Genomic DNA, 120000 nt, shown 5'->3' on the forward strand with positions numbered 1-120000 from the left:
ACGTCAAAGGTGTGTGCCTTTTTTTGACGTCACGCTGTGCACTACATTATTGTTAACATGAGATGAATTTCTACAACGTTGGATAGAGACAAAAGAAATTCTAAGTGTCCAATCATCAATAATCTGCCTGGGTGGATGGTGCAGACAGCTACCTGCTAATTAGTGTTCAGTAACATTCAAATAAAATCCTAGGATTTCACTCACCAAAATTGGAGCACTTCTTGAATGGCCTTTTAGTTCAGTTAGCCACACAGCAGCCATATTACTGGTCAGATAATTGCATTAAAAAGGATACAGCAGCACAATCACAATCAGAGGTCCAGCAGGAACAACGATTAGCTGCCTAGCACATAGTTAGCAGCAACAGATGCCTGTGTTACCATGATGTCAATCAAAGAGGCCACACCCCTAATAATGAAAGGGTTGGGCTTTAATACAAATGTAAAATATATTATATGAATAATTTTAAAACAAAATCTCCATCTGAGCTGCAGATACAGACCTCAGTCCTGGAATTAAACTTGAAGAACTGGATGCTTTTAATTTGAAGGACTAAATCAGAACGTTCATTCATGAATAGGGGAGAGTGGAGCACTTTATTCTCCATCTGGCTGTTTTTCTGGCAAAAATATTTTTTGTTTGTTTTTAACAGTTTAAGACCTAGCATAGAACCAAGTGTGCCAGAGCTTATCTTTATATTTTTAGATGCTGTAGTGCCATTTGTGGGAGTATTTCAAGTGGCTATATATCAATACAACCATCACATCCCAAATTTTAATAATATGTATGCATTAAGTCTATAGTAACTTCATCAATTCATAAAAAGTGCAATAAACTACAAAAAACATGAAAATAGTTTTTGTGTTTTTTACATAGTTAGAGAAATTTCAAACGTTAATCCCTCAAAACTGTAAATGCAAAAAGGTTGCACAAAGTAGTTTCCAACCACAGGAAGTTTATTTTGAGTGTCTTCATAATTTTATTTTTGAGATACACCAATTTGTATATACTCCAGGAAAAACGAAAATAAATATAATGCAGATTTGCAAAAAGACAGTATATGCATCAAAATAAACTATTTCCAGCAGTGTAACTTGAGTTCAACAGCCGATGAGATCAGCAAAGCGTGTTTCTGGAATATGTTGTGTTTTTGTTGCTGCAAGTGCTTTTTATGCAGTTTTTGCAAAGCCACATGTGGAAGGAAACCGTGACCTAGGGCAAGCTGAATGCATTACATGTAAGTACAATTCCTCATATGCAAAAAAAAAAGAAAAGAAAATGTGGTTGCAATTCTACCAGGCTTTAAAAATAGTAATGCAAAACCCTCGAGTGCCCTGGAGAGTAACAGCACCCTCTAGCAATCATTTCCCTGTACCTTATTAAAATTGGTCTATTATTGTGAGAAGTATTATTATTATAACCTTACTTCACCTCAACTACTGACCATAAACAACACTCTCTGATTCCTTCTCCTTTTCCCTTCTCTGACAGCCTTGCAGTGTTTCAGCAGACAGACACTCAACTTTCTGTCCAGTTATTTTGAAACATTTTCATAGAAATGAGAAAAGAGAGGGCAGCACGGTGGTTAGCACTGTTGCCGCACAGCAAGAAGGTCCTGAGTTCAATTCCACCATCAGGCCGGGGTCTTTCTGTGTGGAGTTTGCATGTTCTCCCCGTGTTTGCGTGGGTTCCCTCCGGGTACTCCGGCTTCCTCCCACCGTCCAAAGACATGCAGCTTGTGGGGATAGGTTAATTGGATAATCCAAATTGCCCATAGATGTGAATGTGAGTGCAAATGGTTGTCTGTCCCTGTGACAGCTGGGATAGGCTCCAGCGAAAAGGATAAGTGGAAGTGAATGGATGGATGGATGGATTGATGAGAAAAGAGTATTTTATTTAAAGCTACAATAAGATGTGAGGAAGATGAGACTAAGAGACAGACGACTGATAAAAAAAAAATCCCATTAACATTTGATCATGTGATCAACCGCTGTGGCTACACACACTCGGAAAAGGAGCAACGACTTAATAATGTCTGTGCACCAGATGTCATTACATGTCTGGATGTGACAGAAAACCACATGTGGTCTCTGCACTTAATATTGTACATAAAAATGTAAATAAAAAGTCATGTTTTTAACATGAGCTGAAATCATCGCTGATTTTGTGACCTTGTTGAAGTTCAGGGTCTGGCTGCTCGGCTGGTGTTGGTACACAATCATTTGTAACACAATTCAGTTTCCACGGCACACACAAATGTCTAGGAGTACAGCTAACAGTTCCTGAGTGGAGAAAAGACAATCCAAAGGTTTATTATTACACTTCAGCTCTCTGCTTTCATCCTGAACTAATGAGTGAGGTGCTATCAATGTTTCCCAGCAACAAATAAATGATGTAAATCTCTTTGTAAAAGACAAATTATGAAATGTCTAATATCATGAAAAATCATCATTACTTCTTAAAGCCCAAGTTAACATGTTCTAATTGTCCATTTTGTACATGACCAATAGTCAAACTTTCCAAATTCTCAGTTTTTCATCACAACTTGAGCAAAAAGTGAGCAAAAAATTCATATTTAAAAAGCTGCTGTAAGAAATTTCTGTTTCAATTAATTAATCGATAAAAGTGGAAACTTTCATGGAAAACGTCAAGCACAACAGAGGCTGTACCAAATCTTTTCTGTGCTGTTGTTATTTTGGAGTAGGGGTTTATTCTAAATAATAACCACAACCAAACCTGAACAAGTCAAATTTTCCATCTAAAACCTTTTTTAAACACACAAAACCACACGAGAAAAACAAATGAGATAAAAAGTTTATTAATCCTGCAGAGAAACCATATTTCTGCCACAGAAACAAGAGAGGGCTCCAACAAGCATGACTAAAATCTAAATAACAGAAGTTTCTGAGGACATAAAACATAATAACAACATAATAACAAAAGTTTTTAACCTAAAAAACCAGCTGTCTTCTGATCTGTGTTGCAGGGGGATTACAGACCAGCAGCTGGACGTCAGTGGTTGGACTGGTGGACTACTTCAGTGAAGCTTCGACAACGTCTGGCTCTGGTTTAACGTCTGAACACAAACACGCACAGTTCAAAAAACAGGAAACATGATTACAAGCTTGAAACAATTAGCTCATCACCTGCATTAAATGACATTAAGAAGTCAAACTCCACCTCGACAGAATATTTGTCTGACAAGCTAAAAAGTGAGATTTTGAAACGGGGACCATCACCATAGCTGCAGCATGTCTGCAACACTTGAGAGTGAGCAATAACATTTTGTCACCCTTGTGCTGTGTTCAAATAATCTGCCAATGCTCACAGGTCTGGTGGACCTGCCAGATTATAATTTTATTATATCAATACAACAATAAAGGCGCATGTAAAGATATTTCAGGCAATTCCAAGCAATACAGACCACATGCAACACTTAATACTTGGGATTTGTCTGAATTTAGAATTTACAGAATTACCAGATTCATATATATCAAACATACAAAACCAAGCCCATAATTATTCATACCTTTGACAATTTTTGACTTAAAGTTAGTTTTATTCAACCAGCAAGTTATTTTTTGACTGGAAATGACACAGGTGTCTCCCAAAAGATAATTGTTTGGTCACAATGTTTCCTTCATTTGGCATGAGAAAGGAGAAGCCTTCAACCCAAAGAACACCATCCCCACTGTCAAACATGGTGGTGGGAACATAATGCTTTGGGGGTGTCTTTAAGCCAATGGACCAGGAGACCTTATCACAGTAAATGGCCCCATGAAAAAAGAGCAATACATGAAGATTCTCAATGACAACATCAGGCAGTCTGCAGAGAAATGTGGCCTTGGCCACCAGTGGACATTTCAGCACAACAATGACCCAAAGTACAGAGCAAAAGTGGTGAAGAAATGGTTAGGAGACAAAAACATTGGCGTTTTGCAGTGGCCCAGCCAGAGTCCTGACTTGAATCCAATTGAGAATCTGTGGAGGGAGCTAAAGATCAGGGTGATGGCAAGAAGACCCTCCAACTTGAAAGATTTGGAGCTCATTGCTAAAGATGAATGGACAAAAATGCCTGTGGAGACATGCAATAAGCTGGTCTGAAATTATAGGAACCGTTTGATTGCTGTAATAGCCAATAAAGTCTTTTCTATTGATTATTGTGAAGGGTATGAATAATTCTGGACACTTTCCAGTCAAAGCAAAACTTGCTAGTTGAATAAAAGTAATTTGCCAAGGGTATGAATAATTATGGGCTTGCCTGTATATCTCAGCCTCATCTAACAAACATCTTATATGTAAAGTTTTAAATTAGATTTGATGTGAAATTTGTTAACTGCTGGTGGGCTTATTTTGGAGATCAGTCTCCTCCTTGCCTTCAAAATAACTGTCAGTGTCTGATTATAAGACTATGTCAATTAAAGTTGATCTGATTGAGGAAGTAAGCCATGTACTGCAGGATAGACTCCTCACTGCAGAGGCCTGCTGTAAACTATTCCCCAGCACTCTCTCTCCTCCCTCAGGTCTACTCCCTGTGTTGTCCAGTGAAGGCAAAAAGCCTCATGTTCTGAATACTCTTCATCTCCATTTTTTTTTCTGGCTGAACATTGGAAATAATGAAAACACAGAGTTCCCAAAGACTCAACCATCAGTTGTTGTCAGAATTTCTTATGCGCTCATGGGCTTGGATGTCATGATACTTTGGGGCTTTTATTGATTTCTTTCAACTGTTATTTTTTCCGCATGTATTGGCTTCACAGCATATATTATTAATGACTTTAAAAACAATAATTGGAAGTGCAAAAGTTGGAATGTATTTTTGAATTGTTAGTGACTTATTTTTTTGAATGGTTAAAGATGTATGCTACTTAGATAGAGAAAAAGAACCAACCAATGTTCAGCCAGTAGATGGCTGCATGTTACAGATATCATGTCCAGCAAGTTCACAACTATCTTTTTTATTTGGCTCTTTGATAGAAAACTGGTCGTCATCAAAATCTATTTCCATTGTACAGGATTTCTCTTCGTTAAATCAGACACCACAAAAAGATGTTATTTAACCAAATTTAAAGGAGCTTGTTTGCTTCTTTCAAAACATTAATTTGTATTGCTGGACTCCAGAGTATGATGCATGATTCACAGTTTATTCTGGCTCTTGGTGTAGACCCTCACTTGTTTTAACCCCCCCCCCCCCCCCCCCCTTCTTCTGATTAAGTAAATTCACCAAGAGAGGATTTGGGTGGAGCTTCTGTCCCTGAGGTGAACGTTTTAAGTCCCCTCTCTTTGATCTCATATAAATTTAAGACTAGAACAATAACTGGTTCACAGGGATTGCTTGTGCATACACTAATGTAATTTTTACAAATGCTGGTCATATTTGATATGAATATGTACCACGAACAGGATATAAATGACAGGAAATCAAATAAAAAGAAGTCCAGTTAAAAAAAAAGAAAATGAGCATTATCTGAATAAATAAGTTGGCTTCTGTTGGGTTCTGCTTTTATTGTGCAGAATGTTCATTTTTCCCCTCTGAAAATACAATGTCCAGATGAAGAGAATCAACCTTCTGGGACTTTCTTACCTGGGTAATTGAACATGCATTAAGACATACAGAGCAGCTGTACCTGGGCCTTCTTGTTCTGATGGTTTTTAGCCCATGACTGATGCCTTCAGTTCTCATTGCTGAGTATACAGCGACTGATTCTGTGTCTGCAGAATAAAAAGATTTCAGTTACTACAACAGAATGACTTACATTACTAAACTAAAACAAAACCTTTGTTACTGATTTCTTTTATGCAGCAGCATGAAAAGATTTAGTGATGTTTTTCACAAACCACAGCATCTGATGAGCTTTTTTTTTTTCCTAATCCTAACACCTCTGCTGTGAAACACGCAATGACCACGTAGAAGTGGGGGAGATTTCTGTGAAAAGGCAGGTGGACGGCCGCAAAACTGGCAACTTTTTTTTAATGCAGACTGACACTCTTCACCACAGAGCACAAAGAAAGCATGTTCTCACACCAGGAGGAAGGAAGCTGCAGTTGTGGTTTTAACTGCAGACAATTAAAAAGTTATTGTATTAAAGAACTGTGTGAGCTGATTTTGGCAATTATGTCGCATTAACACAGGTTATAAAATATTAACTAGCACAGATATGAATCAAAAATCACAACACACCTTTCATTTAGCACATACTAGGAGGGTGAATCAATGCAGCCTTTAAGGTTACATGTGTCCCTAAGAAAATGAGCTGCAAGTTGAACAAAAATATATTCTGTTCCTTCTAAAACAACGCTGGTCACCATTAAACCGCCCGCTCTGTTCCTATATCAATGTTGAAAATATAACTGTAGTCAAATGTAGATTATTAATCAAGATTCTTTGCTTGAAGCCTCACAGACAGTGTATTGCTGTTGACACACAAAACCTGCAATGTTCCCACCAATGCCCACAGGGCCAATTACTAAATATTAACAAGCTAATAGGATGGTAAAGATGGTGAATTATACCATCCTATTTCAAAGGTTTAAATATGTTAGATCAAAGATTGGACTCAGTTTTTGGCTGTAAAGAGGAGCTGTACCTCTCATCTTTGATTTGTTGTCCTTGTTGTTGATGTCTTTTGTTCTTGCTGTTGAGTAGACTGCATCTTTATCAATGCCTGCACAATAAAACACATACAGAGGGCATCACTGTAGGTTGTGCAGCTGATAATAGTGCTCTTTGTAGACTAGTGGCTACTGCAGAAATCATTATGTGAACAGGAATTAGATCGTTTCATTTAAATTATTTAGTTTAATAATAAATTTAGAATTTATATCTAGATGCTTCTAAAATGTTGGTATCATCTAAATATAAAGCACTTATGTTTAACACATATATATTGCTATTTTTATGATGACAGCTGGACGACTACAGACCGTTAACGTCTGTTAACCACAGACCACAGACAAACAGTTCAGCACACAAAGAACAACACACACACACACACACTTAAAAATAATAATAACAATTTTGATTTCAGGGTTAAACTTGAGCCCTAATTCTGAAATAAAGAATGTTTGTTCCTAATCATTCACCATTTTGTGTTTATCTAGCTATTTATAATGCATAATCTCTTTAGCCTCTTAAGCCCCAAGCCTACTTGATCTCCTGCTTTTTGCCCCCGTATCAGGGGACATTAGGGCTTAAGAGGTTAATCATCTATTATATTGTATAAACTATTATGAAAACACAGTAATATCTATCAACTTAAAACCAAGTCTAACTCATTGGAGGTTAGACAGTGTAGTCTTGTAAACCATGTTGCCAATTTCCAGCTTACAAACCAACAGAAGATTTAAAATCCCATCTTTCCTAACAGACCTCACTAAGCAGGCACACGGTTTTGTAACATTGTTGCTTCATTAACAGGTTAATTCACAGTCAATACAATCAGTAGGTACGTACACACACATATATTTATATTGAGTACAAACTCTAAAAAAGCTCAGATGTCCCAATATCAACTTTACCTTTCCTATGAATATATCTCACTACCAGGAGAGCAAACGCAATGACTGATCCAACAGATGACAACACAGAGAGAACAGGAAGGGAGAGTGATGAAGGGGTGGATATATCTGGAGGTGTGGTGGTGTGTTTGTCTAAAATAATGCAAACACAGTCATTAAGTTGTCGTCACATTGTGAATGTTGAAAGCTGCAGAAACACAGACAGGTGAGTGTGTCACCTGTGACAGTGATCCAGCTGGATGGAGACTCTCCATGACCGCTGATGTCACACTTGTAGAGGCCTTCATCAGACCTGGAAACATGCTGGATGGTCATGTGACCTGTAGGCTGCTTCCTGATGAGGGAGCCATCTTTATAGAAAGCAGCTGTGAGGTTGGAGGAAGTGGTCTTTGTTTTACAGAGCAGAGTGACGTCATCTCCCTCCATCACAGGGAGGACAGGACTCTGCAGGATCACTGATCCACCTCAACACAGAGACAAACTACAGCATTTCATCCATTTACACACAGCTTCATCAACACTAACTCCACACACTCAGCTTACCAGTGACTGTCAGGTTAACCATGTTACTGATGGGAGCCTCTCTGGACTCACACCAGTAAACTCCACTATCCTGCATTAAGATATAGCTGATGTTACAGGAAGAACCAGCTGGTTTTCCCCACCCATCTGTTCTACACTGGGTCTTGGTTTCTTTGCTTGTGTTTCTCCTCAGAGTCCATCCAGCAGAGCTGTCGTCCTCCTCACAGCTCAGAGACACAAAGTCATCTTTAAAGAACTGAGAGCTGCTGGGACTCACAGTCAGACGAGCTGTGGGGGTTAAAATGACATTACCATTGTTAAAATGATAGTTGCTGCATTGGAACTATCTTTTTTTTTTTAAATCCAATATGCAAACATGAACCCAATCAGGTCATATCAGTGAGCATTTATCAGGTTTAAACTGTGACAGAGGAAGGTTACTGACCTTGATTTGTTCTGTAGCTCAGCAGTGACATCAGAACTAAAGAAATGACACTTTGAGGTGAACATTTTTTTTTGAAAATCGATGCATAACAGAACCAAAGAAGGTGCTCACTGTAGGAGTGGATGCTTTATTTTATCATCTGTCACATTTCCAGTTTAGAAGCCTTAGATGATGCAATAACATGCCATCACTTTTTAGCAAACAGTATAGGATAAAAAGAAAATGTACTTTTTATATTGCTGCAGATTTTACTTTTTTGCCATATTTTTCATGGATAATTTGAAATGAAATGATTGCAGACTTAATGAAAATATGAAAAATGGAAAATTAAGGTCTATGTTAAAGCTGTGAACACTCTTTTCTTCAATAACAGTGAAAATTTTGTTGTGTCCATCTGATTTCATGCCTGTGTTTGCCTGTCTGCATGTTGAGTGGGGAGCCAATGCGTTGTGACTAATTCATAAGGTTGTAAAGATGACTTTGAGACAGTGGGAGTCTTTATCCCACATAGCAGACAGGTCTGGCCCGGATCTGGTGTCAAGGCAGCACTGCTGGCTGACTTCTGGCGTGGTCAGTGGTCTGTCATCCAGATGTGGGCCAGACCTGACGTAAATGGCACTGTTATGTGATGGTATGCCACATCTGGACCAATTATGATTTGGTTTATGTGGCCCAGGCTCATAGAAAACTGGTCTGGCCTGGATCCGGCATCAAGCTGGCACGTCTGACTGACTGGTGTCATGGCTCGGTGTATATCAACCAGATTGTTGCCAGCTCTGGCAATGATGACACTATTTATGTTCCTGTTTTCCTATTTTAGTTAGAAAACCCAAATGCCATGTTGCAATACTATACTGCTATGGTAGCCAACGTTTTCAAATGTACACATTATCCAAATCCTAGTGACGGTTTACTCATGTTTACCGCTGCGTGGCTGTAGCTCCCCATATGGAAAAGATATATATAAATCTTATAAAGATCTTATCTGTCTTGTGTGAAACTTGTATGAAAAGCATACAAGAGTGAAAACAGATATAAGATCCCTTGAAAAATTATATAATGAAACTTGTATGTTTTGGATACTTACTAAAACAATATATGAAAGTAATGAGAAAGTGGCCACTTTCATGAGTAAATCATGTAAGCCTTATATGATTTACTCATGAAAGTGGCCACTTTCATGAGTTAAATCATATAAGTTTTTACTATTTCTTTTCCATATGGGTCAGGGGGTACAGCAAGTCAGCTACTGATCAAAATAAGTGTGTCTGCAACTGGCCTGGCGCTGGCCCAGATCTGGGCCACCAAAGGGCCGTCATTCTTTGTGGTATGTGGGCCATGTGTAAGCACATTGAGTGGGCCAGTTTTGCTATGTGCGATTAAGCACCATCTCTGATTGTGTTTCATTATGTCTTTGCCAAGCTCTCTATTAATGATAAGAAACAAGGGGCCACGTTGCTCAGACAGGGATCCGCAGAGAGAAAATGTCTTGGATACAGTTACTGAAGAAAAGACCTGTCCAATCATTGACCCACTCATGTTTCACATACTGCTGTTTTCTCAACAGACAGAAGCTACACTGAACTTTGGTTGAAAATATGGACGATCTGACTTTGCCTTGATGTGCAGGAAAGCTTAACTTAAAAAGCCCAAAATGTTTCTTAGGCTATTGGGACTGAAGTCCAAACACTTGTGTCTAACTATCTGTTTTTAAAATATGAGGAATCTATTTTGTAATCTGTTTAGTCTTCATTTGGGACAACTTCAGATTTCTGAACTCGTGGGTCTCTTCCTAATTTCTTAGGTTTTTGTCACACTTACATGTTTCAGATCAGTAAACAGACTTAACTTGTTTTGGGTGGGGGTTTTTTTCACCACAATTTGTTGTCAGCAACATGTTTCAATACAGTTTTGATGAGAAAATAATAAATATGAAAATTATTAATTAAATAATTACTTTAAAAAACAGCTGATGAAACAAACACAGAGATTCTACTTACAGAGCAGACACAGCACAGATGTTTCCTTCATCGTCCTTCTCACTCATTTGAGCTTTTTTTCATTTCTGTCACTGACACCAAGTAAAGCCCGCCCTCTTCCTCTGAGGAGGAGCTTTTCTATTGGTTCAAACACAGCGATGTGTACAAGTACACACACATACACAAAACTCGCAGCTAAAAACAATTTCCATCTAGTTAAAGAGAAAGAATTGTTTAAATGACTTTCTGGTTCACACTGGAACAATGCAGGAGGAGGACTCGGTCTGTACATCCTGTTTTCATTTCCCGTGTCTTAGTCCCTCACACCAGACGGGTGAGCATGTCAGGTGAGGAAGATTTATGAAGAGATAGGAGGCAAGGCAACAAGGGTTTAACTAAATGAAGTGTTCTCGGCAAGGAGTCTAATTTTAAAGTGACGTCATATATAATGTCTAAAAGAAACTGCACCATAAATTGTTGGTGTAGCCCTGTATTAGTCTATGATTTTATAATGCTAGGTGTAAGATTTTATACATGTAGTCTTCCTCCCTCCATAGTTCCAGCTGTGTCCCACACACTTCTTTTTACACAGTGGAGGTAAAAACTGTTGTACAAGATATACCTGTACATCCTCCATTGTAGACCCCGCTGCATTATGGAGCACTGACATTTATTTCTGGGTCACAGGCAGTAGGATGTAGGAGGCCTCAGAGTTTAAACACTTATCTTGTCTTGAAAATCAAGCAAAACTGTAGAACCTTTTCTCCACAGGTATAATGACAAGTTCTTTTCATCTCAAATCATTTATTCATTTATTTATCTTTTTCCATTTTCTCTTTTTAAAGACATGTGCATTGTTGTAGAGGATCATGCCACACTCTAATAGCTGCCTACATTGAGTCATTCATTTTAAATGTCTTGGTTTGTGTTTGTGGCATAAAAGTTCTGCACACATTCAAGTTTGTATCAAACGACGATTAAAATATCTCTTGTCACAGTGTTGGTTTGAGAGAAAGTCAAGCAGGTTTTTTTCATTAAATCCTTTCTACCTGCAGGTTTCTGGCACTGCATTCCTGCTCAGTGGTTTGTTTGTTTTAAAGTAATTCCAATAATTCCAGTTAGAAAACGTCTGATCAAAACCCACAGCCATATGAAGGTAGTTCAGAATGGCCTACAGTATCTGAGTTGTACAAAGTCAAAACAGCATCAAAAGAAAAACAAGTGAGGGACAGGTACAGGATCATACTGATAACGCCTGTACTTTGACTAACAAAGTATGGGCGCAACACAAAGCTTCCAGCAAATGTCAGTATTCAAACATTCAAAATCTTTCACCAGGATGTTAGAAGGATGTTGTCAGACCTACATAGTAAACCTCAACAGCAGTCTGTATGTGGGACTCATGCTGACTGCTTCCACAACATCCTTTTTTGACTGGAAAACAGAAACAACACTTGGAAAATGGAATAAATGGAATAAATGGGATTTCTAGCTTTTAAGATTTAGGTTTTTAAGGGAACAGCAGTAAGTGTTTTCCACTGTTTTATATCTTTAAATAGAACAAACTGAGATATAAAACATGCAGAAGTCATTCGAAGCGTAACATAGTTCTTAAAAACTGGAGGCTGATGGATGAAATAAAATAGCTGTTGAGCTGGCTGCTGGGATGTTGTTAGCTGGTAGGATAATCAGAGTTGTAGAGTGATGTTGTTTGCAACGAAAGACAAAGAAAGTCCCGCTTTTTATTTCTGCCTAAGTCATTGACAGACACATATATACACACATGTACATACTGCAACAAGGGATATATATAGTAGAGCAGTGGTTTCAGGGTGTGGTGTCAGGGGAGGCTGACATGTACATGATCTCCATCAGCCTCCCCTTTAAGGATGGTGCCGGGACCAGAGGAGGGCGGTGTGTCAGTGTGTGCAGAGCAGCTGAAAACCAGCTCGAGTTACATAAAGGTAAAAAAAATAAAATAAAAGCCACCAGAACGTGCAAAGCTCGTCACAATATCCCTCACTGTTACCATTGTGACTCTTTTCCTACAACGCACTTATTCCAGTTCATCCAACAGTCCAGCCTACCAAACGTCACTCTGATGCGACTTGCATAAAAGTTCAAGATGTTACAACAGTATCAGAACTCAAAATCGAAAATGGCTGCCGTGAGAGCATCATCATGGTCCATTTTGTTCAGTGTTACCCTCTTTGTGTTCGTCTCTGCAGGTGAGATTTTAGCTGATAAAAACCAAATGATGTTTCCGTGATGTTTACAGAAGATGGCTTATATTTTAACTATATTTCCCTTAGGAGTTAATTATGAATTGGCTCGACATGTTCGTGTATGTGAAAGCGACACGAGGCTGGGTGGACTTAACACTGTGATCCAGAATGCACAGAAACAACAAGTCAACTTGTGTGTCAGTGTTACAGTGCAATGAAAAAGTATTTGCCCCCTTCCTGATTTTTTTTATTTATATATATATATTTGTGGAAAATGGCCCGTGGTTCAACAGAGTCCCAAACCCTTAGCCAACTTCACTTTGTCAGACAGGATCTTTAATGGATTTCTTGATTCAACAGGTCTGGCAGCGATCAGGCCTGGTGGTTAATCACAGTTCCAAAAGTTCATTCTGATCAAGTTTCTATCACTGAAAATGTTACTTCTAGTTAAACAAAATCAACTTTTGGGATTTCCTGGATGATTGAGCATGCATTAAGGATTAAATTGGGATTTAACAAGGAGGGAACTTATATAACTATAAAAAGGCAGAGAAGGGTTGGATAGGTTTGACAAACATGCCAAAAGTAAGAAATCAGGGAGGAGGCAAATACTTACACTGAACATGTAGTTTTAGGAGTCATATACATATACAGTCGTATGTATACAGCTACAAAGGTCTTTCTTAAGCGCTGTACTGTAACTACAGAAAAAGCAGCATGCAGAGACTTGAGATATAATGGCAGGGATGCTTTCTTTTCTGTACTGTGTTGGGTCGATATATAGACATTGCATATCAGAAATCTTCATATCCATTCTGACAAAATCGTATGACAAACTGAAGCTGGTAGTTTGTGGTTGCCCATATACAAAACTGTTGAATTCGAAGCTGTCGGCTAAGGCAAGCTAGCTTGGCTAGTTGTGTTGATGCATCACAAACATACTAGTTCATGTTCAGCTATTTGTGATGTGTTTATAGTTTTGAATATTTTCAAGTCTAAAGAAATGCAAAAGAAACCTATGGTCTTTCAAATTACTTTTAAATTATTTGCTTATTTTTCTGTGCTCTAATTAGAGTGAAAAAAGACAAACGTAAAAGTAGCTAACACAACTTGTCAATCACAAATAACCAATTAAGATTCAATGTGCCTCATATTCTCAGTCACACTTAGTTTCCAGACAGCAACATGCTCAGCAAAAGGTTTGATCCTTTGAAGAAAGGACAAACCGATTAATGCTGCAAGCATGGTTATGTGCATTGTTCATATACAGTCTTTATAAAAAAAACCCTTATAATAATTGTTTAACACACATTGATGCAAAGTCACCAAAATTTGTCAAATTTTGTGTAAAAGCAGCAATTAGAGAATTAATATTTGCATTTATTTACTTTATTTGACAGTGTACACCAGTACACTGGATTTAAATCAAACAATCAAGATGCTAAAGGGTAGACCTTCATCTTCAATTAACAGGAATTTTAGGGTTTTTTTATACACAGCCCCCTAGTTTGAAAGACTCAAAAAGTAACTACACAATTTACTGACAAAGAGATAAACTGAGTATGTGCTCATAGTTATTTACAAATGTCATTTGTATGTTTTTAGGCCTTTTTTTGGGGGGGTTTGTTTGTTTCTGTTTTCTTTGCTTTGTGCAGAGTTTTAAAGTTAGAGTTGTGTTCAAAATAATAGCAGTCCAACATGACTAACCTGATGAATCAGTGTTTTTGGTAAAAATCACATTATTACATGGCAAATAATTCACCAGTAGGTGTAGTACAGAGGTCCCCAACCACCAGGCCATGGACTGGAGTCGTTTGGTACCATGAGAGTTGAGGCTCGGGTGTGAAATTTATGGTTTTAAGGGGTTTTATTGGTTTTCATCATTTTTATCGTTAACTCAGTTTCCCTGGGTCTTTTCCTGTGTGTTATGAATACATCCTCTTTTTTTTGGTACTGCTACTGTTTTTATTTTGTTGTATTTATCTACGACACCTTAAAGGTCGATCCATGAAAATATTGTAAGACATAAAACGGTCCTTGGTGCAAAAATGGCTGGGGACTGCTGGTGTAGTAGATTCAGAGAAACCAACAGACCCAACATTCATGATATGAATAGTGTGTGTAATTGAAGAATTAAGTGAAAGGGGCATGTTCAAAATATAGGAGTGTAGAGTCTAATCAGTGAGGTCATTCATTATGTGAAGAAACAGGTGGCCATGTGGGGGTATTTAAGGTGGTATTTTAGGATGAAGCACATGTTGTACATGCAATTCTCTCTGAAAACCTGAGAAAGATGGGTTGTGCCAGACATTGTTCAGAAGAACAGCATGCTTTAATCAAAACGTTAATTGGAGAGGGGAAAACATGTAAAGAAGTGCAGAAAATGAAGGCTGCTCAGCTAAAATGATCGCCAATGCTTTAAAATGGAAAGCCAAACCAGAGAGACATGGAAGAAAGTGGAATACTAGCATTCGAATGGATCGAACAATAGCCAGAATGGTAAAGAGTAGAAAAAAAAACAGGGCAGGAAAAAAATGTTCAGACAAATTCTTTACCATTATTGAATTCTTTACCATTATAAGTAAGAATAATACTTAGCAGAAAGAAAACAGCATAGGCTGCTATGTTACACCATTACTAATGCAAAGCTGCATTGTGTATTTGATTCCTTTAACCTCGCTGTTCGTTTAGCTTCTCTTTCAGACCCAAAAATCATCACAGCCGAGTCTGGACAGAACGTCACTCTGCCATGTCGAGCTTCAAGCAACAACTTCATAATTCTTGAGTGGACCATAGCTGATCTGGGGACACAGCATGTTGTTGTTTACCGGGATGGGCAGTTTGCTCCAGACGACCAGCATCCATCTTTTAAGAACTGGGTGGATCTGCAGGACGGACAGATGAAGGATGGAGACGTGTCTTTGATCCTGAAGAATGTGACAAATGCTGATAATGGAACATACGAGTGTCGAGTCTTAATGGGAGAAATACACTCATGGGAGCTCAACATCATCACCCTGAGTGTTGTTGATCCTCCAGGTGAGTGAGTAGAGTTGAGTGTGTGTGTGATCAGAGGTGAAGCTGCTTCCTGGTTGTTGATGTTTGTTTGTAAAGATGTTGTTGATGAGACTTTGTAGAAAGCAGCTGGTCTGAGTGATGTGATCAGAGTGCAGTAGATAATGTCTGACAGCAGTTTGAAGAGGAAATGGATTCTGTTCTGTTCTTCACTCATCACCTACCTGACAAACCCAATATCACAGCAAAGCATTTAATAGATATGTCGCTCCACTGGATCCATTTCACACTTTGCATAAAACTGACACGGATGCACTAGCTGTAGTACTGGAAGGGGGAGATAATATATTTAAAGCCAATAAGTCACTAGTGACAGAGGAAGATATGAAGTACATTCCAGGCTCCTTCTTTGCCACAAATGATGAAGGTAGGCAACTAATTTATACATGCAGGTAAATGTTTTAATAATGTCTGTTTCTGTTTTCATTTTGGCTTGAAATAATATATCTCCCTCTGCTGGTTCTGCATCCATGTACATTTCACACTTTGGAGAGGCAAATCCATGAGATGGACATGGTGGATCAGTGTGTCTGTTACACGCCGTGGAAGGATGCTGGGTTGACCTGACAGCTGACACCTCACACCTGTTTCTCGCATGCAGGTCAGACAGGAGGAGACACAGAGGATGGAGGGAAGAAGGATGGAGGGAAGAAGGATGGAGGGAAGAAGGATGGAGGGAAGAAGGCTGGAGGGAAGAAGGCTGGAGGGAAGAAGGATGGAGGGAAGAAGGATGGGTCTGTTGGACTGACATCTGGTCTGTCTGTTTGTGCTGTGCTTCTTGTTGTTGTTGGTGGTGGTTTTTTGATCTACAGAAAATGTAAACAACAGAATGATGGTTCATACCAGCTTCCAGTTGAACTGCAGAATGTTTGAAATGTGAGTCTCCTGCTGTTTTCACTTCTCAGTTTTGTCATTCAGCACTGCAAGATTATCTGAATGGCATTATTATAAAATTCGGCCAGAATTATTTTTTTCTTTCTTGAAGAACAAAACAAATGTGGAAACATCACAGTGAAGATGACAGATACTTGTGTATACTGATGAAGTCATTAACAGATTCTGAGTATTGTGATTACGTATCCTGTACATTACAGTATCACAAACAGAGAATGTGTTTGTTTTATCTTCTGGTTCAGCAACTCTTTATAAGATCAAACTTGTTTAAACCACACAAACTGACCCTCACGTTGCAGTATAATTACATGTGCCAAACCAAGTGACGAGATAAACACAGTATATTACAGCCTGAGTCTGAGTGTACACAAAGTTGTGTCAATTATACTTGAGTTTAAGACCCTTTGATTTCTGGCAGAGATCAAAGATCTCCAAGGGAATCACCTCAGACACTGAAGAGTGTTATAACAGTTTCATTTATCAGCAAGTCAGTGGTCTTTAATGTGGTCTTTGTGGAATTTAATGTGTGTACTCTGAATTTGAAAGTTGTTGTATTTGATTTTTTCTGACCTTGAAACAACTGCTTCGAATGTAAAGAAATGTTAAACAGCTGAATTAGAGAAGTGAATGTTTGGATTGAAATACTTTATAATTGGAAAACAGAAGTAATCAAATAATGTAAATGTTCATGCTGAACTTGTCTGTGCAGTTTGCTGTTCAATAAGGATGTGGCAGTGTTACAAAGCATATTTCATTTGTTTAAAGGGACAGAAATCATATTTAAAGACTGCTGCCATCTACTGCTAATACTTGGTGCTTACAAGTGTTTCCACCAGATTAACAGTGCATTGTTTTGGCATTTTTACAATATGCTAAGCCTTTGTTTCAGAAATTAAAACCGTTAAAATGTTACAAATTGAAGGGATGTCATCATTTCATCTGGCCTGTGAGCCTCCCAGGACATCTCGGGGCCACTGCTGGGAGAAAAAGATGGATGGTATACCCCATTCAGCTCTGTAAATATCTGGTTGGACACCATATTTCTGGGATTTTTAGGGACAAATACTGCAACCTCAATTTTGTCTGAATTTGGAAATTTAAAAAATTTAAGCACATTCATGCATTTATAGGTTTAAGGCACGCCCACAGTTAAATTGGCCTTTCTTCATACATAAATATACAATTATCTCTGCATAGCCAAGAAAACTTAGTCTGTGTTTTATTATAATGTTACCTAATTCATGCACAAATAGCAAAAAAAAAAAGTTAAAAAAAAGTAAAACTAAACTATTAACCCAATTACTAATAACCATTACTCCAAAACCATGCATAAAAAGAAAAGAATAATGTTTTCATTTCTCCTTCCAAAGAATTGCCGTGCTTGGATGGATAAACAGTTGAAACAAAGTGAACTGAACACTGTGCTGTAAAACAAAATGGAACAAGTTAATCGCCTACCAGCAGATCTCTCTCACCTGCACGCCGCTTTGTGCTTGTTGCAGCCATCTTACACTGAAAGGTCAAGTTCACAGCTACTAATTTAAAAACATTTTAATTAATGTGAAAGTATTTTTATTGTCTTGTAATTAAAAAATAATAATAATAATAACGTGGTGTTGTATTTGGGACTTCTGGATAAATCTATGCATATAACAATGTAAACCAACCACCGTTCTTTTAAATCAAAATTCAACGCAGATGTGAGAAAGTTGATGAGGATTTATTCTTCTTTCACTCGGTCAGAGCTTCCTTTTTTTCTGTGATTTGTTGTTTTACTGTCATTATTAATCATTAAAATAGGAACAAGCTAGAAAACTTTACTAAGCAACAGTGTTGGACTATATCTGTGTGAAATAAGTGTGTCTCAAAGCAGGGGTGGAGCCAGACATTTTATACACCCGGGGTTTAGCCCTAAAGGGTAAACACAGTATCAAGACACGGTGACTACACTCCAATTCAACCAGACCCAGAACTGATCGGGAATTAAAACAGGACTACTTTAGCACTTAACCAAGACACTGAAAATCATCATAGACCTGCACTACACAATCTGATATCCTCGTGTTGGTGTTGTTCCCAGATCATCATACTAAAGGTTGTTCCAGGATCAACATTGCAAGTGACCAATCAGAATGTTGTGATGTCATACTTTTGCGACTTCGGGAAAAACCGGCGTAAAACAAAAAACTGTACTTAAGCTGCGAGAAACCGCCTTTGTCCGCCGATCAACGGACCCTAACCCTGACCCTAACCCTGACCCTAACCCTTTAATAAATGCTAAGCAGAATTGATATTGTCCTTGCAACATTGGAATTTCATAAATGCACGAATGGGTTGGTGCGCAAAAGAATAACGTCACAATAATGTGATTGGTCACTTGCAATGTTGAACCTGGAACAAGATTTTCATGATGATCTGGGAACAACACCAACACGACGATATCAGATCATCCGACCTGCACTACACTTATTTTTTAATTCTACCAAAGTGTACTATTAAGATTCAGAAAGGTTTATATCATTATTTAGCCTTGTTGTGCAAACAAGCCTGCATAACTTAATAAATATAGAATTTGAAAAATAACAAACCTAAAAAGATACATGTTCTGATGAGTTTTGGTAAACAACCATTTGACGAACATGTGTGTCTCACCTGCTCTTGTTCCATCTCTGTTCCTTGCTCTCCTTCTTTGTGCTGACAATCAAACCAAACACCAACATCATCAAATATACAGTTGAAACCAGATATTTACATACTCTTCAGATAAAAACACTTTTTTAATTGTGAAACATCAAATCAGACTAAATGTTTATTTTTTTGATTGATAAATATAAAAATCATATTTGTTAAATTTAAGAGTAAAGAGAGAAACTGTCTGTAGCTGGGATCCTTGTAGATGCAGTGCTGTCATCTTCTGTTTCAGTCCATTACTACACTCTTAAATCCTACTACTAATTCCTGCGTCTTTCAGGATCTTACAAAGCTTCAAACGACGCGTCGACTATTAAATTAGTCATCGACGATTTTAATGTCGACATAATCGTAACTAGTTGACGAATCGTGGCAGCCCTAGCCACCAATTTACTCAAATTGACTTTACTAACCAGAAGCTTTTTATGCTCAGGATGGAATCGTCTGCAGTTTTCTTATTAATTAAAGACATAATAAACTTAGTGTACATGTACTCCTCAATTTGATGAAAGTGATAAAAAATAGACTGCTCTCTCTCTCTTTGTTCTGACATTTAACTAATTCAAAAGTTATTTCAATATTAATCTAAAACAAAAAAGTTTAATCTAAGTTGATGTTCAACTTAACTCCTTTAAAGAAATAAAGTGTATGTAACTATGTGGTTTCAACTATGAATATAGTGAATTGAATTGAAAATTCTCTTATTTTGCACAGAAATATACTGAACAACATACAAAGCATAATATATAAAATAACATTTACCTGAGTTTTTCTCTTTGAAAGAACTCTCTAATGTCAATGTACATCAGTACATCACTGAAACTGATTTCGTGCTTTATTTAGCCGTGGAGGGAAACAACTGAAAATATAAAATAAATACACATGTAAGCTAAGACTCTCTAAAGAAACCAAACAGCATTGTTGTTGTTCAGCTTTTCATTTCGCCATTTGTTGATTCACTCGAAGAGCAAGTAACGTAATATGGGTCAAGTGATCAGTTTGATATCAATCTTTCGTGATACACCGTCATATTTACATTATTTGTACAGTACGAATGATTTGCTTTGGTATCTGGTTAAACTTAAGCTCTCCTCTGTCTGCGCTTCTCGCAGGCAGCAGCTTCTCCCCCCTCGCTCACATGCCCAGTGTCTGAGCTTGGATCATACCAAAAATAGGGGGAATTTACGCACAGTGGTAAATTCCCACTGTGTGCGCTATTTGCTTTGAATATTGTGTGTAGTTTTTGGTTTATACAGTTGTCAGCCAGGCATCTACCTATGAAACAAATTACACTCCAAAAGACCCCGGGCTTCTGGAAAAACAACCCGGGCTTAAGCCCAGTAAGACACGCCTCTTAGCATCCTTTATATGTTGACTTTCAGGTGTTTCCATCAGAGTTAAGGTTTAATTTCTTCATTTAAACACATGTTATTTTTGTGGTGATTAAATCTTCACACTGTGAAACACTCTCATGATTCCAAATAGAAGCTAAAACATTTGAATTCATTCATTTTAATACTGTCACATACAGAACATTAATTCATGGTTGAAACACAATTTTACTTCCTCTCAGCAAAAACCTGATGAAATAAAGACATATTACAGACAAAAGAGAGATGATAGAGAGAAACACTGAGAATAACACCTTGATTTTGATAAATTGATGACTTTTCAGATATGATTTTGTCTGATTAATAAATGTGTCCTTATTGATAATGTGGAAACAACACCTTATGTCTGATGAGAGTGAGCATGGTGTGATGATTGTATATCCATCGCTATGTATAACTGCTCAGACAAGAAGCACAGAAAGCTCACAGTGCAGTTATTGAATGATTTGTTTTAATTTTCAGATTAACAGCAAGATGTTAATCTGAAAATTATGATCACCTCTGATCTGATCCACCTCTGGTCACACACACACTCAATGCATTTAAAGCAAATTCAGTCCCACCTGCAGGGACGAACAGGATGCAGACAGAGCAAAGTCCAGCAGAGAGACGCAGATGTCACAGCACACATTTCTGCTTATGTAGCCCACACACAGATTATTAGAAATGTCCAACGGATGATGGTATTAAAACTTGACTAGATTCAGGTTTGTTCTTTAACCTCAAAGTGTCAGCGTGTGAGAACCAGTTTTTCCATTCACAGCAGCTCATTGCCTTTTTCTCTTGAATAAGGGAGAGTTGTGGGGCTACAACCATCCCATCAAAGGGTCCAACCCAACCCTCTGGGCAATTTCAGTAAATTCAAGAATTTCTCCGGTCTCTCAATAGAAGGGAATAAAAAGGTGCCGGGGAGGTTAAAAAAGGGACAATGTTAAGAATTAAATACTACACATATAATTTTTTGTTGAAATACCAGCTAGGATATAATATCTCCTATCAATAAATAACTTATACAGGAATAAAAATGCTGGAAAGGAAAGCACAACATCGCAAAGGTTACAAAGGTAAATTCTAGATGCCTTCAATGAAAATAATAAAGGTGTTGCATGAAAAAATAAAAAAATAAAAAAACATAAACTGATTCTGGGGGATCAGGTTGGTGGTTTTCAATGATTTTTCATGAAATGGCCCTTTAAATAACACAATACTTCTTTGGTTATTGTCCTAAGTGATTTTCTGCTTCTTTTCATTCTTCTTTCACCACGTTCATTTGATTTTTAGTTCTTTTCTGGATCCTATTAGGTCTCTTTTTCAATATATTTGAATGCACAGTAAAGTGAAGGTAAATTTGTACCTTTAATCTTAATCCTTTTGATCCTTTCTTTCATTGATTTGTGTTTGATTTATGAATAAAAAAGGGAGCAGGTCAGTCTCTGACCTCCAGCGACTGAGATAAACAGAAATCACTGACCAGCAAGGTTTTAACTGCTGCTTTAATAAACAACTTCATCCTCAGACAACCTTTCAAAGTTCACATTGGCTTCATGGATCATGAGGATAGATTGTGTGTTGCAGAAAAACATCACTAACATGTGCATAGAAGTGCACCCACAAAAGAAGTGCATGTGCAAGATGCACTCTGGTTAGTGCTGATCTTAATGATGTCTGTAATTAATATTAGTGTATACTTTATTAATTCAGAATCAGAATCAGAATCGTGTTTATTGGCCAAGTATATGTGGAGACACATACGAGGAATTTGGTTCCAGTAGAGGCTCTCAAGCACAGCCATGTAAATCACACGCACACATAAACACACACGCACACACACACGTGTTTATATATACGTTACACATGCATACACATACATACACAAAGCTGTGTAAACCAACTATAAATAACTAATCTAAACTTATAAACATAAAATACAGAAATGAAATGAGGTGGAATAAATACTACAGAATGTACATAAGGTGCAGTTGCAGTCTGGCAGTGGGAGCAGTGTGACAGGTCAACTGTTTAGGAGGGAGATGGCGAGGGGAAAGAAACTGTTCCTATGTCGGGTGGTCCTGGTCTGCAGGCTTCTGTACCGTCTGCCAGAGGGCAGCAGATCAAAAAGTCTGTGTCCAGAGTTGAGGGATGTCTCCTAAAGTCCACTGTCATCTCTACAGTTTTAAGAGTGTTCAGCTCCAGATTGTGCTGACTGCACCAGAGTACCAGCCGCTCAACTTCCTGCCGGTATGCAGACTCATCACCATCCTGAATGAGGCCAATGACGGTGGTGTCGTCTGCAAACTTTAGGAGTTTAACAGCCGAGTTCTTGGAGGTGCAGTCGTTAGTGTAGAGGGAGAACAGTAGTGGTGAGAGGACACATCCTTGAGGGGCACCAATACTGAGGGACCGAGTTTCAGAGGTGATCTCCCCCAGCCTCACTTGCTGCTTTCTGTCTGTCAGGAAGCTGGTGATCCACTGACAGGTAGCTGAGTTCTGCATGCTTGCCCACGTTTCTTGATAAAAGGAGATACGTTTCCTTAGAGATGGATGAGGACAACAACAAAAGAAAAGTCTGAAGTACATAAGCAAAAATAAATGGTATTGCAAAAAGCCAAAAATCCATCTTTTAAATGTTCTGTGAACATTTTATGTAAATGTGAGCATTAAACCTTCAGTTTATTAGAGAGTTTGTGCCATTACTGGATGAAAATGTAATACAGATGTGCCAAATTCTGTGTCTCACTGTGTGTGTGTGTGTGTTGAACATTCATTAATTCTGAAGGTGTTTTCATAGCTGTCAGCTTTTTTAATGTCTGTAGAGACCGACTATCCTGAGAAAGAGCGATGGATCTGTTTGTGCCCCGGTCACCCAGAGGTACATTCCTCATGACAGCACCTGGCTGTTCCACATGTATGTAGTGTAACAAGATGGCCCACCTTACTGTATATGCTTTTGTCATGCAAATACAACTCAAGGCCACACCGCTTGTATTCCAAAGCTTACTGAAGGTTTTCCCATCAACTAACAGGATTCCTAGACAATCTGGTTTTTGAAGCTGGAGAGCTGCAGAATTCAGCTATAAGATGGAGTGTACATGGTGGGGGTGGCCTTAAAGCATCATGTGGAATTTACCTCTGAAAACAGGGACACAGACAGAACAATAGATCCTTTAGATGACAGTTGCTTTAAAAACACTTCCATTACTAACAAAACACACACAAAAGAAAACCTGTCTTGCAGAAAAGGTACGAAAAACATTCTGTGCTTAGCAAAACACCAGAAACGAAGAGAATCTGCTTGCGACTTTATTTAATCCCACACTGGGTGTGCCCTCCACCTGGTGGGACATGCCCAGAACACCTCGGTTGGCTCCTTTAGGTGACGAGGAGTAGATAAAGCCTCAGACAAAGTAGTTTACATGTTGTAGAGCCATTTTTGGGAGCATTTCAAGTTGCTATACATCAATACAACCATTACAGCCTAAATTTTAATAATATGTCTGCATTAAGTGCATAGTAATTACATAAATTGCAAAAAAGTGCAATAAACTACAAAAAAATTGAAAATCGTTTTTGTTTTTTTAACATATATTTCTAGTTAGAGAAATTTAAGAGGCTTATCCCTCAAAACTGTAAATACAAAAAAGTTGCACAAAATAGTTTCCCACCACAGGAAATTTATTTTGAGTGCCTTCATAGTTTTATTTTTGAAATACACCAATTTTTATACACTGCAGGAAAAACGAAAATAAATATTATAGTGCATATTTGCAAAAAAGCAGCATATACATCAAAATAAACTATTTCCAGTATTTCCAGCAGTGCAATATGAGTCCTAAGCATCCCAGAAACGACACAGAAAGTCATAAAGTCAAACATAACTTTTAAAAACACCAGTATAGGCTCATGAGGCCCGGATGGTAGAAAACTGTGAAAATGACGTCACTTCCGGTTTCGGGCAGGTCATGGCGGACATGCGATAGTTCACGCTGATGGACGTAGGAAGTGTTATGAACAGCTGATCGGATCGGCAAAGCGTGTTTCTGGAATATTATGTTTTTGTTGCTGCAAGTGCTTTTTATGCAGTTTTTGCAAAGCTATATGTGGAAGGAAACTGTGACCTAGGACAAGCTGATGTCATAAGACGTAAGTACAACTCCTCAGGTTTCATATGCAAAAAAAATTATTGCGCTAGCTTACGTGGTTGCAGTGCTACCGGGATTTAAAAGTAGTTGCGCAAAACGGAGCGTGCCCGCTCTGACCGGTTTTAAAGGGTTAAACCAGATCTTGTGCTACCTTTCTAAAGTCTAAAATGTTGCTAGTGTCAGATGACAGTTTTTTTTGCCATTTTTTTTCAATATCTGTAACTCCCCTAACTCCTGAACCATTTGTTGAATTGAAAGAACTCCAACTGTTCCTGAATTTTTCAGTGACATCAGGGTCGTTACAGTAATCCCACACAGCAGCAGCCCAAAGAAGATGAATGATTGTTGAAAGAAAAGAGAGTGAGTGAGTGTGATGGTGCTCTACAGAAAGCAGACATTTTATTGGGCATTTGGGTTCTTTTTATTGCTTTTAATTGTTTTGTTTTCAGTATTTTCTGTGTTATTTGCCAAGAATTGGATGCAGTGCTCTGCTTGTAATTACCAAAATGACCCTGCTATCACTGGGGAAAAAAGCAAAGAGTTGATACTTTAAAGAACCATTGGAATTTTTAAAGTGTGACATTTTTACAAAATGTCATACTTGACATACTTGGTCCGAATGAAAAAAAAAACAAAAAACAAAAAAAACCTCTCCGTGAATCATGGTGGAGGGGTTTGTGTGTCCAGGGATTGCAGGGGCTTTTGCCTCCTGGTAGGGTCTCCCATGGCAAATTGGTCCTGGGTGAGGGACCAGACAAAAAGCGATTCAGAAGACCCTTATGAGTAAAACATCGAGGGAACAGTTTACCCTGCCCAGGATAGGGTTACTGGGGCCCCGCCCTGGAGCCAGGCCCGGGGAGGGTAATCAAGAGCGAGCTTCTGTTGCCGGGCACAGCTCGAAAAGGGGACATGGGCCCATCCTCCCACAAGCCCACCACCTGCAGGAGGTGCCGTGGGGTTTGGGTGCATTGTGTCCCAGGCGGCGGCCAGGAGCGAAGGCCCTGGCGGATTGATCCCCGGCTACCAAGACTGGCAATTGGGACATGGAATGTCACCTCTCTGGTGGGGAAGGAGCCTGAGTTAGTGCGTGAGGTTTAGAGGTACCGGCTAGATATAGTCGGGCATACCTCTATGCATGGCTTGGGCTCTGGAACCAGTCTTCTGGAGAGGGGATAAACTCTGTCTCAGTCTGGAGTTGCCCCTGGTGAGAGGCGGCGGGCTGGGGTGGGTATTCTAATATCCCCTCGTCTTGCTGCCTGTACGTTGGGGTTCTTTCCGGTGGATGAGAGGGTGTGTTCCTTCCGCCTTCGGGTCAAGGAACGGATCCTGACTGTCATCTGTGCTTATGCACCAAGTGGCAGTTCAGCCTTCTTAGAGTCCCTGGGTGGGGTGCTGGAAGATGCTCCACCATGAGACAGTTGTCCTACTGGAAGACTTCAATGCTCACGTGGGTAACGACATCGAGACCTGAAGGGGCGTGATTGGGAGGAACGGCCTCCTTGATCTGAACCCGAGCGGTGTTTTGTTATTGGACTTCTGTGCAAATCACAGTTTGGCAATAACAAACACCTTGTTCGAACATAAGAGTGTCCATAAGGGCACGTGGCACCAGGATGGTCTAGGCCACAGGTCGATGATCAATTTTGTAATCTTATCACCAGACCTGCGACCATATGTTCTGGACACTCGGGTAAAGAGAGGGGCTGAGCTGTCAACTGATTACCACCTGGTGGTGAGTTGGATAAGGTGGCAGGGAGAACACTGGACAGACCCGGTGCACCTAAACGAGTAGTGAGGGTGTGCTGGGAACGCCTAGCAGAGGCCCAGTCCGTGAGATCTTCAACGCACACCTCCGGCAGAGCTTCAACAGCATTCTGAGGGACACTAGGGACATTGAGTCCGAATGGACCATGTTCAGCATCTCCATTGCCAAAGCTGCTGCATTGACCTGCGGCCGCAAGATGGTTGGTGCCTGTCGTGGTGGTAACTCCCAAACCAAATGGTGGACACCAGAGGTGAAGGGAGCCACCAGGCTGAAGAAGGAGTCCTATCGGGCTTGGTTAGCCTGTGGGACTTCAGAGGCAGCTGACAGGTATGGACAGGCCAAGTGGAATGCGGCTCGGGCAGTGGCTGAAGCAAAAACTCCGGTGTGGGAGGTGTTCGGAGAGGCCATGGAAAAAGACTTTCAGACTGCCTCGAAGAGATTCTGGCAAACCGTCAGGCGTCTCAGGAGGGGAAAGCGGTGCTCTACCTGCACTGTGTATAGTGCTGGCGGAGCGCTGCTGACTTCGATTGAGAAAATTGTTGGGCGGTGGAAGGAATACTTTGAAGACCTCCTTAATCCCACTGACATGTCTTCCAAGGAGGAAGCAGAGTCTGGGGATGATGTGGATGACCTGCCAATTTCCGGGGGCGAGGTCAATGAGGCAGTTACATACATGCTTTTCTCTGTATCTATGAAGCGCCTTGAGGCGACATTTGTTGTGATTTGGCGCTATATAAATAAAATTGAATTGAATTGAAAAAATTGAAGTTAAACAACTCCTTGGTGGCAGAGCCCCTGGTGTGGATGTGGTCAAGCCCGAGTTCCTGAAGGCTCTGGGCGTTGTAGGGCTATCCTGGCTGACACGCCTTTGCGTGGAGATCAGGGGCAGTACCTCTGGACTGGCAGACCGGGGTGGGACCAGCTCTTTATCCTCTCAAGGATACTGGAGGTTGCATGTGTGGCATCTGTTGTGGCCACAGCTATCTTTTACGGTGTGGTATGCTGGGCTGGCAACATCTCTGCCGGGGACAGGAAGAGACTGAACAGGCTGATCTGCAGGGCCAGCTCTGGTCTAGGATGCCCTCTGGACCCAGTGGAGGTGGTGAGTGACAGGAGAATGGTGGCTAAGCTGTTTTCCCTGATGGACAACATCTCCCACCCCATGCAGGAGACTCTGACAGCACTGAGCAGCTCCTTCAGTGGCAGGCTGCGGCACCCACGGTGTGGGACGGAGAGATTTCACAGGTCTTTCCTCCCCACTGCTGTCAGACTCCACAACAAAGACTCCAACTGATCAAACACACACATCCACACATGTGAAATAACACTAAGTGCAATACTCTTTTTCTGACAAAGTTGTATTTTTACTCAGTTGTATAAAGCATTTGTATTCTATTTTTATCATATTGTATATTTTATTCTGTTTATTCTACTGTATATAGTATTTTATTTTATTCTATTCGGTACAGTTGTGTACAGTATTTTATTCTTATTGTATTCTAATATTTGCTATATAACTTTTGCACTGTCCACTTCCTGCTGTGACAAAACAAATTCCCCACGTGTGGGATTAATAAAGGTTATCTTATCTTATCTTATGGGAGTTTGCCCAACCAGTCTGCATGTCTTTTGTGGACTTGGAGAAGGCATTCGACCATGTCCCTCGGGGTGTCCTGTGGGAGGTGCTACGGGAGTATGGGGTGTCTGGCCCATTGCTACGGGCCATTCGATCCCTATACAACCGTTGCAAGAGCTTGGTTCGCATTGCCGGCAATAAGTCGGACTCATTCCCGGTGGGTGATGGGCTCCGCCAGGGCTGCCATTTGTCACAGATTCTGTGATTTTTATGGACAGGATTTCTAGGCGCAGCGAAGTGGCGGAGGGCTTTCACTTCGGTGGCCTCAGAATCTCATCTCTTCTTTTTCGCGGATGATGTGGTTTTGTTGGCTTCATCAGGTGATGGCCTCCAGCTCGCACTGGAACAGTTCGCAGCTGAGTGTGAAGCAGCAGGAATGAGGATCAGCACCTCCAAATCTGAAGCCATAGTTCTCAGCCAGAAAAGGGTGGAGTGCTCACCCTGGGTCGGGGATGAGTTCCTGCCCCAAGTGGAGGAGTTCAAGTATCTCGGGGTCTTGTTCACGAGTGATGGGAGAAGGGAGCTGGAGATCAACAGACGGATTGGTGCTGGTGAAGAGAGAGCTGAGTGTAAAAGCAAAGCTCTCAATTCACCGGTCGATCTACGTCCCTACCCTCACCTGTGGCCACGAGCTGTGGGTAGTGACTGAAAGAATGAGATTGCGGATACAAGCGGCGGAAATGAGCTTCCTCTCCCTTAGAGATAGGGTGAGAAGTTCGGTCATCCAGGAGGGGCTCAGAGTAGAGCCGCTGCTCCTCCACATCGAAAGGAGCCAGCTTTGGTGGTTTGGGCATCTGACAAGGATGTCTCCTGTGCGCCTCCTGGGTGAGGTGTTCCGGGCATGTCCCACCGGGAGGAGGCCCCGGCGCAGACCCAGGACACGCTGGAGAGATTATATCTCTCGGCTGGCCTGGGAACGCGTTGGTGTTCCCCCGGATAAGCTAGAGGAGGTGGCTGGGGAGACGGAGGTCTGGGCTTCTCTGCTTAGGCTGCTGCCACTGCGACCTGGCCCCAGATAAAGCGGAAGAAGATGGATGGATAAATGAATGAAAAAAAAATGCCATTTTCTAACAAAAGGCAGTACAGAAAGAGGGAGTCCAGCTAAAGTGGAGCATGGGGTGCAAATTTACAGACTGTGGTGTTTACATGTAAGCTTCCCAAGTGGTGCTGCTTCTCTTTCTGGCCATACAAAAGTCATAGTGCCCAATTCTGATGAGAGGGGTTTGCAGCAGCACCCTGCAGATTTGAATTGATTACTTTTTTTGAGATGTAAACATTGTCCAAAAAGAGCATCCCTACATAAGCCCACAGTTCCTCTGTGTCCACCTAACACTGAGTGTTTCCTATTAAGGTTTGTCATGTCCACAATTTGCTACTGGATTTCTTCCTTTAGCAGAAGTGCATAACTGGGGGCATGGTATTTAGAATCCAAGTTCTGACTGCTGGAATGTAGCAGAGGGTTGCAGGCTTTGTGGGAGACCAACAAAGTCTGTTATTCATTATTTACTGTTATGGAATAAGTTCATAACTTAGAGTGTGGCCTTCCAACCGAAAAGCTCACCCCCTGCATGAGACTGTACGAGCACTGAGCAGCTCGTTCAGCAGTAATCTTTGACACCCACAGTGTAGGAAGGAGCGCCACCGCAGGTCATTCTTACCAGCAGTTGTCAGACTCTATAACGCAGTTTACCATCCTTTGGTCATCTTACTCACCAGCTTGTTTTTTCGCTGTACATTTTATACATAGCCCTGCACATTTTATACATATTTCCATACAAATTTCTGTACATTGTTACTTGTATATACAAACTTTGTGTCTTCCTTTTATATTTTATATTCCCCTTGTTATAAGAGCTGTGGAACACCACAATTTCTCATCCATGGGATAATAAAGGTTTATTCTATTCTATTCTATTCCATTCTATTGATTTTTAGTGAGATATTTTTTGGCATTAGGATAGAATAACGAGATAGTTCTTAAGTAGCCTCGCCATTTGAAGCTTATTTAAGGAACTGAGACAACAATTCTGAAACAAAAATATCCTCTATCAAATATAAGCTATAATCATTCAACACAGCCAATGTAATATGAGAAAAAGCAACAAACACTGCTCTAAGGAATAATAGATAGAAAGTAGACCTCACTAAAACAGGATTCAACCATGCTTCCTGAATCCATGACTGTGGTAGTGTTACACCGCTGAAATGATGGGCCAACACATCTCCCGTGCAACATATTTATTTTTACAGAAAACTGTAAAGACAGAAAAATGTATGATTAATCACTTCTTTCGGCGCGCGGGTCGTACGCTGCCTCTTCACCACTGACACTACTTCTTCTAGTGTTGAAAACATTACTTTTTACAAGTAACTTATACAGTTTCATATTCATATGCACCACTTTTATAAACTGCTTAAATCACAAAAATACATTTTACTATACACATGAATAATATTGTGAACTCTGATTACAGTTTTATATTGTTTTTACTGCTGTTTTAATCTATTTATGAACCTGACTTCTTAACTGTATTTATTAAACTAGATTTCTTTCAAATAAACGTTCTTCTTAAAGACCTTTAGGAGTAATCCTGCCTCATCTGCATTTGAGGATAAATAGCAGCTGTTTCCTGTAGTCTGCCGTCTTCCATGCTTGTACTCACATACTAGACTCAGGCAGTTTTTATTTATTTATTTATTATTAACCAGAAATTCACATAAAAATAAAACTCAACGATCAATCAATAATATCAGGATGTTAGGTCTTACCTGAATCTGTGGTAATTCTCCTCATGCTTTTCCCACGTTTGATTGAGCTTTTTCACTTCATCAATGACTTCCCTGTAATGCACAAGCATTCCAGTACATTTAGTAACCTTCCTGCACTGGGTGTCTGTGAAAGTTCTCAGTCATCCAGGTCATCATCTAAGGAGCTTGAAAAGAAAAGCGTCTGGATTTTTAAAAATTTTCTTTAAGACGTTTCACCTCTCACCCGAGAAGCTTCTTCAGTTTAAAGAGCAAATGGTGGATGTGGTGGCAGTGTCCCCCAAGGGGGGTCATGTTGACCATGTTGATGTCTTCAAGAAAAATAAAGAAGTTCTGACACTTTTCTTTCCAAGCTCCTTAGACCTACTCCTTCCTGCAGGGGGCTTACATGACTTAATCTTGACATAAAAATTTTAATTTCTTAATGAACAAGTCATGGCAATGTTTGCTCTTACTTGCAGCCTTTACAAATAGAATAGAATAGAATAGTCCTTTAACTGTCCCCACAAGGGGACATTTAGTTAGTCTGCAGTATTGTATTGAAGTCTACAGTATTGCTGTTGTTGATGTTGAACAGTTGCAGAACAGCTTTTGTGTTTACAGTCATAGTTCAGTCACAGTCACATCAGTGGTGCCAGAGATCAGTTTCAATTTAAGATGATGATGGTGTTTAAAAATCAGTGAGTCAGTGTAAAAATCAGAGCTCAAATGTGACATGATATTTGGTTACAAGCTAGAGTGTGATATTAACCATCGCTAGATACCAATAGAATTCCCTAAATGCTCTCACTGCAAACAAAAGCAATTGAAGTTTTAAGTATAGTTTTAATGATTAAAGAATTAACCTTATTTGAACTTGAAGAAGCGGTCCAGAGTAAGTTGATATTTAGAATCCCCATTTAGCATTCCTATATGGCTATATATAATCAATATCAACAGTGACAGTAAGAAACATAATTTTAAATAGCTCTGTGTATATATATATATATATATATATATATATATATATATATATATATATATAAATATATAAATATATATAAATAAATATATATTTATATATTTATTTATATATATTTATATATATATATATATATATAAATATATAAATATATATAAATAAATATATATTTATATATAAATATATAAATCCTTTTTTTTTGCTCCTTTTTGCTCTATAAAAATAGTTGTTTTTCTTTTTCAATCACTCAGCAGTAGAATATGCATGAAAAGAGAAACAATTTAAGTTTGAGTGAAAATGTAAATGTTTTGCACTCTCTGGTCAACTGACTCAGTGACTCAAAGGACTCAAAAAACCTGATTCACTTTGGTGGGTGACTCATTTAAACTCAATGTAGTAAAAAGAATCGAATTTACCATCACTACTGGGCGTAGTGTTTTCAGTGGGGGAAATGTTTTGTTACTAATCCAAGTGACTTCTTCAGTCTCAGCTGCAGGTTTCCCCAACCTTATAAACAGTACATTTGCACAATGACTATATAGCACCACTGAAGGAAACAATGGGCTATGATGTCAGTTTCTTGATCTATTACACTTAGATGGGCCACGTCCATCAGAAAGTCTTCATCATTAAACTTGCTTTCAACTTCATGCATGCCTTCCTCCTGTCACAACATTCAAATTTCTTCTCTGAGCTCAACGCTGTGAAATAAAACAGCTATAAGTTATGATCCCAAAGTGTGGTAAACAGTCACACTTTAAGCGGTTTTAATAAAATTCACCACGGCAACAACATCGGGGTTAATCTGCCTCAATGTGGCCGCTTCTCTGTGTAGGAGGCAATGCATCCATTACACATTTGGTGAGACTCTCTTGGTAAGTGCCTGCAACCCCTTCTTTGTCTCTGCCAACGTTTGTGCACCATTTGTGCAATTGCTTACACAGTTCTCCCATTTAAGGTCATGTTCACACATTCACCTTGCAACTGTGTCACCGGAGAGAGGTAAAGCCTGAAATTTTGCAGCACTTGTCTAATCGAGAATAGTGGACAAGCTGCAGGGAGTATGAGCTCCTCAGCTATTGTGTGGTTTCTTGCTCAAAGCAATTCTGTATGCGTCTTTGTATGATGCCATTAATGCTTTACTGTTTACTCATGCAGATTTTACAAAATGTTTTTTTCTGCTGACAGTATTCTCCAATTTTTCTTTGAAAGAATTCAAATGGCTTCTGCATGTCACTGGGGTGTAATGTCTCTAAGTTTCTTCTCAATTTCTTTGGCCTCATACTGTCAGCCAGAGTTTTCAAAAATAAATTAGGCATGACTCTCTCCTCATCTCCTACCACATTCACAGTGAAACCAAGAGGATTTATGAGAGAATTTATATGTTTATTTGTTTGTGATTCCAATATTAAACATTAGTTCTGCATGACTTTTCTGACAGGTAACTTGAGCCCCATCTGTCAGAACGCCACACACTTTAAGAATTACTGATTTAGGCAGTAATGAAGGAGCCAAGTTGATTAGATGCTGATCATGGATTTTAAAAACTTACACACACAGATGCACACTTATTTTCACTCCTTAGTGAGCATATTGAATTAACCTAATCCTTTCCTAGCCCTTTACCCTAAAAATGTGAAATAAATACATAACCCTAACACTTACCCCAAACCTAACCACAACCTAATTGTAACCCTAGCTTAAAAACAACATTTTGACAGACAAAAATGCCTTTACATTCTTGAGGACTAACAATTGGTCCCTACAAGTAGTAGCATGCAATTGTCAGTCCTCACAAAGATGTTTGAATAGTACACACACACACACACACACACAGACACAAAATCATACACAATGGTAGCAAGCAGTATGAAAGATACTTTGTCAGGTCAAATTTGTTTCTCTTTTGCATTCATGATATATTTTTTTAGTAAAAATACAACATTTATGACTCTATAGGTTTTATACTCTCCTTTATAAATTATAACCCCCCTGAATTTGTAATACCCAAGAGAGGAGTTACTAAGAAGGACAACGTATAAAATGAATCATAGATCAACACAAACCACAAAACTCAGAACATAACAAAACTATAGACAGATTGAACACCACATGCTATAAACCTTACTATAACTTAATAAGACAAGAAACAGCTGATTATCCAGAACTAAAGCACTGATCCCTCCCTTTAAGTTTAAATTATCACATTCATGGCTCTGTTGGATTCTTCACATTCACAATTAATTTGAACATGAAATATTATTGAATTAATGCAGTGGTTTTACTATTTCATACAGTGCTTAATAACTTTATTAGCTTTTATTATCACCTGTCATAAAAACAAGAAAGACATCATCATAAAGTGCTTCAATACGCCCCCTTTTCTTTTCAGTGAGTTCTCAATCTTTTATTATTTTGAACTGGAGTGAGGTACTTAAGTTTACTAGTTAATATTATTTTTTGACAGAACAATGACAATGTTGGGATGTCCTCAGCTTCCTATCCAAATTTTTAAGTACATGGATGCATATGAGATTGTTCTAGCTTCTACTTATGACTAAATGGTTGTATAATATCTTGAACTTGGAAAAAAAAGAGTGCATGGAACTATTAGCAGCATGAAATGGAAGACAAATTAAAAGAAGTAATTCTGCATGTATAAATTTACCTTTGCAACCTTCATCACCACTAACATGTATATCAGATTTTTAATGAGAATCTGAAACATGGCCTTTTTAGTGAATTGCCCACTTCAGTTTCAACTCAGCTTCTACTGACTGAGTGTGGATGAAAAACAAACTGATGCCGTTTTCTTAATGTTTAATGTGAGACACACAATTTCTTAAAATATGAAAAGTTAGCATCCAGTTTGCATCCAGAGGTGCAAAAATGTAATCATAATGAGCCTATTTGTGGGTTACATTCATCTGCAACACACCACATCATTAATCATGCTCTTATTGTAGTGTGGCTCTTATTAACCATGCTCTATACAATCATGTTAAAATGGGCCTTACATCCAGGAATGACACATTTTTCATATAAAGACCAAATTTATGTAAATGAGTTTTTTCTAAATTTGAAATAAGGTATTAATGATTACCACAGGGCCCTAGTAGGGGTGGGCGATATAAACGATATACGATCGAAACGATAATAATTTGGCCAACGATAGAGATTTTGACTATACCGCTCTACCGCGATAGCGCATGTTGATGATGTCATCAAGCTGGGTCTGTTTTGGTCGAAAGCATTGCAGCGGCTACAACCATTGTCATCTGCAAATTATGGCGGGCGACAGTCATAGCGAAGAGACAAAGCACTTTTGAAATACGGGGAAAGCCAAAAACTGCGCTTCCTCCACTTCCGTAACATTGATTCATTAATGTTGAATTCTCTCGCAGCTGTTCTGTTCCCATGTTGTTGCAGTATATTAATAACTAACCTCGTATTGTGGATGAATAATCTCAGTTGTTCTCCTGACTGAAGTTTGGCCTGTGTATAGCATCCTGCTATGCGATTGCATTTGTCCCTGACCACCAGAATCCATCACGTTAACTTTTATCGAGTGGAAAAAAATGTTAGCGTTCATCCTCCAGCTTCACTCAGCTAATGTTATGCTAACATAGCTGTGTCGCTAGCAATCACGTAGCACAATATTACATACCAGGTAGTCCAACTTCAGTAACCCTGCAAACGCCACTGCTGTTTAGTTTTTTGTCTTCATTTATTTTGGAAGTGGTAGCAGAGCTGTTCGTTTTAATTAGTTTCAAAAATCTCTCAGTCAGAACATGGTATGTCATGTTTAGGTGGGAACTAGCGAGCTAACTTCCTGTTAACTTGTAACTCCGTTAAATTTAATAAATTCTGTTTTCATTGATGCCTGGATGTTAAACTTAATTGTTACACCTGGTAAAGCAGCAACGCTGATGATTTTATTAAAGATGAAATAATTTAGACCGTTTTTAACTCTCAGTGTTCGTTTGACTTTGGGACCTGAAAAGGACCGAGTTTTGGACCCAGATTACTCCGCGAAGCTCCTCACTACGGTAGCCGTAATGCTCTGACAATCCATCAAGCAGTGCGGCTTACCAAAATTGTACTAAAACATTTTTTAACAGATTTCTGCATGCCAAAATCAGTTCGAGGTCAGTGAGCACAACCAGAATTCATACATAAGGCACACTCTCGATTTCTGAGAAAATTAAAGGATTTTAAGTGTGCCTTATAGTGTGGAAAATACGTTTTACAGAAGAAAAGAATATATCGCGATATATATCGTTACCGCACGTGCTTCAAATTACACCGGAATATGAATTTTAGGCCATATCGCTGGGCCCTAGAATGGAGATCCTAAAAAAATAGTCACACAGATGCATCCTATCTTAATCCGTATAATACCATTCAGGAGCCAGTTAGAACATACCAGCATTAAAGAGAGTTAGAGATATATTGTAAGACTGTTAAAGTAATATTTAGCCTTCATCACAAAAACACATATTGGATTTCAGTGCAAATGTCTTGGCTTTTGTGGTGGTCACTTGAATAAACTCTTTTTTATTTTGTCTGTGAAGGTTCTCAGTCATCCAGGTCATCGTAGTCAAAGCAGCTTGCAAAGAAAAGCGTCTGGACTTCTTTAAGTTGCTTGAAGACGTTTCACCTCTCATCCGAGAAGCTTCTTCAGTTCTAAGGTCAAATGGTGGGGAGTCCCAGATTTAAACTATCACTCTTTTTTTATTTTATTCCATCATATAAACTAGACCTGACTTGATTTACAGTCTTCAAGATGAAGCTTGAGAATGCCCTTGTTGTGCAGTTGCACCCAGAAGTAAAACTCATCTGGCATTGCATGGACTCTACTATTATAGGGTACATTATCATAGTAGTGGTTAGTCAGGGGAAAGAGCTTATATGGATCATTACTAAATGGCCAGAATCCATAAAGATGAACTGTTTCACATAATTCCAAAGCCAGACTAATCATATATGCTCCAGTGCTAGGCCGACGTCCCTTTACCCCCTGAGATTTCCAGAATGTGTCCATATTTTGTAAGTACTGAGGGTTTGTGAAGATTGGTTGGATAGGAATTTTCATGTCCTCAATGGCATACACAGCCCGCTGACACACTGTACTAGTACCACCAGAAGAGAAGCAAGGAAAGAGGAGCAGGGAGTTGCCATACTGGTGGAGACTGTCTACAAACGCCCGTCGACGTGCCATCAGTGACCCATACCTGCAAATTAATATATTAGTTAAAGAAACTACACAAAACTAAGAGGTCAGTTCAATGTTAGAGTCACTCTTGGCTCACTTCTTTATTAAGATGCTTGGGTTTGCTGTCACAAGGTTAGTCTTCATGCCAACATCACTCTTAAATTCATTTTCCAGAGGAGGAAGGTTGCACCTGAAAAAAAAACAACAAAATATTACTTACAGAGAGAAGAGTCCTCATCGTAATTTTTGTTCTTGACATCTTTCTCACCTAATAACAAAATCAGTTGAATCAATCATTTTTCCACAGCCGCTGTTTGTCAGAATCCCACCGCTCCCAACAACTGAACAAGTGTCCCATCTCTTTTTTGAAAAAGGATTTTCCTGGAATTGACACCAACAGATTATAAATTAAAAAAGAGCAACATTTAAACAGTTTGAAATGTACTTTGTGTGAAAGACAAGTGCTCGCTGAATTTAATGGAAGATGGCAAACATGTAGGAAGAGGTCAGTGATAAGGTTATCACGTTAAAACCTTCAGGGAAATGTATAGACCTGTTTAATCCGATTGCCTTTAAAACATTAGAACTGGATTATCAGTTGCTTGGAATCGAAATCTTTCATGATATCATTATATATGTGATATTACATATACGGTGGTTAGTTCTAGTTACTGTGCAAACCCCTTTGTCATTGAAAACAATGAATTCATGAGGTCCCTGTTATCAAAATCTGTTTTGAAAATCAGTCTCTTTTTAAGTCCAAGTGAATCTTTGGCCCAGTATTTGTGAATCTCTCCTAGAATAGAAGGAGACAATAACTGTAGGGCATACTTGAAAGTTGAAGTTTAAAATGATAGATAAAACAAGAAGCACTCTGACACCACAAACCAAGGCAACCTACCTTCTGGGCAGTGTTTACTTTCAACAGAATAGTACTGGATATTGTATATATTAGTTTTGTTTTTGTTTGTTTTGTACTGCAGTAAAACTTAGATTAGGATTACATGACAAATGTTTATGTGGATTTTATTTTTACACAAACATTATTTAAGAGTAGGTAAATATCTGTATAATAAATTGAGCTTGTTGAATATTATTGTGCCACAGTAAATTTTTAAATATGTCAGCTAATTCTTTACATTCTTTCTGTTAAAGATTTTAGGTCAATGTGAAAGAGAAGCAGATGTGAAATGTAAAGGTTAGGTCAAATGATATTTGGAAACTATAATCCCCATATACCAATATCACTTCCTAAATGTTGCAAGTGCAAACACAAGCAGTTAGTTTTCAAGAAAAAAAGCCACTTTATACAAGTTTGACCTTATTTGAGCTTGAAGAAGGAGTCAAAATTCCAAACTAATGTGAAACTTAGTGAAACCCCCATATAATTCCTTACATGGAGTGATCAAGGCTCAAGAGTTGGCAGTTCGTCTTGTAATCGGAAGGTTGAGCCCCGGCTCAGACAGTGTCAGTCGTTGTGTCCTTGGGCAAGACACTTCACCTGTTGCCTACTGGTGGTGGTCAGAGGGCCCAGTGTCCGGCAGCCTCGCCTCTGTCAGTGTGCCCCTGGGCGGCTGTGGCTACAATGTAGCTTGCCATCACGAGTGTGTGAATGGGTGGATGACTGAACGTGTAAAGCGCTTTGGGGTCCTTAGGGACTGAGTAAAGTGCTATACAAATACAGGCCATACAATTGACCTTCAAGGAATGTGACTTTTTAAATCTTTATATGGTACTCTCTATATATTGACAATATAAACCACACATATAGGAATCATTGATTATAAGTTATATGTTTTTTGTTTTTGTTTTGTTTTGTTTTGTTTTGTTTTGGGGAGGGGGGGGGGGGGGGTTGTCAGTTTTCAACCAGTAAATTATTAACTTAGACTTGAAGACCTTGGTGGATTTTTTTAATATACTGACAAATTTGTAGGTGGCTGTGGCTCAGGTGGTAGAGCAGATCAGCTACTGATCGGAAGTTTGGTGGTTCGATCCTGAACTTCCTCAGTCTGCATGTCAAGTGTCCTTGGGCAAGATAATAATCCCAAATCTCCCTCCGATGCGTTCATCGGAGTGTGACTGTGTGTGAATACTGTGTGCACTTGCGTTTAGAAGTGCTTGCATGAGTGGGTGTGAATGAGGCATGTTGTATACAGTGGAGAGTAGAAAAGCACTATATAAGAATCAGTCCATTTACAAATATTAAAATGTATAACAATTAAATATGCTATAAAGTTATAGCAGTGTTACATTTCGCACAGCCTGATAACTAAATTTCAAAATTAAGCTGTTGCCTGCTCTATAAATTAGCTAGTGAGTGTAAGAGGCAAAACTCAGGATGAAACAAGGAGCATCCACAAAGTTATTAATACAGAGGAATTGCTGCAAAAGTACTCTAGGCAGCTAATTTCAGAAGACACTAAATAATTATATTTGATTTAATCCATTAAGGGTAAAGGTCCCTGTTTATCAAAGATTTAACATGTGACTAAACATGTGATTTCAACACATGGGGATATCATGTTGGAACATTTGATGAATAACGAAGACCTGAAATTAAGAAGAAAAAATGAAGAATTTAAGAAAAAAAAAAAAAGAAAAACATACTTTTATTAAGATCTTGAAAAGCTCTGGAGTCACAGGGATGACGCTTCTGTCCCTGTCACAAACAATCTTAGATCCTGCTGGAGTGTTTTCCTGAGTGACAATGGCATTGTTGGATCCATTGCAATTAATTGTCAGTTGTAATCTTGAAAAACACAAACAAACAAACAGGACCCGACAAAAAATAAATAAATAAAGTTAGCTTTAGTGTTAAGTGGAAAGATTTGCAATCTTTAGAGTAAAATACAATGTATCTGTTTTGTCATTGTCATTTCTGCTAATTCTATATAAAAGGCTTTTATTTTATTTAAAACACTATAATGTGAGACATTAAACAGATGGTGGGACTCCTTGTCCTTATCTTGGCACAACATGTAATTAAACCCACTTCAAAACGACACTCACCAGGTGTTTGCAGTTTCTTTAAAACTTCCACGACAGAAGTTTCAAAGTATGAAAGGATGATGACCGAAAGCACACTGCAAAAGGATCCAAGAGTTTCTCAAGGCAAAGAAATTGATCTCAGCCCACTTAAAAGTTATCAAATGAAAAATTGATGCAGAAATGGTTTCTCTGGCACAAACTGCCATACACGACACTAGCTTGTAAAACAACTGCTGATCACCACAGGCCTACTGTGGCACTATGTTAAAGATAGAGACATGAAAATAGTACCCCCACCCCCCCATTTTATTTTATACTGAAAGACACTTTCTTTTAGTATGGCCACTGCAATGTCAGTTTTACTGTTGTATAAGTTCCGCCAGCAGAGGGCGCTCGGTCCTGTACGAATCGGTAGCTGACGCTACACTAGAAGAAGTAGTGTCAGCGGTGGAGAGGCAGGGTACGGCCTGCGCGCCGAAAGAACTGATTAATCAGACATTTTTATGTCTTTACGGGTAAGCTAGGTGGTTGATAATATAAACAGGTGTTATAAAAGTGACACACAGCTGTGACGATTAATGATAAGTGTCTTGTTTGTGGCGAATGTTAAGCTAGAGAGCTAATTTCCAAGTTCATCCTGTTGTTAGTCTGTGCCGATCCAAGTGTTAGACTGTACCGAAACTCTGTGAGCTCGGTGCATGTATTTTTGGGTTAAAGCCACAAGATATATATTTTGCACAATAAGAGAAAATGTGAATTGCTTTATGTTTAGTTCATGAAGAGTGAATGCTATAGAAATGTGTTAAGAAGAACGTTTACTTGAAAGAAATCTAGTTTAACCCTTTAAGACCTACCATAGAACCAAGTCCGCCAGAGCTTATATTATATTTTTACATGCTGTAGTGCCATTTTTGGGAGCATTTCAAGTTGCTATAGATCAATACAACCATTACAGCCTAGATTTTAATAATATGTATGAATTAAGTGCATAGTGATTACATAAATTGCAAAAAAGTGCAATAAACTACAAAAAAATTGAAAATCGTTTTTGTTTTTTTAACATATATTACTAGTTAGAGAAATTTAAGAGGCTTATCCCTCAAAACTGTAAATACAAAAAAGTTGCACAAAATAGTTTCCCACCACAGGAAATTTATTTTGAGTGTCTTCATAGTTTTATTTTTGAAATACACCAATTTTTATACACTGCAGGAAAAACAAAAATAAATATTATAGTGCAAATTTGCAAAAAAGCAGCATATGCATCAAAATAAACTATTTCCAGCAGTTCAATATGAGTCCTAAGCATCCCAGAAACGACACAGAAAGTCATAAAGTTAAACATAACTTTTAAAAACACCAGTATAGGCTCATTGAGGCCCGGACAATAAAAAACTACATTTCCGCGAAAATGACGTCACTTCCGGTTTCGGGCAGGTCATGGTGGACATGCGATAGTTCGCGCTGACGTCTAATCCAATGTAGGAAGTGTTACAAACAGCTGATCGGATCGGCAAAGCCTGTTTCTGGAATATTATGTTTTTGTTGCTGCAAGCGCTTTTTATGCAGTTTTTGCAAAGCTATATGTGGAAGGAAACTGTGACCTAGCACAAGCTGATGGCATAAGATGTAAGTACAACTCCTCAGGTTTCATATGCAAAAAAAATTATTGCGCTAGCTCACATGGTTGCAGAGCTACCGGGATTTAAAAATAGTTACGCAAAACAGAGCGTGCCCGCTCCGACCGGTTTTAAAGGGTTAATAAATACAGTTAAGAAGTCAGGTTCATAAATAGATTAAAACAGTAGTAAAACAATATAAAACTGTAGTCAGAGTTCACAATATTATTCATGTGTATAGTAAAATGTATTTTTGTGATTTAAGCAGTTTATAAAAGTAGTGCATATGAATATGAAACTGTATAAGTTACTTGTAAAAAGTAATGTTTTCAACACTAGAAGAAGTAGTGGTGGTGAAGAGGCAGCGTACGGCCCGCGCACCGAAATAAGTGATTAATCATACATTTTTCTGTCTTTACAGTTTTCTGTAAAAAATAAATATGTTGCACGGGAGATGTGTTGGCCCATCATTTCAGCGGTGTAACACTACCACAGTCATGGATTCAGGAAGCATGGTTGCATCTTGTTTTAGTGAGGTTTACTTTCTATCTATTATTCCTTAGAGCAGTGTTTGTTACTTTTTCTCATATTACATTGGCTGTGTTGAATGATTATAGCTTATATTTGATCGAGGATATTTTTGTTTCGGAATTGTTGTCTCAGTTCCTTAAATAAACTTCAAATGGCGAGGCTACTTGAGAACTATCTCGTTATTCTATCCTAATACCAAAAAATTTCTCACTAAAAATCAATAGAATGGAATAGAATAGAATAGAATAAACCTTTATTATCCCATGGATGAGAAATTGTGGTGTTCCACAGCTCTTATAGCAAGGGGAATATAAAATATAAAAGGAAGACACAAAGTTTGTATATACAAGTAACAATGTACGGAAATTTGTACGGAAATATGTATAAAATGTGCAGGGCTATGTATAAAATGTACAGTGAAAAAACAAGCTGGTGAGTAAGATGACCAAAGGATGGTAAACTGCGTTATAGAGTCTGACAACTGCTGGTAAGAATGACCTGCGGTGGCGCTCCTTCCTACACTGTGGGTGTCAAAGATTAGCAGTCAGAACTTGGATTCTAAATACCATGCCCCCAGTTATGCACTTCTGCTAAAGGAAGAAATCCAGTAGCAAATTGTAGACATGACAAACCTTTATAGGAAACACTCAGTGTTAGGTGGACACAGAGGAACTGTGGGCTTATGTAGGGATGCTCTTTTTGGACAATGTTTACATCTCAAAAAAAGTAATCAGTTCAAATCTTCAGGGTGCTGCTGCAAACCCCTCTCATCAGAATTAGGCACTATGACTTTTGTATGGCCAGAAAGAGAAGCAGCACGACTTGGGAAGCTTACATGTAAACACCACAGTCTGTAAATTTGCAGCCCATGCTCCACTTTAGCTGGATTCCCTCTTTCTGTACTGCCTTTTGTTGGAAGGTGGCATTTTTTTCATTCATTTATCCATCCATCTTCTTCCGCTTTATCTGGGGCCAGGTCGCGGGGGCAGCAGCCTAAGCAGAGAAGCCCAGACCTCCCTCTCCCCAGCCACCTCCTCTAGCTTATCCGGGGGGACACCAACGTGTTCCCAGGCCAGCCGAGAGATATAATCTCTCCAGCGTGTCCTGGGTCTGCGCCGGGGCCTCCTCCCGGTGGGACATGCCCGGAACACCTCACCCAGGAGGCGCACAGGACACATCCTTGTCAGATGCCCAAACCACCACAGCTGGCTCCTTTCGATGTGGAGGAGCAGCGGCTCTACTCTGAGTCCCTCCTGGATGACCGAACTTCTCACCCTATCTCTAAGGGAGAGGAAGCTCATTTCCGCCGCTTGTATCCACAATCTCATTCTTTCAGGTACTACCCACAGCTCGTGGCCACAGGTCAGGGTAGGGACGTAGATCGACCGGTAAATTGAGAGCTTTGCTTTTACACTCAGCTCTCTCTTCACCAGCACCAATCCGTCTGTTGATCTCCAGCTCCCTTCTCCCATCACTCGCAAACAACACCCCGAGATACTTGAACTCCTCCACTTGGGGCAGGAACTCATCCCCGACCCAGAGTGAGCACTCCAACCTTTTCCGGCTGAGAACTATGGCTTCAGATTTGGAGTTGCTGATCCTCATTCCTGCTGCTTCTCACTCTGCTGCAAACCTTTCCAGTGCGAGCTGGAGGCCATCACCCGATGAAGCCAACGAAACCACATCATCCGCGAAAAGAAGAGATGAGATTCTGAGGCCACCGAAGTGAAAGCCCTCCGCCACTTCGCTGCGCCTAGAAATCCTGTCCATAAAAATCACAGAATCTGTGACAAATGGCAGCCCTGGCGGAGCCCATCACCCACCGGGAACGAGTCCGACTTATTGCCGGCAATCCGAACCAAGCTCTTGCATCGGTTGTATAGGGATCGAATTGCCCGTAGCAATGGGCCAGACACCCCATACTCCCGTAGCACCTCCCACAGGACACCCCGAGGAACACGGTCGAATGCCTTCTCCAAGTCCACAAAACACATGCAGACTGGTTGGGCAAACTCCCATAAGATAAGACAAGATAACCTTTATTAATCCCACACGTGGGGAATCTGTTTTGTCACAGCAGGAAGTGGACAGTGCAAAAGTTATATAGCAAAAATTAGAACACAATAAGAATAAAATACTGTACACAACTGTACCGAATAGAATAAAATAAAATACTATATACAGTAGAATAAACAGAATAAAATATACAATATGATAAAAATAGAATACAAATGCTTTATACAACTGAGTAAAAATACAACTTTGTCAGAAAAAGAGTATTGCACTTAGTGTTATTTCGCATGTGTGGATGTGTGTGTTTGATCGGTTGGAGTCTTTGTTGTTGAGTCTGACAGCAGTGGGGAGGAAAGACCTGTGAAATCTCTCCGTCCCACACCGTGGGTGCCGCAGCCTGCCACTGAAGGATCTGCTCAGTGCTGTCAGTCTCCTGCATGGGGTGGGAGATGTTGTCCATCAGGGATAACAGCTTAGCCACCATTCTCCTGTCACTCACCACCTCTACTGGGTCCAGAGGGCATCCTAGAACAGAGCTGGCCCTGCGGATCAGCCTGTTCAGTCTCTTCCTGTCCCCGGCAGAGATGTTGCCACCCAGGCAGACCACACCGTAAAAGATTTGGCCACCACAGATGCCACACCTGCAACCTCCAGTATCCTTGAGAGGATAAAGAGCTGGTCCAGTGTTCCGCGACCACGACGAAAACCGCATTGTTCATCCTGTATCTGAGGTACGACTAGCGGACGAACTCTCCTTTCCAGCACCCTGGCATAGACTTTCCCAGGGAGGCTAAGGAGTGTGATCCCCCTGTAGTTGAAACACACCCTCCGGCCCCCCTTCTTAAAGATGGGGACCACCACCCCGGTCTGCCAGTCCAGAGGTACTGCCCATGATCTCCACGCAACATTGTAGAGGCGTGTCAGCCAGGACAGCCCTACAACGCCCAGATCTTTCAGGAACTCGGGCTTGACCACATCCACACCAGGGGCTCTGCCACCAAGGATTTGTTTAAATGCCTCATTGACCTCGCCCCCGGAAATTGGCAGGTCATCCCCATCATCCCCAGACTCTGCTTCCTCCTCGGAAGACATGTCAGTGGGATTAAGGAGGTCTTCAAAGTATTCCTTCCACCGCCCAACAATTTTCTCAATCAAAGTCAGCAGCGCTCTACCAGCACTATACACAGTGCAGGTAGAGCACCGCTTTCCCCTCCTGAGACGCCTGACGATTTGCCAGAATCTCTTCGAGGCAGTCTTAAAGTCTTTTTCGATGGCCTCTCCAAACTCCTCCCACACCGGAGTTTTTGCTTCAGCCACTGCCCGAGCCGCATTCCGCTTGGCCTGTCCGTACCTCTCAGTTGCCTCTGAAGTCCCACAGGCTAACCAAGCCCGATAGGACTACTTCTTCAGTCTGGTGGCTCCCTTCACCTCTGGTGTCCACCATTTGGTTTGCGAGTTACCACCACGACAGGCACCACCCACCTTGCCGCCGCAGGTCAATGCAGCAGCTTTGGCAATGGAGATGCTGAACATGGTCCATTCGAACTCAATGTCCCCAGTGTCCCTCAGAATGCTGTTGAAGCTCTGCCGGAGGTGTGCGTTGAAGATCTCACGGACTGGGGCCTCTGCTAGGCGTTCCCAGCACACCCTCACTACTCGTTTAGGTGCACCGGGTCTGTCCAGTGTCCTCCCCTGCCACCTGATCCAACTCACCACCAGGTGGTAATCAGTTGACAGCTCAGCCCCTCTCTTTACCCGAGTGTCCAGAACATATGGTCGCAGGTCTGGTGATAAGATTACAAAATCGATCATCGACCTGTGGCCTAGACCGTCCTGGTGCCACGTGCCCTTATGGACACTCTTATGTTCGAACAAGGTGTTCGTTATCGCCAAACTGTGATTTGCACATAAGTCCAATAACAAAACACCGCTCGGGTTCAGATCAAGGAGGCCGTTTCTCCGAATCACGCCCCTTCAGGTCTCGATGTCGTTACCCACGTGAGCATTGAAGTCTTCCAGTAGGACAACTGTCTCATGGTGGAGCATCTTCCAGCACCCCACCCAGGGACTCTAAGAAGGCTGAACTGCCACTTGGTGCATAAGCACAGATGACAGTCAGGACCCGTTCCTTGACCCGAAGGCGGAAGGAACACACCCTCTCATCCACCGGAAAGAACCCCAACATACAGGCAGCAAGACGAGGGGATATTAGAATACCCACCACAGCCTGCCGCCTCTCACCAGGGGCAACTCCAGACTGAGACAGAATTCATCCCCTCTCCAGGAGACTGGTTCAAGAGCCCCAGCCATGCATAGAGGAATGCCTGACTATATCTAGCCGGTACCTCTCAACCTCACGCACTAACTCAGGCTCCTTCCCCACCATAGAGGTGATATTCCATGTCCCAATTGCCAGTCTTGGTAGCCGGGGATCAGTCCGCCAGGGCCTTCGCCGCCCGGGACACAATGCACCCAAACCCCACGGCACCTCCTGCGGGTGGTGGGCTTGTGGGAGGATGGGCCCATGTCCCCTTTTCGAGCTGTGCCCGACTGGGCCCCATGGACTAACGCCCGGCACCAGAAGCTCGCTCTTGGGTACCCTCCCTGGGCCTGGCTCCAGGGCGGGGCCCCGGTAACCCTATCCCGGGCAGGGTAAACTGTTCCCTTGATGTTTTACTCATAAGGGTCTTCTGAATATCTCTTTGTCTGGTCCCTCACCCAGGACCAATTTGCCATGGGAGACCCTACCAGGGGGCAAAAGCCCCTGGAATTCCTGAACACATACCCCTCCACCACGATTCACGGAGAGGTTTGTTTTTTTTTCTTCATTTGGACCAAGTATGTCAAGTATGACATTTTGTAAAAATGTCACACTTGAAAAATTCCAATGGTTCTTTAAAGTATCAACTCTTTGCTTTTTTCCCAGTGATAGCAGGGTCATTTTGGTAATTACAAGCAGAGCACTGCATCCAATTCTTGGCAAATAACACAGAAAATACTGAAAACAAAACGATTAAAAACAATAAAAAGAACCGAAATGCCCAATAAAATGTCTGTTTTCTGTAGAGCACCATCACACTCACTCACTCTCTTTTCTTTCAACAATCATTCATCTTCTTTGGGCTGCTGCTGTGTGGGATTACTGTAACGACCCTAATGTCACTGAAAAATTCAGGAACAGTTGGAGTTCTTTCAATTCAACAAATGGTTCAGGAGTTAGGGGAGTTACAGATATTGAAAAAAATGGCAAAGAACAAACCTGTCATCTGACACTAGCAACATTTTAGACTTTAGAAAGTTAGCACAAGATCTGGTTTAAAGACCTTTAGGAATAATGCTACTTTGTCTGAGGCTTTATCTTGAGTGGTTTCTATAGTCTGCCATTAATGTGGTGTTTGCTCAAACTCACATACTAGCTATAGGCAGTCCGTGCCAAAGTGAGTTAAAATGTCCATATAAGGAAATCCCAGAGAGCTAATTCTGTTCAGCTTGATGTTTTGAACTAAAAAGGTTTAAGTGAGTATGATTCATGCAGAATATAGTTTTATCAAACAATAATAATAATAATAATAAATATAAACACAAAACGTGACAATGATAGGTTTTTTGTGGAAAAATGTGTCCAGGTGTTTCCGTCACAAACATTTTTAATTTTCTTTTTTTTCCAGAGAATTTAAAAGGAAATAAAAATAATTATACCAGAATATTAGAAGGCTTTAAGGGTCTGATCTTACCTGAATCTGCGGGAATTCTCCTCATGCTTTTTCCATGTTTGATTGTAGAGCTTTTTTACTTTATCGATGACTTCCCTGTAATGCACAAGCATTCAGGTACATATTTAGAAGTATCACCCATTCAGGGCTGACATGAAGGAAAAAGTTACGTCAGCTTTTGCTCTTACTTGCAACCTTTACAAAGTTCAGAAGGCTTTGGGGCATCTCTTTGAGGAGACGGTGGGTGAAATTCCACATAACTGTGACAAATAAAAGAGATGAAAAAGTTACCCTTTCTTGAACCCATTTTTTTTTTCAGTTTCCTTGCTCTTGTTCTTTTGTTTACATATGTTGGGAGGTAATTTGTGATATTAACTCATTTATTATGCCTGATACTTGTTGTTATCTGCCTGTAGGACAAAAATTCCAGTCTTACATATTTAAAATAATATTAAATGGATATATGAGTGTTTGGAAATGTAAAACTTACACTTAATGTCTTAATTCATTTGATAGAATTTTTTTAATCAGATAAGTCATATTTCTCAAAATTTTGAAAAACTAACTCAAGTATACCAACTTTGTGTTATTCAAAGATTGCCAATGTAAACCAAGATCCAAAATGCAGACACGAAGGAATGCGAACAAAACTTAATATTAACAAAAAGTGAGCCATTTAATAAGGCTGATGAAAAGGGTACAAAAACTAAAGGCAGATGCACACTGAGGAGAAACTAAGAAGAACCAAACTGCGACTAAATGCTAAACACAAAAGACAGAACAAAACCTTGAACGGGATTTAAAAAAAACTGAACATGGAAAATCCTAGCACCGTCGAGGCATGGAAACATGACCAAGAACAAAAGACAACCGTCAGGGAGACACTGAACAGGGGAGGACAGAGGACAGAAGAAAGTTATGACACAGAAAGGACACAGAAAGATAATGGCTGTATCCTAATTCAGGGTCTGCAGCCTTAAAGGCCACATTTTAAGGCCAATTACGTCACAGCAACGTGACAAAGGCTGTCCCAATTCGAAGGCTGCTCGAAATGCGGCCCTGAAATGCGTCCTTCATTTCCCTGAATTTTAAGGATGTGTCGGTGTAGACTTCATGGCCCAACATATCCCAGACTAAACCTTTAAAAGTAAGTTTAAAAGTAAGTACTGAATATTATGTCACTTATTTACTTATGTCACTTATTTATGTGCAAATGTTTAATAACAAAGAACATTAAAACATTACTGTTGGCCACATGTTGGCAAATTTATGTGACATTAGCGATGTTTGTACTAACTTGGTTTTAAAGCCTTTAAAATATACGCCGTTCAATAGTTGACCTTAATCTCACAGAGAATGTGATGATTTTATGGATAATTAAAGTCAGTCATATATCCACAAACACAACAAGCTGAAAGTCAGTGATGCTGCTCAGTTTGCAGTCCTGAATATCACAGCACAAGCAGGATTCACTGCACAGTTAATGTTAGCTATGTTATATTGCTGCCTGTGTTCGGTGGTGTCGAGCCAAACGGACTTTAACGTGTAAAAGTATGAACATGTATTTATAAGTTACACTTGTGTTTGAATCCTGCAGCTTATCACACATTTGATTTCCATGTGTGACAACTGCAAGTGTCCAGAGTGAGGACAGACTGAGGGACCCACTGCTGCACATCATCTGTGAGGCTTTGCACCCCTGATGATCCACCAGGACAAACTCAGCAGTGTGTGAGGAAGAGGAGGAGGAAGAGCCAGCAGCACCTGACAGATGGAGAGAATAGACAGACTGTTCCCTGTTTGTGAAGGACTGCTAGAAAAGTTTAACATAACTAATTGTCTGTCCTGAATCAGTCTTATTAGGTAATGTTCAAATAATTTGATCATCCCAGTGTTTTCAGTGTGGGAGAAAGTACTCAGGGCCTTCAAGTTACACACTATGAAAGGCAGCAACAAGTTTAATGTTCAGAAACCTAAAGTATGTATCAGCAGCAGAATGGACCTAAAAATGTTTGTTTCAGTTCTATGAAGCTTTGAGTATTTTGGATTAGTAGCACTGCTGTGTTTGTTGCATCATATTGCTGTAATTGTTTATATACTTTATATATTCTGAGGTAAGTTGATATATAGTGTTACATCATATTCTATAAGGATGTTATGTGTTTGTAGACTTTCTGCCCAGTTTGACCCATTTAGCAGAAGTCAGCCTGTTTAAGGCTCTGATATCTATTCTGTATGACTTAAAGAAGTTATGACATGGTATGATTTTCTCACCCAATAAAGAAATATTCAATATATCAGTCTACTCTTCATTCTATCAGAAACAGTTATCACAGCTCGTACATTTAGTTTTTCCACATATATGTAAGCACTAAGCCAAATTGAGTAATGCCAACATAATAAAGGAACAACATTTGTCTCATATATGATACATCTATATATACCCTGTCAAAGATACTTGTCTTTGAGTGAAGATTTAAGGTGATAGGAAATATAAATAACTGCAACTTGAATCTTTAGTGAAGCTCAATATTTGACCCAGAGTTCATGTTCACTGCTGTAATAACTAACAATGGTTAATATAATACTAACTTTAATATTGGACATATTATATTTACATCACCAAAGTGAGATGACTTTACTCTCATGAACAACATTAGCTAATTGTTATTTACTAACTAATCTTTACATGACTGTTCAGTACAGAAATGAAGCCCAACAATCATGTTTTTACTGTCCTGTGGTCTCAGCCTCAGATAGTTATTAAATCAAACAAAGCTCATGTAAAAACAAACAAACAAATGGACAAAAGATTTTGTCCTTCATTTCTGTCAACCAATGCTGTATTAAACGTTTCCAGCGGTTGGTGTCATGGTTGCTTGGCAACCTGAGCAGCACAACAGAGGCTAGACCGTCCCATTTCACAAGCCTCACACTTCCAGCTTTAGCGGTCTTTGAGTACGCGGCCCTTGAGGACCATTAAGGCTGCGTACTTTAACCCTTTAAAGCCGGTTGGAGCAGGCACGAGAAAGCCTAAAGGACTTAAACATAAACCATAAACATCATGGGTGATTACTAGGGGTGCAACGATACACAAAATTCACGGTTCAGTTCGGTTGGGTTCGATACTTTGGTGTCACGGTTCGATATTTTTTCGATACAAAAAAAAATGTTCATGCCTTTTTAATTTGTCATTTATTAAATTTTCACGGCACATTCTGCACCACATCTCTGTGCGCTCATCATTTGTTTGAAGCCAGCTCACCTTCTGCAACCACTTTTCCGCGAATACGCGCTTCTTTTGTGGTTCGGACTCCTTCTGACATTTGTTTGGAGGTGGAGGAAAACCAAAGTAATTGCTTAAAGGAGCTTCTTCGACATCTTTAAGAGTTCTAAACAAATGTCTGTCCTCCTCCAGAAAATCTTATGTACGCAAACACGCGTTGCAACTTCTTAGCTTGTGCGCGTTTTTTATTTTGACAGCGAATGCGCACCTGCGGACCACTTATGTGCAGCCCTGGTTATTTAGCTCATCATATTGCAGCCACAGAAATTCTTTTGTCCATGAAACCATAAAGCTGCACTTTCTTTTTTCCTTATAGTCTGATTTGTCATAACTTTTCCATTTTGTGGTAAGCTTTTCTTTGGCTGTCACTTCTTCACCCTGACCTGTCTTATTTGGCTCAGCAGAACTAAAATATATATCCTGCTGCTTTTACACACCCACTCACATAACGCTCAGCGATTCTCTGCGTGATCAACCTCTCACATGTTTAAGCTTGCTGCGGCAGATTTCACTTGTCATGTTTGCAAAGTAAGCTAACGATTGATAAGATGATGTCAGAGGAATTGGTGCGCAAATTATCATCTCTCACCAATCAGTGCTGTCGCGCTCTGTACACAGTTCGCGCGATTGCAAAGTGAAAGCAAAAAACAAGCACAAATTCAAACGCGATTTCAATATGTCACATATTGAAAGTGGCTCACCGATGCCAATGACATAATTACCCAGCTACATTTCCGAAAGAATGCAAAAGCATTGACATATATTTTTCCTTCCTACGATAGGCCGACGGGCAGGGCAGAGATAGATTTTGGTAGCCCGACTGGAAAAATCACTAGCCCCTGGACGTCGGGCTAGCGATTTTGCGAGCCCTGTATCTGATTGAGGAATCATTCATCTTTGGAAAAGAGAGTTTATTACAGAGAAATGGCTCTTAACAAAATAAAAGCTATACTATACGCTTCTTCTGGGGTATATTCTCAGCAGCATATTAAACATATCAGGTCCCCATAAGGAGAATCACGTGCTAACGGCTGTCTAATGACTCGGGTAAAGTTTGTAGCATGCGTGCTTGTTGTTTTTGTCTGCTTCCACTTGTCTTTGCACTAGGATGATGTCGGCGTAAATGTGCAGTCATATTCGTTGTGTTCCCACTAGTGCTGTCAGCGTTAATCTGAAGTGACGTTAATGCAACACGGCAACGGAGTAAGCTCGTTAACGTGTTGACGCCGTCCAGCCCCACGCACGGGGCGATCCGCGGTAGCTCGTTAACGGAGATTTGCCACGTTGTGGCGTTAACGTCATTTCAGATTAACGCTGACAGCACTAGTGGGAACACAATGAATATGACTGCACACTCTTGGGCTACAGCAACATATGAAGGTTCAGTACCTCTTTGTAGATTCCCCACTTTGTGGTTTCTCAGCTCTTTACAACACCATACTATATATGACTTTGTATTTCACTTTTACACTTTACGTCTGCCTTTCTTTCAAAATACATCCTAACTAAAAAAAAGTATTGTCAAAAGAAAATAAGCGCAGCCAAGTTCATTAGAAATATATTTTTGTGTAATACTACGTAATATACAAGTTATTCATGTCCAGTTATTTACAAATCAGTACCAATAATGTTGTGTAGTCAGAGTAAACCGGTCCTGTGACTCTAACCTTATTTTCACTGCACAACAAAACTCGTATCAAAAGAACAATGGAAACAAAACAAACATATACCAAAGCTGAGGTTTGTGGTTACGTGTGAAAGAATGAATGACAAAGACATGAAGACATGTACTTCAGCTTTTACCAGAGTATTTTTTAACAAATATGAAATGTGTATTTCTACTTAAATTAAGCATGTTTGTATTTCTGCAACCTCAGGCTTATATTAGCATTTTACACAGCTTCCCAACTGTTGGGAACCGTTTATCACAGTGCCATAATATACTTTTGATCAGAATACTTTGTTTCGTGACCTTTTGCTTTTATCTGTAAGATACAAAGGTATTTACTCACTCACCTGTTCTCGAACGTGTACCAGATAAGAGTGGTCAGCAGACTCCCCATACAGAGGAGATTGATCATAATCGAGAGCTTTTTCCTCATGTCGCTCTAGTGCTTCACCTTTCTTAACACTTAGTTTTAACTCAGCTTTTTTTATGTACTTTTACCTCATATGTTGATATGGTTATCTGCCCGGTATTAAATCCGTTTTTTTTTTTATATTCTTTACGGCCAAAAAGACAAAAGTGCTCAAAGTGGTCAAACTCAGAAAACTATCTTTAATTTTACATATTCCGGAATATGGAGACCCAGCAGACACACAGACACGTCAGCCAAAGTCTGAAGCACAAACAGGAAGCCTAGTTATATATATATATATACTCCCTCTAGACGTCACACCAGGTGAGGTGGTGAGTAACAGGAGAATGGTGGCTAAGCTGTCATCCCTGTTGGACAACATCTCCCACTCCATACATGAGACATGAGGCATGACAGCCTAGTAGGTGTGGCTGTTACTCTTCTCTTCCTCCTCTTGCCCACTACCTGCTCTGTGCTGCTGCTTGCGCGTGGCCACTGATTAGACCTTGTTCAATCTACAGCTAAGCGTGGCCTGGTGCGCGCCGCTCTGCCAGGTGAGCTGAATTAGAGCAATCAAGGGCTGGCGTAGTAGACCTTAAAATGCATGCAGCAGTCATTTGACCCGGGTGCGACATACTGAGAGGACAGCAAACAAAGCACAATCCACTTTCCACTATGAGGAAGACTTTGAGCTAGACGGGCTATTGGTAAGCTCTTGGACTCATATTTGCTTGGGAACTATGGAAGCTCAATTGTGGAAACGTATTTATGCTTTGGGAAATAGTTACTGCATTTAAGTTTAAAAAATTATATTGATATTAAAATGAATGTTTAAGTTTGAATAAATTGTTTATGTAGATAGTGTTTCCCACATTTATGTTAATTGATACTAAAAATAGTTACCCCAAATCCTTGGTAAATCTTAAAACTAGTGTAAATATGTTTACTTTAATTTAAGGAAAATAATTCTTTGTAAAGTCTCTTTTAAAATGTTTGCAAAACTTTAAAATGTATACTTTAAAAATGTAATTGTTTGTAAGAAGTGTAAAATGCAAGGTAGACACATTTTGTCTATTTAAGAACCACAGTTTATTTCATCTTCGTTGTTTTGAAATAAACTCAGCTCTGTGATTTAAAAACCAATGAATGTAAAACTAACTTAAACTGGGTTAAATGATAGTTTAGACAAAAGTATTTAGCTTTAGCTATGTTAAGTGGCTTTACTGAAGTGTATATATTTTATTTCATTTGTATTCTGTATAATGCATTTAATTTATCTGAATGATTAATGAAATGTTCTTTATTTTTTGTGTTGAAAGGTTTTTCACCTATCTGCTATCTAACTAGCAGGTCAAAATAAATTGAGTGAAATTCAAAGTCTGGGCCCGTATCCCTAAAGATTCTGAGAATCTTCTCAGAGAGCTCCTGACTTAGCCTAAAAATTCCTTGCCAGGAGTTTTAGCTTGGAAGTGATTCCAGAACATTTTCAGTGAACTCTGAGCAAGGAATGGATGGAAAATCCTATCTCAGTGAGGAGGTGTGGTTGACCCCGTTGCTAGGTATGAGTCATTTCAAAAGCCTGTGATTGGTTGATCCTACAAGTTTGATGGAAATGAGCTTTTGGTGATAATGAGCAAAGGATGTACCCTCAAATCAATAAACATAATTATACACTCTAATCTTATGCTGACTGTAATTGTAAATAATATTTCACATTCAAGAAAATATCTGGAAAATGAATAGTAAGCTGTAGGGGTTATAGCCTAACATTAGAATCTAAAATATGTGAAAACTTAAACTCATTACACCCTGTTCAAATAATGATTTGTGTCTTATTTGCTCAGATTAATATCCTAGCTGGCATATTTTGTACTTTCACTCCCATATGGACCCCATTGAAAACAAGATGGCCTATCTCAAGGGGCTGTCCTTAATGAAGTAGAAATCACAACGTTACAAGTCCAGTGTGGTCTTAACGAGGGTAACACGGCTCAGCTTTTATCAATGTCTGTGATTGCTGGCTGGTCTATTTATAAAGGCTTGTTAACAAATATCCTACAAACACAGAAAATGGAGAATAAAAGGACTCTCAAGCCAAACTGGACCGAGGAGCAAGGTTTGTTGCTGGCCCAGTTGGTGAACGAACATAAAGGTATGTTACGAGGAAAATTTGGCCCAACTGTCACTAGCCGAGGCAAGAGGCGCGCCTGGGACACAGTATCCCAAACAATCAATGCCTCTTTTCCACTGGTGGTGTGGACAGGCGACGATTGTGAGAAAAGGTGGTATGTGCTGCAGTCCAAGGCAAAAGATGAGATTGCAGCACACAAGCGGGAATCCTCACTCACAGGTGAGCAAAATATTATAGCCTACCACATAATCTGGCAACTTGCTCCTGCTGGCAAAGTTAATTTGCATGCCTAAGTACTGTGTTCATTGACTGTTTCTTTCTAGGGGGTGGACCACCTGCAAAGCGGCTGTCCCAGGTGGCCGACACTGTCTTTCAAGTCCTGGGACACTCTGAGGTCAGTGTCACTGGGCTGCCAACAGGCATTGACACATCAATGATGCAGGCCCTTGAAGTGCAGCAAAGGTAGGACACAGGGTTATTCATATCTACAGTGTTTATTCATTGCAGAAGCAATTTCATGTGTTATCCATGCTCATTGTATTAAATTAATTTAATCAAAACAATAATTAAACTAGGCCTATGCATTTCTGTAGCATGGAGCCATCACAAGAACCGGGCCCATCAAGTTTGCCGATGAGATTGCCGCCTGAACCATCTGCAGCTGCTACTCGGGATAGCCCGGCGGATCAAACACCATTCCCATCCGCAGCACCTGCTCCGTCAGCATCCCTGCAGGAGAGCAGATTGCAACTACAATTGATGTGTTTGAACAACAAAAAAAAAAGTCCTTTCCCTTCAGGAGGAGTACTACCGCCTTAAAATTGAACACCTAAAAAATAAACCATTTACAGATTGTGTTCTGTGTCTTGCATTTAACAATTGCAGGTGATGTGCAGTAAAACTGTGGTAGTTCTTAATACCATCACAAGTTCTCAAAAGACATGGGGCTACAGCTTGCCTGAAATGTAAATTTGTGAAGTTTGCCCTGTAAGGCAGTCCACTATGGGCTAGGTTCCCCTGTGGAATGTAAATATCTTCTTCACCACCATCCTCATCGTTGTCTTCGTCCTCATCGCCATCCTCCAGAGGTTCTGCAATCTGTCTAACCTTGCAAATATTGTGTAATATTGCACAGGCTATGATGACTTTGCTGACTTTTTCAGACCTCAGCCGCACCTCTCTGTGGAGAACATGAAAGCACCTCTTAAGCTGGCCTATGCCACGCTCCATCACCGCTCTTGTTGTCTTGTGGGCCCTACAATAGAATACAGAGACCTTTAATTATTTGATGGAAATATTGCACTACTTGGATGCTCTAACATACTGCTTGCATTTCATTTCTATGATTTTTGTATTGTTTGCCTTACCTGTTATAGTTTAGTTGGGGCCCTTGGCGTGGCTGCAGGTAAGGTGTAAGGAGCCATGGTTTGCATGGGTAGGCACTGTCCCCTAACAAGTGGCACTTAGCTAGCTCTCAAAAAGCTGTCTGATGCCACTCTCGGAGAGCATTCTCGCATCATGTGTGGAGGCTGGCCATTTAGCCACAATGTCTAAAATCTTACAGGCCACATTGAACACTATTTGCACATTGATGCTGTGGAAATTCCTCTTAACAAAGACAGCGTCGTCCTCTAATGGCGCAATTATTCTCACATGTGTTCCATCAATTACACCCACAATGCCAGGGAATCCTGCAATGTCCATAAATGCCCTTTTATGTGTGTGTAAAGTGCGGGCATCCAGCGGGAATGAAACAAATTGTCACAATATTAGGTTGTGACAAAGCTGTCAGTGTTTGGGTGACGACTCTGCTGACGGAGGATTGGGACAGACCCAAGTCATCACTGCTGCATTGTTGCATTTTCCCGGTTGCCAAATACCTCAGGGTTGTGATTACTTTCGTCTCCGGTGTAATAGCGTTGTGGCGTCGAGTTGGTGAAGTAATTGCATCTCTAAGGAGATCCACCACAAACATGATTCCTGCACGATCCAATCTGTAGCATCTCAATAATTCCCTGTCATCCAGTGTTTGCAGGACATCTCTCCTGCCTCTTCTGTTGGCCATTTTGTGCAGCTGCTTAGGGGAACTCCTAAGCCACTAAAAGTCCTCTTCCCTGCTCTTAGCAGATCTCGTCTTAGGAGCCCTTTTAATGCTAGGAATCTTGAGGAATAGCTTTTATATTAACTGGGATTGTCGTGTCACTTTTAGGGGAAATTCTAAGAAAACGTCATGACTCTGAGAATTTTCTTAGAATTTGGCCACTAGGAGCCACTTTTTGCACAAAGATTCTTTAGGGATACGGGCCCTGGTCTTTTTCAAGTGTTGGCACCTCACAGACAGAACACTTGACAGTGGGAGACTATGGCACCCACGGTGTGGGACGGAGAGATTTCACAGGTCTTTCCTCCCCACTGCTGTCAGACTCCACAATAAAGACTTTTGCAGCTGATCAAACACACAAACCCACACATGTGCAATAAGACTGCTATATGTGCAATTCTTGTGCAATTCTTCTTCTGACGAAGTTGTATTTTTGCATTTTTCCTACTCAGTTGTATATAGCATTTGTTTTTCTATTTTATTCTATATTTTATTGCATTCCAGTGTTTTCTAATTTTTGCTACATAACTTTGCACTTTTGCTGTAACAAAACAAATTTCCCACCTGTGGGACTAATAAAGGTCATCTTATCTTACCACACTTTAAGTTTTGATCAAACACTCTGCTTAGTTTCACTTTCTGCCTGCAAAAGTATGCTCTGCAAAAGCCTGTAATTTCCTGTCAGTACTTTTGGAACAGACTGTACTAAGAGACAGCCCTTTTAAACTATATTAACCCTTAAGACCTACCATAGAACCAAATCCGCCAGAGCTTATATTATATTTTTACATGCTGTGGAGCCATTTTTGGGAGCATTTCAAGTTGCTATACATCAATACAACCATTATAGCCTAGATTTTAATAATATGTATTAATTAAGTGCATAGTAATTACATAAATTGCAAAAAAGTGCAATAAACTACAAAAAAATTGAAAATCATTTTTGTTTTTTTAACATATATTTCTAGTTAGAGAAATTTAAGAGGCTTATCCCTCAAAACTGTAAATACAAAAAAGTTGCACAAAATAGTTTCCCACCACAGGAAATTTATTTTGAGTGTCTTCATAATTTTATTTTTGAAATACACCAATTTTTATATACTGCAGGAAAAACGAAAATAAATATTATAATGCAAATTTGCAAAAAAGCAGCATATGCATCAAAATAAACTATTTCCAGCAGTGCAATATGAGTCCTAAGCATCCCAGAAACGACACAGAAAGTCATAAAGTCAAACATAACTTTTAAAAACACCAGTATAGGCTCATTGAGGCCCGGACGGTAAAAAACTACATTTCCGCGAAAATGACGTCACTTCCGGTTTCCGGTTTCATGGCGGACATGCGATAGTTCACGCTGACGTCTAATCCAATGTAGGAAGTGTTACGAACAGCTGATCGGATCGGCAAAGCGCGTTTCCGGAATATTATGATTTTGTTGCTGCAAGTGCTTTTTATGCAGTTTTTGCAAAGCTATATGTGGAAGGAAACTGTGACCGAGGACAAGCTGATGGCATAAGTTGTAAGTACAACTCCTCCGGTTTCATATGCAAAAAAAATTATTGCGTTAGCTCACGTGGTTGCAGAGCTACCGGGATTTAAAAATAGTTGCGCAAAACAGAGCATACCCGCTCCAACCGGTTTTAAAGGGTTAAAAGCAAGTAACAATAAACACTAAATAAGGATTAACAATATATTTATTTCATGACAGTTCTTCCCCTTTTCGTGTTTCCCAAGAAACACGACATAATTCCTAATCTATCCCATTAAGTCTACTTTCATGTGAGAATAATAGCTAGAATATAACAAAGGAAGTGCCCAACCCTTTAGGTCCTATCTCTTCAAAGAGTTGTACATTTTCAATGTTCCCTTATTACTATAGCATAATTACTTGTATCCACAACAAATAAATCAAAAAAATAAATCTAGCCCTTATACAGCACCTCGCGTTTACGCTGGGCTGTGAGCTATCGTTCCTTCTGTTCCGACCATCCCCTTTTGACTCCACTTCTGACTCCCCTCATTGCTCACTATAAAATCCAATCATATATGATTAACTTTATCCTATTAAGATGTCCCATATTACTCTTTGGAAACAGCCTCTATAGAGTTGTTTTTTCACCCCCTCTACGGGTAATTGTGTGGCTGTTATACTTTTTTTGCCGATTTTTTTCATTTAACAAGTATATTTGAGGGACACATACAGTGGGGCAAAAAAGTATTTAGTCAGCCACCGATTGTGCAAGTTCCCCCACTTAAAATGATGACAGAGGTCAGTAATTTGCACCAGAGGTACACTTCAACTGTGAGAGACAGAATGTGAAAAAAAAAATCCATGAATTCACATGGTAGGATTTGTAAAGAATTTATTCGTAAATCAGGGTGGAAAATAAGTATTTGGTCAATAACAAAAATACAACTCAATACTTAACTTAACGTAACATAACCTTTGTTGGCAATAACAGAGGTCAAACGTTTACTATAGGTCTTTACCAGGTTTGCACACACAGTAGCTGGTATTTTGGCCCATTCCTCCATGCAGATCTTCTCAAGAGCAGTGATGTTTTGGGGCTGTCGCTGAGCAACACGGACTTTCAACTCCCACCACAGATTTTCTATGGGGTTGAGGTCTGGAGACTGGCTAGGCCACTCCAGGACTTTCAAATGCTTCTTACGGAGCCACTCCTTTGTTGCCCGGGTGGTGTGTTTTGGATCATTGTCATGTTGGAAGACCCAGCCTCGTTTCATCTTCAAAGTTCTCACTGATGGAAGGAGGTTTTGGCTCAAAATCTCACGATACTTGGCCCCATTCATTCTGTCCTTAACACGGATCAGTCGTCCTGTCCCCTTGGCAGAAAAACAGCCCCATAGCATGATGTTTCCACCCCCATGCTTCACAGTAGGTATGGTGTTCTTGGGATGCAACTCAGTATTCTTCTTCCTCCAAACACGACGAGTTGAGTTTATACCAAAAAGTTCTACTTTGGTTTCATCTGACCACATGACATTCTCCCAATCCTCTGCTGTATCATCCATGTGCTCTCAGGCAAACTTCAGACGGGCCTGGACATGCACTGGCTTCAGCAGCGGAACACGTCTGGCACTGCGGGATTTGATTCCCTGCTGTTGTAGTGTGTTACTGATGGTGACCTTTGTTACTTTGGTCCCAGCTCTCTGCAGGTCATTCACCAGGTCCCCCCGTGTGGTTCTGGGATCTTTGCTCACCGTTCTCATGATCATTTTGACCCCACGGGATGAGATCTTGCGTGGAGCCCCAGATCGAGGGAGATTATCAGTGGTCTTGTATGTCTTCCATTTTCTGATGATTGCTTCCACAGTTGATTTTTTCACACCAAGCTGCTTGCCTATTGTAGATTCACTCTTCCCAGTCTGGTGCAGGTCTACAATTCTTTTCCTGGTGTCCTTCGAAAGCTCTTTGGTCTTGGCCATGGCGGAGTTTGGAGTCTGACTGGTTGAGGCTGTGGACAGGTGTCTTTTATACAGATGATGAGGTCAAACAGGTGCCATTCATACAGGTAACGAGTGGGGGACAGAAAAGCTTCTTACAGAAGACGTTACAGGTCTGTGAGAGCCAGGGATTTTCCTTGTTTGAGGTGACCAAATACTTATTTTCCACCCTGATTTACGAATAAATTCTTTACAAATCCTACCATGTGAATTCATGGATTTTTTTTTCACATTCTGTCTCTCACAGTTGAAGTGTACCTCTGGTGCAAATTACTGACCTCTGTCATCATTTTAAGTGGGGGAACTTGCACAATCGGTGGCTGACTAAATACTTTTTTGCCCCACTGTAGCATGTTTAGCATTTTTTCAGCTGTCCATTTTGCTTTTCCGATTTTTCTGTTTAAGTTATTACAATTGTGCTAAATCATACTATTTCTGCTATTTTATAAGATTTGTGCTAAATATAGTATTTCTACCAAATATATTATTTCTGATTAATTATAGTTTTTCTACCAAATCATAGTAAAGTATTTTTGCTTTTTATAGGATTTTTATAGGATATTTGTGTTGTCCTTGGGTCATTTTTGTTCTCTAAAGAAATCTTTTGCTATCGAAAATGTGTTTTTTATTCATCAAATGGTCTGAAAATAACAGAAGTTATTCATTACTATGCTATGCATGATTGGAATAAGTTTTAAGTAATTTGATGTGACGTTCTGTATCGAGGCTTCGAAGCTTGTGTCGAGTAATGGAGGGGGCGTTTCCGCGATGCGCGTATCGAGGCTTGCTTCATTTATGGGAGGAGCTGAAAATGATGACGTCCGAAGCCTCGCTGCCCGGCTGCACCACTTGACTGGTTCATGAAGTGGTTCGAACTTTGCTGCGAGCTATGACAGCGATATAAACCCCTCAGATTCCATTCAATGTGGGTGTTTGATGGAGAGTTGCGGTTAGTGAGAGTTTGGAGACAGTTTGGAGGTTTAGGAGAGTGAGGAGAGAAACTCAGGAGAGAATGGAGCCAGCTAAGAAGAGGAGGATGTCCTCCCCTGTGTGTGAAAATTTTGATTTTATTCCTCCCAACAAGGTATGTAAATTTCTACAGAAGATGTATTTTCATAATACTGATGGTGCAATACAACTTATGTTAAGCGGCTTTACCTTTGTACAAGGTGAAGTGTTTGCTATGTGCCAGGGAGCTGGGATATAACAACAACACCTCATCCATGCTTAGGCACTACAGAGCTTTGCATGAGAATAAGGGGAACACCGATTGTGGAGCAAGACCAGATGAGCCATCAAATGCCATGATAATATAGCATGCTGTAATGTTACTAAATGATATAACAATATTATACAATGCAATAAGTGACGTGTGTGATATTTATATTTGTGCTTTGTTTTTGTTGTCTTTCCTCAGGAGAACAATCTCAAATAAATGAAAACCTGGTTAGCATGGTGATTGAGGACTCCCAGCCATTTAGCATTGTAGAGGACAAAGGATTTAAAAGATTTGTTAAATTATTAAATCCTAGCTATGTTCTTCCCACTAAAAAGGCCATAAAAGCAGTGAAAATTTAGTTTTTACAGAATAAAATGTGAACAGGCAGGACTGAGGCCTCAGTCTGTAGCTGTCCATACCTCAACGTTACAAAAGCACAACCACTGTCCACACCCCAACCACACCTCACCTCACAGTAAATGATCATTTCCATTTTAAGCATTTCCAAATGATCATTTTCCATACTGCCAGTATAAATATACACAGTATACTGCATCACTACAATATACATGTTTTACACACTCCTTTTGTTGTTGACATTTACAGGCTGTGTGCAAAGTGCCACACTCTTCAAATTCATGCCAACTAATATTTTTACGTCCAGTAGATGTCCTACTAGAGCAAATGAGGCTTCAAAACGCTTTGCGCTGGGGTGAACCAATTGGATGAAAAGCTTCAGTGCTTCATGAAGCTTCATCTGCCCATCACTAGTGATCAGAGTGCAGTAGATAATGTCTGACAGCAGTTTGAAGAGGAAATGGATTCTGTTCCGTTCTTCACTCATCACCTACCTGACAAACCCAAGAGAGTGATATTATACCCCTTATGTCAAACTGAGTGATTTATGACCCCCTAGAATGATTTATGGCCCTGGGAAGTAATAGAGTAATAAAGGAAGTAATAAAAATATGATATTCATAAAAATATGATATTCATAAAAATATGATAATCATAAAAATATGATATTCATAATAGAATAGAATAGAATAGAATTCAACTTTATTGTCATTGCACATGCACAGGTACAGGGCAACGAAATGCAGTTTGCATCCATCCAGAAGTGCTTTAGTGATATAGATATATTACAATATATATTAGCAATAATATAGATATGTAAGTATGTTACAGAAATGGGTCTATTATGGTATGTTATAATGTACACGGTATGAAGTATGTTATGAATATTCTATAACTATAAGTATGTACAGGCTGTAGTGAGTACAAGCTATGAACAGGATATAAATATGAAATAAAAAAAAACTATACAGAAATCTGAGATATACAGTTATACAGAAATGTGAACTATGCAAGTTATAAACAGTTGTAGGATTAAAAATTATCGTATGATTATTTACACAGAACTGTACAGTAGTGCAGTTAAGATAAGTGAGATATGTGGATAATTTCTACAGAGGTATATAAAGTGCTAGTGATTGTGAATGGTGGTTCAGTCCATGTTATTATTGTGTGTTTGAGGGTACGGTTGTCCATTGTGTGTGTGTGTAGGTGGTTGTGGGTGTGTGTATGTCCAGTCCATGAGTTTAACGTGGGTCAGATGTCAGGAGGCAGAGTTCAGGAGTCTGACAGCTGTGGGGAAGAAGCTGTTCCGGTACCTGGTGGTCTTAGTCCGGAGGCCCCTGTAGCGCCTCCTAGAGGGCAGGAGGGTGAAGAGTCTATGTGATGGGTGACTGGGGTCTTTGATGATTTTCCCAGCCCTTTTCAGACACCGCTTCCTGTATATGTCTTTTATGCCAGGAAGTGGTGCTCTGGCGATGCGCTGGGCAGTTTTCACGACCCTCTGCAACGCCTTCCGGTCCGAGGCAGAGCAGTTCCCATACCAGACTGTTATACAGTTGGTCAGGATGCTCTCAATAGTACAGTGATAGAAGTTCACCAGGATGTCTGAGGACAGGTGGTTTTTCCTCAGAGTCCTCAAGAAGAAGAGGCGCTGGTGAGCCTTCTTGACCAGCTTGGAGCAGTTGGTCGTCCAGATGAGATCCTCGGAGATGTGGACTCCAAGGAACTTGAAGCTGCTCACACGCTCCACAGCCGTCCCCTTAATGTGGATGGGTGGATGTGGGTCAGCATTCCTCCTGTAGTCCTGTGTTAAGCAGCAGGTTGTTTCTGTCGCACCACTCAGCCAGACGATCCACCTCCTTCCTGTAGGCGGCCTCATCGTTGTCACTGATGAGGCCAATCACCGTGGTGTCATCTGCAAACTTAATGATGGTGTTAGAACCATCAGCAGGTCTGCAGTCGTGGGTGAAGAGGGAGTAGAGGAAAGGGCTCACCACACAGCCTTGTGGTACACCGGTGTTCATTGTGATTGTAGATGAGCAGTGGTTATCCAGCCGGACATGTTGGGGGCGGTTGGTCAGGAAGTCCAGTAACCATTTGCAGATGAGGGAACTGATGCCCAGGTCTGTCAGTTTTCTGATGAGTTGTGAGGGGTGGATTGTATTGAATGCTGAACTGAAGTCTATAAACAGCATTCTGGCGTATGTGTTGTTGTTGTCCAGGTGTGAGAGGACAGAGTGCAGTGCGATGGAGACTGCATCCTCTGTGCTCCTGTTCTGGCGGTATGCGAATTGGTGGGGGTCCAGGGTGGGGGGGAGACAGGATTTGAAGTGTGCTAGGACCAGCTGCTCTAAGCACTTAGTGATGATGGGGGTGAGTGCTACTGGGCGGTAGTCATTGAGGCAAGATGGGTTGGAGTTTTTGGGTATCGGGACGATGGAGGTGGATTTGAAGCAGGCCGGTACCACAGCATAGGCCAAGGACAGGTTGAATATGTCTGTGAGCACTCCTGCAAGCTCCCCAGAACACGCTCTGAGAACACGCCCGGGGATGCCATCAGGACCTGCAGCCTTGTGGACATTGATCCTGCTCAGCACCGCTCCTACATCGGTGGGGGAGAGAGTCAGAGGTTGGTGGTCTGGCGTCATGTCTGTTTTGGTTGTGGTTGTTGGATTCCCTCGCTCAAAACGAGCATAAAAGTTGTTGAGCTCTATCATATGTTTATATCATATAAACATATGATATTCATAAAAATATGCTAGTTCATAGCTCATTGCTTTTTCCCCTAACCCTAACTAATTGATTATTTAAGTTTCTTATATATCAAATAGCATTCTTTTACTTTTTAATCCATTAAAAAAAGTTTTTATTTTTTTTATGCTCAAAAAACGCCATCTGGTGGTGGCTCAGCGTGTGTGTGCGCGCTGTGTGTCTGTGCGCGCGCGTGCGCGTGCCTGTGTCTCCGGACCGTGCTGTGTGTCTCGGGCTCTGTGCTTATGTGTGAAAATGTGTTAATACATAGTAAAAGTGCTTAGTTAAACTTGTGCTTTTGTAACGTTCAGTATGGCCAGAAATACAGGCTGTATGCCTTGGGGGAAAACTTTATTTCAATTTATATGCATTTGTTTAATCCGAACAAGGAGATTTAGAATAAAACTCAGAATCGTGAAAAAAAAACAAAAAACCTCTCGCGATCCCTGAAAAACGCACCGCGGCTCCCAACATAAAAAACTCTTTTTCTCCAAAAAACGATAGGTACCCCTCCAAAAAACGATAGGTACCCCTCTATTCCCAAAAACCTTATATTCGAAAACAGGGGAAAAATCCTGAAAAAATCCTTAGTCTTTTGTCTCCCCGCGGCTCCCACCCCCGATCCTCCGCGGAGGAAAAGCAAAACTCCTTAAAAAAAATCCTCCGTTTTCTCCAAAAACGCACGTCCAAAAACCGTTGTTAGGTATCCCTTCTATTCCCAAAACCTTCGAAAACAGGGGGAAAATCCAAGAAAAAGACCAACTCCGCCTCGCAGGCGTGCCTAACTTCGCCCCTGCTGCCAATCACATAACAAAGGGGCGGCTCCCCTCGCACCCCGGTTAGCCATTTGGCTGCAGGTATGATGGAGGAGAGATTCAGGCTCAACACCGGTGGGCTTTGGGGATAGACAGCCTTAGAGAGAGCGAAATCTATTTCTACCAGCTCAAAGCGGGTGAAAGTTTTGGCACGCTATCACCGCGGATCGCCTTTACTTTGTCTGATTGGGGTGTTTTGAGCCTCATCGCTACGCCCGAAGTGCAGAAGAGCCTGCGGGAAACGAGCTCGCAACAACCACGAACCAGGGATCAACAACAACTGCCGTCACTTTCCCTATATGCATATCATTCGGTAAGTGTTAATCTTCCTCTCTAACTACATTTTTGCATTTTCCTTTTTACCATTCTGTCAATCCTTTCATTTAAAAAAATGTCACAATGGTTTGTAACACGTACAATACACCATCCGTCCATCCATACGCTTCCGCTTATCCTTTTTTTCAGGCTCGCGCGGTGCGCTGGAGCCTATCCCACATACAATACACTTTAAAATATATATAAGCTCGACTTTAACTTCCGTAAAAGTTTATACATTACATGTCTACATCACCTATCATGGCCTCATCAGGTATCTCATATCATCTTGTTATTGTTATGTTATGCTCCTTTGATATTTTGCTAGTTTGCGTGTTTTAAAACTCTTTTTGTTTTTCTTTATATTTTTAGACTCTGATTTAAGCCAGATGTGTTAACCTGATCGCTGCGAAACACCAGCTCTGCGTGGATTTTGACCGCGAGTGACCGGATGTTGTTTCCGGCCTGAGGTTGCCTGAAATGCTGTGAGGCTCGTTTGAAAGATTGCGCCCGAGACCAACTCCGCCTCCAAGGCGTGCCTACCTTTAGCTGCCACCAGTGAGATATCAGAGCCGGGCTCCACATATCCAATCAGGAGCACGAGCAAGACAGCTTCTCTTCTTGCAGACTCTCCAGAAATATACAAGTCCTTACCAACTGCTCTGCAACCCAGTGTTTCTGGTCCCCTCACTAACATCGCTTTTTGAGATATTTTTTATGAACCACCAAAAGAGCCATTTTACCCCCCAGTACAGAAGACTGGATCTGAGGGCAGCAGCGGGGACAAATGATTGTAATGAAGCGACGGACATTTAATGGCTGGTCTTAGATAATCGTGAGTTATTGTGTCTTATGGTGAAAAGTACATAGTTTTGCAAGAGGCATACAAGCGCTGTGGAAAAAGTAATCATAAAACTGTTTTTGTGAACACTCTGCTCCCTACGTTATGCTTTAAAGAATGTGATAATGTGATCATCAAAGAACATGATTTAAAAAAAAAAAAAAAAACAACTTTTATTCTTATGCTTTTAAAGTATGTCAGATTATCTTAAAACACTTATTTGTATGTTATAATGTTTTTCTTACACCATGTGTAATTTTCATAGACACCTTGTTCATTGTATCAATGTGTAATTATGTGTCTTTGATAAATAAATAAAATATTTAATCTTGTATTTGTGTACTTTCTGGTAATTATAATAAAAAATTAGTCACATATCGCTCTGATAAACACAGATGTCTGAAAGAAATGTTTGATGGAACAAAGGAAACAAGTGTCTCGCTGCTAAACTGTAAAGTCACCATGCCACTAGGAAACTAGCAGCTCTAAGTCTTTATGTAAAACATGAAAAACACCCTTTTCAGTGATATCTACAAAGGTGTACTCATTTCTTTGTTATGGTACTTTACTGTTCCAATGAAACCAAAAGAAAATCTCATTTTAAAGTACATTTTTCGGCCATGCTAACCTATTTTCAGGGGCAAGAATGTTGATGTTAGACTGTGTTTTAAATCAGGTTTTGATCTTAAACTAACTATCACAGCACTGATTTTACTGATTACAGTTGTTTCTCCAGTCAGTGTTATGGTGAAATTTAACTTGTTCTTTTGTGTAATTGCACATGGCCCATCACAGGACCCCTTAGTAAGCTGTAAAGCATAAGTTTTCAATTCACTTTTGTCAGAAAACTTCACAGTATGAGAAGTTACAGCACAGTTTCTCCAAGTGTGTGCTTCTTTTTCAGTCAGCATGCTTTTAGAGCATCTGCATTAGCTCATGTAGTAAAAGTACAATCAGTAAGTGTACTTTAACATTTGAGATTCCAAGTTACTCTTGCTTAGATTGTGTGAACTATGTCATGAGCCTTTTTCTTTTTTGTATAATGCATCAAACCTGTTCAAATCAGTTTATTTTCAATTTATTTCAACTAATCTAGAGACAAGCAACTCCTGTTTAGCTTTTGTTATGCATTTACCTCTCACACGTTAAACTAAATGTTAGAGTTCTCAGAGTTAACATGTCTCATGTTACCATGTTGTATTTCTAATACCCAGCCTCAGTCACCAATGATCTAGATATTCACAAAATTCATCAGGACATCTCTAACATCTAAAGTTTTTGTTGTTTTTATGTTTTACATAAAAATAACTTTAGATTTTCAAATGAAAGCAAAGTGACATGCAAGGATATTTTTCTTTAGTGATGTTGCTTCAGCAATCTCAAATACTAATTATTCTGGGAATTTTTATAATTCTCACACGTTTCCGCTAGTTTTACAAACACAGTCTTCTTCAGCTCTGTTTATGTAGCTTTTATGAAACTGATTTTCCATAGTACACCTAGAATTTAAGTTTTCTTTGCTCTCCAGTATAAATGCAATAATTTGCAGGCTTTTTACTGAAACTCTCACAATGCAAATGTCAGGGTTCCTGGGTCAGTGACCCAGTGCTTTCCGTTTTGTTCACGTTCAGTTTATTTCGTCACTTCCTGTTTGTTCCTGTGTTAGCTCGTCTCGTGCCGTTAGCCAGATTATGTTCAGCTGTGTACTCACCGGTCTCTCATTATCATCCTCATCAGTCTGTGTATTTAAGTCTTCTGTTTCTATTCGTTCTTTGTCGTGTCATTGATGATGTTTAGGTTATGTTGTTGTTTCCGCCAGTGTTCGGTCAGCCAGCCAGCCAGCCAGTCCGTCCGTCCTTCGTTCATTCATTCAGTCAGTCGTCCAGCCAGCCATGTCCTTCCTCTGTTCTGTGTGTTCACTCCATCATCAATAAATCACCCAGCTTCACCTACCTGCGAGTCCTGCGTTTGGGTTCCTTCTTCCTCGCCTCCACTCCACAACGCCTGACAGAATGACACGACCCGTGCCACGAAGACACGATTGGGACCCAGCGGACTCGGACCTCAACGAGCGGCAGGTGGCAGCACTTTCCCGTTGGGCAGAGATGGTCAGGGGTAAACAGCGGCTCTTCGCGGAGAGAGAGCACGTCTTCGAGGGGACTCGCCTGGCTCTGGGCGGGCCTCGGAGACGCCGCGTTCCCCCACCTGCTGCCTCACCTGCCCCGGAGCATTTGCCGCGGAGAGCGGACGGTTCATGCCGCGTTTCGGCCGCTCCCTCTCTCGCCACTCCGCGCCTCGTTCACACACCCGCCGCCTCATTCGCCGGACCTCCACCTTCGCCACGGCACCGCGGCTACGCCTCCCACCTCGGCTCAATGGAGGCTACCGCGCCCGAGGCTCAGCTGTTTACCCCGGCCGCTTCCTCTTCCCGGAGAAAGCGGCGCACACGCCGCCATAACACGGACTATTGTCAACAACTCCCGGTGGTGAGTTCCGGTAATTGTTTTCCACCCTCCTCATTTGACACTTCACCCAGATTAACTAAGGGACTCATCTCCGATTCATGGGGAGATTCCCTCCTGGATGATGTAGACTGGGAAGAGTTTTTCTGCTGTGCTCCCGCAAAGACTGTAAATCGTGGTGGCAGAAGAAACAGACTAATCCCTGATAAACCTGCCTGTATCCCACACCCGGTCACTATTTCCACACCCGTCACTCAGCCGTTTTCCACCCGCACGGCAGCCCAGATTCGGCCTTCCTCCTCAGCCATTTCATCACCTCAGATGACTAGGGCCCGGCCTACACCCACATCAGTACCAGCTCCCAGGAGGAGGGCAGCTGCGACGCAGTCTACCTCCACATCCACTCTTGTTTCCCGGGTGGGGGTGACTGGTGTCCAGCCACCTCCCGTGCCTGTCCCAGCGCCCAGGCTGAGGGCAGCCTCAACCCAGCCTGACCTCCCTGGAGGCTTGGAAGAGCTAACCGGCCCACCTACTACTTCACCTCTTCATCCACCTCCTGATCCAACCTTTCACGCCCTCGCACTGTCCCTGGTTAGGCTAGCTGAGGTGTCCCCTGCTCAGGCACCAGCCTTATTAGCCCAGGCTGCAATCTTATCCCCTTCGGTAACTCTGTCATTAGCTCAGCCATCAGCATCGCCAACCTCTGTTCATCCCTTAGCTTTCCCACTCCAGTCAGTTCCCTCACCTGCTGTTCAGCCTTCACTCCAGTCAGTTCCCTCACCTGCTGTTCAGCTTCCACTCCAGTCAGTTCCCTCACCTGCTGTTCAGCTTCCACTCCAGTCAGTTCCCTCACCTGCTGTTCAGCTTCCACTCCAGTCAGTTCCCTCACCTGCTGTTCAGCTTCCACTCCAGTCAGTTCCCTCACCTGCTCTTCAGCCTTCACTCCAGTCCCCTGTAGTCCAGTCTCCTCCCGTCCTCCAGTCCCCTGTAGTCCAGTCTCCTCCCGTCCTCCAGTCCCCTGTAGTCCAGTCTCCTCCCGTCCTCCAGTCCCCTGTAGTCCAGTCTCCTTCTCCCGTCCAGTCTCCTTCTCCCGTCCAGTCAGTCCAGTCGCCTCCCGTCCAGTCAGTCCAGTCGCCTCCCGTCCAGTCAGTCCAGTCGCCTCCCGTCCAGTCAGTCCAGTCGCCTCCCGTCCAGTCAGTCCAGTCCCCGGACCTGCAGCCACAGCACCCAGAGCCAGCTGTGAGCCCTCCTGCTTGCCAGCCAGGGGCCTCCGCGCCCGCTGGCCCGGCCGCTCTCCCGCCAGGGGCCTCCGCGCCCGCTGGCCCGGCCGCTCTCCCGCCAGGGGCCTCCGCGCCCGCTGGCCCTGCCTGTCTCCAGCCAGGGGCCTCCGCGCCCGCTGGCCCTGCCTGTCTCCAGCCAGGGGCTTCCGCGCCCGCTGGCCCTAAAGCTGTGGCTCCGTCACCCCCGACTCCCGTGCCGTCGCCTGGTCCGGCCTCAGACCCAGCTTCAGCGTCTGCTTCGCCTGGTCCGGCCTCAGACTCAGCTTCAGCGTCTGCTTCGCCTGGGCCGGCCTCAGACCCAGCTTCAGCGTCTGCTTCGCCTGGGCCAGCCTCAGACTCAGCTTCAGCTTCAGCGCCTGCTTCGCCTGGGCCAGCCTCAGACTCAGCTTCAGCTTCTGCTTCGCCTGGTCCGGACTCAGCTTCAGCTTCAGCTTCTGCTTCGCCTGGTCCGGCCTCAGCCTCTGCTTCAGCTTCTGCTTCGCCTGGTCCGGCCTCAGCCTCGTCGCCAGCTTCAGCTTCGCCTGGTCCGGCCTCAGCCTCGTCGCCAGCCTCTGCTTCGCCTGGTCCTGCGGCTGCCGCACCGTCGCCCCAGCCACGTTCTGGACGTCATCGCCGGCGCGGCCGCCCACCGGACCTGCTCAGCGGCCGCCGCCGCCTTCCTCGCGGTCGCCCACCGGACCAGCTCAGCGGCCGCCGCCGCCTTCCTCGCGGCCGCCCACCGGACCAGCTCAGCGGCCGCCGCCGCCTTCCTCGCGGCCGCCCACCTGAACTGTCTCGTCTCGGCCGCCGCCGTCTTCCTCGCGGCCGCCCACCTGAACTGTCTCGTCTCGGCCGCCGGCCACGCGGCCGCCCACCTGAACTGTCTCGTCTCGGCCGCCGGCCACGCGGCCGCCCACCTGAACTGTCTCGTCTCGGCCGCCGGCCACGCGGCCGCCCACCTGACCTGTCTCGTCTTGGCCGCCGGCCGCGTGGCCGCCCACCTGAACTGTTTCTGTTTTGGACTCCGTCCCTCCGTCCTGGGCCCCCTCCGCCCACCCTGTTCTGGTTTTTCTTTCTTTTGGCCGTCGGGTGCCGGCCTTTGGAGGGGGGGGTACTGTCAGGGTTCCTGGGTCAGTGACCCAGTGCTTTCCGTTTTGTTCACGTTCAGTTTATTTCGTCACTTCCTGTTTGTTCCTGTGTTAGCTCGTCTCGTGCCGTTAGCCAGATTATGTTCAGCTGTGTACTCACCGGTCTCTCATTATCATCCTCATCAGTCTGTGTATTTAAGTCTTCTGTTTCTATTCGTTCTTTGTCGTGTCATTGATGATGTTTAGGTTATGTTGTTGTTTCCGCCAGTGTTCGGTCAGCCAGCCAGCCAGCCAGTCAGTCAGTCCGTCCTTCGTTCATTCATTCAGTCAGTCGTCCAGCCAGCCATGTCCTTCCTCTGTTCTGTGTGTTCACTCCATCATCAATAAATCACCCAGCTTCACCTACCTGCGAGTCCTGCGTTTGGGTTCCTTCTTCCTCGCCTCCACTCCACAACGCCTGACAGCAAAACTCAGTGCTCAGAGCTTCATATATCAACAGCTCTGAAAATATCTTCCTTTTTTTTTTAAAGTAATGTAGGACAGGATCTCTCACTCTCTGTGTCTCAAAAAAACCCAACCAAACTGGCAATCACCTTGTAGAGGAATTTCTTTCATTTATGTATTGATCACTTTGTTTATTGGTAATGCTTTTAGGTCACTGTTTTAGCATGTCTGCCTCATACTCCATTCAAACAGTTAGACAGATGGTGGGGGTCTGGTAAGAAAGTTGTCTTGATTAAAGAATGTTAGCTACCGCTCATCGCTTGTCTGCAGGCTTTATTAAATGGAAAACTTCCACAACAACCTCTAAACAATGGTTTATGGATTTTTATCACCTGCAACACCATGTAACACTTGGATGTTAGATCCTTTGACCAGTCAGTGTTGTTAGCCCCAACCCCCGAGGCCCCAGGTTTCTGAGCTCTAACCCTGGCTGCCAAATGTGCCTCCAAGGCCCTTGTGCCTCTTACCACCAGACTGTTTGTAGACCTATTTACTAATATTATTTTATCATAGCACAAGGTTCAGTTAGGTTACTATTTTGACTTTCTTACTTTGAGCACATTTTGTCAACCGATACTTTATCAAACCTTTACTCGAGTGTTTTTGACACTAGCAGCTGTACTTCTGTAAAAAATGCCTGCACTTTTGCCACCTCAGTTGCCCCTTTTCTGGAGTTTGTACAGTTTTTATATTGACACTTTCAACGTTTAACGTGTTATCCTTGATCACAGTTCTAAACAAATTAACTTTCTTGACATAAAAGTAACCCAAAAAAGCAACTATATGTCCATTTCTCTTTACTCCAAACCTGGTTTAAGGCTATGCTGTTGCTGTGATATGGCCATACAAATAATATTAAGTTGAATTAATCTTAAAATGTAACACTCACACTGTCAAAACAGGGTTGATCCATGTTTCTATGAGCACTGCTTCATATATCAACAGCTCTGAAAATCCTTTTTTTTTTTTTAAAGTAAAGCAGAACAGGATCTCTGTGACTCTAAAAAACCCAACCAAACTGGCAATCACCTCTAAACAAATGTAAGTAGTTTTATGGCTCTTTATCACCTGCAGCACCATGTAACACCTAGATGTTAGACTCTTTTACCACTCAGTGTTGTTAGCCCCCCCAACCCCCAGGCTCCAGATCTCTGAGCTCTAACCCTTGCTGCCAAATGTGCCTCTGAGGCCTTTTGTGCCTTTTACCACCACACTAAGTTTGTAGTCCTATCTACTAATATTATTTAATTTTTTTTATTATACCACACGGTTCAGTTAGGTTACTACTTTGACTTTCTCGCTTTGAGCACATTTCAACTTTTTACTCAAGTGTTTTTGACACTAACAGCTGTACCTCTACTTAAGTAAAAAATTGCCTGCACTTTTGCCACCTCAGTTGCCACTTTTCTGGAGTTTGTACAATTTTTACATTCACATTTTCAGGGGTTTATGTGTTATTCTTGATCACAGTTCTAAAAAAGTTAACTTTCTTGACATAAAAGTAGCCCAAAAAAGACATATATATGTCCAGTTCTTTTTTACTCCAAACCTACTGATTGGAAAACATTATGTGATGCTGGAAGTTTTTATCCTATCCACCTCCAAAACAAGTTTACCTGTAAGCCAACGCATTAGACTTAAACAAATTTTTGAAATTCCTGAACAATATGCTTTGTGCAGTAGCAGTAGTACTAGAACTAGTGCTAGTAGTCCTAGCACTGTGCAGCAACCAGGCTTCAAGAGTGATCACTATTCTGGCTTGCAAATGGTGAAAACATGTCACAATCTTAGCTGCAAATCAGAAATGTTGGTAAATTTAAAAAAGGAGCGTAAACTTCAGGTTTGGCATAGACACAGACTTTATTAATGCCACACTTGGGAAATTCACATGTTACACATGATTTAGCTCACCTGCTAAATCCCCAGAGCAATAACCACATCAGCATCATTAGCCTGAGTGTTGATCCTCCAGGTGAGTGAGTGGAGTTAAGTGTGTGTGTGTGTGATCAGAGGTGAAGCTGCTTTCTGCAAAGTCTCATCAACAACATCTTTAGAAAAAAACATCAACAACCAGGAAGAGTGTAAAAGCACTGAATATGAAACAGACCATTTACCATACCCAACACTGAGCTCCTGCACGGTCAGATGGAGTGAAACATAATGTCCCAGTGGTGTTCTGTTGGATTTAGCAGGTGAGCGTTGTTGCCAGTCAAAACCTTTTTGGAAACTCTTTACAAGTATCAATGTAATTATTTGTTTTACAAACAAATGTATTGGTTTTGTTTTACTTGAAATAAAACTTTTTGGAAACCTGTTACATCAAATAAAACTTTCTTGGAAAAGCATTGTGTCAGGGTGAATTGTTAAATATTGTCATTTTTATGTTTGCCATTTGTACATTGTTTTAATTCTGTGAAAGGAATTCTTTCTGTCCTCCCCTCCCCAGATTCTCGAGGTTCTAGGTGGGGGGCTGTAGGGCTATAGTCTTTTATCATCCTTGTGCTTTTGATGTAAGCTTCCTGCGTTTACGACCCTTTGGTCAGCAGGAGGTCTAACACACACACACACACACACACACACACACACACACACACACACACACACACACACACACACACACATTCTCACATAACACACACACAGTGCCTTGTCTTTGTAACCAAGGGGGGTTACGTGGGGAAGGTACATGTTGTAAACTATTGTTTATTGTGTGAACGTTGCCAATAAAAGGGAGCGAGAGGGGGCAGTCGGAGAGGTCATTTTGTGATGTGCTAAGGTATGGACAAGGCCCCCCTTGCAAGTAAAAAGATCGATCGCTGTTGCCTTGTCTTTCTTTCATGGGAATAAGTTCTGGGATCAGCGGGGTCTGATTTAGACCCAGCACATTGCAAGAATCAATCACGTTATTTGTTTTACCCCGTTCAAATCTATTGGTTTCATTACATCAAATGAAATAATTTTGGAAACCCGTTACATCAAATAAAACTTTCTTGGAAAAACTTTACAAGAACCAATGTAATTATTTGTTTTACAAACAAATGTATTGGTTTTGTTTTACTTGAAATAAAACTTTTTTGGAAACCTTGTACATGAAAAAAAAAGGTTTTTGATGTTGTAAATTCTGGCTTTAATATTTTCAGCTGATCAAGTGAACTTCATACAAACTCTGTGTTAGAAAAATCAAACTGTGTCTCGTGAGTGTGTATTGTGACTGCTCCATCACAATGTATAATTTGACTTGTGAGGTACACACAACAAGGCCAAGAAGAAAAAGTGAATTAGAGAATCATTACAAAATACAAAAAATAAAAATAAATATTGGACAAATTTAAAACAAGCAAAACACCTATGCAAGAGTAACTACTAATGAAAGTCTGTGTCTATGCCAAACCTGAAGTTTACGCTCCTTTTTTAAATTTACCAACATTTCTGATTTGCAGCTAAGACTGTGACATGTTTTCACCATTTGCAAGCCAGAATAGTGATCACTCTTGAAGCCTGGTTGCTGCACAGTACTAGGACTACTAGCACTAGTTCTAGTACTACTGCTACTGCACAAAGCATATTGTTCAGGAATTTCACAAATTTGTTTAAGTCTAATGTGTTGGCTTACAGGTAAACTTGTTTTGGAGGTGGATAGGATAAAAACTTCCAGCATGACATAATGTTTTCCGATCAGTAGGTTTGGAGTAAAAAAGAACTGGACATATATTTGTCTTTTTTGGGCTACTTTTATGTCAAGAAAGTTAACTTTTTTAGAACTGTGATCAAGGATAACACATAAACCCCTGAAAATGTGAATGTAAAAATTGTACAAACTCCAGAAAAGTGGCAACTGAGGTGGCAAAAGTGCAGGCAATTTTTTACTTAAGTAGAGGTACAGCTGTTAGTGTCAAAAACACTCGAGTAAAGGTTTGATAAAGTATCGGTTGACAAAATGTGCTCAAAGTAAGAAAGTCAAAATAGTAACCTAACTGAACCTTGTGCTATAATAAAATATTATTAGTAGATAGGTCTACAAACTTAGTCTGGTGGTAAGAGGCACAAGGGCCTTGGATGAACCTTTGGCAGCCAGGGTTAGAGCTCAGAAACCTGGGGCCTGGGGGGTTGGGGCTAACAACACTGACTGGTCAAAGGATCTAACATCCAAGTGTTACATGGTGTTGCAGGTGATAAAAATCCATAAACCATTGTTTTGGATCGTTTTGAAGAAAACAGACTAAGGACTTTTCAGGATTTTTCCCCTGTTTCCAAAATGTAAGGTTTTTGGGAATAAAAGGGGTAGCAGGGTTTTCAGGAGTTTTTCCCTGGTTATTTAGTCTAAGGATCGGGGTGAATTTGAGAAAAGATTTTTTCAGGTGTTTTGGAGAAAACGCGGAGGATTTTTTTAAGGAGTTTTGCCTTTACTCCGCTGAGGATCGGGGTGGGAGCCGCGGGGACAGAAAAGACTAAGGATTTTTTTCAGGATTTTTCCCCTGTTTGCGAAATATAAGGTTTGGGGAAAAGAGGGGCTACCTTCCGGGGTTTTTTTGGAGAAAAGAGTTTTTTATGTTGGGAGCCGCGGTGCGTTTTTCGGGGATCGCCAGAGTTTAATTTTATTTATTTTTTTGTTTTTTTTCACGATTCTGAGTTTTATTCTAAATCTCCTTGTCCAGATTAAACAAATGCATATAAATTGAAATAAAGTTTTGCCCCAAGGCATGCAGCCTGTATTTCTGGCCATACTGAACGTTACAAAAGCACAAGTTTAACTAAACAGTTTCACTATTTTACTATGTATTAACACGTTTTCACACATAAGCACGGAGCCTGAGAAACACAAAGTCCGGAGACACAGACACACAGCCTCGGGCACGCGCCCTGGCACACACGCTGAGCCACCACCAGATGGCGTTTTTTAAGCATAAAAAAAAATAAAAACTTTTTTTTTAATGGATTAAAAAATAAAAGAATGCTATTTGATATATAAGAAACTTAAATAATCAATTAGTTAGGGTTAGGGGAAAAAGCAATGAGCTATGAACTAGCATATTTTTATGAATATCATATTTTTATGAATATCATATTTTTATTACTTCCTTTATTACTTTATTACTTCCTAGGGCCATAAATCATTCTAGGGGGTCATAAATCACTCGGTTTGACATAATGGGTATAATATCACTCTCTAACCCAATATCACAGCAAAGCATTTAATAGATATGTTGCTCCACTGGGTCCATTTCACACTTTGCATAAAACTGACACGGATGCACTAGCTGTAGTACTGGAAGGGGGAGATAATATATTTAAAGCCAATAAGTCACTAGTGACAGAGGAAGATATAAAATACATTCCAGGCTCCTTCCACAAATGATGAAGGTAGGCAACTAATTTGTACATACAGGTAAATGTTTTAATAATGTCTGTTTCTGTTTTCATGTTGGCTTGAAATAATATATCTCCCTCTGCTGGTTCTGCATCCATGTATGTAGCCGCTAAGACTGGTGGACCTAAATCTTTACCACTACGTCTGTATACATACAAGTGAAAAGGGGAGTGAGTGGGTCAGCGCTCAGAGCAGAGAAACTTAGCTGGCTTCAAACACACCATTTATTTTCAGGATAAAACACAGTCAGAACTGTGTTTTATCAGAACTGTCAGGCCGGAGGTCCTTCTTTACATATGCTGGCTTGCACACGTTTTGTTTCCAGCTCTTCACTTTTCGTGTGTCTCTCCTCCTGTCTTTGCGTTCACTATCTCCCTTAAGTCAGTTTGGCGGCTGATAGGCCACCTCGGGGAACGCCCCCACCTCACAGGTGCCTACAATTGTCCGCTTAATCCACAGTGGAATAAAAAGAATATTGCACAATCAACACTAACCACACACTATAAATATGAGGATAAAACCATGCAATATAAATATCAATAAACAAACATGCAATATAAATATCACAATAAAATCATGCAAATAAAATCAACACCATATACCAATACACAGATTGATAAAACATAAAAACACAAATTTCCACTGTGTGACATGTACATTTCACACTTTGGAGAGGCAAATCCATGAGATGGACATGGTGGATCAGTGTGTCTGTTACACGCCGTGGAAGGATGCTGGGTTGACCTGACAGCTAACACCTTACACCTGTTTCTCGCATGCAGGTCAGACAGGAGGAGACACAGAGGATGGAGGGAAGGAGGCTGGAGGGAAGGGTCTGTTGGACTGATAGCTGGTCTGTCTGTTTGTGCTGTGCTTCTTGTTGTTGTTGGTGGTGGTTTTTTGATCTACAGAAAATGTAAACAACAGAATGATGGTTCATACCAGCTTCCAGTTGAACTGCAGAATGTTTTAAATGTGAGTCTCCTGCTGTTTTCACTTCTCAGTTTTGTCATTCAGCACTGCAAGATTGGCATTATTATAAAATTCGGCCAGAATTTTTTTTTTCTTTCTTGAAGGACAAAACAAATGTGGAAACATCACAGTGAAGATGACAGTATTGTGATACTTGTGTATACTGATGAAGTCATTAACAGATTCTGAGTATTGTGATTACGTATCCTGTACATTACAGTATCACAAACAGAGAATGTGTTTGTTTTATCTTCTGGTTCAGCAACTCTTTGTAAGATCAAACTTGTTTAAACCACACAAACTGACCCTCACGTTGCAGTATAATTACATGGGCCAAACCAAGTGACGAGTTAAACACAGTATATTACAGCCTGAGTCTGAGTGTACACAAAGTTGTGTCAATTATACTTGAGTTTAAGACCCTTTGATTTCTGGCAGAGATCAAAGATCTCCAAGGGAATCACCTCAGACACTGAAGAGTGTTATAACAGTTTCATTTATCAGCAAGTCAGTGGTCTTTAATGTGGTCTTTGTGGAATTTAATGTGTGTACTCTGAATTTGAAAGTTGTTGTATTTGATTTTTTCTGACCTTGAAACAACTGCTTCGAATGTAAAGAAATGTTAAACAGCTGAATTAGAGAAGTGAATGTTTGGACTGAAATACTTTATAATTGGAAGTCAGAAGTGATCAAATAATGTAAATGTTCATGCTGAACTTGTATGTGCAGTTTGCTGTTCAATAAGGATGTGGCAGTGTTAAAAAGCATATTTCATTTGTTTAAATGGACAGAAATCATATTTAAAGACTGCTGCCATCTACTGCTAATACTTGGTGCTTACAAGTGTTTTCACCAGATTAACAGTGCATTGTTTTGGCATAAAATGACAAAATTCCCTACTTTCCTACTTGGGACTTTAACCCTTTAGGGACTTTAACCCTTTCACTGTTTTCCTTTTTTCCTTTCTTTAGGGACTTTAACCCTTTCGAAATTCAACTTTCAACTCTCATGAGATTTTCACCAAAATCAAAACAGACATCCACCAGTAATTTCAGTGAGTAGACTTTTTCATGTCCAATTTGGCACATTTTGGAAATAACTTAACAGGTAGTCGTGCCTTACCTTTGGATAAGCTGGCTTATGCCCACTCACTTTGACCACTGATATTCGTGCCTGCCCGTCTGACCACCTCGGACCCCGGATTTCTCCGTCTAAGCCTCCAACTCACTCTCCCTCCTCAATAACCGGACGATCCTCCCAAAATGTTAGGTTCAAATATTGAGGAGGGATAGAGGAGGTAATCTACTTTCAAAATAACAACACTGATCCGGCCGGGTGGAGTCAAACGATGATTTTAATGACACGCGTGGGGAAGACCGCCGCTGTACGCAGACAGCGCCGATCCCCGACTTACAGAGCATAAGCAGGTGTTTTATACCTTTCAGGGCTTAAATTTACTGACGCCCCTTCAACGTCACTCAGATACAGTTCATACATAGGTTTCAAAACCACAATGACTTAAGACAGTTTAAAATAACATTGTCTCCGTCTCCACGACAGATGCTTCGTGTCAGCCTTCTGACTTTCACTTCTCGTCTGGAAAACCAGACCCACACCCTGCAAGAAACTGTTCCTCTTTTTGCAGAGACAGCTAGAAACTATTCTTTTACAGAGACAATTTTAGAGTTACAAGCAAACATGATTAACCTCTCACCTATAAATGAGATAAAATCTACTGTGTGAGTGTGTGTGTGTGTGTGTCATCATGAAATGCACTCAGTTTCACCTCTCCCTTCACCAGCTGAAACTTGCAACCTTTTCCACCAGACAGAAGGCCAGCACGTACACATTTCAGATTATAACAAGCATTCAAAAGCATTTAAGATTATAGATTCAACTCAACAGTTTAGAGTGGTTATAACTGCACCTGTAATAAAGGCTAATTGGGTACCAATATGTTTAAACATCTGAATACAATATCAATACTGCAGATTGTATTATCAATGCAATGGTAATGATGATGATTATTAACAATAGCAGTAAAATAATTTCTCTAATTCCTCACACCATATGCTAAGCCTTTGTTTCAGAAATTAAAACCGTTAAAATGTTACAAATTGAAAGGATGTCATCATCTCATCTGGCCTGTGAGCCTCCCAGGACATCTCGGGGACACTGCTAGGAGAAAAAGATGGATGGTATACCCCATTCAGCTCTGTAAATATCTGGTTGGACACCATATTTCTGGGATTTTTAGGGACAAATACTGCAACCTCAATTTTGTCTGAATTTGGAAATTTAAAAAATTTAAGCACATTTAGGCATTTATAGGTTTAAGGCACGCCCGCAGTTAAATAGGCCTTTCTTCATACATAAATATACAATTATCTCTGCATAGCCAAGAAAACTTAGTCTGTGTTTTATTATAATGTTACCTAATTCATGCACAAATAGCAAAAAAAAAGTTAAAAAAAAGTAAAAATAAACTATTAACCCAATTACTAATAACCATTACTCCAAAACCATGCATAAAAAGAAAAGAATAATGTTTTCATTTCTCCTTCCAAAGAATTGCCGTGCTTGGATGGATAAACAGTTGAAACAAAGTGAACTGAACACTGTGCTGTAAAACAAAATGGATCAAGTTAATCGCCTACCAGCAGATCTCTCTCACCTGCACGCTGCTTTGTGCTTGTTGCAGCCATCTTTACACTGAAAGGTCAAGGAAAGCAGGGGTGTTAAAGGTCCTTTAGCAGTCCCTGGAGGTGGATGGAAGTCCTGCATGTTCACAGCTACTAATTTAAAAACATTTTAATTAATGTGAAAGTATTTTTATTGTCTTGTAATAAAAAAAAATAATGATAATAACGTGGTGTAGTATTTGGTAGTGATGTGACGTTCTGTATCGAGGCTTCGAAGCTTGTGTCGAGTAATGGAGGGGGCGTTTCCGCGATGCACGTATCGAGGCTTGCTTCATTTATGGGAGGAGCTGAAAATGATGACGTCCAAAGCCTCGCTGCCCGGCTGTACCACGTGACTGGTTCATGAAGTGGTTCGAACTTTGCCGCGAGCTATGACAGAGATATAAACCCTTCAGACTTCATTGGAACCGTTGTGGGAGACTTGATGAAAATGTGTGTAACTCTTTGTAATACTGTGTTGTGACTGAATGGAAAGTGTGACGCCTGTGCCGAAAACTGCTGTATCAGGCTTGCTTGAGATACTTGAAATGTTTTCTTTTTGTAAAAGTGTTTTGTTATATTCCTTATTTATTTTTAAGTAGTTGTGAATAAGTATTTGGAGGAAAAGACACTGTTTTGATAGAACTGTACATTATTATATTTTGTGCATGTATGTGCATGATTTTGTGCTTTATTTAGCCGTGGAGGGAAACAACTGAAAATATAAAATAAATACAAATGTAAGCTAAGACTCTCTAAAAAAACCAAACAGCATTGTTGTTGCTTTTCATTTCGCCATTTGTTGATTCACTCGAAGAGCAAGTAATGTAATATGGGTCAAGTGATCAGTTTGATATCAATCTTTCGTGATACACCGTCATATTTACATTATTTGTACAGTACGAATGATTTGCTTTGGTATCTGGTTAAACTTAAGCTCTCCTCTGTCTGCGCTTCTCGCAGGCAGCAGCTTCTCCCCCCTCGCTCACATGCCCAGTGTCTGAGCTCGGATCATACCAAAATTAGGGGGAATTTACGCACAGTGGTAAATTCCCACTGTGTGCGCTATTTGCTTTGAATATTGTGTGTAGTTTTTGGTTTATACAGTTGTAAGCCAGGCATCTACCTATGAAACAAATTACACTCCAAAAGACCCCGGGCTTCTGAAAAAACAACCCGGGCTTTATTTAATCTTAATCCTTTTGATCCTTTCTTTCATTGATTTGTGTTTGATTTATGAATAAAAAAGGGAGCAGGTCAGTCTCTGACCTCCAGCGACTGAGATAAACAGAAATCACTGACCAGCAAGGTTTTAACTGCTGCTTTAATAAACAACTTCATCCTCAGACAACCTTTCAAAGTTCACATTGGCTTCATGGATCATGAGGATAGTTTGTGTGTTGCAGAAAAACATCACTAACATGTGCATAGAAGTGCACCCACTAGTGATGGTAGATGAGGCCTCGTGAAGCGTTTCAGCACATTCCCCAAACTGTATCGACACAGTTTTGCTGTTTTGCTCCATACTGACAACTGCTGGACCTTAAATATCATTGCAGGTAACTTACTTGAGACTCACAACAGACACTGATTCAATGACCTAGTCATACTTGTACACTGTAAGGTATTGTACTGTCCATGGAATCATTTTATATCTTCTATATTACAAATATTGTAGACATCTTTAAAATATATTGTAAATGACATTAACTGAAAATTAAAATGAAAGTATTGTGAATGTAATATTACCCATTTGACTCAGAGTTTATTATAAATTTCTATTCAGAAAAATAGGTTTATCCAATGTTTTTGCATTCAGTCTATTGCGTTTTTTTTTTTTTAACATGTGCATAGAAGTGCACCCACAAAAGAAGTGCATGTGCAAGATGCACTCTGGTTAGTGGTGTTCTTAATGATGTCTGTAATTAATATTAGTGTATACTTTATTAATTCAGAATCAGAATCGTGTTTATTGGCCAAGTATATGTGGAGACACATACAAGGAATTTGGTTCCAGTAGAGGCTCTCAAGCACAGCCATGTAAATCACACGCACACATAAACACACACGCACACACACACACGTGTCTATATATACATCACACGTGCATACACAAAGCTGTGTAAACCAACTATAAATAACTAATCTAAACTTATATACATAGAATACAGAAATGAAATGAGGTGAAATGAATACTACAGAATGTACATAAGGTGCAGTTGCAGTCTGGCAGTGGGAGCAGTGTGACAGGTCAACTGTTTAGGAGGGAGATGGCGAGGGGAAAGAAACTGTTCCTATGTCGGGTGGTCCTGGTCTGCAGGCTTCTGTACCGTCTGCCAGAGGGCAGCAGATCAAAAAGTCTGTGTCCACGGTGTGAGGGGTCTGTGATGATTTTCCCTGCCCGTTTCCTGGTTCTTGAGGGGTACAGATCCTGGATGGAGGGCAGGGGGGCGCCGATGATCCTTTCTGCTGCCCGTACAGTCCGCTGCAGTCTGCTCCTGTCCTGTTTAGTGGCTGCACCATACCAGACTGTGATGGAGGAGCACAGGACAGACTCAATGACCGCAGTGTAGAACTGGATCAGCAGCTCCTGTGGAAGACTGCACTTCCCCAGTTGTCTCAGGAAGTACATCCTCTGCTGGGTCTTTTTGAGGATGGAGTTGATGTTGGTCTCCCACTTCAGGTCCTGGGAGATGGTGGTACCCAGGAACTTGAAGATCTTCACAGTCAACACAGGACTGTCTGATATGATGAGGGGGGAGCAGAGTTAAGGGATGTCTCCTGAAGTCCACTGTCATCTCTACAGTTTTAAGAGTGTTCAGCTCCAGATTGTGCTGACTGCACCAGAGTACCAGCCGCTCAACTTCCTGTCGGTATGCAGACTCATCACCATCCTGAATGAGGCCAATGACGGTGGTGTCGTCTGCAAACTTTAGGAGTTTATAAGCCGAGTTCTTGGAGGTGCAGTCATTAGTGTAGAGGGAGAACAGTAGTGGTGAGAGGACACATCCTTGAGGGGCACCAATACTGAGGGACCGCGTTTCAGAGGTGATTTCCCCCAGCCTCACTTGCTGCTTTCTGTCTGTCAGGAAGCTGGTGATCCACTGACAGGTAGCTGAGTTCTGCATGCTTGCCCACGTTTCTTGATAAAAGGAGATAAGTTTACTTAGAGATGGGCCATGAGGACAACAACAAAAGAAAAGTCTGAAGTACATAAGCAAAAATAAATGGTATTGCAAAAAGCCAAAAATCCATCTTTTAAATGTTCTGTGAACATTTTATGTAAATGTGAGCATTAAGCCTTCAGTTTATTAGAGAGTTTGTGCCATTACTGGATGAAAATGTAATACAGATGTGCCAAATTATGTGTCTCACTGTGTGTGTGTGTGTGTGTGTGTGTGTGTGTGTGTGTGTGTGTGTTGAACATTCATTAATTCTGAAGGTGTTTTCATAGCTGTCAGCTTTTTTAATGTCTGTAGAGACCGACTATCATGAGAAAGATCGATGGATTTGTTTGTGCCCCGGTCACCCAGAGGTACATTCCTCATGACAGCAGCTGCTGCCAAGGCTCCTCTACCTCAGTCGAGGAAGAGCCTGCAGACTGAATGCAGTTCATGTCACCTGTCTCTTCTTCTTCTCTATAAAACAGCTCAGTAGTGTGAGTTACTGAAGCACAATGAATAAATGAGGACGTAAAAGATGTTGTGTTTTAGTCTGATGATCTTGAATTTTTAAAATACATTTTCACAGACAGACAAATGTGAACTTTGCCACAGTTGCTGTTCCACATGTATGTAGTGTAACAAGATGGCCCACCTTACTGTATATGCTTTTGTCATGCAAATACAACTCAAGGCCACACCGCTTGTATTTCAAAGCTTACTGAAGGTTTTCCGATCAACTAACAGGATTTCTAGACAATCTTGTTTTTGAAGCTGGAGAGCTGCAGAATTCAGCTATAAGATGGAGTGTACATGGTGGGGGTGGCCTTAAAGCATCATGTGGAATTTACTTCTGAAAACAGGGACACAGACAGAACAACAGATCCTTTAGATGACAGTCCCTTTAAAAACACTTCCATTACTAACAAAACACACACAAAAGAAAACCTGTCTTGCAGAAAAGGTACGAAAAACATTCTGTGCTTAGCAAAACACCAGAAACGAAGAGAATCTGCTTGTGACTTTATTTAATCCCACACTGGGTGTGCCCTCCACCTGGTGGGACATGCCCAGAACACCTCGGTTGGCTCCTTTAGGTGAGGAGGAGTAGTGACTCTCCTCTGAGTATCTCCCCAATGTCCAAAGGCCTGACGTGTGTTAAACACGCGAATGAAAATGAGCTTACAATTTTTGTCTGCCTTAATAATATGACTGGGAAAAGGGGGAGTTGTTGGAGGTCTAATAATATTTCACATCAGGTATTTACAGTAGAAGTTGAAATGTATGAATTTGAAAGTATATGAACACATCTGGCAACCTTTCAAATTTCTTTTTCAAATGAAATGAAATTGAATTGGGCATAATGTTGCAACATGTTCTCACTGCTGAGTGAACTCATCGTCCTCTTTGTGTTTGAATGTCACATTTTAAACAAAGTGTAACAACCTGAATTTATTTGCTTAAATCTTTTCACTGCAAATACCTGCTCTCACAACAGGCACTCCCAGATGTATGTACAGGAGCATTACACACCTTTGGCACGTGTAACTGCTCTGACAGTGTTGTCTATTATACAAATCACAGTTTGCAGGTGAAATGTGATACCCCACTCCAACTCCACCCAAGAAAGAGCCAAAACTATACAATTGCAAACCCCATGCAGCCTTTTATTGACTTTGGCAGTGAGCTATGCCAAAATTACAAACAAAAGATCTCTAAAGCTCCATAATCTTCCATGCACAAAACAAAAGTCGAACAAAAGACACTGTGCTTACATAAATGTCTACTGCGACAAACAAGAGAAACCAGGTTTCAGGAGAAAAAGTTTCTCACTCCTACGAGGCTGCTGCAGTGTTAAATACAGTGAAACATTATGAGTTGTCTAATTCACAAAACTACTTCCAACTGTTTACAAAGGTCTGGTCTAGCACTCACAACACCACACACAAATTGGCTTCTACTCAGGAACTTTTTGACCTTTTTCACACAGAAACACTCAAAGCTACCAGGAGAAACTCAGGCTGTTTGTTGGGTGGTGGAGGCCAGGGGGGAGGGGCAAGGCGGTTAAAAGCCTGTTGTCCAAGTAATTATCCAGTCCAACCACTCAGCAGGCACCTGTCTCCATCAAGACATGCTTCTCCCTCCCAGGTGTAAAGAGAGAAAGACCCAAATCACATCCTGTGGTGGGACGAGTCATACATATAAAACCACGGATGATCTGATATCCTCGTGTTGGTGTTGTTCCCAGATCATCATGAAAATCTTGTTCCAGGTTCAACATTGCAAGTGACCAATCACATTATTGTGACGTTATTCTTTTGCGCACCAACCCATTCGTGCATTTATGAAATTCCAATGTTGCAAGGACAATATCAATTCTGCTTAGCGTTTATTAAAGGGTTAGGGTCAGGGTTAGGGTCCGTTGATCGGCGGACAAAGGCGGTTTCTCGCAGCTTAAGTACAGTTTTTTGTTTTACGCCGGTTTTTCCCAAAGTCGCAAAAGTATGACATCACAACATTCTGATTGGTCACTTGCAATATTGATCCTGGAACAACCTTTAGTATGATGATCTGGGAACAACACCAACACGAGGATATCAGATCGTGCATCACATGACACATAGTTAATTCAATAGTGGACACAAATATTATGCTTTGGCAGAAACTTAAACAACTGAGTTAAATCAACACAACTTATTCATGTTCAATAAACCTGTGCATTTTGTGCTCATAAAACACACTTCATCTAAACATGTTTGAATCAAGTTGAGCTTTTAAATTTTAATCCTTCACAATTTTGTCTTTCTATTTCAACAGTATTCAATAACTTTTACCCCAATACTACTTGGTCACTTAAATACTACATGTTGTCTTCATTTTACATAATTTTCAACAAAGTCTAGACGCTGGTTAACATAAAAAAATGAAATGGATCTACAACAAAAACCATCCTATCTTTATCCTATAGGATAAAGTTGCAGGGGGAAGGCTGGGGCATGATAGGTAACAAGGTAGGGTGCACCCTGAACAGCTCATCAGTCCATCACATAGAGACAAACAACTATTTGCACTTACATTCACCGGCAATTTAGAATCACCAATTAACCTAACCTAACTCTAATAACTGCATGACTTAACTATGGGAGGACACCAGAATACCCAGAGAGAAATCACTGCAAACTAGCCAGATTGTGGAGTTGAATCCAGGACCTTCTTACTGTGAGGCAACAGCACTAACCACCATTCAAGAGTTTTCAGTACATGTTTGTCCTTGAATAAAAAGCAACTAGACAGCAAACATTTCAGAAGAAATTTTAGTGTGCCTATGCTACTGCCAATGAGTGTAGTTTGCTATTCATACGACTACAGGGAACAAAACGCACTAGAGCAGCTATTCTCCACCATAAACTATGGTAAAAACCAAACACCACTCGCGCCTCACAGATGACAGCTTACAGTCTTGAGTAAGGATGAAATGACTTCGTACAGCCGCGATTTGCAGACGCTGTGCGCAGAGGTTCAGGAGCAGAAGTCCAAATGTACCATGGCAGACTCGACGATTTTTGCATTAACACGCTTTTTAGCACTTCTTTATTGACCACTTTTCACACATGGTTGCTGTACCCACACAGCCGGCTGTAGCTTTTCAACTCACAGCCCGACACACACCAACACAACAGCCGAGAGAGCACAGACTTTAAGCCGGACAGGCGTGATTGCAGATGCCGCTCAGGTGCGTATGCCTCCCCTGCAGCGGCACTGCAGACCACGCCCTGCCACAAACATCAAACACGTATAATAAACATTTATCCAGATATTTTGTAAATATTTATTTTTCCTTTTTTAGCAGCATAGCGCTTTTTTCCAAATATTTTTAAAATTCAGGTCAAGACTGCTACTTTGCTGATTTCAACTATCGCGGGCTCTTTTTGTCAGCAGTTTATAACCCAGAGCAGGGCTGGACTGGGACAAAAACCGGCCCGGGCATTTTGACTAGAGACCGGCCCACCAGGTATTAAAGCAATAAAGCCTTGGAATGAAAACAAAAGCTGTTGCGACAGTCATGTACACTCAATGGAAACAAAAGCTGTTGTGACAGTCATGTACACTCAATGTAAACAAAAGCTGTTGTGACAGTCATGTACACTCAATGTAAACAAAAGCTGTTGTGACAGTCATGTACACTCAATGGAAACAAAAGCTGTTGTGACAGTCATGTACACTCAATGGAAACAAAAGCTGTTGAGACAGCCATGTACACTGAATGGAAACAAAAGCTGTTGAGACAGCCATGTACACTGAATGGAAACAAAAGCTGTTGTGACAGTCATGTACACTCAATGGAAACAAAAGCTGTTGTGACAGTCATGTACACTGTCCTGTTGGTATATGAATGATTTCTCTACATTTTACGTCAGATAAAAACGTTGGTCGTAAGAGTCAGATAATTATTTAATAAAAGCCAGATATTTTAAATGAGAATAAGAAAGAAAAGTATTTTTTTGTGTCCCCCTTTCCCTGTTCATGCCCTACCTGGCTGTTCCACATGTATGTAGTGTAACAAGATGGCCCAACTTACTGTATATGCTTTATTTTTCATGCACATGTAGCTCTGGGCCACACCTTTTATATTCCAATGTTTAGTGAAGGTTTTCCGATCGACTAACAGGATTTCTACACAATCTAGTTGTTTCTACACTGTAAATACAGCTTGGTATATATTTCTTTCGGAGATCGTGGAACATGTTTGGTGGTTACTGTCAGATGTGATGTATTATTGCATGTGTTAAAAGTTAAAGAGATCCCAGTGATAATGCACAGATATATTTTTGAAGGTGGAGAGCAGCAGAATTCAGCTGTAAGTTGGAGTATATATGGTGGGGGTGGCCTTAAACCTTCATCTGATAACACCTGCTGTCATGTGGGCAAGAGGGACACAGACAGAACAACACATCCTTTAGATGACAATTACTTTAAAAACACCTCCATTACTAACAACACACACACACACACACACACACATACGGAAACCTTTCTTACAAAAACACCAGAAACAAAGAGAACTTCCCTTCATTAAGACATAACAGAATTTATTTAATCGCATAATGGGTCTGCCCTCTGCCCTCCTTCTGGTAGGACAGGCCTTGAAAACCTCGACTGGCTCCTTTAGATCAGGAGGAGTAGTGGCTCTTCTCTGAGCATCTCCTAAATGTCCGAAGGCCTGATGTCAACACATGTGAATGAAAATAACCGTGTAAATTTGTGTGCCTTAATATTGTGTTTGGGACAAGGTGGGGCTCTAATATGATTTCCGATCAGGTTTTGACAGCAGAAGTTCGAATATATTTGAAGTTCTCACTGCTGAGCGAATTGTCCTCCTTGTGTTTTACTGTCACATTTGGAATGAGAGTGTAACAAACTGAATTAATTTACTTTTTTTTATTTGAAGTTTAAATATGGAAATTTATCTTTGATCTAGTCAGGTTTAATTCTGTCCTTCTTAGGGGAAAAAAAAACATTATCGTTTTGAAATTTAGCACAGTTTTAAGGTGCATCAAGTTAGCTTTAGATGACGAGAAGTGGATAAAATGCCTCCTGGGCCATGGGCGTCTCTCTTACTCTCTGTCTGCCTCCTGTTTGCCTCTACAGGTGAGACTGATCTTGCTTTAAGTTCAACAGGATTCACAACACAACCCTAGGAGCATCAGTTTTCTGTCTGATGCTTCCTGCTACTCCTGTTTCATTCATACTGTTTTATTTAAATCATTTTCTAACTCCGTGACTCTGTAGAGATTGAGGCTACGTCCACACGTACCCGGGTATTTTTGAAAATGCAGATTTTTCTAAGCATTTGCACCTTTCGTCCACACGTAAACAATACTGTTACTGTTACTTGTACTCTCTGCAGTGTTTAAATGCTTACATATACACACACAGTTACTGTCCCTCCACACATACGACTCTGTTCTGCTTCTATGCCCCATCTTTGTTTACTATTTCCCGCCAATGCTTCTAGACTTCTGATTGGCCAACATTTCTGCACGGATAGGAATATCGCCACCTGTTGCTTTGGCATGTTCCTAGCAGCGTTTTCCTTCATTTCTGCGTTTACGTGTGGACGGGATTATTTTTTAAAACGAAAAATCTCCGTTTTCAAAAATACCCGTGTACTTGTGGACGTAGCCTGAGGCAGCTGTCACTGTAATCAGTCTGTATGTGATCTGTGACTGACTGCACTAGTCACGGCATAAATAATCCTGTTCTAAACGTTTATGAATTAATGCTTAGAAAATGCTGCCAACACACATGTTGAAATACGGCTGTGAGATGTTGTCAAACATTGCCAGGTCTTTATCACTTGAGTTCTGTCTTGCTGGGGTCGCAGACTTCTGCAAAAAGTCTAATCGAGCTCTGGGTTGGTTTAGGTGGTTTTGGTGGTATACAGCCATTATCTTTCTGTGTCCTTTCTGTGTCCTAACTTTCTTCTGTCCTCTGTCCTCCCCTGTTCAGTGTCTCCCTGACGGTTGTCTTTTGTTCTTCGTCATGTTTCCATGCCTCGATGGTGCCAGGATTTTCCATGTTCAGTTTGTTTAATATCCTGTTCAAGGTTTTGTTCTGTCTTTTGTGTTTAGCATTTAGTCCCAGTTTGGTTCTTCTTAGTTTCTCCTCAGTGTGCATCTGCCTTTAGTTTTTGTACCTGTAACCCCTATAGACATGGATACTAGTATTTTCTTGTTTTTTACCTTGTAATATTATTTCCGACACCCCTTGAACACACTTTCATTTTCCGTATTTCAGTGAATGCAACAAAAGCACGTTGCTGCATTAAGCTAGGCAAAACGGAGCAAGACACCCGAGAGCAATTAACAAGCTACACAGTGAGTCTTTCGGTATAAAATAAGTGTTATAAAGTATTTTTAACAGTCTCTAACTTAAAGTTATGTACTTCTCAGTGGCCTTTATGTGTTTTACTCTCGACCAAAACCAGGCAGAGCGTGTGTTTGTTTCTTGGGAACTCCGGTGAGTTACTAGAGATGATAAGTAGCAGGAAAATCTATGCTAATTTTATATGTGGTAACTACTGCAACAGTGAAAATTCTGTATTGTCTAAAAAAAAGCTAAAGCCAGTCGGAGTACTTGAATTGTGTGTGAAATGGAGTGTCGTATTTTATTTTATTGTCTATTTGATTGGGCATCTTCACAAATGTGCAAAACTAATGCAGGATGCACTTTTCTTTTAGCCATAAATGTTGTCCAATGCCTTTTCTGCACTTTGTCATTTCAGTTATAGGTTAATTCATGTAAATAAGTTATTTAACCCTTTAAGACCTACCATAGAACCAAGTCCGCCAGAGCTTATATTATATTTTTACATGCTGTAGTGCCATTTTTGGGAGCATTTCAAGTTGCTATACATCAATACAACCATTACAGCCTAGATTTTAATAATATGTAGGAATTAAGTGCATAGTGATTACATAAATTGCAAAAAAGTGCAATAAACTACAAAAAAATTGAAAATCGTTTTTGTTTTTTTAACATATATTTCTAGTTAGAGAAATTTAAGAGGCTTATCCCTCAAAACTGTAAATACAAAAAAGTTGCACAAAATAGTTTCCCACCACAGGAAATTTATTTTGAGTGCCTTCATAGTTTTATTTTTGAAATACACCAATTTTTATACACTGCAGGAAAAACGAAAATAAATATTATAGTGCAAATTTGCAAAAAAGCAGCATATGCATCAAAATAAACTATTTCCAGCAGTGCAATATGAGTCCTAAGCATCCCAGAAACGATGCAGAAAGTCATAAAGTCAAAGATAACTTTTAAAAACACCAGTATAGGCTCATTGAGGCCCGGACCGTAAAAAACTACATTTCCGCGAAAATGACGTCACTTCCGGTTTCGGGCAGGTCATGGCGGACATGCGATCGTTCGCGCTGCCGTCTAATCCAATGTAGGAAGTGTTACAAACAGCTGATCGGATCGGCAAAGCGTGTTTCTGGAATATTATGTTTTTGTTGCTGCAAGCGCTTTTTATGCAGTTTTTGCAAAGCTATATGTGGAAGGAAACTGTGACTTAGGACAAGCTGATGGCATAAGATGTAAGTACAACTCCTCAGGTTTCATATGCAAAAAAAAATATTGCGCTAGCTCACGTGGTTGCAGAGCTACCGGGATTTAAAAATAGTTACGCAAAACAGAGCGTGCCCGCTCCTACCGGTTTTAAAGGGTTAAAACTAGTTACGTTACAAACATTTCATGATGTGATTACATATGCCTTAAAAAGGGGTATATAAATACAATTGATTGTAATGCTGTAAAGCAATACAAATGGAATTCATAGAAACAGAACAAACTTTTGAAAACTTTATGAGATCTCGTTTTATTTAGAAAAACTGTTAAGAACTATTTTGTTTATTGCTCTGTACTGTATGTGCAGACTGGTTTTTTGTGATCCTGGATCTGAAGTGGTTCTGGATATGGATGGCGAGCCAGACCCTGTGAAAACTCTTGGCGAATCCAAAAGCAGTGTGGCCAGCTGTTCTGGATGCAGGAGTAGAGCTACAGTCTGAATTACTTCGAATCGCAGGATTTCAGATAAGCAAGAGCAAAAACTGCTTACTTGATATGGATTGTTTCTCTGGGAAACAGTTGAACTCTGAATATCCTGCTCATCAGGAGTCAGGTCTGAAGAGACTACTCATTTTATTTTATTTTGTTGTTATTTTCAAAAGAGCGCTCTTCTCTGTTGATCTTCTGTTAATTTTCTATGCTGTTTACATTGCATTATTGCACCACTGTAACCACTGTAACATTGTAATATTGTAAGTCTCAAATTGATTTTACTCCTCTCGAATCTAGTTTATAAGTTTAATCCTACTATACTAAGCAGGTGTTACATACCCTTTTCATCAGCCTTATTAAATGGCTCGCTTTCTGTTAATATTAAGTTTTGTTCGCGTTCCTTCGTGTCTGTGTTTTGGATCTTGGTTTACAATGGCAATCTTTGAATAACACAAAGTTGGTATACTTGAGTTAGTTTTTCAAAATTTTGAGAAATATGACTTATCTGATTAAAAAAATCTATCAAATGAATTAAGACATTAAGTGTAAGTTTTACATTTCCAAACACTCATATATCCATTTAATATTATTTTAAATATGTAAGACTGGAATTTTTGTCCTACAGGTAGATAACAACAAGTATCAGGCATAATAAATGAGTTAATATCACAAATTACCTCCCAACATATGTAAACAAAAGAACAAGAGCAAGGAAACTGAAAAAAAAATGGGTTCAAGAAAGGGTAACTTTTTTATCTCTTTTATTTGTCACAGTTATGTGGAATTTCACCCACCGTCTCCTCAAAGAGATGCCCCAAAGCCCTCTGAACTTTGTAAAGGTTGCAAGTAAGAGCAAAAACTGACATAACTTTTTCCTTCATGTCAGCCCTGAATGGGTGATATTTCTAAATATGTACCTGACTGCTTGTGCATTACAGGGAAGTCATCGATAAAGTAAAAAAGCTCTACAATCAAACATGGAAAAAGCATGAGGAGAATTCCCACAGATTCGGGTAAGATCAGACCCTTAAAGCCTTCTAATATTCTGATATAATTATTTTTATTTCCTTTTAAATTATCTGGAAAAAAAGAAAATTAAAAATGTTTGTGAAGGAAACACCTGGACACATTTTTCCACAAAAAACCTATCATTGTCATGTTTTGTGTTTATATTTATTATAATAATAATAATAATAATAATAATAATAATAATAATAATTAATTATTATTATTATTATTTTTATTATTTGATAAAACTATATTCTGCATGAATGATACTCACTTAAACCTTTTTAGTTCAAAACATCAAGCTGAACAGAATTAGCTCTCTGGGATTTCCTTACATGGATATATTAACTCACTTTGGCACGGACTGCCTATAGCTAGTATGTGGGTTTGAGCAAACACCACATTAATGGCAGACTATAGAAACCACTCAAGATAAAGCCTCAGACAAAGTAGTTTACATGTTGTAGAGCCATTTTTGGGAGCATTTCAAGTTGATATACATCAATACAACCATTACAGCCTAAATTTTAATAATATGTCTGCATTAAGTGCATAGTAATTACATAAATTGCAAAAAAGTGCAATAAACTACAAAAAAATTGAAAATCGTTTTTGTTTTTTAACATATATTTCTAGTTAGAGAAATTTAAGAGGCTTATCCCTCAAAACTGTAAATACAAAAAAGTTGCACAAAATAGTTTCCCACCACAGAAAATTTATTTTGAGTGCCTTCATAGTTTTATTTTTGAAATACACCAATTTTTATACACTGCAGGAAAAACTAAAATAAATATTATAGTGCATATTTGCAAAACAGCATATTTCCAGTATTTCCAGCAGTGCAATATGAGTCCTAAGCATCCCAGAAACGACACAGAAAGTCATAAAGTCAAACATAACTTTTAAAAACACCAGTATAGGCTCATGAGGCCCGGATGGTAGAAAACTGCGAAAATGACGTCACTTCCGGTTTCGGGCAGGTCATGGCGGACATGCGATAGTTCACGCTGATGGACCTAGGAAGTGTTATGAACAGCTGATCGGATCGGCAAAGCGTGTTTCTGGAATATTATGTTTTTGTTGCTGCAAGTGCTTTTTATGCAGTTTTTGCAAAGCTATATGTGGAAGGAAACTGTGACCGAGGACAAGCTGATGTCATAAGACGTGATAGCCCCATGTGTTGAAATCACATGTTTAGTCACATGTTAAATCTTTGATAAACAGGGACCTTTACCCTTAATGGATTAAATCAAATACAATTCTTTAATGTCTTCTGAAATTAGCTGCCTAGCGTACTTTTGTAGCAATTCATCTGTATTAATAACTTTGTGGATGCTCCTTGTTTCATCCTGAGTTCTGCCTCTTACACTCACTAGCTAATTTATAGAGCAGGCAAAAGCTTAAGCTTAAGCTTTGAAATTCAGTTATTAGGCTGTGCGAAATGTAACACTGCTATAACTTTATAGCATATTTAATTGCAATACATTTTAATATTTGTAAATGGACTGATTCTTATATAGTGCTTTTCTACTCTCCACTGTATACAACATGCTTCATTCACACCCACTCATGCAAGCACTTCTAAACGCAAGTACACACAGCACACAGTACATTCACACATAGTCACACTCCGATGAACGCATCGGAGGGAGATTTGGGGGTATTATCTTGCCCAAGGACACTTGACATGCAGACTGAGGAAGCTTAGGATCGAACCACCAAACTTCCGATCAGTAGCTGATCTGCTCTACCACCTGAGCCACAGCCACCTACAAATTTGTCAGTATATTAAACTGTTTGAAAACTGACAACATGTGTTTCATGTTGAGTTTAAAGACGAGTTTGTGTTTACTTTACCTTTTATGGTTTTGTAGCTGTTATAGATTGTTTCTGCCAATGCTGTGGTGTTGATTTGACTTAGAGTTGTTGTAGTGGTGAAAAAGAGATGTTACACCATGAGTGAAGTTATGTGCAGGGTTAATGAAACCTTGGGAAGCGCAGAGCTGGTTGTTTTTTATGTGCTGAATAAAACAAACATCTTCAATGTTTCACCAGGGCTACAGCAACACCTAAAAGAGCATTCTAACTTTAAAGAAAGTATTGCCAAGAGAAATAATGACCAGCCTAGTTAATTAGGAATATACCAGGGCTGGACTGGGACAAAAAATCGGACGTCATTCAGGGGTAAAACCGCAAAGGATTCTGGGAACTTGTGGCAAGCGGTACTAGCGCATGCAGGCTTTCAATTGAACTCAGTTACACAGCGATAAAAAGAAACACAAAAAATGGCAAGAAACTGTTGTATTATTAACTGCAATTGCCGGTGTTGTGCCAAAAAGTGATTGTCTGCCAAAAACTGATTTCCGGTATTTGCCAAAAACTGATTGCTCGTATTTAAATTGCTATAAGTAACTTGTTGGGCTATAATATGTGAAACATATGTCAAATGCATCCCTCATGGATGACATAAAGTCATATTGAGCTACAAACAACATTAGTGTAACAAGGTAGAAGCCGCAATCAGTCTTTGGCAGTGACTTTTATATAACCTTTATTTATGCCGTTAAAAAAAAGTCTAATTAACATTAAAAATGTCTTTTGTAAGAAGTAGTTGGACAGCAGAAATGGCTCAAATATTACAATAGTTCTGTAAAAATATTTAAAGTGGGGATAAAGGACCGGATTGGTGATAATGTAAGCACAATAACACAGAGTTGTAAACATACTTGAAAAAACAGATAATTTTTTAATTCCATATATAGCCCCTTTGTAAACGCTGTTCACCGAAGTCTATTTACCAACATAGATATTACACATAAAAAATACACGCAAACATTGGAAATCAGTTTTTGGCACAACACCTGTTGCATGACAGCCACGGGAAGCCGACAGGTAAAGAGATCGGTTGTTATCGGATTACGTCGTGGAAATTGTTTCAGCCATGTTTCCGAAGTAACAAAGAGCCGATGGATGGTCTGTAAGATTGCTAAACAAGGGGGAGGGTGCATCCGACCTCCTCGGCTGTAATTGGTCCAGCCCAGAGTCAATCATGACCAATTGGCCAATCCAACACCTTTCATTATTTATACCCTTCCAAAAAAAAAAAAAAAAAAAAAATTGATCGGCCCATAAAAACAAAAAATACGCCAGCGGCCCACCGGGCAAATAACCGGTATGCCCGATGGCCAGTCCAGCTATGGAATATACTGTAGTATAATATTATATACTATGCTCAAGTTATTCATGTCATCCATTACCTACTCTTCCATAATGTTTGTGTAATCAAAGTAAATATGTCATGCGAGTCAAACCTTACTTTCACTGCACTACAAAACTTGTTTCAAATGAACAAAGAAAACAAAATAAATAAATACAAAATTAAATGCTATTCCCTTATAAGGAAATAATGCCCAGAGAGTGAGCTGCCTTGGTGAAGATTTGCGGTGATCTGTGATGGTCTATGATGAGTGAATGACATGTAGGCACAAACACTGCCAAAAACCTAACGTCTTTAGTGTAGGTGATAATGTTTGCTTGGAACAAAGAGCGCTGATACAAATGTCATCCAAATAGCTACTTTTACTGTTATACTTTGAGTTCATTACAGAGCCTGCATTTCTTCACTTCTTTCACTTGAGCAAAGAAGTTGAATCATTGCTTCAGCTTTTACCAGAGTAGTTTTAACACAAATATGTGTACTTCTACTTAAATTAAGTAATCCTACATTAATCATAATAAATGTATTTTTGCCACCTGGCTTATATTTGCCTTTTACACAGCTTCCCAACTGTTTCAGAATTGTTATTATTATTATTACTTTTTTGTAGTTTCACAGTGTCATAAGCTACTTTTGACCAGAATACTTTGACTAGTGACCTCTTGCCTTTATCTGTAAAATACAAAGGTAGTTACTCACTCACCTGTCCTCGAACGTGTACCAGATAAGAGTGGTCAGCAGACTCCCCAAAGAAAGAAGATTGATCAAAATCGAGAGCTTTTTCCTCATGTCGCTCTACTGCTTCACTTTTCTTAAGACTTTCTTCTAACTCAGCTTTTTTTTAAGTACTTTTGCCCCATATGTTGATATGTCTGTCTGCCTGTTTTAACTGCTTGGTGATTTATGATTCATAAAATAAGTAGGCATTCTCAGTTAATTATTACTGTACAAGACTGAAGAAGTCACTTGGATGAGTGACAAAACATTTTTCCTAAGTCTAGATAAATCGAATTTACTTTTTGGGACTTTCTTGCCTGGATGATTGAGCATGCATTAAGACATATGAGGCTGTGTGCCTTAGAAAAACAAACAAAAGTCCCTCAAAGGTCATTTGTACCATTTTAGGACAACACTAATGTTTTAAAAGTCATGGGCTCATGAAATAAACTGTGATTCTGTTAGAAGTTATTTAATTTATTCTGGGCGTATTGACAACTTTGATACAAGAAGTAACAACAGACAGCAATAGAACTCGAGAATCTGCCTATTCTTTTTCATTAATGTTATCAAGTGATAATTGTGATTATGTTCGATAATGCACAGTACAGAAAGGTGTTATTGGTTAACTGGGTGAGTGAAATTTTTCTAAATACAAAAAGAGTTACAAAACGAGGCTTGACCTTGTGTGATAAACTATAATATCAACATTAACTAATGTGTTCTTACTATGTTGTAATAACTCTCTTGCCACCTGCTTCTTAGGTTATGTTTGAAGTTTTTTGTGAATTCTAACCTTCCTTTTATACATGTACCCATATGTACAATCTGAATGTGATCTCCAAAAGTCTACAGATATATATATATATATATATATATATATATATATATATATATATATATATATATATGTACACGTGTGTGTGTGTGTAGATTTTGTAGTTAAATGTTAACTTTAGCCAAGCTTCTTAATGGTTTTACAAATATTTTATTGCGCAGGTCTTCTTTCAGCCAACTCATTACAATCTGCAGAGTTGATCTTAGTTAAAAGTTAACTGTTTAAAAGTTAAATGCTTGAAAGTGTTTATGTTTGAAAGTGTCAACAGTCAGTGCAGCAGAGAATTGTCTTTGTTGCAGAACCAAAAGTGACCACTAGCAGAGTAATATAAAGGTTGTAACAGAAGTAGTGGCTTAAAAGCAAATGGTGATTTCTCAATTTCTATTTAAAGTCTCTATTTTATTTTCTTGTAGCGTATTGTACCCTCCTTCTAACGAGGAGTGTATCAGCTTTATCATGACCATGCATTGCAAATGTTGTTAAAAATAAACTTTAGCAAAAAAACTAATACATTTGGTTTGAGTGCAAATGTCTTGGCCTCTCAGTTGGATACTTGAACATATTATTTTGTTATTGCAAAATTCAAACTAGACCTGATCTGATTTACAGTCTCCAAGGTGAAGCTTGAGCACGCCCTTATTATGCAGCTCCACCCAGTGGGAAAACTCTTTTGGCATTGCATGGATTCTCCTATTATAGGGTACATTATCATAGTAGTGGTTAGTCAAGGGAAAGAGTCTATCTGGGTGATTACTAAATGGCCAGAATCCATACAGATGCACCGTTTCACAAAATTCCAGTGCCAGGCTAGTCATATATAATCCAGTGCTAGGTCGATATTCCTTTAACCCCAGAGATTCCCAGAATTTGACCAGTCTTTCAAAATACCTAGGGTTTATGAAGGCTGGTTGGATAGGGATATCCATCTCCTCAATGGCATACACAGCCCGCTGACACGCTGAGCGAGTACCACCATAGGAGAAGCAAGGAAAGAGAAGCAGGGAGTTGCCATACTGTTGGAGACTGTCTGCAAACGCCCGGCGACGTCCCATCAGTGACCCATACCTGCAAATTAATGCATGACTTAAAGCAACAAGACATAAACTAACAAGTCAGTTCAATGTCAGGTTCATTAATTGCTCACTTATACACGAAGATGCTTGGGTTTGCTGTCACAAGGTTAGTCTTCTTGCCGACATCATTGTGAAATTCATTTTCCAGAGGAGGCAGGTTGCACCTGAAAAAACATGAAATATTACTTACAGAGAGAAGAGTCCTCATCACGATTTCCATTCCTTACAGTGAACATCTTTCTCACCTAATAACAAAATCAGCTGAATCAATCATTTTTCCACAGCCGCTGTTTGTTAGAATCCCACCGCTCCCAACAACTGAACAAGTGTCCCATCTCTTTTTTGAGAAAGGATTCTCCTGGAAGTGACATCAACAGATTATAAATTACAAAAAGAGCAACATTTACAGTGCTTGTAACATACAGTGTGTGAAAGACAACTACTCATTGTATTTAGGAACTGATGTGATTTAATCCTTTAAGGATGATGACAAAACGTAGTCATATCATGTTTGAAAATTTGAAGAACAACAGATGCATGAAACATGCAGCAAATTTTGTCTTAGTTCATACTAGTTCATTCATAAACAACAAATTACAAGACCGGTTCCTGTGTTTAGGAATAACATACTTTTATGAAGATTTTGAAAAGGTCCGGGGTCACAGAGATGACACTCCTGTCCATGTCACAAACAATCTTAGATCCCAGTGGAGTGTTTTCCTGAGTGACAATGCCATCGTTGGATCCATTGCAATTGATGCTCAGCTGTAATCTTGATAAATTAAAAACAAATAAAAGAAAGCATAAAAAGTGTAAAATTAGTTTTGGTGTTGAGATGAAAGATTTGCGAGACAGTAAAAACTTAAGGCGTGGAAAAATTAGAGACAGATAAAGTTCACAACAGTCCATAACAGTAATTTTATGAGAAACCAAACGCAGACAAAAGGAAACAAAACTGAGATTAAGTCAGAGTGCATTTTTTATTAAGGCATATTTACAAAACTAGGAAAAACAAAGATAACAAAACTAAACTGAGGAACATTTAAATTAGGTATTTAAATAAATAAACACAAACCCCTGAAGGGTAGGAAGAAACCTTGGTATATCGTGGAAACAAGAAAACACGAGGAGGTAGTCACTGGAGGAAAACTGGAGGAACACAGGAGGAAATGAAGCTGAAAATATTTTTCAACTTATCTTTGCTAACAGCATGACTCAGATATTCTAGGATCTGGATATAATAGTTCCAGCCAATTCAAGAAGTCAAGATAGATTCTTTAAATTTAGGCAGTCCTTCAAAGTAGCAAATGATCCTAATGTCTCTGATCAGGGTAAACAAATGATGCCCTCTGGAAAGTGAGAGCTCTCTTAAATGTGACAAGACGGACTCAATCTGCCGAGACCATGGAAGAATGATTGTCTTCATACATCTGTACCAAATCACAACTTCAGAGTGGTCTGTTCATCTGGATGTAGCGCTTTTAGTTGGAGAAATGCTTCGTCATTCATCCAAGTGGCTTCTTCTGTCTCAGCTGACTGCAGGTTTTCCCGTTTTCATTGTTCATTCAGTGGTGCTGGTTTCAGTCATTGTGCAAATGTGCTGTTTATAAGATTGGGGAAACCTGCAGTCAGCTGAGACTCAAGGAGTCGCTTGGATGAGTGACGAAACATTTCTTCCAATGAAAACACTACGTGAACAGAATTACTTACCTGGATGACTGAGCATGCATCCAGACATATTACATATTACTTCTTATCCATAGTGGATGTTGGGTGCTCTCATTTTGCCCTTGCTCAAGCTTCCCAGAAGCTGGTTTGTCCTCCTCTGAGCATTCACGTTCCTGCTCTACTTTCTGGCCCTCCTCTACCTCATCTCTGCTTCCTCTAAAGAGGGCTTGTTCAGATTAAATAGAACAAGAAACCAAAACATTAAAATATGTTAAAAACACGCATAGTAGTTTGGACCTGGAAGAAGAGTTCATACGTCATCAATTAAAGATTGGGTATCCCACCTGCTGTGAATGTTTTAATGCAGTACAGTTATTATTAACATCGCTTGTCACATCCTGTTTATGACAGTTAAAATAAATAACATTCATATAAGAGATAAATATGTCTTGTGTAAACTGTATGTGGTGTTAAATAGGCCTATACCAGTGTACTTTAATGTCGGTCATAAGGGTGGTACTTTAAGAGCCATATATTTTATGAGGTGCTCTGAGGAGCTTGGAAAGAAAAGCGTCTGAACTTATTTAAGTTGCTTGAAGACATTTCACCTGTCATCCAAGAAGCTTCTTTAATTTAAGGTCAAATGGTGGAGAGTCCCAGATTTAAGCCCTATGGTAGTGTCCCCCCAAAAGGGACAATGGACCCCCTATTGATTCTCTACCTAATCACACGAGTCAAGGTGTGAAAACAGGTGTAGGCCACGATTAGCCAAGGTTTCTTAGGGGACACTCCCATGGGGCTTAAATTCTCTATGCCTCACTCAGCCATCTGTCAAAAAATGCATGATCATTGTTAGTGCAATGGTGATGTGGGAACAGGATGTGTGTGAACTCAAAAGTCCCAGGATGATAATTGGGTTCATCTGACTATTTGCTTTTCAGTTGGTGAAACATTTTACCACTCATCCCAGTGACTTCTTCATTCTCACCTGACTGCAGGTTTCCTCAACCTTAAACAGTACCTTTGCATAAATATCAAAACACTTTAATGATTGTTATGATCCAATAGACCATAGGCATTAGAATCATTCACACGGAGTTCTGGAATGGCTGAAATCACACCATTATAAAAGTCTCAAAGAGTTACCCTTAGATCCAGCTGGAATTTATTTTTATCCTTAAGGCTATTATGTCTAAATTAACATCACACGTTTGTTTTATCCTTTACCACACACAGTTATGTATTGTAGACTAGTAAGAAGTGTTGGAAGTAGTCTATAACACTGACAACAACAGGTATAGACAGAAGCTCCTTCTCTGAGGAATTTGAGGGGGATGGTCTGCCTGGACTGCTGATGGCACCAGAAGGTACAAAACTTTAAGACTGACTCTGTTAGAAGAAACAGGCCCATAAAGAAGCTCTCTACCCCACTTTCCTTTTCCTTCCCCCACTCCCTATCTCTGTATGCAGGCCTGACCAGAGTGCAAGAGGTGGTTGCTATGGTAATGGGATTTTTTTTCTTGAAAAAGGCTCATGTCTATATAAGGAGACGTATAGATAGAGGTACAGAGGAAGAAATCTGAGCAGATATCAGACCTAAGGCCACCCTCAATTGTTTCAACCAAGCATGTTAAGATTCTGTTTAAAGGCGTACACTGCCTGGGTGTGGTGCTCTTTGTTCATTTGGGTCGCCTGAGTGAGCACAGACAAGGCAGCTGTTTTTTTAGACTTCAGAAAGTTAGCACAAGATCTGGTTTAACCCTTTTAAGCCGGTCGGAGCGGACACGCTCCATTTTGCATAACTATTTTTAAATCCCGGTGGCACTGCAACCACGTAAGCTAGCGCAATCATTTTTTTTGCATATTGTACTTACATCTTATGCCATCAGCTTGTCCTAGGTCACGGTTTCCTTCCACATATAGCTTTGCAAAAACTGCATAAAAAGCACTTGCAGCAACAAAAACACAATATTCCAGAAATACGCTTTGCCAATCCGATCAGCTGTTTGTAACACTTCCTACGTCCATCAGCGTGAACTATTGCATGTCTGCCATGACCTGCCCGAAACCGGAAGTGACGTCATTTTGCATTTTTTTTCTACCATCCGGGCCTTCTGAGCCTATACTTGTGTTTTTAAAAGTTATGTTTGACTTTATGACTTTGTGTCGTTTCTGGGATGCTTAGGACTCATATTGCACTGCTGGAAATAGTTTATTTTGATGCATATGCTGCTTTTTTGCAAATTTGCATTATAATATTTATTTTCGTTTTTCCTGCAGTATATAGAAATTGGTGTATTTCAAAAATAAAACTATGAAGACACTTAAAATAAATTTCCTGTGGTGGGAAACTAGTTTGTGCAACTTTTTTGTATTTGCAGTTTTGAGGGATAAGCCTCTTAAATTTCTCTAACTAGAAATATATGTTAAAAAACAAAAACGAGTTGTTTATTACACCTTTTTTCAATTTATGTAATTACTATGCACTTAATGCATACATATTATTAAAATTTGGGCTATAATGGTTGTATTGATGTATATCAACTTGAAATGCTCCCAAAAATGGCTTTACAACATGTAAAAATATAAGCTCTGGCGGACTTGGTTCTATGGTAGGTCTTAAAGGGTTAATAAAATAAAATGTACTTTGAGCATATTTGTCTTCTTCCTCAAAAACCCAACAATTTTGTAAAACCTTGGGCCCGCTCTTGTCTGTCAGATGACGATTATGTTGTCCTCACTAAGCGACACGACCGCCTTCCCCTCCTCCATGGATGCTGGAAGATTTGCATTGCTGAGGAGGCCAAAACCATCATTCGCAGTTCCTCTGCGTCCACATCCGCAGTGTTGGTTCAGGTTTCTGAATCTGTGGCTGTGATCAGCTCCACTAGTGGAATTTGTCTCTACATCACAGCAAAGTTCAACAGTTTTGCAAGAGAATTTTCTCTACTTGATTTAGTTGCCTCTCAGACAATTTTTTCACCCACTTGTACACATCCTGAGTGTGAGTCTGCTAAACAAGTAAACCAAACCTTTATTTCTTTCTGGCTGGTCTTAGACTTTTAATCGTGGGCTGGTCAAAGGTCCCCTTTTCACTTCTTAAGCATATTGACGGGAAAATTTGTTTAGCCGTTTTGTTTAGCAAATGGCTCTTAGCCTTGACTGAAGAGCTTGTTTAAAGACCTTTAGGAGTAATCCTGCCTCATCTGCATTTGAGGATAAATAGCAGCTGTTTCCTGTAGTCTGCCGTCTTCCATGCTCGTACTCACATACTAGCTTCAGGCAGTTTTTATTTATTTATTTATTATTAACCAGAAATTCACATAAAAATAAAACTCAACCATCAATCAATAATATCAGGATGTTAGGTCTTACCTGAATCTGTGGTAATTCTCCTCATGCTTTTCCCACGTTTGATTGAGCTTTTTCACTTCATCAATGACTTCCCTGTAATGCACAAGCATTCCAGTACATTTAGTAACCTTCCTGCACTGGGTGTCTGTGAAGGTTCTCAGTCATCCAGGTCATCGTCTAAGGAGCTTGAAAAGAAAAGCGTCTGGATTTTTAAAAAATTTCTTTAAGACATTTCACCTCTCACCCGAGAAGCTTCTTCAGTTCAAAGAGCAAATGGTGGATGTGGTGGCAGTGTCCCCCAAGAGGGGTCATGTTGACCATGTTGATGTCTTCAAGAAAAATAAAGAGGTTCTGACACTTTTCTTTCCAAGCTCCTTAGACCTACTCCTTCCTGCAGGGGGCTTACATGACTTAATCTTGACATAAAAAAATTATTTTTTAATGAACAAGTCATTGCAATGTTTGCTCTTACTTGCAGCCTTTACAAAGTTCAGAGGGCTTTGGGACACTTCTTTGAGGATTTGGTCGGTGAAGCTCGACAAAACTGTGAGAAACAAATAAGAGATAAAATTATGACTCTTTCTTGAACCCTTCTTTTGTCTTGGTTTTTTTTTCTGTTGTTCTTGTTTTGTTTACATCTCCCGGGAGGTAAATTGTGATTTTAACTCATTTATTAAATCTGATCCCTGTTCTTATGTATGTTAAATATTTAAGATATTATTAGAGGGGTATATGAGTTGTTGGAAATTTAAAGATTACAAGTAATGCCTTAATTCACTTGAGAGATGTTTGTATCAGATATTGTATCTATACACAATGAGGTTTTTGTTTGCTTGTTTGTTTTGTTTTGTTTTTTAATAGTCTTAAATATCAACTTGAATATACCAACTGTGTTATTGGCAGATGCTGTGCTATAAACACAAACAGTTTGGTGCAGGCTAAACAGAATATAATAGAATAGAATAGTCCTTTAACTGTCCCCACAAGGGTAATTATTATTATTATTATTTAGTTAGTCTGCAGTATTGTATTGAAGTCTACAGTATTGCTATTGTTGATGTTGAACAGTTGCAGAACAGCTTTAGTGTTTACAGTCATAGTTCAGTCACAGTCACATCAGTGGTGCCAGAGATCAGTTTCAATTTAAGATGATGATGATGATGGTGTTTAAAAATCAGTGAGTCAGTGTAAAAATCAGAGCTCAAGTGTGACATGATATTTGGTTACAAGCTAGAGTGTGATATTAACCATCGCTAGATACCAATAGAATTCCCTAAATGCTGTCACTGCAAACAAAAGCAATTGAAGTTTTAAGTATAGTTTTAATGATAAAACAAATTTTATCCTTAACCTTATTTGAACTTGAAGAAGCGGTCCAGAGTAAGTTGATATTTAGAATCCCCATTTAGCATTCCTATATGGCTATATATAATCAATATCAACAGTGACAGTAAGAAACACAATTTTAAATAGCTCTCTGTGTGTATGTATGTATGTATATATATATATATGTATGTATATATATATATATGTATATATGTATGTATATATATATATATATATATATATATATATATATATATATATATATATATATATATTTATTTATTTATTAGGGGTGCAACGATACACAAAATTCACGGTTTGGTTCGATACTTTGGTGTCACAGTTCGATATTTTTTCGATACAAAAAAATGTTCATGTCTTTTTAATTTGTCATTTATTAAAATTATAAATATATATTTTAACTCAAAAGTACAGTTTTTAAATTTAATGTTGCTGAAACAACAAAGTAATAAAAAAATAAATCTATCTGATCGAGAAATCACTCATCTTTGGAAAAGAGAGTTTATTACAGAGAAATGGCTCTTACCAAACTAAAAGCTATACTATACGCTTCTTCTGGGCTATATTCTCAGCAGCATATTAAACATATCAGGTCCCCATAAGGAGAATCATGTGCTAACGGCTGTCTAATGACTCGGATAAAGTTTGTAGCATGAGTGCTTGTTGTTTTTGTCTGCTTCCACTTGTCTTTGCACTAGGATGATGTCGGCGTAAATGTGCAGTCATATTCGTTGTGTTCCCACTAGTACTGTCAGTGTTAATCTGAAGTGACGTTAATGCAACACGGCAACGGAGTAAGCTCGTTACTGTGTTCACGCCGTCCAGCCGCACGCACGGGGCGATCCGGGGTAGCTCGTTAACGGAGATTTGCCGCGTTGTGGCGTTAACGTCATTTCAGATTAACGCTGACAGCACTAGTGGGAACACAACGAATATGACTGCACACTCTTGGGCTACAGCAACATCTGAAGGTTCAGTACCTCTTTGCAGATTCCCCACTTTGTGGTTTCTCAGCTCTTTACAACACCATACTATATATGACTTTGTATTTCACTTTACATTTTACGTCTGCCTTTCTTTCAAAATGAATCCTATCTAAAAAAAGTATTGTCAAAAAGAAATTAAGTGCAGCCAAGTTAATTAGAAATATACTTTTGTGTAATACTACGTAATATACAAGTTATTCATGTCCAGTTATTTACTTAGTAAACCGGTCCTGTGACTCTAACCTTATTTTCACTGCACAACAAAACTTGTATCAAAAGAACAATGGAAACAAAACAAAACAAACATATAATATGTTAATCCCTTAGAAGGAAATACAGAGTGAGAGCTGAGGTTTGTGGTTACGTGTGAAAGAATGAATGACAAAGACATGAAGACATGTACTTCAGCTTTTACCAGAGTATTTTTTAACAAATATGAAATGTGTATTTCTACTTAAATTAAGCATGTTTGTATTTCTGCAACCTCAGGCTTATATTAGCATTTTACACAGCTTCCCAACTGTTGGGAAGTGTTTATCACAGTGCCATAAGCTACTTTTCATCAGAATACTTTGTTTTATCTGTAAAATACAAAGGTAATTACTCACTCACCCGTCCTCGAACGCGTACCAGATAAGAGTGGTCAGCAGACTCCCCAAACAGAGGAGATTGATCACAATCGAGAGCTTTTTCCTCATGTCGCTCTAGTGCTTCACCTTTCTTAACACTTAGTTTTAACTCAGCTTTTTTTATGTACTTTTACCTCATATGTTGATATGGTTATCTGCCCGGTATTAAATCCGTTTTTTTTATATTCTTTACGGCCAAAAAGACAAAAGTGCTCAAAGTGGTCAAATTCAAAAAATTATCTTTAATTTTACATATTCCGGAATATGGAGACCCTGCAGACACACAGACACATCAGCCAAAGTCTGAAGGACAAACAGGAAGATTGGTTTTATATATATATATACTCCCTCTAGACGTCACACCAGGTGGGGTGGTGAGTGACAGGAGAATGGTGACTAAGCTGTCATCCCTGTTGGACAACATCTCCCACTCCATACATGAGACATGAGGCATGACAGCACTGAGCAGCTCCTTCAGTGGGTGTCGTGCTGACCTAGTAGGTGTGGCTGTTACTCTTCTCTTCCTCCTCTTGCCCACTACCTGCTCTGTGCTGCTGCTTGCGCGTGGCCACTGATTAGACCTTGTGCAATCTATAGCTAAGCGTGGCCTGGTGCGCGCCACTCTGCCAGGTGAGCTGAATTAGAGCAATCAAGGGCTGGCGTGCCTAGTAGACCTTAAAATGCATGCAGCAGTCATTTGACCCGGGTGCGACATACTGAGAGGACAGCAAACAAAGCACAATCCACTTTCCAGTATGAGGAAGACTTTGAGCTGGATGGGCTATCGGTAAGCTCTTGGACTCATATTTGCTGCTTATATGTTTGGGAACTATAGAAGCTCAATTGTGGAAATGTATTTATGCTTTGGGAAATAGTTACTGCATTTAAGTTTAAAAAATTATATTGATATTAAAATGAATGTTTAAGTTTGAATAAATTGTTTATGTAGATAGTGTTTCCCACATTTATGTTAATTGATACTAAAAATAGTTACCCCAAATCCTTGGTAAATCTTAAAACTAGTGTAAATATGTTTGGTTTAATTTAAGTAAAATAATTCTTTGTAAAGTCTCTATTAAAATGTTTGCAAAACTTTAAAATGTATACTTTAAAAATGTAATTGTTTGTAAAAAGTGTAAAATGCAAGGTAGACACACTTTGTGTATTTAAGAACCACAGTTTATTTCATCTTCGTTGTTTTGAAATAAACTCAGCTCTGTGATTTTAAAAACCAATGAATGTAAAAGTAACTTAAATTGGGTTAAATGATAGTTTAGACAAAAGTATTTAGCTTTAGCTATGTTAAGTGGCTTTACTGAAGTGTGTGTGTGTGAATACTGTACAATGAAATGTTCTTTATTTTTTGTGTTGAAAGGTTTTTCACCTATCAGCTATCTAACTAGCTGGTCAAAATAAATTGAGTGAAATTCAAAGTCTGTGTTTTTTTTTTTTTTTCACAAGTGTGGGCACCTCACAGACAGAGAACACTTGACAGTGAAATACCGCCCTGGCCAGTAAAGAAACCGGCCTTGACCAGTGAAGACTCCACGAAAGCTCACCACAAGGACGGAGAAGGCTCCACCTGGGGGCCTGGAGGAAATCGCAACTTGCCGTTTGCCTGTCCAATCAATAACCAAGAAAGCAGCATGGCTGAGTCAAAGTCACTGGAAGAGCTGAAAATGGAGCAAACCACTGCAAAGAGACTGTTTTCCAGACTCACCAACCATATAATAAGGACCCACATGGATATGTCTGTAGAGGAGCTGCAGGATTCCTTCAAGAGACACACAGCAAAGGGCTCCAAAGTGATTGACGTGAATGAGGAGCTTGAGGCCGCCTACATCACGCAGTGTGAAGCAGAGGGCACACCGGAGCTGATGGGCCAACAGAGAGCAGACGTCGAGAAAATGGAGAAAGAATTTGAGCAGAAGTTGAAGGAGGCGAAGCACCTGATCAGAGAGACACTGTGGACATCATATGGTGAACGGGAACTGACCCTTGCTCTAAAATCAGCAGAAATTGTGTGTGAGAACATCACATCCACTCAGCCTGATACACCCCTGGAGGCATGATTTTATAATCCACCATCTGGAAGAACTGGTGAAGAAAGCTAAGCAGGCACACCCGACATGGAACCGCTGGGCTCCACCTGCTGAGAGGTGAGATTGTGATCGTCGACTAATGGAGCTCAAAACCTGCCTTCCAAAGCTGGTGTCAGGGAAGGCAGACCTGATCAAAGCAGAGAGAATTAAAAGAGATGCCCACCAAGCAATTGTCACAGTCCGCAACGCGGCCCCAGTCGCAGCCATAAAACTGAAAGCCACAGCTTTACCAAAGTTCACCGGCAGCCAGCGTGAGTTCTACAGATGGCGGAAGGAATGGGAGGCTCTGCAAAAGCATGGTGAACCAACCAGGTCCATGGAAGTAAAGAAATTCCAACTTCTCAATAGCCTCGATGATAAAGTGGCCAAAGATCTGCGCCTGTCCACATACACCTCGGCCGATGAGCTCTTCAGAGTCCTTGAGAACCGCTATGGAAATCAAGCCACCATCGCCATTGAAATCATTGAGGAGCTTCAAGCTATCCCTCCTGTCCGTAGCAACCAGCCTAGAAGAATTATAGAGCTTATCCACTCAGACATCAGAGAGAGGTCTACTGGAGGAGACTGGTCTAAAAGAGTACCCTGTGATCCTGATGCTCCTTGACGTCATCGCCAATGATGGGCTTCAGACAGTCTTTGCTGCCCGTCTGAAGACCTACTTGTGTCGAGTAATGGAGGGGGCGTTTCCGCGATGTGCGTATCGAGGATTGCTTCATTTATGGGAGGAGCTGAAAATGATCACGTCCGAAGCCTCGCTGCCCGGCTGTACCACGTGACTGGTTCATGAAGTGGTTCGAACTTTGCTGCGAGATATGACAGCGATATAAACCCCTCAGACTTAATTCAAAATGTGGGTGTTTGATGGAGAGTTTGGAGACAGTTTGGAGGTTTATGAGAGTGAGGAGAGAAACTCATGAGAGAATGGAGCCAGCTAAGAAGAGGAGGATGTCCTCCCCTGTGTGGGACCATTGTGATTTTATTCCTCCCAACAAGGTATGTAAATTTCTACAGAAGATGTATTTTCATAATACTGATGGTGCAATACAATTTATGTTAAGCGGCTTTACTTTTGTACAAGGTGAAGTGTTTGCTATGTGCCAGGGAGCTGGGATATAACAACACCTCATCCATGCTTAGGCACTACAGAGCTTTGCATGAGAATAAGGGGAACACCGATTGTGGAGCAAGACCAGGTGAGCCATCAAATGCCATGATAATATAGCATGCAGTAATGTTACTAAATGATATAACAATATTATACAACTGTAATAAGTTACGTGTGTGATATTTATATTTGTGCTTTGTTTTTGTTGTCTTTCCTCAGGAGAACAATCTCAAATAGATGAAAACCTGGTTAGCATGGTGATTGAGGACTCCCAGCCATTTAGCATTGTGGAGGACAAAGGATTTAAACGATTTGTTAAATCATTAAATCCTAGCTATGTTCTCCCCACTAAAAAGGTCATGAAAGCAGTGAAAATGCAGTTTTTACAGAATAAAATGTGAACAGGCAGGACTGAGGCCTCAGTGTGTAGTTGTCCATACCTCAACGTTACAAAAGCACAACCACTGTCCACACCCCAACCACACCTCACCTCACAGTAAATGATCATTTCCATTTTAAGCATTTCGAAATGATCATTTCCCATACTGCCAGTATAAATATGAACAGTATACTGCCATCACTAATATACATGTTTTACACACTCCTTTTTGTTGACATTTACAGGCTGTCCAGTAGATGTCCTACTAGAGCAAATGAAGCTTCAAGAAGCTTTGCACTGGGGTGAACCAATTGGATGAAAAGCTTCAGTGCTTCATGAAGCTTCATCTGCCCATCACTACAACATACTGCTTTCAAACATCTTTGATCTTGGATCACTGATGTGTGGGGTCAAGCACTGGTCATAACAACCACAACAGCAACAGGGAGGAGAAACAACAATGAGGAGAAAGGTGCTCTATATTCAATTAAATTTTATTTATACAGCGCCAAATCACAACAACAGTCACATCAAGGTGCTTCGTATTGTAAGGTAGACCCTACAATAATACATACACAGAAAGTATGCTCACAAGCCTCCATTGCACTAGAGATTTGCATACTTTGATGAGCATACTTTTTTTTTTACTATGTTGTGCAAAGCAATGACAGGTAGAACAATGCATATATTGTCCTCTAGTATAATGAGGAGGGAGAATCAATGTTCAGGAAGATCCAGGGTTAGAAGATAAAGAAAATATTGTCAATATTTAGAGCATATGCCACCCTTTCTCTGAAAAAGCACATCACCCACCTGCAGAAGTGGAAGAAGGCTATGAAGTGAAGAAAAGTGATGAAGAATCTGAACTATGTTCAAGTAGGTTCTCAGGCATCCAGGACATGGTAGTCTGAGGAGCTTGGAAAGAAAGTGACTGGGCTTTTTGAAGTTTCTTGAATTTTCAGAATGTGAAACTGAAATAGAAGATGTGTCGGAGGACTACACATCTTCCATTTCAATTATGATGAAGACAAAGAATCAAGCAAGAAAGAGGAGTCAGCTGAGACAGAGGAATATTTGCAGTAATGTGAGGAAACATTGATCTGGTCTTCTATCCTTCCCAGTGACAGACGATGCATGACTCTCTCATGTGCCACAGAGAAAGACAATCTACCACAGTCTAAGCACATGTGCCAGGTCCCATACTCCTTCAGTTGCTTTTCTACTCGAGTACTGAAAGCATTATACACCATGTATTCTGCTTGTTTTATGCTTTTTAACGTTCACATGCCAATGGATGCATCAGAGACCAAGTTGGGGTTCAGTAACTTGCCCAAGGACACCTTGGTAAGAACTCCAGACTAGAGCACACAGACAACAACCATCCAATTAGCAGATGACCTGCTCTACAGCCAACTCAATGACGAATAAGGAGGATCAACAAGAGAGGAAGAAAAATGGATTGAATGCAGCTGTAGGCACTTGTGGGTATGTTGATTCTTACTGTCGTGCATCCAGTAAAGTCGCTACGGACAGTTTATGACATCCTGAGACTGGTAGAGAAGTTTTAAAGGTGACACAAGATTAATCATAGAAGCGCAAAAAGGATATAATTTCTTGATAAAGACACAATAGATGATCATCGTTCATGACACAAACGTGCTCCCATTTGAGGTGTATGGAACAAGTGGGTGTTTCTCCTGCTGTTGATGTAAGATCCTGGTACTGATGTGATTGTGTATGAGCACCAAGTTCCCTTCAGAGGACTCTGTCCATTCCAACAGAACATCCCAAGTAAACAGGGGGACTATGAGATAAAAACATGGGCAGTATAAGAATTATGTCTCGACTCTGAGAACAATAATCAGCAAAAATTCCTGAGAATAAGACACCATTTCTTCAAAAAGCTACTGAAAATAAGGGAATTCATCTTAAATTAAGACACCAAAAGCACTCTTAGTTTTTGCGCTTTTATTGACACAGCAATAGGAGAATCATGTCTAAAATTACCTACATTTCAGCAGGGTACTGTGTAACATGGCCAATATAAGAAGTGCATATTCCAGATACATGAATAATAACAGTATAACATACTCATGGCTGGTATCAAAAATAAATTTTGCTGAAGCTTAAAACAATCACTATTTCAAATCCTATATTACACAACTTTTTAGAAGAACAAGTTTAATGACCACACAAACAAACATGTGTTTTACATTTGTACAACTTTTCTAGAGAAAAAAAACAACCTCACAGACTAACACTGAGTCTGATAAACAAGGCAGATGAAGTCTGTCATCTGAGAGACTCACTCAATGAATGACTTCCACTCGCCAAGCGCCTTCCTGTAAGAGGGGGTTGAATCTCGGTCATGGATGGAGTCTTTGAGTATTTCAGTTTGCAAGACAGACAGCAGCGGGGAAATGCACTTTGGATATGTGAGGTGGAGGGCATAGTAATATGCCATCAGATAGAGCAGTCACTCATTAAGATCCTTCTGGTCAAAGGTGCTCACCGGTGTGGTTCCAACAGCTATCATGCAGTTGCCTTGAGAGACAAGCAGAACTGGACAAGCCAGGGGTCGCTGACGCAGGTAGCCTTCAGGGTCTTCTGAAGTCTGGCTCCCGGGAATGACATCGTGAGCGCCCCCCACTTCCACACGTTCCTGACGATGGAATCCTTGAGGACCAGCGTGGAGAGAGGAGGTGCCACCGGGGGCTGCTGGCCATCTGAGACGCCCGCGCCGCGGCACCAGGGGTGTTCAGATGGAGATGCGCCAGCCGGACCGCGTGAGTGACCCCCAGGTAGCCGCGCTGTGGGTCCTCTTCTCCGAGGAGCCGGGGTAAAGCACAGCTCTCCGCGGTGAGTTTGCACCCGCCGCGGCTCCGGGGGCATAGTGGTGGAGATGGTGCAGACCACAACGACACAGCAGGATGGCGAGGGCTAGAGGAGGAAAGTCCATAGGATCCAGGACATTGAATTTATTCTCCAGTACTACCGCGCCGGAGGGGTGAGGGTGCGAGAGACGGATCCTCCTGGCCCCTGCAGCCACCGCGCATCTCAACCACGGTCCATGGTGCTGGTTGGAGTGGAGTGGAGCTGACCAGAGCCTTGGGTCTGGCCCCTAGCTGAAACCAGCAGTTCTCGTCCGTGGCAGAAACACCAGCGACGCAAGTTGAGAACCTGTGTTGACTGTTGGTGGGATCTTGGGTCACAGCAGCTGGGTGGTGCACTGTGTCGGCTAGCTCAGTGCTGGTAGCGGTGGTTTGAGCTTTGCCAAGGAGGATTGTGTCAAGTTTGCGTTCAGCGCCCTGGATTTGGTATAGCGTGGATATCCTTTGTTCCAGCTCGATTACTTTTTGGCTCAGGTTGATGCAGCTTTCACAACTGGATGTTGAGGTAAGTGGTGCCATTCCGAAATATCGTACTGGCGATAGCGTCAAAAACAAAAACAAACAGCGTCAAAAATAAAAACAGAAACTGCCATTTTAGCTTACGTTAGATAGTTGCGGCAGTTGCTAGCATGCAACTATCCTTCACAACACTTTGCAGCTCCTTTACTGTTGGTGGTATCCCTGATGGAAGAACCAACTTCTCCATTTGGTCATCAGTGATTACATGGAGCTCTATCTCGTTCAACCTACAATAAAATGTAAATGGGCAGAGTTAAGTTAGATTAAGTAGGGTCAACTTAGTCATTTTCTGCTGCTTCAATTTCAAAACTAGTAGTTTAATTCAATACAATCATCCATCAAAACCTATTCAAAATGCATAGTCTACATACTGATCATCTGAATGTAAGTTGAGGGATCTTCCAACAACTAAAAAGAACACAACATTAATAACAATCTCCAAAGTAAAAATTTTACACACACAAATTGTTAAAGACAAATTTGAATTAATACTAAAATTTTTAAAGGTGAGGTTCACATATAAAACAATGAAACTCTTTATTAGATTAAAAAGGGGACCCTATTTTCTGTACTGATTTGGTGACAGATCATGACATGAAATATCACTATTTGTGTATTTATATACTGTATATATCTTCCCATATTTGAAAAGATGTCCTTTTAATCTACACAAGGTCATCTTTGTATCCAAACACCATTGGATGTTAAACATAGAAATTATGAAAGACTTATGTCAGATTAAACACGTATTACTATATTACTTCCTGAATGTACCTTTGTCTTGAAGATCGTTCTACAGAAACATTAACATCGTGACTGAGCATGGGTCTCACTGATACACCGACCAAGTTTAACTGGAAACTCACATCATCCCTCAATGTGAGCTTTGCCTGCACTAAATTCACAGGGCTCCGACAGCATGAAAATGAAAACCAGTTATTTTGCTGGACTGAGCCACTTTAGCTTAATTACCACAACTGAAAAACACTGCGTGGAGACAAAAGCTTTGAAAAACTGTGACTGACAAAATCCCGCACAAATGATTTTAACTACATCATTCACCACTGAGTGCAAAACTTTTTCATAAAATTTTAAAAGTAAATGAGGGAGGCTACAGCCCATCGAAATACATCATTGATATATTTTTTTAATATGGTAAAACGTGGTTAGTCAAAGCTCTGAAGTAACACAGCCACGAAGGCTTGGAAAGTGACCTTATCCTAGCAGTCCACTTCGTTCCATTTGCGTAAAAATACAATACTGTCATTACAGTGGTCATTATTAGTCTAATTTTGACGTATCATACTGTTTAGAACTTTTACTCAAAACTGTTATACGTTATTGTTTAAAACGTGTCGTATATTCGTACAGATTAAGATAATCTTACCTCGGACAAAATGGAGATCATCCACTGCTGAAGCGTGTGTGTCCTGCACGTGGCACAACTGACTACAGTCGGAACAGGAGGGAGGTAACACTATGCAATATATTCAGTTTTAGCATTTATATTCACTGTTGTCTGTAACTATGCTCAAAGTGTTAATGCTATCTTATTTTAACAAACAACACGGTCATATGGAAAACTGGGGTGGCACTTGGGGTGGCAAAGGATCATTTTATTTTATGACCCCATGCCACCTTTCTAGATCCGCCCCTGAGTACATGGCACGATCAGAAGCTCCTGCACATAAAGAGTTCTAGTAAAAACTCTGATTTTGTTAATACTGAGATATGTTTAAGAAGGAGTGTAAAGTCAAACCGTGAGTCTGACTTACAGCAAGACTGTCAGTTCATTTGCATCTATTTATTCCATTAAACACTTCTGTGAAAATCAACTAGGTGTTTGTGTCATGACCCTGTGCCTTCTCAGCTGACTCTGTATGGCTACAGTTGTTTTTGTTGTGCTGCATCTCTCTCTCCCCTCCCGCGCACTGCGCTCTACCGGGGCGGAGTCATGACGGCTCCAGCCCCTGGCTCGGACACCTGCAAACAATCGTCTCATCTCATCCACTTAAGGCAGCTGCTGAGAGTGCTTCCTCGCTGGATTATTGTGTAACACTCGTCAGTGTCATTTCTAGTCCGAGCTTTTACCCGAGTTTCTTTCGTGCCGCTGCTTACCTGTTCTTCCTCCCTGTGCCAGATTCTCGCCAGCCTGAGGACCGCCGTTTGGTGAGCCAAAAGCCGGAGTCCGAGCTACCTGAGCTTCAGTGAAGGATTGTGTACATAGCCGTCCCCTTCCCGTGCCTGTGTTTCCCGGAGACCCTCTTCCTGTGCCCCCTCACTTGTATATATCCGCACCTGGTGTCTGTGTGTAATAAATTTGTGAACTTACGTGACGGTCTGCCTCCGAGTCTCTCCTGAGCCTGACAGTTTGTTAAAATAAAAATTTGAATCAGTTAGTTGTTTTCTCATAAATGTACTAAATAACCATACACAAAGAACTTTGACATTTTGGTAACCTTATTATGCAGTTCCAAAAGGTTCATTTTCCTCATCTGGACGTAGCGTTGTCAGTGGGAGAAACGTTTCGTCACTCATCCAAGTGACGTCTTCAGTCTGCCATCTGCCATTTCCATTAACGTAACTGTCGATTTTACAAAACTCAGTATTTTCTGTGTCAAAATCTCAAAATATTGCATGAAATCATTAAAAAGGGGATTTTAAATAGAGAAATGTTGGACTTATAAAAAGTATAATCATACTTATGTACTCAGTACTTGGTTTGGCCCCCTTTTGCATGAATTGCTGCCTCAATGCGCTGTGGCATGGATGCTATCAGCCTGTGGCACTGCTAAGGTGTTATGGAAACCCAGGATACTTCAATAGTGGCCTTCAGCTTTTGCGCATTATTTGGTCTCATGTCTCTCATCTTTCTCTTGGCATAAATTCTCTATGGGCCTCAAGTCAGGCGACTTTGCTGGCCAATCAAGCACAGTAATCCCATGGTCGTTGAACCAGGTTTTGGGTACTTTTGGCAGTGTAGACAGGTGCCAAGTTGTGCTGGAAAACAAAGTCAGTATTTCTATAAAGCTTGTCTGCGGAAGGATGCATAAAGTGCTCCAAGTGCGTTGACTCTGGACTTAATAAAGCACAGTAGACCAACACCAGCAGATGACTCAACACAGACTGTGGAAACTTCACACTGGACTTCAAGCATCTTGGATTGTGTGCCTCTCCATTCTTCCTCCAGACTCTGCACTTTGGTTTCCAAATGACATGCCAAATCTGCTCTTACTGGCTTACAGCTTTTCATAAGTTGTAAGCCATAATCATCAAAATTATAACAAATAAAGGCTTTAAATATCTGGCTTTGCAAATAACGAGTCTATATCATATATCAGTTTCACCTTTTGATATTCTATTTCTTTGAGCGTCACCTGTAAGGACAATTCTTCAAAAGTGTTCAAAGCATCTTTTTCTCCCCCCCCCCCCCCCCCCCTTTTTTTTTTTTTTTTTCCCTAAAGTTTAACACAGAAAGTGTGTGGAGGACTTTTTAAGGAAGAATCCATCACCACCACTTCCTGTGCTTTGGTTTCTTTTCAATGGATGATTCCTCATGACTGCAAATGGTTTACTTTCTAGGATTCACTCACTGCAAGCACTGAGAAAGAAAGTGAAAATCTATGAGGGCTTTTCCTTCACCTGTTCTTTTCTTTTCTTTTTTGTTAGGCTTAAATTAATACTTCGCAGCTGGTTCTGCTTTAAATGCAGTGGGCCAGTTTATGTACAAGTGTGACTTTTTTTTTACTAAAAGCTCAGTCTGCAGATGGATATGAACTCTCAGTTTCTCCTGCACTTGGGTCTAATTCAAAGAGGGGCAATTGCTATGGTCAGCTCTAGCACACAGCCCTGACTGATGGCATAGGCATCAAACTATTTTCCCCAAGACAGAGAGGGACCCCTTGAAGGGGGAGGAGCTAAAACAGCTTGTTTCAGACAGGGTATGAATTAAAGGACAACACAAAGTCCTAGTATCAGATAAAGAAGGATTATTCTGAAGTGTCAATCATGTAATCCCACCTTGGAGTCCAAGAAGATAAACATCTAAACAAGAAGAAAAACAAAACAAATGGAGAATGCAAATATCTTAGTATAAACAAAAAATGGGAAAGCTGAGCTATCCCAGAGCAAAGTAGAGACACTTGGGGAAACTAAACACATCTCAATGAAAGCTGATAACAAGACAAGCGGAAGGAAAGCTAAAAGCAAGGCACAAGAGACTATCAAAATAAAACGGGACATAACTAAACAGGGAACTACTTCGCAGAGATGGAAACGAGACAGAGCAGGACACTGGGAAGACTAGACAATCAAATATAAACCGTAAGTAACAAAAGCAAAAATTGAGAATCCTACATCTTACAGCACACTGCTCCCACGTCAGGTCCCAGCATTGCGCTGAAATATGGAAGGCATGACCAGGTAACCCACTGCTCCAACTCTCACCCTGCTGTGGAGCCACAAACTACCCCCCAGATCTGAAGATTTTCAGATCAAAATGAGTCTTAGATTATTCAGAGGTGATAAATCGCAGTGTGGAAATTTAGGGCTTTCGACTGTGAATCAAGCTCCGATTCTGAAAACCCACACAGCTGAAAGTCGTAAATTTGCTCACACAGCGGGCCAACAGATCGTATTTAAGGCATTTAATTC

At 40.3% G+C, this 120000-nt stretch overlaps 3 protein-coding genes across 4 annotated transcripts; 1 reads left to right on the forward strand and 2 right to left on the reverse strand.

Annotated features, from left to right (window-relative positions):
* Positions 1 to 6019: 6019 nt before the first annotated feature.
* LOC148103585 (Fc receptor-like protein 5) lies at positions 6020 to 8516 on the reverse strand. Its single transcript, XM_087838147.1, has 6 exons — positions 8486 to 8516; positions 8062 to 8328; positions 7737 to 7982; positions 7519 to 7650; positions 6588 to 6665; positions 6020 to 6057 (listed from the first exon to the last, which is right to left on the reverse strand). Exons 1-6 carry the CDS (start codon positions 8514 to 8516, stop codon positions 6020 to 6022), a joined length of 792 nt encoding a protein of 263 aa, XP_087694273.1.
* Positions 8517 to 12622: 4106 nt separating this feature from the next.
* On the forward strand, positions 12623 to 16637 carry LOC148103586 (coxsackievirus and adenovirus receptor-like). Its single transcript, XM_087838818.1, has 3 exons — positions 12623 to 12692; positions 15393 to 15728; positions 16366 to 16637. Exons 1-3 carry the CDS (start codon positions 12623 to 12625, stop codon positions 16635 to 16637), a joined length of 678 nt encoding a protein of 225 aa, XP_087694944.1.
* Positions 16638 to 36763: 20126 nt separating this feature from the next.
* Positions 36764 to 108641, reverse strand: LOC148103587 (alpha-2,8-sialyltransferase 8E-like). 2 transcript variants are annotated; one of them, XM_087838706.1, is made up of 11 exons: positions 108335 to 108641; positions 105862 to 105933; positions 105411 to 105482; positions 100998 to 101139; positions 100613 to 100725; positions 100439 to 100531; positions 100183 to 100359; positions 39830 to 39971; positions 37491 to 37603; positions 37320 to 37412; positions 36764 to 37241 (listed from the first exon to the last, which is right to left on the reverse strand). In XM_087838706.1, exons 1-11 carry the CDS (start codon positions 108418 to 108420, stop codon positions 36764 to 36766), a joined length of 1581 nt encoding a protein of 526 aa, XP_087694832.1. In that variant the 5' UTR covers positions 108421 to 108641. The 2 variants fall into 2 exon arrangements, with proteins under 2 accessions (XP_087694832.1, XP_087694833.1); XM_087838707.1 differs by lacking the exons at positions 100183 to 100359; positions 100439 to 100531; positions 100613 to 100725; ... (2 more) ...; positions 105862 to 105933; positions 108335 to 108641 and adding exons at positions 48108 to 48182; positions 48275 to 48346; positions 53389 to 53573.
* Between the last annotated feature and the right edge of the window lie 11359 nt (positions 108642 to 120000).

This window comes from Neolamprologus brichardi, chromosome 3 (genome assembly GCF_056152115.1).
Source record: "Neolamprologus brichardi isolate AB-2024 chromosome 3, ASM5615211v1, whole genome shotgun sequence".
Classification (NCBI taxonomy): Eukaryota; Metazoa; Chordata; class Actinopteri; order Cichliformes; family Cichlidae; genus Neolamprologus; species Neolamprologus brichardi.

What these genes read in the sequence shown, in the direction of transcription:
- LOC148103585 (XM_087838147.1), bottom strand. Translation starts at nt 8,516, where the DNA reads ATGTCACTGCTGAGCTACAGAACAAATCAAG. An exon ending in CAGCTGGATCACTGTCACAG is followed by an intron (nt 7,651 to 7,736) that starts GTGACACACTCA and finishes GCATTATTTTAG; the next exon opens with ACAAACACACCACCACACCT. An exon ending in GAGATATATTCATAGGAAAG is followed by an intron (nt 6,666 to 7,518) that starts GTAAAGTTGATA and finishes TTTATTGTGCAG; the next exon opens with GCATTGATAAAGATGCAGTC.
- LOC148103586 (XM_087838818.1), top strand. Translation starts at nt 12,623, where the DNA reads ATGGCTGCCGTGAGAGCATCATCATGGTCCATTTTGTTCAGTGTTACC. An exon ending in CTTTGTGTTCGTCTCTGCAG is followed by an intron (nt 12,693 to 15,392) that starts GTGAGATTTTAG and finishes CTTCTCTTTCAG; the next exon opens with ACCCAAAAATCATCACAGCC. An exon ending in GAGTGTTGTTGATCCTCCAG is followed by an intron (nt 15,729 to 16,365) that starts GTGAGTGAGTAG and finishes TCTCGCATGCAG; the next exon opens with GTCAGACAGGAGGAGACACA.
- LOC148103587 (XM_087838706.1), bottom strand. Translation starts at nt 108,420, where the DNA reads ATGAGGAAAAAGCTCTCGATTGTGATCAATCTCCTCTGTTTGGGGAGT. An exon ending in CCAGCCTTCATAAACCCTAG is followed by an intron (nt 39,972 to 100,182) that starts GTATTTTGAAAG and finishes GTGTTTTTCAAG; the next exon opens with ATTACAACTGACAATTAATT. An exon ending in CCAAGCATCTTAATAAAGAA is followed by an intron (nt 37,242 to 37,319) that starts GTGAGCCAAGAG and finishes ATTAATTTGCAG; the next exon opens with GTATGGGTCACTGATGGCAC.